Source organism: Anabrus simplex, chromosome 1, assembly GCF_040414725.1.
Source record: "Anabrus simplex isolate iqAnaSimp1 chromosome 1, ASM4041472v1, whole genome shotgun sequence".
Taxonomy (NCBI): domain Eukaryota; kingdom Metazoa; phylum Arthropoda; class Insecta; order Orthoptera; family Tettigoniidae; genus Anabrus; species Anabrus simplex.
This window is the reverse complement of record NC_090265.1, coordinates 333,983,193-334,127,371: the sequence shown is the minus strand read 5'-3', so window position 1 is coordinate 334,127,371 and position 144,179 is coordinate 333,983,193. Positions and strand designations below refer to the sequence as shown.

Genomic DNA, 144,179 nt, shown 5'->3' with positions numbered 1-144,179 from the left:
TCGTAATAGCGGAAAGAAGTTTGCTTTGCGTTGTGGGTGGAGAATCGTTTCAAGTGAAATTAATTTGAGCACCAGTAAATGTGGTACACATTATTGTTAGGTATGCTTCTCGTCATACCTAGGTGAACTTCGTGCTATGTGAAAACCAGGAATAGAGCTTCGGCTAGGAGCGACCACGGCTTTGCCATGGCTTTATTGCTCTACATTCGGGAGGCGGTAGCCTAGTCCGACCGTCGACAGTCCTGGGAATGGTTTTCCGTGGTTTTCCATTCTCCTCAGTAAGGCTAATATTGGGACATCCTTTTATAGGCCATGGTCGCTGCCTTCACCGCACTTCAAATTACCATAACACAATTCCTGGCCTGAGGCTCGCCGCACATCATCAGCGTACAGAATGAAAACGCAGTAGTAGTAGTAGTGGTAGTAGTAGTGCTATTTGCTTTATGTCCCACTAACTACTTTAACGATTTATGGAGACGCCGAGGTGCCGAAATTTAGTCCCGCAGGAGTTCATTTACATGCCAGTAAATCTACTGACACGAGGCTGACGTATTTGAGCACCTTCAAATACCACTAGACCGAGCCAGGATCGAACCTGCCAAGTTGGAGCCAGAAGGCCAGCATCTCAACCGCCTGAGCCACTCAGCCCGGCAGTAGTAGATTTTCAATTTTGTTGTTGTACACTCGCAGATTAGTTTCGGATAAAATGGATACTCTGTTATAGGGGTCCAACCATATGACGTGTGGAGGAAAGAACCGTACAAGGATCTTTTAGTGAAATGATATAAGTACGTTATATTTACTGATTTGCGTTGTACTTTGGTACATTTGAGACATGAAAAAATGTTTGTGAACACCTGAAAATTTTGTCACGACCCGCCACTGAATTTAGTTTAAGGTTATTGCTACATAAAAAGTACCACGTAGCCTATTCGCTCAGTGATGTGCCTATGGTTAAAAGTCTTACAGCAAGTAGTAGTAGTAGTAGTTACGTACAGTATCAATAGACTTTTACCGCAGCATATCTGTGTTTCCATGATAAATGAATCCATCACAGTTACATTCAATAGAGTACGGATTACAAAGATTTCTCCCATACTACCCCAGTGAACTGCTGGCCCACGACATGAGCAAGGATAATCAACCCAACTGCCAGGGGCTGATGGAGTTTTTAATTACAACTGCAACAGTAAATCAATCAACTTCAACAACGCTTTTTGCAATTGAAAGCTAACAATACACCACGGGTTTAACCATCTATCCAATACAAAATGCAATCCATGACATTTTTTGTGCCCCATTGTTCTGCATTGCATTGTTATGATGTACATGTAATGCTGCGTGAGATAATGGCAAAATTTCAGAGAATGAATATGGGATTAATGATATTCACATTTGGACATGCTTATACACGTAGAATATCTCCCGGAACCGGACATACTGTACATTTTCACTGAGACCCATTAGACACAGATCAAGCTACATGGACGCGTAAACACCGGTAACGCAAAATGGGTGGGAAGGGGCAACACAGGCTTGTAGCAAAAAAATCACGGATGTAGTTGATGAATAATAATACTCCATGGATCAGTGGGAGAGATAGAGGATGGTTGGACGGTTGTACTTCCTCTTAAAACAATAATCACCACCACCACCTCAGCGGCAGTGTCAGCATTCCCATCCCAACATTGCATGTTCAAACCCGGCAGAGGTAGTTGGACTTTGAAAGACGTAACAAAGCCAATTTGAGATTCCATGCCATACAATGTCCACATGTGAAAGATATGTGGAAACCTGGTGTTAACCCAACAAAATCAATTAAAACTCAGTCATAGATCGTCGAAAGTTTCTCTGCCATCTGATGGGGTAAAACGGAGCGTCGAAACTGACACGCGGGCATCCTAGATGGTGATAAATCTGAATGTCTGCACATGATATCTGAGCCCATATTATTATTATTATTATTATTATTATTATTATTATTATTATTATTATTATTATTATTATTATTATTAATATTATTATTATTATTAATTATTATTATTATTATTATTATTATTATTATTATTATTATTATTATTATTATTATATATGCGTTAGGCCCTCTAAGGAGCACGTTGAACCATTAGTTAGCATTCTTCTTCTAGTTTCTCTTATCCTCCCAAAACTTCTTCATCCTCGCACTGTGAGTCTGTCGTCTTTCTTGAGTCCATGCCTCCTGGAGCTTCAAGTTTCTTGTACATTGGCTTCAAAGCTGTGCAAGTTAATTTTGTGTCTAAATGTAGCCCGTGTAGTTGTCAGTGGGTCAACGCCGACTTCTGCGAGATCTTTTTGGGTGTCAGCAAGCCACCGTATTTTATTTTGTCGGGTTCCGCTGATAATGAGGAAGATTTTCTTGGTCAGTCGCGAGTCGTCCATTCGTGCTAGATGTCCGTAGAATTGCATACATCTTTTCCGGGCGATTGAAGTGAATCTTTCGGTCAGCGAGTAGAGTTCTTCCGAGCTTTTTCGCATCCATATTCCATCTTGGAACTTTGGTCCAAATATTTTCCTAAGTATTTGCCGTTCCATTTTCTCGATGCCATTGATATTGATGGTCAGTGTTGATGTTTCAATCGCGTAGAGTGCTTCAGGAAGAACTACTGTATGGTAGTGACGCAGCTTGGCTTGGATGGAAAGGGATTTCTTATTGTAGATATTCCAGGTGACTGTGTAGGCTTCACGTAATTTTTCGGCACGGGTTTTGTTGGCTATCCTGTCGTTACCAGTGCTTCCGATAATTTCACCTAAATACTTGAAATGTTTAACTCGTGTGATATTGCCATATTTGGTCCCAAGTGATTCCACACTGGTGTTCTTGGAGTCCATGTATTGTGTTTTCTCATATGATATTTGGAGGCCAGTCTTAATAGCAATCTCATGCACATTCTCAAGAGCGGTTCTGGCTTCCTCGGGAGTGCGGGTGATTATTGCGTGGCTCAGGCGGCAGCGCGCCGGCCTCTCACCACTGGGTGCCGTAATTCAAATCCCGGTCACTCCATGTGAGATTTGTGTTGGACAAAGCGGAGGCAGGACAGGTATTTCTCCGGGTACTCCGGTTTTCCCTGTCATATTTCATTCCAGCAACACTCTCCAATATCATTTCATTTCATCTGTCATTCATTAATCATGGCTCCGGAGGAGTGCGACAGGCTTCGGCAGCCGGCACAATTCCTATCCTCGCCGCTAGATGAGGCTTCATTCATTCCATTCCTGAGACGCTCGAATGACTGGAAACAGGCTGTGGATTTTCATTATTATTACTATTATTATTATTATTATTATTATTATTATTATTATTATTATTATTATTATTATTATTATTCAAGCAAACAGATCATGTGATATAAAATATGATTGCTAGGTTAGAGCTCTGAGTACTGGGAATTATTTACAACAAACCTTGTTTTATGCATTGTTATGTTCATTAAAGGCATGCCCTCGAATTATCATCATCACAAGTCGATTTAATCATTTCTAAACGCCCTGGCCCCATTAACCTCGCTTCTCATCCTGGACGGTTTTCAACTCTTCGTAAGGTGAACAGAAGAGGTAAACCATACATCTTCTTAACATGGTCGATGCATTTGGACGCTGTCCTTCTCTGTGGTCGTATTACTTTATTTTTTCCTTCACGATGCAAGATTTTCTCCATCTTCTCATAAATTGCCCAAAGAAATGGATGATATTTTTATTGACGCGGGAAGAAAGACGTTTGGAGATGTTTAGTTGCTTGATAAAGGACACAGTCCACTGTACACACAAAATTTTGTATAAACACCATATTTTGAAAGCATTGATGCATTGTTTGTTTCTTGCCTTGGGGTCTGTTTCCCCGCTATATAGAAAGACCTTCGAGCATAGAAATAGATAGAGAGGGCGCTCCGTATGTTTCTACCGGCCAAGCGTGGCACCAACATCAAGCTCTGAGTGATCAGCTGATGTAGGGCAAAACAAGGCGGTCTTCCATAAGAAGAGCATTGCGGAGTGTTTTTAAATCCCGATTTAAGCGTGCTCCTTATGATTAATTGATTTAAACTATTGAAGATGGTGATAAATGCAATCCCCTAGGAATATTTCCATTCCTTTTTTGTATGAAAAATGTTAAGTATCATTTTATATGTGTGATATTCTGATGAGTTTATGTATCAGTTAAGCGATACGGTGACGCGAATAGGTCTCACGTTGTTAACCTATTTTAGTTCTCCTAATTTCACAAGTTTAATTTTTCTCCGTAATATTCGTCTGAAATAGTTATTTTTAAAATATTTTCACAGTGCTGCAAATAATAAACTCAACAAACATACCAATAACCTGCATTTCTAATAAGGCCGATTTAATGCTGGTTAAGCCTTATAAATCAAGAAACGTGACCGATAATAACGCAATCGTCCCCTCTGCACCTATAATAATTAGGGTCAAAGAAAGTTTGAAATTACCAATAATGCAGGTGATAACCTCAAGGTTCTGTTATTTAAAAAAAACAGCTATCACCATCATCACACTTATTCACAGACCTTCACGTTTAGTTTGCAGATGTACATTTAGGCATGATGATAATTATTGTTTTACAGGGCCTAACATCTAGGTTATCAGCCGCTATCATGCATGAACGCACATAGAACAACCTAACATCTAGGTTATCAGCCACTATCAGATATGAAAAAGCACACACACACACCAAATGTTGTTCAGCTGTTCTAAATACTCAGGCTATATCAAACTATAACTGAGTTAGTTAGGCCTAATTAGATGTAACATTCACAAAACTATCCTTAAAATGTACAATATGATGAAAGACAGGAAGTCATGTAGGCTACAAGTCACCAAAACAGCTGCAGACAGTTAATACACAAATGTGTGATAGAACACAAAACTATAACTGAGGTAGGCTAGTTAAGCCTAATGAGATGTAACATTCACAAAACTATCCTTAAAATGTACAATATGATGGAAGACAGGAAGTCATGTAGGCTACAAGTCACCAAAACAGCTGCAGACAGTTAATACCCAAATGGATGATAGAATGCAGGAAACAAATATTTACATGTAAGTTATTCACCATTCTTCTCCAGGCTGCTGATCAGGAATGTTTTGAAAACCACAGAACTGCATGTCTTCACAATACTGTCCTAAATCACTGATGATTGAACAATATCTATTTGTTCAATACACTTCTTACTTTTTTCCTGTCTCTTTTCTCTTCTTCCTTAGCACATTCATGTCGCATTCTGGAATTGACATAACACTTCACAATTAACTTAACCAAGTCAATTTCATGGCTCTGTGCAAGTTCTTGCTCAAGTAAATGGTCCTTTATACAATAAAACAAGGTTCCATTCACTGACCTCAACAAACTTCTTTGCTCCTTAATACATTTATATTTCTGAGTGCACTTTCAGTCACCTTACACAACACTATCACATCTTAGGAGGGCACGATTAATCCCTCATCTCCAGAGTACATCTTCTTGATTAAAGCGTAGTCTGTGTAGTTCTCTGTGGCACTCCTCAGAGCACTCAAGCATAGTGCATTCCAAATCCAGCAATATACCGGTATGTCACATCACTCACATATGGGGACAACTGTTCAAATGCTGGATGAGTACAGTAGTCATGATCAAAACCTGGAATTAGTGGGATATCTGCAACCCTATCCTGTGATACTGCGAGAATTGCATGACACTGTAAATCTGAACTGGGCTCGGAGCTAGATGCACTCAGTATATTAATTTGATCCAAGGCAATGCAGTTGCTTGAATCTGCTCCTTTAACCTCTTGGCGAACCAGCAATCTTTGGTACGCAGCTTTAAACTGAGCAGCAGTAGGGTTATTGATTTCACCACCTCTCCTTATAATGGCAGAGAACAATACCTCCAAGTGGTCCTGACTGAATTTGTACAATAACAGGTATTTCAATTTATGCTGCTCACTGAGGACTAAATACTTATAGAGGCCAAGGCAACTTCTAATGCACACCAAAAATCCAAGAAATCCAGTCTTCTTCCTTGAGTGAAGAACAGAAGAGTCTAACGAACTTGATTTTAATAGCTGCATGATGTATGATTCTGCCTTGCTGAGGAAGTCCTTTATAAAAACCTCTGTTTTGGGAGAGAATGCACAATTAAATCCCTTTTGTAATATATTCCTGCTGTTCAAACTGTCAAATATGTTATTAAAAATGTCTACAAATTCAGCTGTAGCTTCACAGTCTTCAAATAAATCATACCCTGAATTTTTCAAATACCTGAGTAACTGAACCACACTGTTACTCAAAGTTTGGGCTGCTAATTTGACGTTAATCTTTTCCGATTCCCAATTAATATGGCACTTACGAATCTTAGTAGCAAGTGTTAATCCCTCTTCTAGTTGTATTTCCACTAGTTTTTCTACATATGTCCATTTTATGGCATTACCTTCACTGTTAAAAATTGTGCCAAAAGAAGCCAAAGAATTCCTCACCAATTTCAGCATGTGGCACACATCTGGAAAAATAAACAAATGTAGTGAATATAAAAGAGTTTTACTGAATTTTAACATTGCTGCAGCATTTTCATTTATCATTAGTTCCTTCTGTAAATGAGCCACCAATGAATTTAAATAATTATTTATTTTCTTAATTCTTGTTTTTAGTTTCAGTAGGTTTTGAGAACAAATTGTGCTGTGTGCATTGAAGAGACATCTCTTTGCCTTTTTGGGGGAATTCATGTCACTTTCTTCAAAATCACCAATGTAATACTTTCTTTTTTTAGATTTGCCAGGAATGTTAGAACTAGTATTGGGAATGTTTTCAGTGGATGGAGCATGCTGCTCAGTTATCATTACTTTCAATTACTGGAAGTGAAGATGAAGTGCAAGGGGTGTTTCAACTTTTAGGTGGCTTACGATGCCTGGAATGTTTGTTCAGGTGTTCTGGAAATTCAAAAACAGTTGGAACTGATCCTTTCAGAGGAAATGGATGGCCAAACCTCTCTTTGTCGAAGCAGCTAGGTTCAAAATGCTTTGAACAAAGTTTACTAAATTTTGATGGTTGAAAACCCTCTATGTTCATATTCATGACCCATTTCTTCAGCAATTTGGGGTCTGAAGGGAAACTGAAATAAGTTAATAACATAATCAGTTATGCTTAGAGGGTGATATCCAGCAATGTATCCCACAATAACCCAATGTTATTCCCCCTCCCCAAACATTTATACCTTACATTAAATAAATGATTATGTTACTTCATTTGAGTGGCTTGGGACATATTGGCCATCATCTCCTCATCCTCAGGTGTTTGTTGAATTTGTCTGATAACCTAGTGTGTGTAACTAGTTTTTAAGGTCTAGGATTCAGGTAGGTTGGGGGGGGGGCTTTAAACAAGGTACCATCCTGGTATTTTCCTGGAAGGAGTATTGGAAAACCACTACTCTAAGGATGGCCAGTCAGCACTGGAATTAGAACTTTCTATGTCCGAAAATCCGGCTCAGCCGCGTAGTCAGGGTGCTCGACTTATGACTGTGCTGTGAGGTCCAGAAATAAATTTAGGCTACCAAGTAAAACGATTATGTCAAAAAAGTTCAAAGTAAGATATGTCCACGATGTAGTTATAAGTCATAACTAAACTATATGTACCAAGGCCTAATATGTCATTTGGTTCCAACGGTACAAGTAAACATGTTACCGGGCGAGTTGGCCGTGCGTGTAGAGGCACGTGGCTGTGAGCTTGCATCCGGGAGATAGTAGGTTCGAATCCCACTATCGGCAGCCCTGAAAATGGTTTTCCGTGGTTTCCCATTTTCACACCAGGCAAATGCTGGGGCTGTACCTTAATTAAGGCCACGGCCGCTTCCTTCCAACTCCTAGGCCTTTCCTATCCCATCGTCGCCATAAGACCTATCTGTGTCGGTGCGACGTAAAGCCCCTAGCAAAAAAAAAAAAGTAAACATGTTAATATCTATGTATGGGAGAAGAGTACAAGTCATTTTCTGACTTATACTCGTTTTCCCTGGCAGCCTAGATACTGTACGAAATCAAGACAGTGTCTTTTCAGTTACAGATTTTAATCTTTACCCGTGAAAAGATATCTTACTCCCCTTTTCAAATCTCTGACTGCAATTATAAGCAGAGCAAGAAGTGACTATTTTTGCTATATTCTTTCAGACTGGTGTAATTCACTTATCACATAAACGAAAATACGTGTTTTTTTATGTTTGTAACACATCAAAATTGCATAGAAAAGGTCTGGTTTGTCGACAATGAATCCTTGAAATCTCCCCGCTTACACCGATGGCCCGCGCAATTTACGATACGTGCCCAACATCAGCTGATTTGTATCTTGGCGCCACGTTCTGCTGGCAGCGCCCCCTCTATCTATTTGTATGCTCGAAGAGAAAGACGGTGAAAAAAAGAGCCTCAACAAATAATGCGGATCTTTGTTTTGTTTGTTTTGCTCTGTTCTTCCATATTCTGCTGAGTTTCATCAAGACAATTCGCCCTAAGTTGATTCGTATTATTTCTACCTCACAACTTCCCGTGTCACAAATAGCTGATCCAAGACAGACAGTGTCTTGTTCTACCTCCAGTCCCCATAATCCACCCGTCATCTGAATCTGTGCTCCTCGATCAATTATCATTACTTCAGACGTACTAAGGTTGATGTTAAGTCATTCACTGTGTTCACCTTTTCCTTTTCGCCAGTAAGTTCCTGACAAGTAGAGTAGTTTCACCAACAAATAAGAGATTTTAAACAGCTCAAGAATCACAAACTCATTTTTTCTAGTTTTCGATGTCAAGGTCTTGATAAAATCTAAATTCATCACTTAACGAACATTGCCTCTATATTAAAAAATGAAGACAGAAATTGGTTTATTTCAAAATGAAAGTTTTTGTGTTCACAAACAGCCAACGAAGAACAATGGAAGCAACAACTCAGCCACCGACATGTCATTGCCCTCGCTTCGCACACCTCGCGGCTGTTCCTATTCTTACTGATAAGGATTGGTACAAATAAAATTACTGATCAGTTCGATTTTCCATGTCCAGGCCAGATTTTTTTTTCTTCCAAAATTCAGCAGCTGCAATGGCTTAGCCACTGGCTGCACAGAGATTTCGAATAGGGTAGTGATCACCTAAGTCTGCTCCAGTCAAGGTGATGTGCGGGATTCCCGGGGTCACCGCATTCGCGCAGTGCGAAAAGAAAAAAAGAAATGCTAAAATACACTGAAGAAAATGGACATTGCAACACCCAGAAGGAGTGGTGCTACATTGCTGCAATTGAACATGCAGAACGAGTGTTCGGTGATATTCGATGATTACACTTTCAGGTCCCTCTGACCGCAAGTTTGGACAACAATCAATACAGGATGTGCCCACCACGAGCTGCAATACATTGATGAATTCGTCGAGGCATGGAGTCAATAAGGCCCTGGATTGCTTCCTGAGGAATGTGGCCCATGCTTGTTGCACTGCACGGGTCAGTTGTTCCAGAGTTGTGGGTGGCTAAGGACGGTTGGCCAGTTCTCGACACATCATGTCCCACACATGCTCAGTAGGACTGAGGCCGGGGATCTGGCGAGCCATTCTAAGGTTGTGATGTCGTGGAGAGCTTCTCTGGAGATTCGTGCAGTGTGAACCCGGGCATTGTCCTTTTGAAACATCCCATTAGCAATGTTCGCCATCATAGGGACAACCACTGGATTGAGTACCCTATCAACGTACTGTCGAGCAGTCATAGTGCCCTCAACAAGCAATAATTGTGATTTCACATTAAAGTCAATAGCTCCCCAGACCATCATGCTTGGTGTTGGCCCTGTGTGCCTCTCGACAATAAGATCTGGGCGGCCCCTCTCCCTGGTACGTCGGCACACACGATTCCGGCGATCACTGCGGGCAAGACAGAAGCGCGATTCATCACTAAAGACGACCCTATGCCATTCGTCGATCCACGTTGATCTTTCTCGACACCAGGCCAGCCTTACACGTCGCTGTTGTGGGGTCAATGGAACACCTTCTGCAGGGACACGGGCTCGTAAGCCAGCTGCGCGCAGGCGATTACCAACTGTTTGTTGTGTAACTTGGGGTGCCACAGCTGCTCGAATTTGCGCTGCTGTTGCATGGGGTTCCATCCGGGCTATCCGGATGCGGTGATCCTCTCTCACAGTTGTATGTCGCGCTGGGCCTGTGCCAGGTCTACGATTGAGGGTACCTTCATTTGACCACTGCTGCCATACACGATGTACCGTAGATGCCTGTCGGCCAACACGTGCAGCGACAGTCCTTAGCGATAATCCAGCCTCACACAGCCCAATTATTCGAGCCCTCTCAAACGGCGACAGTTGTTGATACCGTGCTCTTCTCTGTCGTCGAGGCATGTTTGACGGGGAACACTTCACTGCACAGACTGTAAGTCAACTACGCTACACCAGAGTCCGTATAGTGGAGTCGATTCCTCCGCGACCAATCACGTGGGGAGACCTGTAGCAACAATCCAATGGGTCTCAAAATTTGATCGTTTACATACCTACATGGCATCGTTCCATATCTTGAAAATCAACACAAACGATAAATGCCTTCATGGTGTTGCAATTTCCATTTTCTTAAGTGTAGTTGGCCAAACAGGAACCATAAAATGTCAACAAAGATAAGGTAGGTGGCCCATATTTCGTCCCCTTAGCAGATTTGGACTTGGGAAAATTCAGGAATATTATGACCAAGGCTAGAAAATGGTATATATATTACTGAATATATTCTCCACTTACGGACAAGGTAAACTAAAACTGTTATAACGTACAGTAGGTAGTCAATATTTGACGTAAACATGGTATTCTCTTTAACATAGTCTTTCAGCGTTGATTGTGGGATGCTAAACGCTTTACTTACACGTTTGTAACCCATTATCTTGTCCCACACTCCCGTAATAGCCTTTTTCATAGTCTTCTTAGCCCACTGCTTGCGTTTTCTGATCTGAAAATAATAATAAACGTCATAAATAACAAATAATATGAAGGGGACGAAATTACGAACATTCATTGATTTACTATAATGGCCGCTACAGTAAGTCACGCCAACCACATCACTGTAGCAATTACACGCCAGAAACAACATCACACGACTGGAATACAGTCCAATATTTCATTCACATACCAGAGCTCACTCTAGGAATAACAGGCTATTAATGTGAATGCTGTACTAACTCAGCTCAGTATGAAAGAGGAATCCTCCTTGTACACGGAAATTAAACGTGGTGCACACAACCAACTCTCACAACAAGACAACGGGATGAGGCCACGCGTGTGCGCGCGGCTAAACAATAGGTACCAACCGTGCAAACTGGAAATGCCTAGGGGGACGAAATTAGATGCGGGGACGAAATTTGGCATCCAAACCTTGCTAACAGAGGCACTAACGAACTACATGTAAAACATTCTCAGATTGAAATGACAGCGTCCACAAAACTCTTAATTAAACTGAGGACAAAAACAGCTGTTTCATGTTTTCACAAAGATCCTGATTATTTAATAATTCTATTAACCGCCCTACACCTTTATTACACGAGTAATGTTTACCTCACGTCGTGTACTTAGTGTAAAGACCTACTTGTGTGTTTTGATTTAACTCACTTTAACCATCTGTTTACAAATTGCCCTTGACTTCGCTGCTTCAGGGCCGGTTCACGTTTCACTGTGCCGGGCTGAGTGGCTCAGACGGTTGAGGCGCTGGCCCATAGACATATAGATTAGACTGGCAATGAGCAGCAGGATTCTGAAGCCGGAAACGTGCGGCCGCGTCCATCTTACATCACTACACTATCCCGATGCATTAATGTAAAATAGTAGCCGAAACGGGAATATTGGACAGGGGATAATTACAATAATTAAAAGCACATGGAAATAATATTAACAACACTGATTAATTAGTCCTATTAGGTCCTTCATTTTACTGTTATAAAAAGAAACACTGGTATATTAGTTTACAAATACTTAAAAGTAGCCAACCTGTTTTAGACCGATCTATGGTCAAACCTGTTTCCATTCAACTCTCTTACAGTACGATGCACATGTATTTTCAGGTTTGTTTGTTTGTTTGTCCAACCCTTGTCGCATTTTTGTACAGGGTCGGATATGAAGTGAGATGAACCTGTCGTAGCGAGTTTTCATGACCGGATGACCTTCCTGACGTCAACCTCAACAGAGGAATTAATGATGTGATATATGATAGTAGGAAGGGAGAGGGTGAAACCCGGTGTCCATAGACTTCATCTGTCGAATAGCAACAAGGGGTCTGTTCAAGACTTAACGTCCCCATCCGACGGACGAATCCCCTTCAACAGCGTCACATGCTCTCACTCCATATGAGTACTGCGGAGAGGTTTGGAATTTAATCCAGGCTTTTGGCACGCAATCTAGTGATTACAAATTGTATACCACCACCGCCCCTAACCAGACGGCCAACATTCTGATAGTGACATTTTTGACCAATGGGACTCGAACCGGCTAACCACGGTGTCAGGCTGTTTAGACTTCAACACCAACAAGCAGGCTTTCACACGTATTTTCAGCTCAAAACAAAAACAAACATATCCCATGCCACTAAAGCCCTTGAAGATCCTTGGCCTACCAAGCAACCGCTGCTCAGCCCGAACGCTTGCAGATTACGAGGTGCCGTGTGGTCAGCACGACGAATCCTCTCGGCCGTTATTCTTGGCTGTCTAGACTGGGGCCGCTATCTCACCGTCAGATAGCTCCTCAATTCTAATCACGTATGCTGAGTGGGCCTCCAACCAGCCCCCAGGTCCAGGTAAAAATCCCTGACCTGGCCGGGAATTGAACCCGGGACCTCCGGGTAAGAGGCAGGCACGCTACCCCTACACCACAGGGCCGGCGTACTTTCAGGTACAGTAATGAAATTACACTAATAAGGCGATAAAGGTGCGTGTCCTTTGAGTTTAGATCTAAAGCACGTGAGCTTACACTTGAATAAAAGTGCCATACAACTGAGCTGTGACTTCTTTAGGTATGTTCCCTTTCATGACTGAGTTTAAACGATTACATGTATTCTCTCCGAAAAATTTCTCAGTAAGTTTGCACACATGAACAACATCTTTCGTAGGAACATGCAGATTACCTCCATTCTCGAATGAAATGAATGGATAAGGATTTTCTAATAATAATGTTTAATGTTATTTATTTTACGTCCCACTAACTCCTTTTACGGCTTTCGGAGACGCCGAGGTGGCGAAATTTTCTCCCGCAGTTCGTTTACGTGCTAGTAAATCTACCGACACGAGGCTGACGTATTTGAATACCTTCAAATACCACCGGACTGAGCCAGGATCGAACCTGCCAAGTTGGGGACAGAAAACCAGGGCCTCAACCGTCTGTGCCACCTAGCCCATCTAAGGATTTTATTTTTGTACAATAGCTTCCTTGCAGTATCACACTGCTGATAACTGACTAGCATCTTTACCATAATCCTGAGATATGTTCAATAATATTCTGCGATAATAAACCTAACACCTACTTCTATTGATGGAATTCCACTCTAATTTCAACAATAATTTTGATATCCTTACAATATATCTTTAAGAATACAACAGATCTAGACCACTATTATTCAATTACTAACAGCACTGAAACAAAAACTTAACTTATAATCAAATGTTGTATTATTATTAATAGGCCCTAGCCGCACTTCATAACAAGGGGGCAAACGCCGACAATTGCACACCGGAAGGAAGTGAATTATGCATCTTTAGTAGTGATTCTAATTGCATTAATAAGTAGGCAACAGGTGTACGTGAACACATGTAAGCCACTTACCGGTGTATTGAAACTCCTATTCCTTCCTTATTCTTTCTTCGTAAACAGGAAAAACCACACCCAAACAATACGCGGGTGTTCACCATTCTGCCACACAGTAGTTTGCTGAAGCATTAATGTAAAATCTGCATAAAACAACGTTATACAAAACTGCACGTAACACAGTAGCATGCATGTTTACAGTGGGTCTGTATTGACGTAAGATGGCGGGGGCCGCAAGTTTTCGGCTTCACTAGCACCCGTGCTACAAGATATGGCGTTGACAGTCTATTTACTATATGTCTGTACGCTGGCCTTCTGACCCCAACTTGGCAGGTTCGATCCTGGCTCAGTCCAGTAGTATTTGAAAGTGTTCAAATACGTCAGCCTCGCGTCGGTAGATTTACTGGCACGTGAAAGAACTCCTGCGGGACAAAATTCCGGAACCTCGGCGTCTCCGAAAACCTGCAAACAACAACATATCATGTTTCGCTCAAATTATATTTGTCGGCATAATCGGCATTAAATGGAACCAGCTCTTCGCAATGGTTCCATTCTGGACACTACGCAATGAATTATTTTTCATCCACTGGGCAACTCTGAGAGTTTGTCTTGAGAAAACTCCAAATATGGTTTGACGACGTATTGTTTTTAATTCCTTTATTGAAGAAAGACTACTTTTGAAGACGTCTATTTCTTACAGTGGCAATGATTAAAGGAACTTTAAAGTATCGGTTAAGCAATCAGTCAAGTAACTATCATGGCACCTTGCCCAACTTTATAGTCTTATTCTGTCATTTTGATGAAGGCGGTGCCTCTTGGAGTTTTTCTTCGTGTTAATATTACTGTATTTAATTAGTTAATAAACTCTTACGTCACTTTTCCAGCCTTTGTACTTTCACTCCCTTTATTTTAACGGCTGTGACTTTGGAGTATTTATCAATGTCAATTTTTTTCTTTAATTAAATACAATTGGCATTTCGCCAGTTTTTCTATCTCGTTATTGTACCGTATCCTCACTTAATTTCGGTCTAGCTCAGGGTGGAAGGGCGTGGGACGTCCGCCTGTGTAGGCAATAAATTCTCTACTTACGAAAATATAATAAAGCATGTGGAGAGGTATACGTACATATAAATCTAGTGAATGAAAACGCAGGTAATTGTGTAGAATAGATTTATTAAACTAATTTTTTTTGCTAGGGGCTTTACGTCGCACCGACACAGATAGGTCTTATGGCGACGATGGGATAGGAAAGACCTAGGACTTGGAAGGAAGCGGCCGTGGCCTTAATTAAGGTACAGCCCCAGCATTTGCCTGGTGTGAAAATGGGAAACCACAGAAAACCATCTTCAGGGCTGCCGATAGTGGGGTTCGAACCTACTATCTCCCGGATGCAAGCTCACAGCCGCGCGCCTCTACGCGCACGGCCAAGTCGCCCGGTATATTAAACTAAAAACATGAATTAAAATCATACTAAATAAATGAAAGAAAATATCGAACAAAGCGAAGAACCGACCATTGGTTGGTCAAAGAAAAGTGACACGCACATTTACATGAATTAACATTATTGACAAACGTTTACAAGTAAGAAAATGGGTAACGAACCCGATAAAATAAAAAAAACATTATTACATGAAATATGTTTGAATTACGTTTATTTTCTTTATGTTGACTGCCTCGTTAAGTCCCTAGTTCTTTTCCCGAAGGCTCGATATAAAACCGTTCATGAAGTGCGATAGTAATATCCGATACAATAGTAATTGGCATAATTTGCATGTGTACATTCCGATCACTCGGACACAAATATTAAAAACACTTGTTCAGAACTGCGTCTAAATTACCCATCCAATATAACACAGATTCTAATCAAATGGGTGCGTACCCAGGAGCAATGAAAAAGGACAAAAACTTACCTCCCCAAAATTAGCCATCGGACTATGTCTTTCCGTTAATCAACAAAGGACAACATCACAACACAGAAATAAATACACTGGACACAACAATAAACAGCAATATATATATATCACACCTGCAAAATAAAATCTGAACAATATACACTGACGTTGATAGAGGCGTCGGGTCTCGATCCCTACATATCCAAGCTCGAAGGATTGCATATCTCACACATAGACACAGCATATCAACATAACTTGACCCGACAGGAAGAATCAGCTGGTTAGCAAAAAACATCAAATAACTGGGCTTTGTGATCCGGCATTCCACTCAAGTAACGGTATCCATTGTAAGTACTTTCACTTCACTCTCGACCCTCAGCCTACAGCTGACTTAAGGGAGCCTTTCTACCTGGGAGAACTATTATCACGTCCGGGCCTGGCCGACATGCTCAGTGCTTCATAATGGCACGCAAATCTCACTGACAAAATATAGCTCACAGCCTTATACATATTCTCGCATAAAAGAGGCTGGCTTACCAAACAAATAAATCATAGCGGCAAATATAACACTATGGCATTCATCGCTTATCTCTTGTCATCTCAGCCCCGTAAATACCAATCGGCAATTCTCTAGTCTCACATATGAAAAATTGTCGGTTCGACGACCACTACATTCATGAATTTGCCTGCCACCATGCTCAGAGACCCTATTCTACACTCGACGTTTTAAGATCTCCCGTTGCGTAACCCCGCAGCTGAAATTCATGCGTCATGCAAAGAAACATCTTAACATATGTTGTCTCTAGTCTAATCCATTTAAATATTGCGACGTTAATGGCGTACAGCCCATTAGGTACTATGAAGAATCTGCCCAAACAACTCTATCTAAAATGAACACACACAGGAATAAAATACTAATGACTAATAAAAACACCTATATCTAAACTATTATGACCCGTGTTCCCATCTAATTTGTTTAAAACACTTAGCTCGGGAACTTAACATGCATACAGCCCTGAACGTATTTAATTTTACTTAAAATGAGCAAAACGACGACGGTACAGAGCACAGGGATGAAGGTCCTCTGCTCTACTCCTAGATACTTCTTGGTTGTCGTCTGCTTGATGTCGGTCGTATCTAGAACTGCTGAGTTACGTCAGAAGCACCTACTTCACCGCTTAGCGTGCTCGTTCACACGATTACCATCTTAGTATTTGGCTACTATTGACTGTAACATACGCGCAGAAATGATTTCTGTATGTGTGGCACTAAATTAAGGGAACTAGCCCGGTTGTAATCAATCCTTGGCAGCAGTAATATCTTAAGGGGCTCGCACACGTTAATAACACAATTCGCGTACGCGTTAAGTAACACTTATAATTTTATAACTTCACTAGCTCTTGTGAGCTAACTCATGGCGATTGTACTTTAGTCTAACAAACACTCCACAAAGAAATATGTCTTGTTGTCTCGCGAATTATGAAACGCCGAATTTGGCATTTCAAAACAGCGGGTTAATAAGACAATGAGACAGTAAGTGCGCGACTGACTGAGACTCAATGAGCGAATGTCAAGTGAGTGTAAGTGAGAATCATCTGAGGAATAACTGAGAGCGCTTCCTTTCTTGCCGCAAAATTTATACCCTCTAGAAAACACTGGCTTCGAAGGAAATCCCCGTTTAAGAAACCGTTTTCCTTTGTAAGAGCCAGCCAGATGTCAACGGCTGCTGCTGTAAATACGCACATCTCTTAATTAACCACAAGTAAATAATATTATCGACCCTTGGTACTCGATAATTCTGATCTCAATTATGTGTAGTGTCATATCTGTGGAATTTAGCGTAGTAGCGGATTAATATACTGGAATTCAGATTATTCCAGCCCTGAGAAAGAGAAGTTTGTCAGCCTGTGACAATTGTTATGTACATCTCCTCGTTTAAATCTCATCCCATCCAGTTTGCTGCGCTTGGGTAAGCCAACATCGTAGGTGTCTACATGACTGAAATCCCGGCTTGCGGCTCAATTCCAACTCGAGAAAATCGTTCCTTCCGGAGCGGTACGGGGTTCTTACAGCCTATGGCACGACCAACCAGGGTTGCTTCCTTCACTCTCCACGACTATATGCGCTAAATAAAATTATGCCACAGTGTTATTATAATGGAAGCCTATTATGATGGTTCATTATTATGAAGGCTGTGCCTCCAAGCATAATATTATCAAATGTAAGATTTGTGCAACTCAGTTTGCTTTCCTTTTTGCCAGTTTCCACGGCATTGTCTTAAATTGAACCTTGCAACGTTAGTTGGCCTTCTCATGATAAAATGTTACCCTCTTTGTTTTGTAAATCATATAAACCGAATTGAGCGTATCTAATCTTTTCAAATGGTGTTGTCATTTCCAATAAAAGACTATTCAATATTGAATTATTCATGTTAGGAAATATCAATTTAATTAATTCAAAGATTAAACACCGAGCTCGATAGCTGCAGTCGCTTAAGTGCGGCCAGTATCCAGTATTCGGGAGATAGTAGGTTCGAACCCCACTGTCTGCAGCCCTGAAGATGGTTTTCCGTGGTTTCCTTAAATAAGGCCACGGCCGCTTCCTAACCACTCCTAGCCCTTTCCTGTCCCATCGTCGCCGTAAGACCTATCTGTGTCAGTGCGACGTAAAACAACTAGCAAAAAAAAGAGATTAAACATTTTTCAAACTATGTGATAATTATAAATCTGTGGTTCTAACATCCTGTCAACTTCTTTTTTCCGACTATCTATCTTTTCTACCTTCAGTGGACCCTCCACTCTATCCCCCAGGGGTTTTTATTTCCTTCTAAGACAAAAGTCCCTACAATTGTCAGTAAAGTAATAAAGATAAAACTCCCTAAAAATGTTCCAAATTAGTCGAAGTGTTTAAGAAGTTCGTATAGATTGTTTTCGATTTCTAGCTTTCGGACAGATTACTGAACAAGCAACAAGTCAGTTATCAAAAAATTAAGTTCCCAGAAGGAAACCATAATTTAATCCATCGATTTCAAATGTTAAAAACATTTAAGTTCTTTTCAATCGCGAAATTACCAGCGTTTCGCCTCAGTGTAGCAGTGGGTTCATCAGTTGGATTGCTACACCACTCCAAGACGCTGGCGTCTACTGCACCGTTGAGACACCACTGCAAGCCTCCTTTTTAGGACTTTCACGATAGAAAAGGCCTAAAAAGCTTGAATGTTTTTATCAAGTCAGTTTTTATTGTACCCACTACTACGAGTACTTGAAGCTGCCTCGGTGGATCAGTGGTACAGTGTCAGCCTTCGTATCGCAATATCGCGGGTTTGAACCCAGCAGAGGAAGACGTATTTTTGGCGGGTGGAAATAAGTCCATTCGGCACATTATGTCACACGATGTCGGCTTGCAAAAAGATCTCTGGCGTTTACCCAGCAAAATTAATTACAACACAGCCATAGAACACCTAATAAGGAGACGGTGTACTCTGCCAACTGGTAGAATAAAATAGAACGTCGAAATTGACGCTCAAGTAGCCTAAATTATGTCAAATTTAAAGTATCTGCACACGGTAGCTGAGGCCATGTGATTATATTTGTGTAAGTTACCGTTTGTAAATAAGTTAGTTAACTACAAAATACTTCATAACCAAAGTTGTAAGAGGGAAGATTTGAAAATTAACAAATCCATTGGACTTAGTCGTTGATGAGGCACATTTGTCTCCAAGGATTCACTACTTCGGTTAAGAGAATAACATTTGATATCCAGAGTAAAATTAGTATCATTGTTTATCCATCGCCGATATGAAGTTAAATTTTAACATTTTTATTTCGGCATAGCTGGACAAGTCAAGATCAACACACAATGCATATAAGTCAACAACTTCAACTTTTCAGGAGAACAATTATTTTTAATTACCGTCTCCATATACAATGAAAAATAATGCTATTACTTTTTATTGTATACAATATTAGACCCAGAATTAACTACTCATTTCTATTTAACTGTATAGTTTACTAAAGTAGATTACCTATTTAGTTAAGCTCGAAATATTACGTTTTTGCTAGTTGTTTTGACGTCGCATCATCTCAGAGAGGTTTTGTTGGTGACGATGGAATAGGAAAGAAAGGAAGCGACCATGGCAGTAATTAAGGTACAGGTATATGTAGACTACATGGTGTGAAAATGGGAAACCACGGAAAATCATTTTGAGTGTTATAAATTGCAGTATTACTGTTTAAAGTCTTGAAGACTTTGTCTACCATGAGGTGACAGAATAATTTCTAAGCCGACGCATACCAACATTAATACTTGTAATTTTTCTTCAACTGTGTCAAGAGATAAGCTGTTTTCCTTCTGTAACATTCTCTCTACAAATATTGAAGTTTTCCACATTCCTACCTCTGCCACCGCTTCTCTTTTCGACTGTTCTGCTGCTGCCTTCGCTACGTACTGCCTTGCTCGCCTGCTCCTACGTACACATATGGACATGTGACCGTGACGTCACTAATCAGAAAACGCTGGTTTTCTCTCTCTCTCTCTCTCTCTCTCTCTCTCTCTCTCTCTCTCTCACACTTATACTCCTAGATTTTCCATCGGGCTATATAACCCGGGGCTCAACCCCTCACAAGTCAGTCTCGTATCGTTACGGAGTGGCGGAGCACCGATACACCTGTGTGCCGTCGCATTATTTGGCCATAACCATCTTCGCCTATTTACATCAGACAGCTTGGACTTGAGACTTTTCCTTGGCCCGTCTGGCCTTATTTCCTTTCTATTTATCTGGTTTCTTATGTACTTCTTCGTTCAGCCAGCCAGTGTCAGTGTTAAAATTCAATATGCAAAACTTCATTCTTTTCAACTTAACTTACTATGGCAACGATACTCTGGACAGAAGAGCATTAATTGGAATCAGCTATTTTACGTGCATGCAATACCTACTGGTTCATTAACACTCGCATTTCTCCAGAAAATAAAGTTACCCGGCGAAGAATCTCTTCCTCCTAGTTTCCCTGCCTTTTCCTTGCATTTCTATCGTATCATTCCGCTTCTTTCTTGTTTTATTTGGAGCTCCTTCACTACTTATATAATTATATCTGTTTCACCCCTAAATTTATATTTACTAATTGGATGTACTTTCACTATCTTGTGACTTTGTAAATGTGGCGTATTTTCGCTTGGTTTCAGAGCTGTTCTTACGATTTTTATCGTTCACTATTTCATATTGGTGTTCTAATAATATCAATTGAAAGTTATATGTGTTGTTGATCATTAAAAATATTTATTTGCACTATTAATATTCTAGTTCCCTCTCTTCTAACCTTTTATATCCTCTGGGGCCCATCACCTTCTCTCTGCGTATTTGCTTACTACGTCACTATACTATGTACATCACCTACTCCTATTACAAGTTTCGTAGCAGAGCGCACAAGTTTGGTAGCAGACCTAAACTACTATTATTATTATTTGTTGACTTGTCTTCTTTTCTATTTTTGGTATCACAATTTGGACATTTCACTACGGCATATTTTTCTGATAATTTTTATCCATATCATTCTGGTACTTCTTCTACACCTTCTTCTATTGCTCTCAACTTGTCCGCCCCAAATCCGCATCTTGATCACGTTTATTTTTCAGATTTATCGTCCCGTGATTCATCTATTACTACAGATCCTACTACACTGTCTTCCAACCCGTCTTCTTATACTTCGTCTCCCCAGAAACTTGAACCATCTATTGATTATACTACTCTCTTTGCTGATACCAAACCAAATTTGTGTCAGTCACCTCTTTCTCTTCTTAACCTTTTCATACTGGCCTCTCACCCTGATCCAACACCACCACCTACCCCTTCGCCACAATTTTTTATGAATCTTCCAACCAGGCTCCTACTTCTTCACATTCACAGACAATTAATTTTCATATCATTAAGCAACAGTACAAATAAAATCTGTCCCTGCACACTTCGTCCATATTTACATAACTTTATAACCTAGAGTTTTAACTAGGTACTTAACTATATTTCTAAAACGTTTTCAAGACCCTGTAAAACAAATAATATCATAAAATTAGGACGTACCTTTAGTCACCATGGACTTGAGTTCCAGTTGTCAGTTCGATGAACCCCACTGAAGAAAGATGATTCCAAATGACATACTTCATGTATGTTATACTGTATGTATGAATGTTAGAGTTTGGAAATTAGCAAATCACACACTTCACTAACTTAATTACCGGTCTATTAGTAGCTAATTGATAATTATTTCTGAAGTACACTCCTACCAATAATTATAATATAAATATTGCTATTTACTGCCTACTATCCTGTTTACAAGACACGTGATTGATCACTGCAGTTCAGATTAAGGTAACAGTAATTTCATTGCAATGTCTTTCTCTTCTGTGGCTGTGGGCTTTGCGATGGATAATGACGTGTTTTTATGAGGTTTCTTGGTAGGCTTTAATCGTCCCTGAGGTACAAATTTAGATTCTTGTTAGTGAAACTGGAGGTAATGGAGATGCAGATTTGCGTGCCTGAATGGTTGGCAATAAATTTTGCAGATGTTTGTCAATAATGTCGAAGTCTTCGCCAGATTCAGCCTCATTTAGGATGTGCATGAATTTATCCAGCAACATTTCCCGCCTCTTCGCTTTACTCACACAGGACTTTGCTGCTCCAGGGCATTGTGGATAATTGCAAGTTGTTGGTGATCTGTAGTGGATGACTCGTGGATTATTAAATTATTGTCTGTAGATTCAGCTGCACTTGAAGACTCTCTACTTGCTATTCTGCATATCAGAATAACGTGTTTACACATGTTGAATTTGATTGCTGAATCTGGACAGCTGCAAGTGAATGTGTTGAGGCATGTCTCGCACTCTGAACAAAGCAATTCGCATTTGCACAGGCTTTCACTCATTTGCCTTATTTCATAGAGTTCGTTGGAATGTTTGGACTGCACTCTCCACACATTATTGTCATATATTGCATCTTCAAGGTCGAGCTGAAATGACGATTTGTGGCGTTGCCTTATGACCGAAAGTTTTAAGGTCACTTTACCTTTATTCAGATGAATAAGTCTATCGTAGAGTTTGTCCCTTAGATACCTCATTAGAGCATGGATGGCAGTATCTAATCGTTTGGGCTTGTAGCATAGATAAAAAATTAAAAGGTATTCCCTTTGCAGCCAACTTTTCGCTCAGGTGGCGTAACGGAACTGAATCATACGCACCTTTTATAATTAAGACAAAGTCTTCTTCGCGCAGCTGTGGATGGGCTTCCAGACTAACTCCCTTAGGTCTATAGAACCGAACTACATAATATTTTTTGCATTTCCTTCACCCAAGAGTCCACACTCGTGCTGTCATTCGCATTTCTAACTGCCTCGGCTTTTAAGTTATAATCTGTCGCTATGTTGTGAAGATCTTTCCTTGAGATTAAATCGCGACGCTCTAATTCGTTGCTTTTAATTGAAGACCGAACAAATTCTAAAATGCAGTCAAAGGGAATATGCAGTGATACTTTCCTTGCAATTTCGTCCCTTTCTGATTTTGAAAGTCTTAACCGTCCTAGCTCAGCCCGATGACCTACGTGCGTTTTCAGAATGAAACCTCAACTTTCCCAGAAGGATGACATTGATATCCACGCTGGCTGGGCAATATCGATCAATTTTGTTACTTCCCAATATTTTCTGGTGGCGCTCGTTTTGCCCTCTGGATTTATAAACACCATTACGATGGCAATTGAATGACAATTTTGAGCAGTTATCTATAGCTCTAACCCAACGTCCCCTGTTGCATACAAATTCGCATAGATGATCTTTTTCGACCTCTGATTTCCAGTTATAAAAATAACTCTCACTAGAAAATTCCACTGTTCTATTAACTACGTCTACATCATGTTGCGACGAGTAATGCCGAAGCATCTCGTTCGTGACGTACAGTCATATTTACATAATAGACAAAGTATTTTTGACTCAACCTTTGCGGAGACCTTTTCATGCATGCTGAATGTATGCCGCTTAACAGAGTCACGACTTGCAGTGGATAAATCGCGTAAGTTGCACTTAAAACTCTGATTTCGGTTGCCACAATATTTGGTACTGATGTGCCTCTGTAAGTTTTTATTTGCACTAAATGACTCACTGCAGAAATTACAATTATACCTATCCATAATTACGAGATAAATTACGCCTATCCACATCTTCAGTAATAATATCTTCAACTCAATAAGACACTCTTATAAATCACAGGAAAACATTAAAATGTCTTGAGAACCTGAACACAAACACAAGATAATTACGCCTATCCACATCTTCAGTAATAATACCTTCAACTCACTACAGCAATCTTAATCACAGAAAAATGTAAAAAGCCTACAAAACTTGAACAGAAACATATCAAAACAGAACAGGCACAAAACCGTGAGGTGGTGGTGGTGGTGGTGGTGATTTTTGTTTTAAGAGGAAGTACAACGAAGTAATCATACTCTCTGAACAAATTAGTGGGAAAGGAATTCCCAAGGGCGCCTTATGTTAGCCAAGTATAGCCTAGTTTGTGAAAACGAATAGAGCCGAAACAATCCGAATGGCTCCACGAGCTGCGTGACGTATCCTGTGTATAGTTCCTGGAACCGAAGAGAGCCGAAACGTTCCGAGCGGCTCCACACGCTGAGTTCCGAGACACAAGTTATACGGAGTATTCGAGTTCAATCGGTGGTCCGCTGTGACGTAAAGTAACCTGAAGAACAGAGTTACTCTACAGTTCTACTCGCTCCATCCTCCCAACTAAATACAAGGTTTCTCCCATTGGTTTCTGTGGATGTCGAAATAAGCTTTAGCATCTACAAAGACATTCTATCTCCTAATAGAAACAGACTTACTTTTAAAAAATGTAGAGATGCTTAATGTCTTGAAGTACAACAGATTCATGTTTTTCCCTTCTTTTGATGAGTGATAATCTGATGTACTTGTTTGTAATTCAATAAACTAGAATAGAGGAAAGAGAAATCGTTGAATTAGTTGAATAAACCAGCACCTTCTTAAACCTTTTTTTACCCTATTTGAGCACCTTTTCCCTTACTTTCTTCATATGAAATTTGCACCTAAAATCCTAATCCTGATAATAAGATACCTACAATAATTTGTAAACTACGTTCAGATGAATCTTAATTACAACAGGTTATTACTAAGCACAAACAGAAAACTTTCAATTTGAATTTAGCAAGAACTACTGAAGGATCACCAACAAAATTGAATGTGTAGAGAGATTATTATTGATACTATTTTATCCTACTATGCTCTAATAGAAATGAAAACTGCCGTTTGGTTAAATGCTAAAGCAATCGAAAATGTTACCGTACACAAAGATACACACGAATATAGCAGGCAAGATTCTATCTATATACCGTATCTACACTGCAATTCTCAACTTAAATGTGGTTATGCGATTATTACAACTGGTGAATTACTATTACTTTCCCTACTCTGCGGGACGAGGAATAAAAGTGTTCTTAAATGCTGAAAAATAAGAGGTTGTCTACAATAATTTTCCAAAAAACTTCTGTCAAAACTGCGCCGGAGACTTGAATTGCAATTATTGGGATATAGGAATTTGATTATTATTAGCTAACTGCTCTTAAATACTGAAATATCGAGGGTTCGAAGTATAAATTACTGGACACTTCAACTACCTACTCAGAACTACAAATGATCGGAATACAGGAATCGGCTGATTTTGATTTACATTTTCTTGACTACGCTATACCGGTATTCTTTGTTCACGACTGTAGCGTACAATCCAATATTTGAATACAAAGAGCGACAATAATGGATAATAATACAACGACTGTTAACTATTTCGCCAGTGAAATATTGTACATTCTGTTGAAAATCATTTCTTTAAAAAAATGTACAAGAGTATCGCGTTATTTAAAGAAATTATTACCTTCGTGTTAGGTGGAACAGTTGAACGGCTATCTGAAATACCCTGTATATTGCCTGCACTAATATAACCACTGCGGAAGTTACAAAGACGGGATATTAAAAAGAGTTGTATTCTATCAACAAATCTACTGATATTTGAATAATATATTTTAAATATATTTCGTATTTTACGCAACCCTTACCTACAACTTGTAATCTACGGAATGCTTACGGAAAGGGTTATTGGCTGCCAAGGAAACGTGGGCACGGATATATAGTAAATAGACAGGTAGCGCTCTATCTCGTAGCATTGGTGCTAGTGAAGCCGGAAGCTTGCGGCCGCCGCCATCTTACGTCACTTCAGATCCACTGTAAACATGTATGTTACTATGTTACATGCAGTTTCGGCTTATGTTGTTTTTATGCCCACTTCACATTAATTTTTCGGCAAACTACTGTATAGCAGAATGATGAATACCTGCGTAGCGTTTAGGTGCGGTATTTTCCATTTACGTCGAAAGAGGAAGGAAGGAACAGGAATTTCAACACACCGGTAAGTGGCTTACATGTGCCCAAGTACACTTGTTGTCTAGTTAGTAATGCAATTAAATTTAGTATTAAAGATGCCTAATTATGCAGAAGACGCAGATCACTTCCTGCCGATGTATATTTGTTGGCATTAGCCCCCTTGATGTGGAGTGCATAATAATAATAATAATAATAATAATAATAATAATAATAATAATAATAATAATAATAATAATAATAATAATATTTCTACAACACTTGGTTATAGGTAAAGTTTTTGTTTCGGTTGTTAGTAACTGGATAGTAGTGGTCTCAATCTCTTCTATTCTTTAAAGTTGTTAGGATGTCAACATTACTGTTAAAATTAGAGTGGAAGGATCAGTAATCTTGCATAAATCGAAAAAGACGTCAGGTTTATTATCACAGGATATTATTGAATATATCTCAGAATTTGTAATAAAGATTGTTCCGAGGTATCTGTGGAACAGCAGAGGTGAAAGAAGGTGCGGGGGTGAACGGGCCTCAAAATACGAAATTAAAGTTAAGATAAAAAATTTAACAAGGTTATATTTTCTTTGCAAAATCAAGAAATAACAAGCATGGCAGGTACAGAGTAGCAAGGTAACAAATTACAATTACAGTATTTACAGGATTTGGGCTTCGAGCCCCGAACTCACAATTCTTGAGCAATTAGCCCAGCTTTACCCCAAAACAAGTTTCAACAGAGGGGCAGAAAACCCCATTCATGCCCAGGAGCACTTGCTCCAAATTACACAGTAAAGCCTCCTTGAGGCGCGCAGAAAACAAAATTTTCAAGAAAGAGCAACTCGCTCTCAAAATTTAAGCCTGTCAAAGGCCACACCAAATTCCACCTTTAAGCTGTCCTCTAAGGACATAAACACAGGGGTAAAATACCCAACCTACTGAGGCCTATTAAGTGAGAAAAGGTTAATTACATGGCCTCTAAAATACCAATTTGAGAGGAGGCGATCTGCACTCCTAATACATTTTGTTTAAAACCTAATCTGGCTCTAGGCCGCTAATACAAGGGCTAATCCCATACTAAAGACGTGACTTTAGAAAGAAACAATTTACATTACGTTAAGGAAGAATAGGTTGTGAAAAATAAGTTCACCTCAAAACAATATGAGTGGGAGCTCGAGAGGGTTAAGCACTCTCTATCCCAATATGTAGCTTAAAAGAGAATAGATACTAAGAGTCTTTACATTTTAGGGAAAAGTTACATGGTGGAAAAGCTTCGGACCCGCCCCGAGAGTTAAACTGCTGAGCTAGCAAGAAAAGAAGTTATTAAACGGCCATTACCTTATGGATGAACTGCTGCCCGAAGAAAGAGGCGCTTCCCGCCCCCTGCTACGTACTTTACACACAGAAAGATGTTACTGAAGTGGCGCAGAGACCCGAAAATCAGCAGTTTATATACTCTCGTGGAAAGTTCGAGGCGTTTCGGAAATGAGAACACCCGCCCACAAAAACTTTATTGGCTAGGGTTATGCAAGATATTCAAGTTGGAGAAGATACATCTGATTGGTCATAAATTAACTAAAGAAATTCGGGATTGGCTAAATTCAAAACAAGGGGAAAGAAAGGGTTAATATTGCCAACTTAAACCATGACAGAAAGGAATTTAACAAGAAACAAACTTATGAATTCAAAATTTCTCCAAAAAAAACAGTTCTTTCACTTCGCACTAGGGTGCACCATTGTAGATCTTCAGTAGTGTCCTCTAGAAGAGAAAGTTCACACTTCTTACAATAGGCAAAACAAAAATACATCGAAAACGACCCAGTTCAGAAACTTCAAAATTTCCAAGTAGTGACATCTTCTGAGAAACTTGAAAATTAACACATTAGATAAAGTTCAGACTTTCTCCAGTAGGGGAATTTCAACTGGCGCAAGGTTTGAATTAGCGGCGTGGATGTGTACCGCCCGGTACAAAGATGATAGTCAATTAGTCAATTCTCTACAATGGGATACTTGTAAGGAAGCAGTTGTACAAAAAATAACTTCTCACCCATTCATTTCTCTAAAGTATTGGGGTGATCTGTATGTTCCTACTAAATACGATTTTCATGTGTGTAAACTTACTAAGATGTGTTTCGGAGATGATTCAATAATGGTTTAAGGTCACTCATGAAAGGGAACATACCTAATGAAGTCACAGCTCAGTTGTATGAAATAAATTTGTTTTCAAGGTTAAGCTCACAAGCTTTAAATCTAAAACCAAGGGACACGCATGATTATCGCCTTATTAGTGTAATTTCATTACTGTACTTGAACATTTGTGTGAATCATGCTGTAAGAGAGTTAAATAGAAACATATTTGGCCACAGATCTCTCTACAATAGGTTGGCTATTTTAAGCATTTGTAAATAGATGTACCAGTGCTTCTTTTTTCTTAAAAATTAAAGGACATAACAGGTCTGACTAATTAGTATTAGTGTTATTTCGATGTCTTTTCTGTTTTTTAATCCTCCCCTGTTCATTATTACCGTTTCGGCTGCTATTTTATGTTAATGCAACGAGATAGTGTAGTGAGGCAAGATGGCGGTGGCCGCACGCCTCCAGCTTCAGAATCCTGCTGCTCATTGCCAGTCTAAATCTATACGTCTGTGGTTTTGGACCTGGTAATCATTTCACGGAAGTCACGGAACATAAAGTGCAATGTATTATTTGTTCAAGACATATTAATTTTGAAAGTAAAAAATACATAGGCCAGGATTCGCCATGTGAAGAGCTACAATACATTTTAGAGCAGTCAAGCCTTGGTTAGTAGTATTTCTATTTTGCATACTGTACTTTTGTAGCTTATTTTGTTTGTTTCCTTTTTGTCAATAAAAATTTATAATTTTGCAATTAAAGAGAAAGTTTCCGCGAAATCATGAGAAAGCATAATTCACAGGAATACCAAATTTAATTGCGAATAATATCTAGTCCTCTTTTAAAGAGGTACTGAACAGGGTTTTTCTACTCACTTATTTATGCAAATAAGGAGTTATGTTAATATTAATAAAGATGATCCCGTCTACGATACTCTGAAAGCAAGACATATTAATCGAAAATGAGATGCTTCAAGATAGGAATGTTTAAAATTTTGTATTGTGGTTTCTCATCAGTGCTCATACAGTGGTACAGTGTTGCAGAGACTGCACTCTGCATTGCCATAGTATCTGGAACATTGTCAACAATGGCTCTTATATAATAATGAGTCAGCTTTACAATTGTTTCATCCTTCAAACTTCCATGTGCTTTCCCACTTTCCTTCACATTTTTTAATCCTGTTCCAAGTTGTTTCACAATATGATTCACACACTCTACCTTCACAATTTCTGTGTTGCTATAAACATTCAGTTTCTGCAGGTGAATGCGTGTTTTGCAGTCTCCATCAGACAACGTAGTAGTATAGCGGAAACCTAGTTTTCGGAGCGCTTCCATAACCTCCCTGCAGCTTCCATTTCCATGCCTGGAGATCATCCACTGTAGTTTCGATCGCAGTGTGCCTGGTGACCCTCGTACCAAAGTGAAAAATCTGGAGTTTCTTTACTCAAGTCCCTCTTCCCAGCAGTACACGAGTGAAAGTACTTGGATAAAACTTCCCAATCAACCACTAAACCAGTAAAAATGTCAAACGCATCCAACTCCGAAGTTACTAGTAAAACCTCTGTTATGCCAACTACCATTGCACCTGTAAGAACACTATTTTCCTTTATATGTGCCTCACGTACCCGCCTCCTTGATTCTTCCAAAATATTGGCCAAAGCTCCTCCTTCCCTTACAATATGGTTCAAAATATTTTCTTGTTTATGTTAAACATGCTCTTGTTACTTTGCGATTTCTGCTTCTGAGACCATGTGTAGATTTGACTCAAAACATGATCAGTTTTTAAATTTCACAACTTTTCTAGAAACACCGAACATATTTCTTATTTGTACAGTTACACTCTCGTTGAAACATTTACAACACAGTACATTTTTATACAGGGATCTCATAAAAGTCATATTAGCAAACATACACAGGCCTTCTTCATTTGATCCCTTAGAAACATTTGCTCCCATCTCACATGTGTGTTTTTTCTGCGTGGTTTGTCGACTACCTCATAGTAAGCATTTCTTTTGCTCTCCGTTTTGCCTCCGACTTCCGGCATGATTGAACACTGAGTAACAGAATAACACCACCAAAATACACTTCTGACAAGCTTGTTTACAAATGACTTCTAAGAACTTATGATCACAGAGAATAAATAAATATCGTACCTGTTTCTCAACAAACACATACATATTAATGAGATACCTGCACTGCTCAAGAGATGCCACCAAAGTCCAGATTTATTTTTCAGAACGAACAAGTAACAACTGTCATATGATGCCATACCTACTCCTCAGCTGCAGGCTAGTATTTAATTATATTTTTTCTACATTTCTCTTTTGAATTTCATGAAGTCCTTTTGTACTATGAAAGCACATGTCATTAATATGAACATATAAAAACAAAACAAAAAACTCACAAAAATTCAATATTTTATTGCCAGACTATCCTCATAATTGTACATTTCTAGTCAGCCCATTCTATATATTTCACCATTTTCATAGTGATCTCCACAACCCAAAATATTGCTATGTTTATTGAAGTCCCTTACAACAAATTGAATGCTTTCATTGTGCACATTGCCTGGTTCATGATAAAAGATAATGATGCTTGTTATTTAAAGGGGCCTAACATCTACGTCATCAGCCCCTAATGATACCAAATGAGACAAAATGTAATGACAATTTAAAAGTTCAATATCATCCACTTACCAGAATAAAAATGCGTGATGAAGAATGTATTACTGACCAAAGGACTGCTTCTAAAGCACAATCTTGAATCGAGAATGCTTGTTGTCTAAAGGGGTCCAAAATCCAGGTCAACAGCCCCTCATAATGGTACTTAAGGCTAGCAAAGTAGAACCATGGTATTTGTCATGTTGCGGTACTAATCAAAAGTACCTAGCGTAGACTCACGGTGTTCCAAACATTATGGTACTACTTGCAAGCATTGTACGTCGCACAGGTAACGTAGATCTACCGTGTTTCGCACATAACAGCACCACTGATAGGCAAAGCAAACCCATGGTGTTCCTCACCTAGGTGTACCAATCACGGGTACCGGTATTCCCGTGGTGTTCCTCACAGTGGGTACTAATCACACACGCAGAGCCACGGTGACGCTCATGTACAAATCAAAGGCAATCCCCGTGTGATGGTGCTAATCACAAGTAGTTTCATGGTTCTAATACAATCAACACTTGGTCGCCCGTTACGACAGGTAGGGGGTAACATGGGTGTATTCTTCATGTGTGTCCACCACCCCCAGGGGGTCATGATAAAAGAAACCTGTACCAAGTGGCTTAAATACTGACAATACTTTTCCAGAAGCGATTAATCTGAAACATATAATAACAGTTGCTTTTTAACAAACAGGATATCATCATCATCATTTGTTTACCCTCCAGGTTCGGTTTTTCCCTCGGACTTAGCGAGGGATCCCACCTCTACCGCCTCAAGGGCAGTGTCCTGGAGCTTCAGACTCTTGGTCGGGGGATACAACTGGGGAGTATGACCAGTACCTCGCCCAGGCGGGCTCACCTGCTATGCTGAACAGGGGCCTTGTGGAGGGATGGGAAGATTGGAAGGGATAGGCAAGGAAGAGGGAAGGAAGCGGCCGTGGCCTTAAGTTAGGTACCATCCCGGCATTCGCCTGGAGGAGAAGTGGGAAACCACGGAAAACCACTTCCAGGATGGCTGAGGTGGGAATCGAACCCACCTCTACTCAGTTGACCTCCCGAGGCTGAGTGGACCCCGTTCCAGCCCTCGTACCACTTTTCAAATTTCGTGGCAGAGCCGGGAATCGAACCCGGACCTCCGGGGGTGGCAGCTAATCACGCTAACCACTACACCACAGAGGCGGACAACAAACAGGATATCTCCAAACTGATTAGCATGAAGCCTGGACTCCCCTATGCCAAACTCTACCAAAAATTCATAAGAACTATATCCCTATTGTCATGTTATTTTTAATCCTACTAACGTTGACAGATTTCCAAGACGCCCAAGAGCCGGAATTTTGTTCTTCAGTTTTTACGATGAGGCTGACATAATTGAGCATCTTCAAATAACACCGGACTGAGCCAGGATCGAACCTGCCAAGTTGGAATCAGAAGGCCAGCACCTCAACCACCTGAGCCACTCAGCCTGGCTTATATCCCTATTCAATCAATCAATACTGATCTGCATTTAGGGCAGTCACCTAGGTGGCAGATTCCCTATCTGTTGTTTTCCTAGCCTTTTCCTAAATGATTTCAAAGAAATTGGAAGTTTATTGAACATCTCCCTTGGTAAGTTATTCCAATCCCCAAACCCCTTCCTGTAAATGAATATTTGCCCCAGTTTGTCCTCTTGAATTCCAACTTTATCTTCATATTGTGATCTTTCCTACTTTTATAAACGCCACTCAAACTTATTCGCCTACTAATGCCATTCCACGCCATCTCTCCGCTGACAGCTCGGAAAATACCACTTATGGAAAATTCTAAATTCCCATGGAGGGAATTAGATTACACTCCAGCATCAGTGGGTGGGGTCTGACACATCCACTCTGATGAGTCTAGTGTCAGACCTAAGACGAAACGTTGGTTAATAGAGCAAACGCCTGAAAAGCCTTACATCTGATATGTTTTTGACATACCACTTAGTCGAGCAGCTCTCCTTCTTTCTTTCAATTCTTCCCATCCCAAACTTTGCAACATTTTTGTAACGCTACTCTTTTGTCGGAAACCACCCAGAACAAAACGAGCTGCTTTTCTTTGGATTTTTTCCACTTCTTGAATCAGGTAATCCTGGTGAGGGTCCCATACACTGGAACCATACTCTAGTTGGGGTCTTACCAGAGACTTATATGCCCTATCCTTTACATCCTTACTACAACCCCTAAACACCCTCATAACCATGTGCAGAGATCTGTACCCTTTATGTACAATCCCATTTATGTGATTACGCCAATGAAGATCTTTCCTTACATTAATGATCACCAAAAGGAACTTTCACCTCATCAACGCAGTAATTAAAACTGAGAGGACTTTTCCTATTTGTGAAACTCACAACTTTTAACCCCGTTTATCAACATACCATTGCCTGCTGTCCATCTCACAACATTTTCGAAGTCACGTTGCAGTTGCTCACAATCTTGTAATTTATTCATTACTCTATAGAGAATAACATCATCCGAAAAAAGCCTTACCTATGATTCCACTCCTTTACTCATATCATTTATACAGGGTGAAGCAAAATTTCCGCACTTGGGCATTGTAGCGCGACTCCTCACATGCCAGCAATAAAAAAAAAGTATGTCACAAAAGTTCGTCCTGGGAGTATATCCGGGAGAAAAAGGTCATTGAAGAGTGGCAACACTGTAACCACATGTAGGGTAACTACATCTGTCAGCACGTCATAGTCGTGCTGTACAGTTGGTGCAGTGGATAGAGTTTTGGGTTAGCATGCAGAAGGTCGAGGGTTCGATCCAGGGTTGAGGCGCGTTTTTTATTTCCTAATTTCCATCGGATATTACATACTGTAACACAGTAAGACACCGTTTCTTAGGTCTCATGTACCCTACATTTACAAAATTTAGTAACGCTGAACACGTTGTAATGCATCCAGTAGATGAAGTGGTGCGAATAAATTCAAAGTCTTCAAAGTCTTTCCAAGCTGACCAATGAATATGAATATTCGTCCATTTCTAGGATCGTAGTATGTAAATGCAAACTGTTTCTAGAGGACCCGCTGCAATCGCTGTTGACGATTAAGATGCCAGATACCATGCCACCTGGACTACATTTACGAAATAAAAAACATACGCCTCAACCCAGGATCGACCCCTTGACCTCCTGTATGTTAACACAAAACTCTACCCACTGCTCCAACTGTACAGCACGACTAATAACTGCTGACATAGGTAGTTACCCTACATGTGGTTACAGCGTTGCCAGATTGCCACTCTTCAACGACCTTTTTCTCCCGAATATACTCGCAGGATAAACTTTTGTGACATATATTTGTTATTGCTAGCATGTGAGGAGTCGCGCTGCGACGCCCGAGTGCGCAAATGTCGCTTCACCCTGTACATATAAGAAAACATAAAGGTCCGATATTACTGCCTTGAGGAATTCCCCTCTTAATTATTACAGGGTCAGATAAAGCTTCACCTACTCTAATTCTCTGAGATCTATTTTCTAGAAATATAGCAACCCATTCAGTCACTCCTTTGTCTAGTCCAATTGCCAGTAGTCTCCCATGATCCACCCTATCAAATGCCTGAGACAGGTCAATCGCGATACAGTCCATTTGACCTCCTGAATCCAAGATATCTGCTATATCTTTCTGGAATCCTACAAGTTGGGCTTCAGTGGAATAACCTTTCCTAAAACCGAACTGCCTTCTATCGAACCAGTTATGAGTTTCACAAACATGTATAATATAATCAGAAAGATTGCCTTCCCAAAGCTTACATACAATGAATGTCAAACTTACTGGCCTGCAATTTTCAGCTTTATGTCTATCACCCTTACCTTTATACACAGGGGGTACTGTAGCAACTCTCCATTCATCTGGTATAGCTCCTCCAACCAAACAATAATCAAATAAGTACTTCAGATATGGTACTATATCCCAACCCATTGTCTTTAGTATATCCCCATAAATCTTATCATTTCCATCCGCTTTTCTAGTTTTCAACTTTTGTATCTTATTGTAAATATCATTTTTATCATATGTAAATTTTAATACTTCTTTAGCATTAGTCACCTCCTCTATCTGGACATTATCCTTCTAACCAACAACCTTTACATACTGCTGACTGAATACTTCTGCCTTTTGAACAGGGGCGTATTCTCCTTGAATGCAAGGCATTCATTGCATGCGTTATGATAACACAAAGAACTGTCTGATTTACGATTTTAGGTTGTTTCAGGTCAAATATTAACGATTTCATCTCTCAGAAGTTCAAAAGGTCCGCGCAACTGTACTAGTCCCGTTGCTTGATTACGTGTGGTGCTGGTGTAGTCTCGCCGTCTACTCCTCTCTAGGAAGAAAGAGACAGCATGGCGGAGTTAAGGATGCAAGGCATTCAATCTTAAAATTGCATTCAGTGGCAGACGTAGTTCTGAAACCCTCCGAACGATTTCGCTGCAATTGAAACTTGGTCAGAATTTCTCACCCCATACCCGTGCTACCCTCTGCCATCTGTTAGCAACTTGGAGAAGTCGACATGTTTACAGCGAACGGGACACACAGATTACCCCCCAGCGAGAACCCAACGTGACGAAACTGACCAATGCCACTGGGGTGACTTACCTCCAGTGCTTGAGTTGTGGCTAACTAGTGAGTTAATTCATTGTGTGTTTTGCTGATTAGTGAGTTCATTCTGTGTGTGCTGTTCCTGTGCTATTCGTCGTTTTCGGTGTTTCATTATATTTTGCGCACATGTGGTATTAACGATGGATGAGTCTAAAACGGATATAATTGTAAATCAGTTTGAAAAGCCATTTACTGGCCGTTCGTTTGATGAAAAGATGCAAATAGTTAAAGCCGCGAGACCTCTACCTTCCCTCGTAAATTTCTTCTTCTTCTTCTTCTTCTTAATCTGCTTACCCTCCTGGGTTGGCTTTTCCCTCGGACTCAGCGAGGGATCCCTCCTCTACCGCCTCAAGGGCAGTGTCCTGGAGCTTCAGACTCTGGGTCGGGGATACAACTGGGGAGGATGACTAGTACCTCGCCCAGGCTGCCACACCTGCTATGCTGAACAGGGGCCTTGCGGGGGATGGGAAGATTGAAAGGGATAGACAAGGAAGAGGGAAGGAATCGGCCGTGGCCTGAAGTTAGGTACCATCGCGGCATTTGCCTAGAGGAGAAGTGGGAAACCACGGAAAACCACTTCGAGGATGGCTGAGGTGGGAATCAAACCCACCTCTACTCAGTTGACCTCCCGAGGCTGAGTGGACCCCGTTCCAGCCCTCGTACCACTTTTCAAATTTCGTGGCAGAGCCGGGAAGCGAACCCGGGCCTCCGGGGGTGGCAGCTAATTACACTAACTACTACACCACAGAGGCGGACCCTCGTAAATTTAAAAACAGAAAACAAGAATTGTGTACGCACGTTCAATCCAGAAACTTACAGTAAAACTGTTTGGCTCGAGTTCACCTACATGTAATTAGGGTGAGTAGAACTGAAATTTACTTAATACATTGTGTTAACTGCATGGTTAGTAGTTGCATGCCTCAGTGAAGATTCCAGGATACGCCACTGCTTTTGAAGATCCTCACGTACACACTCCCCTTGTTCATTAATTATTCTTGGGATGTCCTTCTTGGAATCTGTGTCTGCCTTAAAATACCTATGCACACCCTTCCATTTTTCACTAAAATTTGTATGACTGCCAATTATGCTTGCCATCATATTATCCTGAGCTACCTTCTTTGCTAGATTCAATTTTCTAGTAAGTTCCTTCAATTTCTCCTTACTTTCACAGCCATTTCTAACTATTTCTTTCCAGTCTGCACCTCCTTTTTAGTCTCTTTATTTCTCTGTTATAATAAGGTGGGTCTTTACCATTCCTTACCTCCCTTAAAGATACAAACCTGTTTTCGCATTCCTCAACAATTTCTTTAAACCCATCCCAGAGTCTGTTTACATTCTTATTTACCATTTTCCACCGATCATAGTTACTTTTTAGAAACTGCCTCATGCCTGCTTTATCAACCATATGGTACTGCCTAATAGTCCTACTTTTAAGACCTTCCTTTCTATCACATTTATTTTTAACTACGACAAAAACAGCTTCATGATCACTAATACCATCTATTACTTCAGTTTCTCTATAGAGCTCATCTGGTTTCATCAGCATCACATCCAGGATATTTTTCCCTCTAGTTGGTTCCATCACTTTCTGAATCAGCTGTCCTTTCCATATTAACTTATTTGCCATTTGTTGGTAATGCTTCCTGTCATTCGCATTACCTTCCCAATTGACATCTGGTAAATTCAGATCTCCCGCTACAATCACATTTCTTTCCTTGTCGTTTCCTACATAGCTGATTATCATAACAAATAATTCTGAATCCGTGTCAGTGCTACCCTTTCCCGGTCTGTACATTCCAAACATATCAAGTTGCCTATTATCTTTAGAAATGAACCTTACACCTAGAATTTCATGTGTCTCATCTTTAACTTTTTGTAGCTTACAAATTCTTCTTCCACCAGAATGAATACTCCCCCTCCCACCATTCCTATCCTATCTCTACAATACACACTCCAGTTCCATGAGAAAATTTCTGCATCCATTATATCATTTCTCAGCCATGATTCAACCCCTATTACAATATCTGGTAAATATATATCTATTAAATTACTCAATTACCTATTAACTTCAGAAATAGCCCAAACTATTAAACTTCCAAATTTAACCAGAAATTTTTAATGAAGAATTACTATTTCTCCTCAGTTAAAAATCCAGTACAATTTTATAACATTTCCAAGATAAACTATGTACAACCACATCATACCATGCATTCCTTCAACATTACCAATACATGTGCTAATATCCCCATAAATGAAACTAGCAATTTAATCGAAGATTTTTTCCTTAAAACACAGTAATCGAAGTAGGTTAGAAATCGAGGAATTTCTGGACATTTTAGAATTTGTTTTGAAGAATAATTGTTTTACTTTCAGCAATGTTATTTACCAGTAAAAGGACTTCCTACTGGGTCACAAGCATTGGTAATCTTAGCCGAAACATACACAGACAATTTGGAAAAAATTACCGACAGTAAAACTTTACTAGATCAGCTTAATTCTTTAAATCCCCGCATAAAATTTGTAGTTGAATCAAAAGTCAATAAATTATCCCAATATAAAAATCACGAAGAATAGAGATATACAAATATTTGCCCGGTGTACTACTCTTACCTACCCAAACAATAAAAGTCATCAAACAAGATACAGTACCCTTCACCCAGGTGCTTACAAAACAGCTATTTTCTGCAGTATGATCCAGAGCCCTCAACATTCCACTACCCAATAAAAATTACAAAAAGAAATATATATTCCATAGTCCTTAACAATGGTTACAATAAAAACTTTGTTGACAAAACTATCAAAATAAAGAAAAAGCCAGTCAGCATGCCGAAAGAAGAACTTGGAGGAGAAAGGATTTTCTCTTTTACTTTTAATAATATGGTAGTTACACATCAGGTCACAAACGTATTTAAGAAACAGAACTTTAACCTGGCTTTTAAAATAGGCTACACTGAGAGTTATTCTATAATATAACAATGATATGTATCTGCAATCCGGTATTTACAAGTTAGTGTTCCAATGTAACGTTACATTGGTCAGATAGGAAGTTTCTCAACTCAATATAAAGAGCAAGAGCAGGGTAAGGGAAGCACGTTTAATTCTGGAGAGAAGACTTGAAAAGAATAGGAAAATATGTGACCTTCATTGATTTAGAGAAAGCCAATGACTGAGCCTAATGGAATCAGCTTTTCGTTACCATAACAAAAGCAGGAATTTATACAGAATGCAGAACAATGGTTTTGAAATCAATGGGACAAAAAGCAATGCCAAAATAAGGAGAGGAGTTAGGCAGCGATGTCCACTCTCCTTCCTGAATTCTTCAATATGTACGTCGAAGAAGCCATCAGTCAAATATCGCCACACTAGCAGAAACACAGACTAGTACAGTAAATAATTTTATTCCTGCAAGAGAATGATCAACATCAAGAAACTTCAAGCAAATGTAACCTCAAAATAAATGCAATGGAAACAAAAACCATTACAATATGTAAATCCAAGAAAACACCTATAAGACATCAAAATTGGCCTGATAAAATTGAACAAGTGAAACAATTTTACTAACTGGGAACCCTAATCAAGTGTGATAATAGGAGCAAATCACAAGTTACGAGAAGGATAGCAATGGCAAAGAGAGCCTTCCAAGATAAAAAGCATCTGCTAGCCAACAAACATATTCAAACTCAAAAGGCCTTTGTAAAAGCCTTTGCATGAAGTGTGCTTCTGTACGGTTGCAAAAGCTAGACATCAGGAGAGCAGGAAAAGAAAAGACTAGAGGAAAATGAAGTATTGATCTGGAGAAGAATGCAGAGGATAAGTTGGGCTGAAATGAAGAGCAATACCGAAGTCCTTGGAGAGACAGGAGAAAACAGCCTGGTGACAAATTGAAATGAAAATGAAAATAAAATTTATTGGTCATGTTATGTAGGAGTTCATTTATAACATCACTGAAGGAAGAATTGCCAGGAAAAAAGGATGACTCGGAGAGTCATATTTCAAGAACCTGCTTCTGAGGATGAACTGCAAGACCTATGCCGAATTGAAAAGACTGACTGCGGCAACAAGGTTTAGCCTTTAGAATGATATAAAGAGCATGTAAATGCCATAAATCCCAATAGATTCTCAGCAATGAGTAATCATGTGACAATATAAACACTCATTTTCTTCCATTGATCAGAATTTGAATATCGTACACATAGCGAACACAGGTGCTTTTCTCAACATACTTGAAAGTATCAATATATAAACCCCGGCCAAAGAAATAGTCCTAACTTCAAACTCAACGAAATGTCAGAGAAAGTAGATATCCTTTTCGACAACTGCTAGCTAATACACCCTTTGAAACATACAAGCTGCTTCTTTCCTCTAACCAGCCTCCGTCCTTTGCCGCCGCTTCTACTCAACAGCAGCAGCTCACGGCAGTTACCCGCTAGTGCTCATTCAAACATCATTGCGACCGGACAGATTCCTCTCAGTAGGGCTCGAGTACAAGTGGGGAGTACTTGCCTTATTACTTATCCAACTTGTTTTTTCTCTAGCTATTTATATATTCATTAGCATACTGTTTATTTTTATTTTCTTTCTTTATCTGGACATCTTTATTAAATCATAGAAGAGCTATAATATTGAGTCATTACTAGAAAGCATATTCAATGTTCCACCTCAACGTTTTCATGAACTGTCAGAGAAGTTTCCCTCCAGCCTATTCTTGATCTTTTAAAGAGCACCGGTTCTTATTTGTATGTGACCTTCATACTGTTCACTACTTATAACCATGATTAAGAGGAGGTAGGTCCGCCTTTGTGGTGTAGTGGTTAGCGTGATTAGCTGCCACCCCCGGAGGCCCGGGTTCGATTCCCGGCTCTGCCACGAAATTTGAAAAGTGGTATGAGGGCTGGAACGGGGTCCACTCAGCCTCGGGAGGTCAACTGAGTAGAGGTGGGTTCGATTCCCGCCTCAGCCATCCTGGAAGTGGTTTTCCGTGGTTTCCCACTTCTCCTCCAGGCGAATGCCGGGATGGTACCTAACTTAAGGCCACGGCCACTTCCTTCCCTCTTCCTTGCCTATCCCTTCCAATCTTCCCATCCCTCCACAAGGCCCCTGTTCAGCATAGCAGGTGAGGCCGCCTGGGCGAGGTACTGGTCATACTCCCCAGTTGTATCCCCCGACCAAGAGTCTGAAGCTCCAGGACACTGCCCTTGAGGCGGTAGAGGTGGGATCCCTCGCTAAGTCCGAGGGAAAAACCGAACCTGGAGGGTAAACAGATGATGATGATGATGATGATGAAGAGGAGGTACTCAAGACACAAAAAAAGACACTGCATCTTTTTTAAATAATTTTAATGTGTTAATGTTCTCAAGATTTCATTTCATGAAGTCTCTTGTTAAACATATTTTATCTATTTTAAGATACGTTTCGTAACAGTTTGTTAGCTGAAAATGACCCAGCGAAGGTTGAAACCTGTACTAATTTTTAAAAGGACTATATATACCATATAGATTTAAGTGGATAGTCATAATTTGTATTAAATTGGTGGACCATTATAAAGAAATTCTTAAAAAGTATTGTTGTAAATTGTCTAGTCAATATGGAACCAAATATGAAATTTATCATTACTGCATCACGATAATGCTCCATAACACAAAAGAATAAAAAACCAACAGAGAATTCAGGAATTAAACAGAACTGCAACCTCATCCAGTTTACGGACCAGATTTAAATACTGTGCTCCCCCACTAGGGTTTGTTCTGGTCACAACACCTGAGAGAGATGGTCGAGTAGTCTTGAAGGTGTCTGAGGAATCTCTGCTAGGTTATTAACCTCCAAATCCATGGAATGGTGTTGCAACAAAATCTAATGGAAAAATCGTAGCTCAGGGGTGTCAAAGCCCTTCACTTAGGGTTCATTTAGCTTTCCATCATGGTATGCAGCTTAATCATGTGGTTAACAACACTGGTCAACAGTACAAATGTTTCCGAATTAAAAGCATCAATTCCTATTAATGTTGATGTGAAATAAGCAAATATGATGTTTGTGAAATGTTATTTTCTGAAAAACAGGAAATTGCTTTATGAAAATTTTTGTAAATAACCTTTGTTACAAATACAGGATGTCAGCACTGAGTACACTACTGTATTTACTCATGTATTAGACCCCCCTGGGCTTTTCGAGACAAAGAAAATGAAAAAATTAAATCTCGCACATAAGACCCGCGACGTAATTAGACAGAAGAATAACGATTCGCTTCGAAGCAGGTACAAGTCTTATGCAGCTCTGATGACATCACACAAATTTGTGAATAGTTTCATCCGTACAAACCACGCAATGAAAACACGCGTCAGTCATGCGGTACATCTGTGTTTCGTAGTTAAGAAATGTCCACCTCCATAGCGTAGGCCTACTGCAGCTCCGATGTAGTTGCACAAATAGGTGTCCGACCTGCTCATTGCAAGCATACATCAGTCATGTACACTGACTGAGCAAATGTCATAGGATAGCGGAGCACTGATGCGCAGGTGTGTTGTCTGCGCACCACACGCCCCATGTGCCAGCGGCAGTTGTATAGGAGACCTTGTGAGCAGTGGCTGTGCATGTGACAGGTGTAGCATGGAACGTCGTCGTGAGCTGACCTCGTCCGAACGGGGTATGGTGGTCGGTGCCCAACGGATAGGAAGTGCAATTTCGGAAGTGGTGCGGGAATTCGGCTTCACACGATCAACCGTGCCCAGGGTGTATCGTAAATGATTGAATGCGGGTGTCACCGTCCACAACAGATGAACGACCGGCCGTCCAGCCACCCTCGAAGACCGTGACCGGCGACATCTGTGACTGATTGTCAGTAGTGACAGACGGGCAACCGTACAACAAATCACGGCTCAATTCAACACAGGCCGTGCTAGACACGTCTCCCAGTAGACAATCCGTAGGAACATGGGTTCTATGGGGTATGGGAGCCGGCACCGCACACTGGTGCCACTGTTAACCCAACGTCATCGAGCACAACGACGTGCATTTGTCGCCAGTCACCAGGGATGGACACTGGAACAATGGCGTAACGTGATATGGTCGAACGAATCATGATTTCAACTGCACCATGCCGATGGGAGGTAACGTGTATGGCACAGACCACATGAAGCGAAGGTGTGGTCCAGGGCGCTGGTGTCTCTGTTATGGTCTGGGGTGCATTTTCCTGGTGTGGAATAGTTGTTCTGGAAGAGACTTTGAATGCTCGGAGACCATCTCCAACCATTTTTGGCCTTCCAGCGCCCAGACGGTTCTGCGGTATTTCAAGATGATAACGCACCGCCACATCGCTCTCACGTCGCCCGGGAATGGTTTCAGGAACATGCAGCGGAGGTCCAACAACTTCCATGGCCACCCAGGAGCCCCGATATGAACCCTATCGAGCATATCTGGGATGTCCTGGAACGCAGGCTCCGTGCCATGGATCCTGCACCCACGAACAGACCAGCATCGGTGGCCGCTCTGCAAACGATTTGGTGTCAGCTGCATCCAGAGGACCACCAGGGACTTTTCGACTCACATCCACGGCGTCTCACTGCATTTCGCAGGGCCAGAGGAGGTCCCACGTTCTACTAGATGACTATCCCATGACATTTGCTAAGTCAGTGTATATATGTCTGAGTTTTGTAGTTAAGAATGTCTGCCAGCGTAAAGGTTAGCACAATTAGCTGCCGTTCTCGGGAGCCTGAGTTCGATTCCCGGTACCATACTGCTGGAGATTTACGAATGGCAGGAAGGTTTATTTGCGGTAAAAAAAATGGTACATGCAACTCCCTTCCACTGGGGGCCTGTCTAAAAAGGAGCTGCACCACCTCGGTATGAGGAAACTAGATTAAGTACTTTAGTTAAGAAATATACACAGTTGTTGCTAGGCCTATTAATAGAGGCAGGCGAGATCATTAATAAAGTGATAATTTAATATCTCGTAACTCGGGCCAATATAGGAATTATTTGGGAAATAGGTTTAAAACGTGATTTTTTTTAAAAAACAATCCAATTACAATTGTTTTCCTCGGCAATGTACCTAACAAATAATAATATTGAGTTTTGATGTCCCCACTCACTTTCAACAATTTTCAGAGACGCCAAACAAAACATACTAGGATATGCATTAATAAAGAATGGGAGACATTGGAAAATATGAAATTAAACATTATAATAAAATGCATTACCACCACACCTGTAGATATCCATAAATGCGGCTAACTTTCCTGTTATTTATTTTTATTCTTTCTGTTGTGGAACTTTACGCACTATCCGGGCGATAGCATACCTAATCTAAACAATCTCATTTGCAGCTGTTTAGGTAAATCCTGACGTGATAAATGTAGAGAACAAGCGTGAAATATGTTTAAAAATAAGGGTCTCGCTTTCAACAGCCGCAATTATCAAAATAATGCTTCCTGTCAGTGTGGCGAAACTACTTGGAGTCATTTGAGGCAATGCCTACCCTAAGATGTACGATTAAACATAAATATCGTAACAAATTTATCTGCTGTTGTTATTGTGTTAAATCAACAATAATCTCTCTTTGATATGTGCTACATGATGTCAGCAGATGATGTGCTTCGCTGATCGCCCTGCTAGATGGCGCCAGCAGACTACTTGTTCTTACAGGGAGGCAGTCTGTAACTTGTCTCACGCAGGACTTTTTGTTTTATTTCGCTTCAGTCAGCTTGTCGACTGACGCGGGGTGGTGGAGGAAAGATAGGTTTACCGCCCGCAGTCCTCTCTCCGCAAGGTCTAGACCCCAGAGAGGCAAGCCTCCTGTGCTATTTGAGAGCGTAGTAATTCCCTGCGCGAAGGTCACAATGAAGCACCGGTACCCTATTGTTAAGTGTGTTTTTCTTTTGAATTAGTAGGCAAGCCGTGCATTATTGGCTTTATTTGTGACAATTCAGACATGGACTGTTAATTGTGTCCATCATTCGGTTGAAAATCGCGTTGAAATAATGTGTGAAGTAGGCCCCTTCGAGAACTTAACGAGTCTCTTGAACTTTTTAAAACGTAAGCCGTTCTCATCTTGCACTTACCAAGAGAGGGGTGAAGCCAAAAACAAAAGATGTACGCCTAATTTGGATATTAAGTATTCTGACGGTAAAGTAGTGAGAAAATTTCAATTTTCTTGGTATATTCGATATTCGTTGTTAATAGCCTGTTCCGAAAGCAAGAAGCTTTTTGTTATACGTGTGTTTTGTTTGGTGGTGAAAAGGAATGGGCTTTAAATGGGGTAATTAAAAATTGAAATAAACATATTCAGAATGAAGAGAGATTCCGCTTACTGAGGCGCGGGAGGATAGAATATTCTTTATCTGAAGGTGCAAGATTTCAAGACGTTGAACATAACGAAGCCGTGAAACAAAATAGGTTTGTTGTCGAGAGACTTGTTGACATTGTGTGTTTTCTTGGGAAACAGGAGCTTGGATTTCGAGGTCATTTTGAAGGGGAAGACTCGACCAACAGGGGCAATTACCTAGAGTAGTTAGATCTTTTTTCAAAACAGGAACAGTACATTCGAGATCATCTCCAGTCCACATCGGGCTTTAAAGGCACATCAATCGAAATACAGAATGAATTAATTGAGTCTGTAACTGCCATAATTCAGGAGACAATCAAAGCAGAGTTAGATTTTTGTGATTAGATTAGTATTCAGGCAGATGAGACCTTAGATGTTTCAAATAGGTATCAAGTTAATGTAATATTCCGCTTCTTCTCAAAACAGAGTCCCACAGAAAGATTCATAGGCTTTTACGTTGTTTCGATTGATAAGACTGCATCATGCTTATCCGAATTAATTGTCGATATTCTGTGAAAGTGAGGAGTGATTGATAAAGTCGTATGTCGAACATATGACGGGTGCTCCACAATGGCAGGAAGGCATGGCGGTGTTCAGCATTACGTTAAGCAAGTTTGCCCAAGGGCAATATTTCTACACTGTTATGCCCACAAGTTAAACTTCGTTCTTCTCCATTGATCCAACACAATAAAATCAGTCAGGCTGTTCATTTATAATCTGAAAGCGTTTCATTCATTTTTTAGTAGATCCTTAAAAAGAGCTCATCTTTTGGAATCCAAAGGATTCAGACTTCCATAAGCATTCGCTACCGGTTGGAGCTTTCATTCGAGAGCAGTCCACACAATATTTTTACACTATGATGATCTAAGACAGGTTTTTGAAAACACTGCAGAGAATGATGAGGGTTGGGACAGTGAGTCGTACAATTCAGCTGTTGGGTTGCTTGCCATACTCAAGAAGGACCAATTCATTTATTTGCTCTGTCTCTATAGATAAATTTTTATTTATACAATCTATTTGCTCTACTGTAACATAAAAGCACTTCTGATGTAATTCTGTGCAATACTGAAATTAGAAACACCACTGGTATCCTCAAGGACATAAACCAAACCAAACTCCATGGCACTACAGCCTTTGAAGGGCCTTGGCCTACCAAGCGACCGCTGCTCAGCCCGAAGGCCTGCAGATTGCGAGGTGTCGTGTGGTCAGCACGACGAATCCTCTCGGCCGTTATTCTTGGTTTTCAAGACCGCCTCAAGGACATGCGATCAGAAAATACAGTATCCTCTTGCGTTGTAAAATGTCGCAAAATAAATAACGAGATAAATGTAGATGACAGGACATTCCAAAAGCTCAAAATGTTAACATATGAAGTTCTTGACACCTTACATATGCAAATGACAATACGGTTTGGCGATTTTGAAAGCATTCAGTTTGTTGAGTTGTTGGATCCAACTCAGTTCATAGTTTACAAAGACAGCTTCCCTGCTATTAAACTGAACAGTCTTATGAACATTTACTCCTTTTTTAATAGGGAAAGATTGGAAAAAGAATTGATTAACATTTACACCGATATAGAAAAACATTTGTCCCCTCAAAAACTTTTACATTATATTGTCCTCAATGATCTCGAACAAGTGTATTTGGAAGTGCCAAAATTGATTCGTTTAATATTAACATTTCCTGTGACCGCGGCTTCCTCTGAAAGGAGTATGAGCACTCTGAAGAGGATAAAAACATACTTGCGAAATTCAATGAACAAAGAAAAACTCAGCAGCCTTAGTACGATTTCTGTCGAGAAAATGCTTGTGAAGGAATTGATGAGTGATCAAGTACTGAAGGACCGTGTAATTGACCATTTTGCAACCAAGAAAACTCGACGTTTTGAACTATTCTACAAAAAACTTTAAGGTAAGATTTCCTGCCTACCCATTAATTGACTAATAGCTTCGCCACTGCCTGTCACTATGTATTACATTCGTAAATACAACTCGTAATATACGCTAGTTATCAGCTGGTGGTTTGGCATGCTTTTAACAATGCTAGAAAGAGAAAACTGTTCCACCTTTTCAATACAATAACACTGTGGCATGAATCAATGTAGCAACATATTTAATTTATTAAGGGACCGGTTTCGACATCTGTCCATGGCATCATCAACCTACACAAAAATGGCAAGAAGTCAACACAATTGTGACACTTATGACACTTTTCTTGAATTAAAAATAGAAGTTAATGTAGAGGTTCTTGAGCACTCTTGCTGATCTTGAGGTTAAAAAATGATGCAGTATAGTTCACAATTTTAAATTTTAAATGCTTTTAACAACACGGGTTTATTCAGGAATGGCTTCTGCTACACATACACCAGCTGGGAATATCAGAGACCCTCCAGAAACCATTTGGGAATAGCTTCACAGTTTCGACTCTATGGTTGGGAACGAAACTATTTTTCAAAGGTTCAAAAAGACGGGACCTCGAATGTTCTCGATCTCTATTGCAGTGCATGGCTGACGAGATGGCAGTGAAGATGTCGCTTGGAATGGCGACACGCCGGTAGCAGGGAAGTTAGCAGTGCAGGACAATTAAAATGAAAGCAGTGATCAGGTTTGCTGTGTGGTAGGCCTATTGCTCAACTGACAGAGACAAATGACTGGCCATCGAGTTATTTTGTATCAATATTGCATAATATGATAATACGGTAACCTTATCCCTTTTCTCCACGGGGTCGAGTATGAAGTGAGACTAATCTTTGTAGCGAGTTTTTATGACCGTATGCCCATCCTGACATCGACCCCATCAGAGTAATTACTGATATGAAACTAACAACGTGACATGAGTAACTTAAACGGATTATATTTACTTTACATGCAGGCCTAAAAGTCGTGTTTACCATTTATTAACTTTTTTCATTTAGAAATAATGTCTTCCAACGAAAATAGCCAGTATAACTCAAATACATTCATAAGTTTGTTAAGGAACAGTGTAGAATGTTTACATGTAAAATTTATAGCTCGTTATAGTCCAGAAGTCGTGTATTCACTGCACAAAATTTGAGGTTATCGCATATTAGACCCCCCCTTTACTTTTTTTGGCTGTAAAGGTGGGGAGGGGAAAAGGGGGTCTAATGCGTGAGTAAATACACTATATTTTATTCCTAGCAAAGCTATTTTCGTTATGTAGCTTTGTTGTGCTTAGGGAAACCTATCTGCTGTTACTTTTCAATAATATAATTTTCTGCTTTTGGAGCTTTTAGATGACTATTTTCAGCGTAAATAATACATGGAAAACCCTAGCATAAACCTGCATTTATTTTCAGGGATGCACAAGAAATGCTCATAATCTACATTATTAGTTCTCCATCTAGATTTTTTTGACTTCAAGATGCTGCATAAATCTATGAATAGTGTGGATAACTTTTGTTATGTAGGCAGAGAAGTGACTTTCATTTCAGGAATATGAACCGTCTATACTGATAAAGACAGCATTTTACCTTTACTTCGGCTGTAAAATAAATACGGACACACTGTGGGTACCACATAGTTGTGTAATTTATGAGTAATATATCTCCAAGTTGGTTGAGAACATCCCAGGAGTTGTTTTACTGTAATATGTCACTGGAGATCCATTTTCTTCACTCTTATCTTGACTTCTTAGCAAGCAATTGTGGGACTTTGAGTGACTAGCATGGAAAACATTTCAATCAAGATATCTCAGAGACTGAGAGAAAGTATCAGGGCAATTTGAACTCATCTATGCTTGCAGACTCTTGTTGGAAAGTGTTTGAGAGATGCCTCAGAAGTAGACTATGAATCTCATTGTCGAATCCGTATTGACGGTTCAACTTCTTACAAAAGTGTACAAAAACTGTTTTAATCCTCCTAGTCAATACTTTTTTTTTTTCATTCAGTTAAGACGAAAGTTCACACATACAGTAAAATACCAGTATAACAAAATTTTTGGGACCTCTGAAATTAGTTATACTGAAATAAGTCAATTCTTAAGAACTCACCTAGTATTATATCCGTTAGTTATTGTTTTAGGGGCGGAACTACAGGGTCATCTGCCCTGTTATATCAGTTGCAGGATCTATATAACTTCAAAATACCATTATAATAATAAGAGTTACAGTACTGACAGATGTTTTCAGAAAATCTATTTTTACATTGTACCAGCAAATCTACACATTGTTCCAGAACCTCATTTTTCGAAAAAGTCTGTGATTTTCTTCTAAACAGATCCAGACACAAAAGCTCGTTCCAAATAGTCACCAACCATTACAAATGAATTTAAAACAGATTCTGGCACATCTCTTCGTGACACAAGAAAATCTGCCTGCTGAAGAGTCAAGCTCTGTCGATCACAATCATTTTGGGGGTTGTCTTCCTCTTCCTCCTTATCACATGGATCTGTATCATTCATAATGTCCTCCACAATTTCCTCATTGGTGATTTCTTTCTGGACTATTACATCATTATCTACATTAATGTAGTCGGTAAGACTTACCGTAGATGGCACATCCAACCTTGTACACAAACGCTTCCAATTCTCCTCGGTTTCCACATCATCCAACACTTCACTTTCTGCGACGTCTTCTGTAAAAACCACTCCAGCTTTTCTAAGGCACTTTGTGATGATATCTGCATTCAGGGATTTCCGTGCAGCATTAAACATCTGCATTGCTTCCAATATGTTGATGTTAATGTCTCTATTCGTGGCAACGTTGCACAGCATTCGACGGACCACACAAACTCGGTAATACCGCTTTACTGCATGAATTATACACTGATCCAGCAGCTGCAGAATTGAAGTCGTATTTGGAGGCAAAAATAAAAGTTTTGCATGCTCCAAATGGCGAGGCACACAATTATGAGAAGAGCAATTGTCCAATAAAAGAAGAATTCTCTTCTTTTCGGCCTTCATCCGACGTTCCAAATCCAACAACCACTCCTTGAATAGCACAGATGTCATCCATGCCTTAAAGTTGTGCCTGTATTCACAGGGCAGATGTTGCACGCCCTCGAAGCACCTTGGCTTCCCAAACTTTCCAATTATGAAAGGCTTCAGTTTGTCCGTCCCCGTGGAATTGGTGCACAAAAGAGCCGCGATACGTTCTTTTGAACGTTTGCTCCCAAAACACTTATTTCCCTTAAAATCAAGGGTTTTGTTCGGCATTAGTTTATAAAATAACGCAGTTTCGTCTGCATTATAAATGTCTGCCGGCGAATATTCCTTCAGGGCATCCTTTAGAGTCTCCAGCCGCCATGAAGACGCAACTTCCTTCGGGGCATCGTTAGCTTCACCATTTATAATTTTGTGGGATATGCCATATCTCTCCCGGAACCTATACAGCCAACCAGCACTACCCATAAACTCAGGTGACCCAAGCGAAAGTGCGAAAGATCGCGCACGCTCACATAACAGTGAGCTATTTATTGGAATGTTTTTACTCGGCATTTCCACAAACCACGTACGGTATAGACGGCTTGCCCCACCTCCTTATAGTCAGCTGTCCTGCCCATCTTACGCTGTGGACCTAGGGCATCAGTACAGAGCCCGACAGCTACTGTAGCTACACGTACGTAGATACTAGAGGCGTGCATTATTCGAACTCGGAGGCAAGATGCGCCTTTCTGCATATGCAACCACCATTACGCACGAGTGGAATGTGCAATCTAAAATGCTATAGAGTATTCGCATCATAATTAGGTAGGTACTTCGATATACGACGGTGCAATGTGAACTGTATCGAATTGTACGCGACAACTTGAAGACGATGTCCGAAACGCAACGTAAGTCGTGCATGTCGGTTATTTTGAACAGATGTCACGACATAGCACAGCCCACTGTGTTGCTTATTCAAAAGAAGTAAAATACATCGGCAGAAATACTTCTGGGATGATCCGGCACTTACAAACGCATACTATCAATAAAGAGGAATCGTCACAGAATACCTCCGGCCCGGTCTGAATCACAAGAAACTGCCCTGCCGACAACGATTGTGAGGCATCCAGGTAGGATTACATCCTAATAAGAATTATTAACAAATTATACGGGTTATTCAGCTAAGAAGTCAACCTGACATAACTCGTGAACGTTTTAAGATACTGGCATTCTGTATTCACTTTCGTTAATGGTATTAAGGAGCTCATAGTTCTACATGCGGTGCTTTCATAGGGTTTTGACAAAATTTATCGTCACATACGTTTCCATGTGAGAACTGCTGATGATAATTATCAAGCTTACACTCGTAATTACTAGGACGTCGCACAGCCCGCAGCACACGAGAATCGGTCTCGACAGCGTTGCCCATCACCCCTGTTACACGTTCCACTCATGTGTAATGGGGGTTGCGTATGCAGCAAAGCGCATCTTCCCCTTCTCAGGTTCGAATAATGCCCGCCTCTAGTATCCAAGTAGGTGTATATCCTATCTACAGTGATTCACAAATTATGCATTGTTATTCACCTAAGATGTCCACCCTGAATAAGTCGTGAACAGTTTAAGATAGTGATGGGCAGTCTGAGACTAGATCTCGAGATTTCTCGAGACTAGCGCAGGCACAATTTCTCGAAGAAAAATTTCGAGAGATCTCGAGAGCGTTGTCCCCGCATTTTGCGGCGAGCAGCGTGTCGTTAGGCCTACAGGTGTCGGAGTTGAACGTTGTTTGTGCTGAGTATGCGAATAGCCAACCACGGGCCTTCTCCATTTCGTAAATACGTATTAACAAGCGACTAAGGCATTCATTTCTACCGAGGTCTATTTTAACGCAGTATAACAATTATAAAGGATACGCATTCTGGCATTGTATGCACAGGTAGGTAGTGATGGGCAGTCTGAGACGAGGTCTCGAGATTTCTCGGGATTTCTCGAGACTAGCGCAGGCACTATTTCTCGCGAGAAATTTCGAGAGATCTCGAGAGCGTTGTCCCCGCATTGTGCGGCGAGCAGAGTGTCGAAGGCCTACAGGTAGTCGAAGCTGAATGTTGTTTGTGCCAGCGTATGCGAATAGCCAACCAGGGGCCTTCTCAATTTCGTAAATACGTGTCAACAAGCGACGTGGGCGTTCGTTTCTACCGAGGTCTATTTTGACGCAGTATAACATAATTATAAAGGAAACGCATTCTGGCACTGTATGCACTGGTAGGTACACGACTGCTACTGTAGGTACACGTATCTGAATACTAGAGGCGTGCATTATTCGAACTCGAGACGAGGCAAGATGCGCCTTGCTGCATATGCAACCACCATTACGCATGAGTGAAATGTGTAATCTAAAATGCTTCAGTTGCTGCAATTCTTTCGACAGGTAGGTGTACATCGTTTTCAGACCCCACATTCAATAACATGTGACCACTGCTTGTGTTTACCGATATTTTTGTGACGAAGGAAATAATTCCTTACAATGTTATAGAGTATTTGCGTCATAATTAGGTACTTCGATATTATGACGGTGCAATGTGAAATTGTGTCTAGTTGTACGCGACAACTTGAAGACGATGTCCGAAACGCAACGTAAGTCGTGGATGTCGGTTATTTTGAAGAGATGTCACATAGCACAGCCCGCTGTGTTGCTTATTCAAAAGAAGTAAAATACGTCGGCAGAAATACTTCTGGGATGATCGGACACTTACAAACGCATAATATCAATGAGGAGGAATCGTCACAGAACACCTCTGGCCCGGTCTGAATCACAAGAAGCTACCCTGCTGACAACGATTGTGAGGCATCCAGGTAGGTTTACATCCTAATAACAGTTATTAACAAATTATACGGGTTATTCAGCTAAGAAGTCCACCTGACATAACTCGTGAACAGTTTAAGATACCGGTACTGACATTCTGTCTTCACTTTCGTTAACGTTATTAAGGAGCTTGTAGTTCAACATGCAGGGTTTTCCTAGACTTTTGGCAAAATTTGTCGTCACACACGTTTCCATATGAGAACTGCTGATGATAACTATCAAGCTTACACTCGTAGTTACTGGGACGTCGCACAGCTCGCAGCACACGAGAATCGGTCTCGAGAGCGTTGCCATCACCTCTGCTGAAAGAATTGGAGCAAAGTCGGGCATTTTAGATTACACGTTCCACTCATGTGTAATGGGGGTTGCATATGTAGCAAAACACATCTTCCCCGTCTCAGGTTCGAATAATGCACGCCTCTAGTATCCAAGTAGGTGTACATTCTATCTACAGTTATTCACAAATTATGCATTGTTATTCAGCTAAGATGCCCACCCCAAATAAGTCGTGAACAGTTTAAGATACTGACATTCTGTTTTCACTTTCTTTAATGGTATTAAGGGGTTCGTAATTGAACATGCAGTACTTTACCAGGCTTTTGACAAAATGTATTAGCTCGCACGTTTTCATATGAGAACGTTATTTCACGCAATAACTGCCAGTGATACACTATCAAGTTTACAGTCATAGTTACTGGTACGTCGCACAGCTTGCACTACAGGAGGATCGGTCTCGAGATTCTCGCGAGAGTCTCGAGCGAGAGCGTTGCCCATCACTACAGGTAGGTACACGTACGTGAATACTAGAGGCATGCAGTATTCGAACTCGAAACGAGACAAGATGCACCTTGCTGCATATGCAACCACCATTACGCAGGAGTGGAATGTGTTATCTAAAATGCTTGAGTTTGCTCCAATTCTTTTGACAGGTAGGTGTACATTGTTATCAGACCCCACATTCAATATCATATTATGACCACTGCTTGCGTTTACCGATATTTTGGTGACGAAGGAAATAATTCCTCACAATGTTATAGAGTATTCTCGTCATATGTAAAGTTAGCATAATTACCCAACAACAACAAGAGTACAACAGGCAATTCCATGGAAAGGAAATATTACAAGAAGTACTACTAATTTAACATTCTAAATCCAGCATCATCATGCACAAATTCAGTATTTCCAGTGCTTAACATTACCGCTTACAATACTACAGGTTGAGCTTCCTACTAGTTTAGCATTACAAGTGATAATAAAGTGAAGTTAAACCATCATTACCCTACAACTATAATAACAACAACGAAAGAAAATATGACTAGAAATACTACGAGTTTAACTTTCTAAATCCAGCATCAGCTTAAGTATTTCCATTACTTAACACTATGGCTTACAATACTATAGGTTGAATGTACTACTAGCTTAACACTACATGTGATATTAAAGTTAAAACAAAACTACCTAACAACTACAACAACAAGCAATTCCATGAAGAGAAAATATTAGATGAAATACCGTACTATTAGTTTAACATTCTAAATCCAGAAGAAAATTACAAATTCAGTGTCCGTCATTTACAGCTTTTAATTTTTTCACTTTACACTAGCATTAACCATCATCTTAAAGGTTTTGATACCGGAAGAGAATCTATCAAAGACTGCTGCAGGTAAGTTATTCCAATCCCTTATGGTCCTGTTTACGAAGGAAAACTTGCCCACATCAGTATGCTGGTTATTATTACACTACTGTTAGTGACAATTGCCACCGGGATATTTCCCATTTGCGATGCATTTTTTATTAATAATAATAATAATAATAATAATTAGGTACTCAGTATATGACAGTGCAATGTGTAATTGTGTCTATTTGTACGCGACAACTTGAAGACGCTGTCCCAAATGCAACGTAAGTCGTGGATGTCGGTTATTTTGAAGACATGCCACCTAGTACAGCCCGTTGTATTTTTTTTATTCAAAAGCAGTAAAATACGTCTGCAGAAAAACTTCTGGGATGGTCCGACACTTAAAAACACATGAGGAGGAATAGTCACAGAACACCTCTGGCCCGGTCTGAATCACAACAAGGTACCCTGCCGACGATTGTGAGGCATCCAGGTAGGTTTATATCCTAATGAGAGTTATTGAGTTATTAACACATTATACCAGTTATTCAGATAAGTTAACTTGAAATAACTCGTGAACAGTTTAAGATACTGGCATTCTGCCTTCACTTTCGTTAATGGTATTAAGGAGCTCATAGTTCAACATGCAGTGCTTTCCTAGGCTTTTGACAAAATTTATCGTCACACACGTTTCCATATGAGAACTGCTAATGATAACTATCAAGCTTACACTCGTAGTTACTGGGACGTCGCACAGCTCGCAGCACACGAGAATCGGTCTCGAAAGCGTTGCCCATCACCCCTGCTGAAAGAATTGGAGCAAAATCGGGCATTTCAGATTACACGTTCCGCTCATATGTAATGGGGGTTGTATATGTAGCAAAGTACATCTTCCCCATCTCAAGTTCGAACATTGCACGCCTCTAGTATCCTATCTACATTTATTCATAAATTATGCAGGGTTATTCAGCTAAGATGGCCACTCCAAATATGTCGTGTACAGTTTAAGATACTGACATTCGTTTTTCACTTTCGTTAATGGTATTAAGAGGTTCAGAGTTGAACATGCAGTACTTATCCAAGCTTTTGACAAAATGTATTGACTCACACGTTTTCATATGAGAACGTTATTTCACGCAATAACTGCCAATGATATACTATCAAGTTTACAGCTGTAGTTACTGGTACGTCGCACAGCTTGCACTACAGGAGGATCGGTCTCGAGATCTGTGACGTCATTCTCGAGAGTCTCGAGCGAGAGCGTTGCCCGTCACTAATTCTCTCATTACATGCAGCGCAAGTATGCGAATGAATAGGCTAAGTACAGAAACTGACGGGTACTGTAGGTACACTTACCTGGATACTTGAGGCGTGCTTATTCGAACTCGAGACGAGGCAAAATGCGCCTTGCTGCACATGCAACCACGATTACGCACGAGTGTAATCTAAAATGCTTGAGTATGCTCCAATTCTTTCGACAGGTAGGTGTGCATCGTTATCAGACCCCACATTCAATATCATATGACCTCTGCTTGTGTTTACCGATATTTTGGTGACAAAAGAAATAATTCCTTACAATGTTATATAGTATTCGCGTCATAATTAGGTATTTCGGTATATGGCGGTGCAATGTTTAATTGTGTCCAGTTGTACGCGACAACTTGAAGCCTATATCCGAAACGCAACGCAAGTCGTGGATGTCGGTTATTTTTAAGAGATGTCACATAACACAGCCCGCATACTATCGCTGAAGAGGAATCGTCACAAAACACTTCCGGGCCGGTCTGCATCACAAGAAGCTACCCAGTCGACGACAACTGGGAGGTATCCAGGTACGTGTACATACTATATACAGTTATTAACAAATTACACGGGTTATTCAGCTAAGAAGTCCACCTGAAATCGGTCGTGAACAGTTTAAGATACTGACATTCTGTTTTCACTTTCGTTAATGGTATTACGGACGTCATAGTTAAACATGCAGTGCTTTCCTAGGCTTTTGACAAAATGTATTGGCACACACGTTTCCATATGCGAACTGGCGATATACTATCAAGCTTACACTCTTAGTTACTGGGACGTCACAAAGCTTGCAGCATAGGGGAATCGGTCTCGAGAGCGATGCCCATCACCCCTCTCGAAAGAACTGGAGCATACTCAGGCATTTTAGATTACACGTTCCACTCATATGTAATGGTGGTTGCATATGTAGCAAAGCATATATTTCCTCGTCTCCAGTTCGAATAATGCACTCTTCTAGTATCCAAGTAGGTGTACATCCTATCTAGTTATTCACAAATTATACAGGGTTATTCAGCTAAGATGTCCACCTCAAATAAGTTGTGAACAATTTAAGATACTGTACTGACATTCAATTTTCACTTTCGTTAATGGTATTAAGGGGCTCAGTTCAAAATGCAGTACACTCCCAGGCTTTTAGTAACATTTATTGGCACACACATTTCCATATGAGAACTGCTGATGATATACTATCAAGCTTACACTAGTAGTTACTGCGACGACGCACAGCTCGCAATACAGGAGAATCGGTCTCGAGATCTGTGACGTCAGTCTCGAGAGTCTCGAGCGAGAGCGTTGCCCATCACTAGTTTAAGATACTGACATTCTGTTTCCACTTTAGTTAATGGTATTAAGGGGTTCATAGTTGAACATCCAGTACTTTTCCAGGCTTTTGACAAAATGTATTGGCTCACACGTTTTCATAAGAGAACGTTATTTCACGCAATAACTGCCAATGATATGTTGTTGTTGTTTGAGTCATCAGTCCATAGACTGGTTTGATGCAGCCCTCCATGCCACCCTATCCTATGCTAACCTTTTCATTTCTACGTAACTATTGCATCCTACATCTGCTCTAATCTGTCTGTCATATTCATACCTTGGTCTACCCCTACCGTTCTTGCCACCTACACTTCCTTCAAAAACCAACTGAACAAGTCCTGGGTGTCTTAAGATGTGTCCTATCATTCTATCTCTTCTTCTCGTCAAATTTAGCCAAATCGATCTCCTCTCACCAATTCGATTCAGTATCTCTTCATTCGTGATTCGATCTATCCATCTCACCTTCAGCATTCTTCTATAACACCACATTTCAAAAGCTTCTATTCTCTTTCTTTCTGAGCTAGTTATCGTCCATGTTTCACTTCCATACAATGCCACGCTCCACACAAAAGTCTTCAAAAACATCTTTAATTCCGATATCAATGTTTGAAGTGAGCAAATTTCTTTTCTTAAGAAAGCTCTTCCTTGCTTGTGCTAGTCTGCATTTTATGTCCTCCTTACTTCTGCCATCGTTGGTTATTCTACTACCCAAGTAACAATATTCATCTACTTCCTTTAAGACTTCGTTTCCTAATCTAATATTTCCTATATCACCTGCCTTCGTTCGACTGCACTCCATTACTTTTGTTTTGGACTTATTTTCATCTTGTACTCCTTACCTAAGACTTCATCCATACCATTCAGCAACTTCTCGAGATCTTCTGCAGTCTCAGATAAAATAACAATATCATCGGCAAATCTCAAGGTTTTGATTTCCTCTCCTTGGACTGTGATTCCCTTTCCAAATTTCTCTTTGATTTCCTTTACTGCCTGTTCTATGTAAACATTGAAAAGGAGAGGGGACAAACTGCAGCCTTGCCTCACTCCTTTCTGGATTGTTGCTTCTTTTTCAAAGCCCTCGATTCTTATCACTGCAGACTGATTTTTATACAGGTTGTAGATAATTCTTCGTTCTCGGTATCTGATCCCTATCATCTTCAGAATCATAAATAGCCTGGTCCAATCAACATTATCGAATGCCTTTTCTAGATTTACGAATGCCATGTACGTGGGCTTGTCCTTCTTGATTCGATCCTCTAAGATCAGACGTAAAGTCAGGATTGCTTCACGTGTTCCTACATTTCTTCTGAAGCCAAATTGATCTTCCCCCAACTCAGCTTCAACTTGTTTTTCCATTCTTCTGTAAATAATACGTGTTAATATTTTGCAGGCATGAGATACTAAACTAATAGTGCGGTAGTTTTCACACCTGTCAGCACCGGCTTTCTTGGGAATAGGTATAACAACATTCTGCCGAAAATCGGATGGGACTTCTCCTGTCTCATACATCTTGCACACTAAATGAAATAACCTTACCATGCTGGTTTCTCCTAAGGCAGTCAGTAATTCAGAGGGAATATCATCAATTCCAGGTGCCTTGTTCCTATTTAGGTCACTCAGAGCTCTGTCAAACTCTGACCTCAAAATTGGGTCTCCCATTTCATCAGCATCAACAGCCTCTTCATGTTCCAGAACGAAATTATCTACATCGTTACCTTGATACAACTGTTGGATATGCTCCTGCCATCTTTCTGCTTTGTCTTCTTTCCCTAGAAGTGGCTTTCCATCTGAGCTCTTAATATTCATGCACCTAGATTTCCTTTCTCCAAAGGTTTCCTTGATTTTCCCGTATGCAGCATCTACCTTTCCCAGGACCATACAGCCTTCGACATCCTTGCACTTCTCCTTCAGCCATTCTTCCTTAGCTACCTTGCACTTTCTATCCACTTGATTCTTTAATCGCCTGTATTCTTTTCTGCCCTCTTCATTTCTAGCATTCTTGTATTTTCGTCGTTCATCAATCAGGTCTAGTATCTCCTGAGTTATCCACTGATTCTTAGTTGATCTTTTCTTCCTTCCTAACATTTCTTCAGCAGCCCTACTGACTTCATTTTTCATGACTCTCCACTCTTCCTCTACTGTGTTTCTTTCAGCCTTTTCATTTAGTCCTTGTGCAACATGTTCCTTGAAACGATCCATCACACTCTTTGCTTTCAACTTGTCTAGATCCCATCTTTTTGCATTCTTTCCTTTCTTCAATTTCTTCAACTTCAGATGGCATTTCATGACCAACAAGTTGTGGTCAGAGTCCACGTCTGCTCCTGGGAAAGTTTTGCAATCCAACACCTGGTTTCTGAATCTCTGCCTAATCATAATGAAGTCTATTTGATACCTTCCAGTGTCTCCAGGTCACGTCCACGTATACAGCCGTCGTTTGTGGTGTTTGAACCAAGTATTGGCGAGGACTAAATTATGCTCAGTGCAGAATTCAACCAGCCGACTTCCTCTTTCGTTCCTTTGTCCCAATCCAAATTCTCCTACTGTGCTACCTTCTCTTCCTTGGCCTACCACTGCGTTCCAGTCTCCCATCACAATTAGATTCTCGTCACCTTTGACATATTGTATTAAATCTTCTATCTCCTCATATATTCTTTCAATTTCTTCATCATCCGCTGAACTAGTAGGCATATAGACCTGCACTATTGTGGTGGGCATTGGTTTGGTGTCTATCTTGGCGACAATAATTCTTTCACTATGCTGGTCGTAGTAGCTTATCCGCTGCCCTATTTTCTTATTCATTATTAAACCAACTCCTGCATTACCCCTGTTTGATTTCGTGTTGATAATTCGGTAGTCGCCTGACCAAAAATCCTGTTCTTCCTGCCAACGTACTTCACTTATACCAACTACATCTAACTTTAGCCTATCCATCTCCCTTTTCAGATTCTCTAACCTACCACAACGATTCAAACTCCTAACATTCCACGCTCCGACTCGCAGAATGTCAGTATCCATCTTCCTGATGATCGCCCCCTCTCGTGTAGTCCCCACCCGGAGATCCGAATGGGGGACTAGTTTACCTCCGGAATATTTTACCCGGGAGGAAGCCATCATCAGTACATCTTTCATACAGAGAGAGCTGCATGTCCTCGGGAGGTGGTTACGGCTGTAGTTTCCCGTTGCTTTCAGCCGTGTAGCAGTATCAACACAGCTAAGCCATGTTGAGTATTATTACAAGGCCGTATCAGTCAATCATCTAGACTGCCGCCCTTGCAACAACCGAAAGGCTGCTATCAAGTTTACAGTCGTAGTTACTGGTACGTCTCACAGCTTGCGCTACAGGAGGATCGGTCTCGGGATTCTCGCGAGTCTCGAGCGAGAGCGTTGCCCACCACTAATTCAAAGCACTTGTGTCATTATTTGGACCAGTCCAGCTGCAGTCAATCATAGCATCAGTTGAGTAAAAATCCAGGCTGATTTCTGTTTGTTTTCTCTTTCTCTCTTGGAGAACTACTTCTTGCTGTGTATGTGAAAGCTGCATTCTTATTTTTAAATCTTCCAGTAAAAAAGTTTCTTTGGATAATTCATACTCAAGTCGTGATGGTGACATCTTGGAGATGCCCGGTGTTCGTTTCAGAAATCCGGCCTTCACATTTTCAATAGTTCGAAGGTCGGACACCGTTAGTCTCTCCCAAATAAGTTCCATACCATATGTGAGAACTGGGCGAAGCATATTGGTTACACAAAAGCAATTGTCTTCTCGATCGCGTACGGTGCATATATGGAAAATGGCGATCATATCGTCTGAATAAGGAAATAATGTACAAGAAAAATGTTGGTCATAAAATAGGATGAATTTTGGTTTTAATTTGAGAAAATATGGTCATACTGGTAAAGACAAGAGCTCAAATTTTAATTCGTTAAACTGAAACTACGAAATTCGTTAAAATGAAATATTTTAACACACAACAAATAGGGGAAAAAGGAAGGGACCAAAAAAAATTCGTTATTCTGAAAATTACGTTATACTGGTGTTCGTTACAGCGAATTTCTACTGTATGAACACCTTTATACCAAACCTGTGTCGCTTTGATGGAATGTATTGTTTCCATTTTAGGCGACCTTTCCAAGCAACAAGGCTCTCATCAATACAGATATTTTGGAAAGGATAGAATATAGATCGGAATTTATCTCGGAAATAGTTTATTATAGGCCTAATTTTGTAAAGTCTGTCAAATGGGGGTTGTAGATTCTTGTCTGAAAAGTGAAGCAGTCTTAGAACGAGGCAACATCGGAGTTTTGGTCAACAAATAAATTGATCGATAGTCTTTCATCCTGTTTTTCTTCACATGGCCCATCAACAAAACAGTTGCCAGGAAAACAAAGATTCTCCACGGTTATGCCTTGTCACTTATGTAACTTCCACTTTTCCTTTACGTTTGTATTTTCCATAACATATAAGTAGTATTTGTTCACTTCTGACACTATCAAGTTCATAATATTGCGATCAACAACTTATTTGAAAATCGACACTTCAAGTCTTGACTCACTGTCATTATCATTCACACGAAGATTATCACCAACACCTGAATTTGAAGCATCAAAATGAGCAGAAAGTGTAGGAAGAAACCTACCTACACAACTCCACTTTTTTTCTTCGGCTTGAACAGCTAACAGCTTAGCCTTCTTTGTGACAGCGGGTTGCACTTCGTCCTCAGTTTCCATGTTGTCTTCCGAGGAATTACCAATTTCACTCCCATCGGACACAATATAATCACTATCATCGGCATAAATATCAATTTCATCAGCAGACTCCTCGTTAATCAAAATATTACTTATATCTTGCGGAGCAAGCCCGCATCCTCGACTTGATCCCGTCATTAGCACGTGTATTTATTTACAATCAGAGTGTTTGTTTCTACAGAAACCAGAGATGAGGGAAAATAAAAATTATGTGTATTGTCAAGGAATAGACGTACAACGCACTCACAGGGAACAACAATAGAACAAATTCCCGGGTAACAAAACATGGAATAAAATTCGCTGAACATGTCAAACATCCTCAAAATTGTTCTAGAAACCTGCCAGTACGATGTCAGAAAACAATTTCAAACATTCAACATGAATAGACGGCGCTACTATTCAGGCGCAAACTACGAGGACGTAAATAGACGATGGTACTCCCGTAGGCCACGCGCAACACTGCCGTAAATAGACGGCAGTACTGCTCAATGGGTTAAACTGTTCTAAAACATATTGATGTTCCTTGACCCCTATTTACTTGGAATTAACTATGTTGTCTATGTTTGTTAAGGAAACTTCCAACTTTCATTTCTTTGTTGACCAGTATAATCAAGGATCTCAGCAACTTTACACTGCTTAGGATAAAGTCAGTAATTAACTAAAATACCATTCTATGCAAACGAAGGAGTAATATGGAGCAATATTATGTATATTCAATTCCTGATGAGTATTTGTCAATGGTGCTCTCCTCAGCAACATACTGCATCCTCCAGAAAGACATTCATTTTCCTCTGATCAGAATTATAAGAATGAATTCTGAACAAAAAGTGAAAGAACAACACAAAATTCAAATTATATTTTCTTATTACACAAAGTACAGTGGAATGTCAACATTTACAACACGACTGGAATATTAAATAATAGTATACAAAATAGACACACTGCATCTACATGACAATCTATATGGTCTAGATGTTTATTGCACCTAAAATATCAATCTATCCAATGCTAAATTTTTGTGCCTAGATTTTACAGAAATGTATCTTTGTATCCTCATGTTTCACTTCATATGTCAGCTAAACATGAAACAAAATCAGCTATCAATTTATAAGTTTTGAAAGTAAGTTTATGCAGAAACTACCAAGACAAAGCAGAAATTAAAAGAGAGCTTCATAAGCTAAACAAAAGGCACATGCAAGATCTGAAAAAACACGAACTGCTTTCAAAATGACACTTGAGATTTTCTTTTCTGGCCATAGAACTGCACAGATACCAGAGCCATATTTTATGGAAATTACTAATCTGCACTGAATTGGTCAATATCTTGAATTATGGTTTGGTCTTTGAACTTTAAAAGCTAAATCACCAAATAAAATGTAGCAAGAAGTAGTGTATGTATGCCATAGAAAATTACAACCGTTTCATTACATTCAGAAATTTAAAAAAAAATAACGAACATATACTATTCAGAGGACTAGATTGAAGATCGTTTATAATAGAGAATGACTAAGATGAGCTGGAAGATAATGGTTTAAAATTTGTGGTAAAGATAGCGAGACTAACAGGTGCTCAAAGAAACAGAAAAATTTATTCATGCTTTAGTCGTGTAGTCCCTACATGTACAGTGTAACAGGTATCTGTACAGTTCTGTGCTCTACTTTTTACCATCTTATACCTCATTCCTATTTTCGAAGTTCCTTCCTTTTTAGAGTGAAGTTACTCACTACCTGCAAAATCATATGCTGGTACCCATAGCATTGTAATGTTCAGCCGTAACCCTTGCTAAACATGATTTTCAACTACAATATATTGAATGATATGAGGCAGAGTATGAGATACAAATATCTCATTTGAGAGAAATTCCATATCACAGGCAAAAATAGTAAAATAGATAACAGGACTTGAAGAAAATATTCACTGCCACACCAGTTCCCAAATCATCTTATATATAATGCAATAAATATTAATCGCATGTTCTTAGTGATATTTTCTATACAAGCAAGACAGAATGCAAGAAGGGTGATTCATTTGATTTAGAACAAGTTTTTAAATAAAACAGCACAGGCATTAGCATTTACAAAAATTAGCAACATATTTCCTTTAGCAAATGATTAAGCAATAGATTTAGAGACCATTTGTACAATGAACACTGATGAAAAATACACAAAACATATAAAATCAATAGCATGGAATTTATAGAAAAATTTACACAATAGTTTAAAGTGTGCAAGTGAAATGCATCTTTCCAATGCATCTTTCCATGTGCACATAAATTACTTGTAATTTGAGTATGGAATAGAGTAAAATGAGCCAGAACAAGAATAACCAAGTACTGTATTCTGTACCAAAAGAACGCAAAGTAGTGAGCAAGTTCCTTTGTAACTCGAGTCTAAAAAAAGAGCATATACAAATGACAGAACATTAGAACACAAAATTTGAGTACATTCTTAATAAAATGAGCCTCATATTGCATACAACTTAAGTTGCATTTCTAAGCTAAAGAAAGGCCATGTCCAGAAACCAAAGTATGTAGGTACTTCATTTCCAAAATTACAATTAGCATGTCCAGGTTCTGACAGAAATATTCATATCGCACGATTTTGGAAAATTCACGGAAGTAGGTGAAAGTCAGTTTTAATTCGAATGTACATTATTTCAGAGCAATTTCTTCACGTTAAACAAATCCAAGCATTGGTGAACATAAAATTATTCTCAAAACGTTTGTGTTGTGCAAAAACTTCAATGTAGAGTGCAATGAGATCAACATCCTTAAGTCTGTACAATACACACTTAAGTCTTCGGACATTCAATACGACTGAACTAAAAATATGGCAGTAGGATTTCTTCATCGCTCCATCTCAAATATACAACACATCAATGTACACAATAATCCTTCGCATTACCTGAAAGAAGAAAAAATTAGGTCATTACATAGTATTTGACTAGTTCCCACTCTTAAAACAATTTCCAAATGCCAGAAATATATAAATAGAGTTAAATTATTTTATTAATTATCACCTGAAATGACACACTGAAATACAATGATCAAGTATAGATAGAAGTAAGAATATACAGTGTGTTAGAAACAAGTCTCCATAGTGACTTTGGCTGGCGGTGATACTGCGAAAATTGGCAACGGTTCAGCCAAGCCAAGCAGGATGCAGTGCAGTTAAAGTTAGTAGTCAGTAGTGCGAGACAAGATGCTTAATAAAGAGGAAAGAACTTTTTCAGTGAAGTGGGTTTTCCAGAAACGTGACAAATACACAGACGCAGTGAAAAGATGATTTTTGCAAACGGTTTCTTAGACTGTTCTACCATATCGCGAAACAATGAGATATTTTAAATTTCATAGCTGCGGTGCCATATTTAATGTTTCAAAGAGCAGTAGGCCACCAATGGAAGAGACACTTCTGGATATTTACCTGCCAGGTGGTCATGCACGCTGTGACCATTCATACACAAGACAACCGGCAGGTGGTTTAAGGAGAGGTAGCATTCTGCAATTACTTCATGCCTTTCGTCTATAGATGGCATAACATGCAGTATACAGTTTGAAAGCTGAGAATCTGCTCACTCTCTCGAAGTTGGAATGAACACTAGATTGCATCCCCCCGCAAGCAATCTGATGATTCCCCGTTTGGTAGTCTGCAGAAACGGCCAGCCGTAGCAAACCTCATATTAAGAGGAATGAAATTGAGCATATATTACAGGATATCGGGAGGGAACCTTGCTTTGGAAATCATACAGGTATATTTACTAGCAGTGAAAGTGATAGCGGCATGACAAAATGTGAGAAAGAGTTTAATGTGACAGTGATGAACACAGCCTGACCCCAAAAAAGACAGAGGCAAAGGAAGACTGCTGGAATTGGAATAAAACAGGTGATAAACCATTCAAATAGTTTTACAGGAAATTCTAGAATAAATCTCACCAGAAACCCTCCACATATTTTTCAACACAGGGTTCACAACTCTTTATGGGATGTAATACCGTATTTCACGGCATAATCGTCGCCACCGCGTAATCGTCGCATCCTTTATTTTCAATACAAAAATCGGACTTTAAACCTTTAATTACATAATCGTCGCACGTCCAAATTTTGTTCACTAATCTGGTTAAAAGGTAAATGGAACTACAACGTAAGTTGCACATGAATGCGCAATTTAAATACGTGTATGATTTATGGGCAATTTGGCAACACAGTCACGTTTGCGACATGTTGCACAACGTATAAATAAATAATACCGGTATATGTACGACGCATGGCTTACCGGTAGACTATCGGCAGTTTGACAAAGTGGTCGCGAGACAGTGTACTATTTATTCACCACCTACATATTATGAGTTCCCATTTGAAATACGTAAGGCTGTAAGTTATCGCTTATCGGCAACGTCGCCAGGAAATACCGGCTAGGTAGGTTGAATGGACCTCGAACCAGCCCTCAGATACAGGTAAAATTCTGACCCGGCCGTGAATTGAACCCGAGGCCTCAATGTAAAGAGGCAAGCACGCTACCCCTACACCATGGGGCCGGCTCCTGTGTTACTGCGCACGAAGTGAAATCCAAGACGATAACGCAGATTTCCACGGAATTATTCAGCCGAATTATTTACGATGTCTCAGTTGTCATCGCTAGACTTATCTTACTACTACGTCATAAGTGTCCGGGCATGGGATGAAAACTTTTATCCAAGCAGTCAAGATAAGTCCTACATGTGAAAATACTCAACTGCTGTTCAATGCAAATGGAATGGTTTATACTGTTAGGCGATTGCGGACGACACAGCACGGTCGAAGCACAGTCGCAGCACAGTTCTACATGTGAAAACAGGCCTTAACAGTATTGGCTGCTCTGGAATGGACAGATCACAGATGCATTTATTTGTTTCAGATTTACGTGATTACTGTAGACATGTGTGCGTGAGAATTTAAGTTTTTAATTTGTGTTTTGGGTGTTTGCAGAAATAATTTGTTTTAATAGTGAACAATTACGGAAAGTCATTTATATCGCAAAACATTAACGTGTGAAGCATTTATAAGCGATTATGGGTAAATATAGAAACTATTCTGCGGGCTTCAAGCTAAGCGTAATTGCCTTTGCTGAACAGCACGGGAACAGAGCTGCAGAAAGAAAATTTTCTGTGAGTGAAAAGTTGGTGCGTGACTGGCGGAAAGTAAAAAACAAGCTAAAAAGCACAAACCCTTCTAGACGCGCGTTTAGAGGTCCTAAAACAGGGAAGTTTCCTATAATTGACGAAGAAGTATTTAGGTACGTCGGTGAAATACGTAACAATGGCTGCAGTGTATCATATGAAATGTTACAAATTAAGGGACAGGAGGTAGCGCGCAAACACAACATACCGGTAACTCAGTTTAAGGCGACTCGTGGGTGGATTAAGGGGTTCATGCGACGACACAATCTGTCAGTGCGAAGGAGAACAACACTGAGCCAAAAGTTGCCTGCTGATTACACGGACAAGATTGTAAATTTTCACCGATTTGTCATACGTTTGCGCAAGGAAACTTCGTACTTGCTTTCTCAAATCGGTAATGCCGATCAGACTCCAATCTTTTTTGATATGCCTCGCAACAGCACTATTGCGCTAAAAGGATCACGGAGTGTATTAATGAAAACCAGCGGTAGTGAGAAGTTGCGATGCACGGCAATGCTAGCCATTACAGCTGACGGGAGAAAGTTGCCGCCTTACATCATTTTCAAGAGGAAAACGATGCCTAAGAATATACAGTTTCCCCGTGGAATTCATGTACGAATGCAACCAAAGGGTTGGATGGACGTAGAACTCATGCTGGACTGGGTTAAAACTGTGTGGAATAGAAGACCTGGTGCACTACTAAAACAACCAGCTCTGCTTGTTTTAGATAGTTTCCGAGGTCACCTCGTGAACGAAGTGAAGCAAATTCTCACTACAAATAAGACACGACAGTCATTCCTGGTGGCCTAACATCTGCTTTGCAGCCACTAGACGTATGTGTTAATAAACCCTTTAAAGACCACTTACGTCGATTTTACGAGTGGATGATGAGCGGCGATCAGCAATTGACGCCCGCCAGAAATATCAGGCGTCCACCCTTGGACTTGTTATGCTTGTGGGTGAAGAAGAGTTGGGATCTTATACCACATGAACTAGTCTCCAAGAGCTTCAAAAGGACTGGGATTTCGAATGCACTAGACGGTTCCGAAGATGACGCAGTGTGGCAGGGAGACGAAGAATCTGATACTGGTATTAACAGAGGCGAGGACGCCGCATCAGATAGCGAAACCTGCGATAGCGACACCGAAGATTTGTAATAAATTGCGTACCGGTAAGTCCGCATTTCACAACAAAGCGATAATTTTTTGCAAGTGTAATATTTTAACTTTAATACTCAAATTAATGACAAATTAACTTAATACGTTCATTTTTATTTTCAGGTTGGAAAAACGTTCGCCGAATTGTTGCGAAAAATTATGAATTTTGTTTTAGACTATTTCAATTATTTTGATGTATAAACGCGAGTATTACGTGCATCTTAAATTTGTATCAAATACAATTTAGTTATAAATACATTTTTTGAGTAATACAAATACTGGTATTAAATATTCATCGTATAATGGTCGCACCCTACAATTTTTTTCGAAAATTTTGGTATAAAAAGTGTGACGATTATGCCGTGAAATACGGTAGCTACCGAAACAAAACTTTTTGCTGATCAGTACTTTTTGAAAAATTCCCTAATCCAGTATGAGCCGATGGTTTCCCCTCATCAGATGAAAGCAGGGGTTATTTTGCTTTATGCATTCTCAAGGCTAGAGTACAAAAACCCACCTTACAGTCATATTAGCCCATCCGGAAATTTATGCTCACTCCTGTTTTCTCCAAAATCATGCCTCCCAAAAGATTTGTAATCTTGTCTAAATTTCTACATTTTAGAAACAATGAAATCCACATGGAAATAGACAGGCTCAAAACAACTGCACCCACGTAAACCATTAGCAATAAAATTTCAGAGATGTTTACTGAGAGAAGGGGCACACAGTTTAGATTGATAACTGGTATACTTCACCCCCCTGTTCTTGAATTTTAAAAAGGCAGTATGAGACAACCCTCGGTTGCTGTGTCAATATTTGGATTGGAATTAATAGAGTACACTGTTCATGTTCCCCATTCAGATACTCTTCCATTGATGAATGGATATTCCTTTCTTTGTAATACACATTTCATCAGCCAGATGGCAGCAACCATCCTATCTCATGAAATGTTATGATCTTTACCTTTCGCTGACTCTGCCTCTTGTACCTTGTGATTTCTGCCATAACCAAGAGAACAAAATGGTGGTAATTAGTTGTCTTGAGCCTTTCTGTTAACCAGCTCTAATATACTTGGGATTTGTAAGAGCATTTGGTTAGCACCTTCCTCTTTATCTCTTGTGGACTCCTGTTTGTGAATGGGGATAATATGAATGATGAGCCCTGTGACTGTTCGAACTCCAAGGTGCGTTTGCGTTTCAACTCAGCTGTTTGCTTCTTACTCTATTTGTTTAACCTGTGTTAATTTTTGTGGCTCTATGTATATTCAGTCTGACTTATTTATGCAAGACACCGTGGAAACTATGCCTTTGCCTTCCTTTTATTTATATTGTATCCATATGACTTCTATGTTGGTGTTTGACCTGCATAGGCCATCCCTTTTTCTCTCTGCAATGGGCTTTCAGTTACATCACTTATCACAGGATGATTTTTCGATGGAGATACTGCGATGTGTGGCATTGTTAACTGTGAGTCTTCTTTCTGGGGTCTGCGTCACGAGCTAATGTAAATGTTGCGCCTAGGAATTTTTCCTCCCTTTTCTAACTGTAACATTCGTGATTATCAAGCATGTTAAATGTGTAATTGGTGTGAAGCGAGTGGGCGTGAATTTTAAATGGATCAGTATGACGATCTTAATTTACGACAGCTGTAAGCAATTCTGTATCGTTTCTTTTGTTGAAGGTGTTTCACAGATTCAAGTTTAGAATATTGTGAGAAACTCCCTTGCAATAGCATGTTTGTCGTCTTTATATTTTGGGTAATGTAAGTAGTCATACATTCCTTTTTGGGGGTCTCTGCCTAATTTTTTGTAGCTTTGGGTGGGAAGTTCCATGGCTATTGTTTTTTGTAGCTTTGTGCAGGAAGTTCCATGGCTATCGTATATGCTTTAATGAGCGGTTTATTAGTAATGTAACACTGTTTCCGTAACTTTCTTGGTTTAAGCCAATGCATCAGGCTAGTAACTTTTGCCATTACCTTCTTGATGTTGCTTTGAGAAAATGTTTTATGATTTGTTCGGTTTAGCATGAAATCTATTCTTGTACTGTGAGTTCATATAGTTCATTGTTGCTGTGTGTGGGCATCTGCTTGCCTGTATGTTTTGAATCTTTATTTTGATGCTGTGTTCACTCTCTACATAGAGTAATTATCTCTTTTGCGTGGCTTGACAGACTATTCAGTATGAATGGATAGTCGTATTGTGAAGATACATTTTTTTATTGCTGGCATGTGAGGAGTTTTACATTAATTTTACAAAGTACTTTTTGAGCCTGATCAAAATTTTTTGAAGGAAAAAGTGGGGTCCATCTTGGATTCGGAGAAATACAGTATTATATTTTTTTCGGAATGAAATTAAACATACACCTTCACATAGTATCTGATTTCGAAAAATAACAAACAAGTAAGCCGTAGTGTGGATATCATCTGCGAAAACGCAAGTTTTGAACAAACTGATTGCCGTTTCATACCAATTTTTATGTGCATGGTGGTTTTCCTACCTTTCTACAAAATTCAGATATAACGACAAACCGTTAGAGCGAGAACATTTTTTGATGTTATGAATTCTCACTGTAACGGACTTCTGCTGTATTTTAAAATTCACTGAAACACACGACTTCTTTGTTTGCTGTTGTACACGTGCAACATTTTGTTCCATATGTTCTTTTGTCAAGGTGAATGCAAATTTATCCTCACAAGTTTGTTTAAATATGTTCTCAAATACAGCTCACTATTCCATTCCTATCTGAACACAATAAATACAGTAGAACCTCGATAATTCGAAATCGGTTAATTCAAAATCCCACGTAATTCGAAGAAGCTCTTGTTCCCGGATACATGAGATACAGTTTTGCACGTTATTTAAATTGTTTAATTCGAAATACGGAAAATTCGTAATTCGAACTACAATGTCGGCCCCATTACCGAAATTCAGACTTTTAATTCGAAACTGCCTTTACATTTTAAAACAATAGTATGTTACAGAGTAATTTCAACTCCAAATTTATCCGCGTTATATTAGAACGCGTGTTCCGGAACATGGAGGGGTAGCTTTCCGCACTTACACTCCCTTCGGTGGGTCTACAGTGCGCTTCATGATTGCTAAGTTGAATGAAATCTGAATTCTTTTGTATTCAACCTTTTCAGGAACGGCATAATATCACGCAACAGGCATTGTGCGGGAAAACAGAATGCGCGAACACTGGCAATGCCGACAGTTGACGAAAAAGCGTAGCTCATATAATAAATTCGTAGGCACCGAACAATACTGTCACTGCCGATGAAACTGCATTGCTTTATTTTAAAGCGAGCCCAAACGGTCTTATGGTTTTAAAGGAGAAAGTGCCAGCCAGGGAATCGTACAAGGGTCGGGGATGGGGGTCATTGTAGTGCGTTGCAATTGCAATGCACATGGAAGCGAGAAACTTTATCCCCTCGTCATAGAAAAGTTCGATAAGCTACGTTTTAAGGGCGTCGGGCACTTTCCATCCCAGTACAAAGCATCTAAAAATGCAAACAGTACAAATATCCAAAAAATAATGCATTTGCACAGGGGAACCAGCATAATTTATCCTCGTCTTTGAATTGTGTGAATTTTTTTTCTTACGTTGCGTGAGGTTATGTTCGTCAGTGATTTATCCAAGTGCATTATTTGAACATTGTAAATGCACCTTGTTGGATATATTTCGAAATAGTTTTTCTATGGCATTGGAAAGGTTTAAACTGTGAATCGAGGTGATTGCATGCATTAATGGGTCTTAGAATACTTTGTGACGCGGCAAGTGTTTACATTTCTGAAGTACAAGAAAAGTGCCATGGCGGGAAATCGTACAAGGATAGTCATAGGAAAGTTTGATTTTAAGGGCATCGGGTACTTTCTGTGTAAATTCAAGGCATCTAAAATGCATACAGTATAGTACTCCAATGAATAAAGCACTTGCACATGGGAGCCAGCATAGATTTCTCCTCGTCTTTGAATCGTGTTTATTTTTCTTTCGTTGCGTGAGGTTATATTTGCTAGTGAGATATGTAAGTGCATTATTTGAATACTGTAAATGCACCTTTTTGGATACATTTTGGAAATAGTTCTTTTTCATAGCATTTGAAAGGTATAAACTGTGAATCAAGGTTAACTGCATGCAGTAACGGGCCTTAGAATATTTCGTAACGCGGCAAGGGTTGATACTTCTGAATTGCGAATTGGCGGTTAATTCAAAATCACGTAATTTGAAGTCCAATTTTTGAGTCCCAACGACTTCGAATTAACGAGGTTTTACTGTAATTCAATTAATTATTACTAAAATAGTTTTAGCTGAAGGTTAAGTTTTCAGGCAAACCTCAATTAAGACATTAACAGTAAGTTAATAAGTGCATAATCTTGAGAATGTCAGTTCATTATAATAAAAGAGCAATGAAGGTTATCAAATATTAGAAGAAATATACTTACTGCAGAATAGACACTCTCTAAATGAATTAAATGATCACAGATCTTTCACATGCTTCTCATACTCTGAATGCAACTGTCTCTTGTATTCGACTTGGTTCTGCCACAATGCTGCTGCTTGAGGATTCAATGGACTTTCATTGTTAGGTTCTGAAACAAGAAATGAAATTTTAATCATGTTAATAAAATCTGAAACTTAGAGCAAAATGAAATATTTCTTAAGTTAATATCTAGACAATTTCTTTAGATATGTAGAACCACTATTACTTCTTTCTTATAATACAATTGCTCTTTACTTGGCATTTGGTCATTAGTTAATATCTGTTCTTAACATACTAACCCCCTAGTAGAGATTGTATGGAGAGGAGAAGTGTGCGAACATCATAGAGGGCAGACCATTTTTCCTTTAAGATATCCAAACAGATATTTCCAGCATGGTCAACATTTGGATGGTAGCAAGGTGTCGAGAACTTCACCACAGGTGCTGAATATGGGTAACTATGTGGAAATTCAAGGCTAAGTTTGTATGTTAGGCCTTCATATACCTGGGGGAAAAAAAAAAAAAAGCAAATGAAAATTCAATAACAAAACAGTATACACTAAATACTAGAACCTGGATGTTTAGGTACTTAACCTTATTAGTGCTACACCTAAAATGCATACCCATGCAAAAAATGCCAAGCATATTTAATGTCATTTACCCACTTAAAAAAATATTTGTTCGAAGTAAACCATTGGTCATCACAGCTTAATGAAACTTACTCTGATTCTAATCATTCTGGTATCATCTAATTATACTACAGTTGATATAATCATAAACTTAAAAATTAATATTTAACTGTTCATTCTTATAGACTGCTACAAGTTTTTATAAAATTTGAATTCTATGTGCATTTTGTCAGAAGTTATTTGAAAACCAAATACAAGTTATATAATGGTATCTTGCACAACACCCAACTATCTTTTTATGATCAGAAAACAAAAAATAAATCAGGTTTTTATAAAATACATTTTATGGCACATGTGTATTTTCTTCAATTATTCTCGTGAGAATTGTGAATGTTTTATCTTTTTAATTATCTAATTTGTTTTTTAATAATCTCACTTATTTCTTAGTCACAATATATACATTTCAAAATACTCTTAATTACTCTCCAACTCTACTATTTCAAAACTCTGTAAGCCATAGAAGGCCTCATTTTTAGTAATGCCACATTTTTTCCAGGCCGTAGTCCTAGAGGCAGGAGACATGCCTAAGAATTTTAACAATGTACTGCATTGCATACCTATTTTACTCTTAACAGTAATTGCAGGAAAGTTAAAGTAAACATACAGGCCTGCTCTATAGGTCTGGAAAAGTGGTTTAGTATCTCCCTCTGATACACTACCCCATAACAGATTGTTCATAACCGCATTTGGAACATCATTTGTTTCACGATTCGATTATCACCATCAGTGTTATCATACACGCAATAAGTCTCATCTTCACTTTTTTTTTAAACCTCAGGTGAAAAGGAACTGAAAGAATCTGACGTACCTGGACTGATGTGCAAGTTACATACATCGAAAAGAAGCCGGCATGGGTTTAACAACTTGCTTATCACAGCTGCACTTGCTAATTCTGTATCCGTACCACTTTCTAGCAAGACACACAAAGTAACATCCAAATAATGACTCAATCTCCTAAATAAGCTCATAAATACAGTAAAACCTTTTTAATTCAAAGTTGTTGGGACGCAAAATCTAACTTCGAATTAACCGCTAACTCTTAATTCAGAAATTCCAACCCTTGCCGCGTCACTAAATATTCTAAGACCTGTTACTGCATGAAATTAACCTTGACTCACAGTTTAAACCTTTCAAATGCCATGATTTTTTCTTCTTCTTCTTTCAAAATGTATCCAACAAGGTGCACTTGGATAACTCTGACAAACATAACCTCACGCAATGAAAGAAAACTAATATTGAATCAAAGATGAGGAAAAATCTATACTGGCTCCGCTGTGCAAGTACTTTATTCATTGGATTACTGTACTGTATGCATTTTAGATGTCCTGTACTTGCATGAAAAGTCCCCGATGCCCTTAAAACATCGTAGCTTATCAAACTTTCCCATGACGAGAGGAGAAAGTCTTTCGCTTCCGTCTACATTACAACACACTACAGTGACTATCCTTGCACGATTTCCCGCCATGGCATTTCTCTTGTAATTCAGAAATGCCAACCCCTGCAGTGTCACAGAGTATTCTAAGACTAATAATAAATAATGTTATTTGTTTTACGTCCCACTAACTACTCTTTTACGGTTTTCAGAGACGCCGAGGTGCCGGAATTTAGTCTCGCAGGAGTTCTTTTACGTGACAGTAAATCTACCGACACGAGGCTGACGTATTTGAGCACCTTCAAATACCACCAGACTGAGCCAGGATCGAGCCTGCCAAGTTGGGGTCAGAAGGCCAGCGCGCCTCAACCGTCTGAGCCACTCAGCCCGGCATTCTAAGTTTGCAATCACCTTGATTCACAGTTTAAACCTTTCAAATACCATGGAAAGAATTATTTCTGAAATGTATTAAGAAGGTGCATTTACATTATTCAAATAATGCACTTGGATAAATCACTGACAAACATAACCTCTAGCAACGAAAGCAGAATATAAGACTGTGAAAGTGAACCTCAAGGCAAAATATTAGACATGAAATTCACCATTTTAATCTGTTATTGTTACATTTTAAGTTTAGGATTTAGAACTGCTTATAAATCTCAGATAAAGTAACATTTTACATAGCTGTATCTTCTATTTTGACAATAGATGTTAATCGTATGTTCAGCAGCTTAAGAAAGAAACTAGTCTTGCAATTGCAATGTATTTTTAAATTTAAATACATATACTTGTAATTATAACAAGTATTGATTAGGTGAAACTCTCCACCCTATAACTGAACTGTCGAACTATCAATACACACAAGAATCTTAACATATGATAACACGTTCCGTGCGGTTCGGGTCACCATGTGCCCCGAAACATGTTACTCTTATCCGTCGGTGCGAACTTCCCAGAATTGCGAAGTAAGTAACTACGTCCTAGTTACGAATTTCCGTTAACTAATGGCAACATAGTGTTCCAATTGAAGCAAAGGATCGAGGCATACTGCTAGTTTTGATCGGCCCACCGGTGACCCGAAAGAAGTTTTTTTCATCTTCCATTCATATCGCTTCGGGTCACCCTGAGTCCCGATTGTTGTCTGACCTAAATTTTTACGCGGGAATCGCTTGGCGCGGTTACGGTGAATGAAGAATAGAGTGTTGCTGCCCGCAGATAGTAGATTGTTGTTTAAGGAGTACCACCCTTCTGATATCTGCTTTCTACATTGCTCTTAGGAAAGCCAATAGAGGTTATTGGAATAGTTATTGACATATTTACTATCTTCCGTATATAATATTTACAAGCAATTTCAAGTCCTTTTTTAGGTATGGAGCTTTCACATTCTGACACACCGGTGGCACGGAAAAGAAAGAGGGTTAGGACAGCACTGGGGTGGGCCTATATTACGTTCCGTGCGTTTCGGGTCACCATGTGCCCCGAAACATGTTACTCTTATCCGTCGGTGCGAATTTCCCATAATTGCGAAGTAAGTAACTACGTCCTAGTTACGAATTTCTGTTAACTAATGGCAACATAGTGTTCCAATTGAAGTGAAGGATCAAGGCATACTGCTAGTTTTGATCGGCCCACCGGTGACCCAATTATTTCCGGGGTCATTTCTGTTTCACGCAATTGTTGAATCGGAACACTGTCGCACAGATAAATACACTGGAATGTCTCCTCAACAATAACGCACACAACAAGTGCACTTGCATTCTTTAGGATTTAATACTAGGGAGTAAACAAAGTCAAATTCGTCAGGTCACCGGTGACCCGAACCGATAATAACTAAAGGCAGCATCGGGTCACCGGTGGGCCGATACGACGTAACATTAAGTCATCGAAATTCACTGCCGCAGGGAACGTGATAACCACATAAACTTTTCTTGCCGGTAGTTTTAATTAGAACACTTGCCCCTTCCTTCCCAGAAATGGTAGTTCCTTGGCATGTTAAAATACACAGGAGCTTGGTAAGCTTCCGCGAGTGGAGATGCGAGTTCTGCGGCCTTAAACTGATCACGTGTATGTGAAACTTTGTAACATTATCGGAGCAGTCGTTAGGCAGATTTTGGCACAAAAAAGTTTTCCGCCGCAAAGACAAGTTATTACGCCACATTAAGCTAAACCGAGTAACCCATTATGACTTGCCTTGAATAAGTTTCCTGGAATATCGTGTGATCTTGCAATCCCACATGCTTTAGGTTGTAATAAAATTAAAATTATAAACACTGATTTTTAATGAAATTGCAATATACAGTGAAACTTTGAGATTAAACCAACTGCTCCTATTCGTAACTAGTTTTATTTGGCAAAAGATCACAAAATCAATATATTTTTATCCTCGCCAAAATGACCAGTCCTTCCCTTAGCACGTGACCGTTCTGGTCATAGGTGGTTGGACATACAGTCCCAAACTCAACAGTCTTACAAACAGTTTATGAAATATTGTGATTTTAATGTATTAGTGGTAGTAAAGTTTGATACCCTCTTGAAGAAGACCACCACCTCTAAAAAACCTGATTTTTGGTTATGTATCATCACATCGGCTTGAAATGATTTGACTGAATGTGTATATCGATATACGGTACAGACTAGGCGTTTTGGTATTGAACCATATCATCATATGCTTCAAATAAATAATTTTTAATATTGCATAACACTGTGGGCTCGTTTCGTAACATAGCTTTGTGAGGGAGGCAGTTAGAAGACGGATGGATACTGGACCGCGATGTTGCAAGAGACCTGCCAGTACCTAGCTGGTAGCAACTGTCTTTTTTAAATTTGAACGAAGTAGGTGGGGAGATGTAATAGATAAGAAAAATGTTCCACCGATCAATACATTTATTGTGGATGAATTATTACACTAGTACCGGTTTCGACCTATCTTGGCCATCATCAGCTAGCACACAAATTTACAGTCATGGGATAAATTACAAAGAAGTTACTTAAGAGCATCCGGATGTCTGATAAAAATGGAAGTAAAATATATTGCAGATTGTTGCGTTAAAATACCTCTGATTAAAAGTAGTGATGGTTAGAATAAACTAAAACCTATTGATTGAGCATGGACATGAGTACATAAACACATCAAAATATATATGCCACATCATAAGACACTAAAAATATATAGCACATTAAACACATTAAAACATGGTATATATTAAAAACGTCTATTAAAATTTGAGTTCATGTTGCGTTGCATTCATTCTTCAATCCTCTTGTAGTTCTTGTGTTGATTAAGTTGAATATCGAGAATGTTCTATGGTTGATATACTTTGTATTGGTATGTTATAAGAACTCTTGTCTGTAAAATTTGAAAATTAAGTTGATGTAGCAAGATAGGTTTTAATACCAGAGTAGTTGGTGGTGACACTTCTCTCGTCTATGCACGTTATATGGTCGTTATCTGTAAAGAAAAGCTAACGTGAGTATAGCGTATGTATGAAGGAATGCCTAGATGTATGTGTGAAATGAAAAAAGTACTTACTGTTGTTGCTGTGGAGGTTGTGTACCGATATGTTTGGATATTTGTTGTGCTCTGCTGCGAGTACGTCTGGGGCTCATGTGAGCTGTGTGGATGGATGTTGGTGGAGGGGATGGAGGAGTAGCTATTGTGATGGTAGGGGCGGGGTTAGGTTTGTGATTCGTCGGTTTGTTATGACGTGTGTTTACTAATTTGAGATAGTCGTTTTTTATTGCAGGAATGACTTTGTCAAAAATGATACTGGTTTTCTCTGTAATGTCGTTAATGTTATGATTGGGGTTAGCGTATTGATCCAAAGTAATATAGAAATCTTCGGTTATGTTGAGCAGGGGGCCCTTAGAGTTTATGTTTAATATCATCATGTCATTATTGATGTCTGTGAAGTTGTGCTTAGATTCTTCTACATGTTGGCCTATTGATGAGAAATGGTTGTGCTTTACTGCATTTACATGTTCATTATAACAGACTTCATTTCACACATACATCTAGGCATTCCTTCATACATACGCTATACTCACATTAGCTTTTCTTTACAGATAACGACCATATAACGTGCATAGACGAGAGAAGTGTCACCACCAACTACTCTGATATTAAAACCTATCTTGCTACATCAACTTAATTTTCAAATTTTACTGACAAGAGTTCTTATAACATACCAATACAAAGTATATCAACCATAGAACATTCTCGATATTCAACTTAATCAACACAAGAACTACAAGAGGATTGAAGAATGAATGCAACGCAACATGAACTCAAAATTTAATAGACGTTTTTAATATATACCGTGTTTTAATGTGTTTAATGTGCTATATATTTTTAGTGTCTTATGATATGGCATATATATTTTGATGTGTTTATGTACTCATGTCCATGCTCAATAGGTTCTAGTTTATTCTAACCATCACTACTTTTAATCAGAGCTATTTTAACGCAACATACTGCAATATATTTTACTTCCATTTTTATCAGACATCCGGATGCTCTTAAGTAACTTCTTTGTAATTTATCCCATGACTGTAAATTTGTGTGCTAGCTGATGGCCAAGATAGGTCGAAACCGGTACTAGTGTAATAATTCATCCACAATAAATGTATTGATCGGTGGAACATTTTTCTTATCTATTACATTGAATCCAATCAATACGGAATATGAAACTTATAAATAATAATAGTAGGTGGGGAGAACCGCCACATCAATCTTTGTTCGGCGAGTTTCGAACTTGGCCAATCACAAGCTCGTAGGAGTACGGGGAGCCTGGGAGCTACCGAACCACTTCAGGACAACTAACTTTGTAATTGCATCAGTAAACCAGTAACATATTATGAAAGTAATCAGTAGGGAGCGGATTTTTATGTAATTAAATTTTTCTTTTTGCGTAAGTTTTAACGCAAGTTACAAAGTTCATTATTCCTATTGTGCATCCCCAAGTGTAAAAACAATCTTATTTCACATAAAAACACATTTTCACATCTTTTAAACTTAAATACATATTTGAAGAAAATCTATAATAAGCACATAAATCTGCAATATTTGTTATCAATAAAATTTAAAATGCTTTTGTGTTATAAAATAATGCTCATATTTTCATTTTATGATTACAGTATGGTTTTTAACAGTGTATTTAACATCGTGTATCTTAATATTTCAGCTATTTATAGACTTCCCTCCAGAAGTTCTAAAACTCTCTGGTCACTGGCTTCGTTGTTACATTTAGACAGCAATTTGATTTGATTTGCTGCACAAGTTGTTTCCTTGCATGATGTCATTCCAACTCGCTTTTATGAGTCAGCCTGCTCAGGTTTTGTTTATAGAATATCAGCGAAAGGCAATCACGGAGAGATAAGGTGACTTAATTCCGTTACGACATGAAGACTAAGAAGAATATTGCCCCACCATTACGTAGTGGAATTTCATCACTCCTAAGAGTAAGGTTAGCTGTTCGGGTCCATACATCATTTCCGTGGACATGTGATTTTGTATGGATTTCTAAGAAATATTTCCTTCAGTGTCCGCTGTTAATTCTTTTCATTGAAACTGTGATTCACTGTAAATGTGTGTGTCATAACCTGCAAAATAATGCCAAAAGAGAAGTCGAGTACAAGGTCGCGTCTTCAACAATATGTAGTGGAATTTAAAAGCATTTTCACTACCGATGGAAAAGTATTATTTTGTCAACCATGTGATAAAACAGTAAGTGCAGATCAACATTCTCAAGTAACCCAGCATTTGTCTGGAAACAAGCATACTGCGGCTGCTTCGCGTGTGCGTTCGCGAGAATTACTAATAACTGCACCAGCTACTTCAAATGCAGGCCCATCTAAATATTCCCAGTATTATTTAGACCTGTGTAGAGGATTTGTTTGCGCCGACATTCCTCCTGGCAAGATAAATAATCCGGGACTGAGAAATTTCCTAAGAAAGTACATTAATTTTGAGCCTCCAGACGAATCCACATTAAGGAAAAACTATCTCCCAAAATGTTGCAAAGAAACTTTACAGAGAATTCGGGCAGTATGTGATAGCGAAAAACTGTGGGTGAGCATTGACGAAACCACTGATTAAAGTGGCAGAAAAGTAGGTGTTGTAGTTGGTGTGTTGAAGAATGACAAAACTGCTTGTGAACATTCTTATTTGCTAGTGTGTAAAGAAATGCTTGCTGCAAACCATGTCACTGTAGCTAGGTTATTCAATGAAGCCATGCACTTACTTTGGCCAAAAGGTATAAAATACAACCATGTATTGCTTTTACAGGTTATAAATATCATTCCCTATTGACGGTTGTCACTTTACAAATAAAAGTATTTATAAAATACTTATCAATACAATTTAACTCATCTGTTGGATGAAACAAAGTCTTTACATGTTTCGGCCTATTCTCAAGGCCATCTTCAGTAGCAGAACAATTGTTACATAACACAAACAAATTGAAAATCTTGATGAAATGAAATGACAGTGATCATGATTAATGAATTAAAAACATATTGAGGTACAAGGTCCTCTCATCTGATGGGTCGTTCTTGATTGTAAAATAAAACTTGCTGACAGTTAAAATGAAAACACTGTCCTAAGCAACGTAGTGAGACCATCAATATCATGGATTAAAATGTGTGTAACATCTGTAATGAGAAAAGGAATTATGAGCGGATGAAAAACAAGTTAAAAAAATAATGTAAGAAAAGGAAACTCATTTAACTTACTTGTAAATAAAAGTTGTAGTCTTGAATGAAATGACCTTGTCAGTCTCAAGTCACATTGACACCTAAGCTTGTGTGTGGCTTACTGTATCTGTGCCGATGCGGTTGGGTGGGGGAATGGAGGAGGGGCGAAGGGGCAGGGACGAGGTGAGTCACGGGAAGAGGGCGTTGGAGGAAGGGCGGGTCTTGTTCTAGAATGTCGGTAGTGAAACTCTTTTTTAAATAAATTGTTCACAGATAAGCAGGACTAAGGTTTCCAATAATATATTTTTCTTTTCGTTGATTTCATTAAAGATGTGCATGGGATTGTTATATTGGTCGATATCTATACAAATATTCTCTAGTATATTAAGTAAGGGACCTTTCTGTTCATAATGTAAGATCTTTAAATCTTTGTCAATTGTTGTATATTTGTGATTTTTCTCTCTACAATGTTCACTCATGGCTGAGTAGCGGTTGTACTTTAGGGCACTGATGTTCGGAGTATCTTATATTGAAGCTGCGGCCTGTTTGCCCAACATACGTTGAAAGAAATGATTGGCATTTTAATTTGTATATTCCAGAGTTTGAAAACATTTTTTGCTATTGACAGTATGAGAATTAAAAAATGTTTTTGCATTGGCGTGAATGGTCTTGAAAGCTACTTTTAACTTGTGTTTTTTAAAGATGTTTGGAATAGGATATTAAAGGTAAATGTAGTGAACTCCTCTTGGGTTTACTTTAAAATTTATTAAGAATTTTGTTCACAAAAGCTTTATTGAAACCATTACCTTCGGCTATAGTATAAATGGTGTTGATTTCCTTTCTAAAATTTTTACGGGACAAAGGAACATTAAGAGCTCTGAAAATCATTATCATAAGATGTCTTCTGCGTCCCTGGGTGTAGATAAGTCTGGTGGATTGTGTTTGTGTGAGTGGGCTTCCTGTAAGTATTAAAAGAAAGGGTCTTATTCTGATTGCGAATAATAGTTAAATTGAGATAATTAAGGGAATTATTGTTCTCGGATTCTATCGTAAACTTTATGTGCAGATCCACGTTAAGTAATTCAAGAACTCTTCCTATCAGTAGTATGAGAATCCAGGATAATAAAAACTATCAACAACAAAGCAAGTCCAATGTTTGATACCATTAATTTTGCCTATAATATGAGTATTCAAGGAAATCTACCTAAATATCAACGAGGATTCCCGAGGCCGGTGACCCCATCGGAAGACCCTTCTGTTGGCATTGCGCCCTGGTGGGGGTGTGATAAGCGTCATGCAATTATAATTAGTTATGGAGGAATATATATTTCATTTTCAAAAGCAAGAAGATCGTACTGTACATACAGTAAGAACAGGCCAGGCCGAGATGGCAGGTTTCACCATACCACAGACTGTTGTCTCCATTGAGATTAACAAAAACAATGAACAGCAGAATTAGAATTCTCAGAAATCGTGACGAGGGGGAAAGAGAAAGGCACGAGTTGTTGACTAGTTGCGGAAGGTTTTCATAGCCCCGGGCAGTCTAGGTAGTGGAAAGAGCGCAGAGAGCCGGGTGCAAATTTCTGAGAAATTATGGCGGGGTATCTCCATGTAACTAGCGGGAGATGAACGCGGGGTTGGCACTGGAAGAAAAAAATATGAGCCTTCCCGGTCACGTGGTTTAGGTGGACCAATGGAAAAATTCACTTGACCAAAGCAAGGCGACAACTTCGTATTATAAGAAGCACTAGCGAGGCTAACTCCGTGGATTAAACTGATAGAAGGAAGTGAATTATCAATTCAGAATAAAGTGGAATTTAGGAGCCTTACTATATCATAAAACTTATAAAAAGTTAATAATTGCGGGAGATTGCATGGTGTAATTCTGAGAATTCATGGACGCTATTCGTTGATTGGCTCAAGGCAAAGGAAGCCACAAAAGAGCGCGAAATCCCAAGCCGGGATACGGCAGCTAAATTCGCGAATATATCCATTACCAGCGAACGATAATAGTTGAGAATTGGTATAGAGCCTTTGAGAACATAATTACATCATTGGATCACATATTTAAGCCACGGGCCGAACCGCAAAGTGCCGTATGAAGATATCGGGACTGCGCGTCCCAAGATGAACTCCGGTGAACTCGGAAGAGAGGGGATACAAGTATAAATATGAGGTCGTGGACAAGGACTGACAACTACTTCTGACAAAGTGTTCGGGCGGATACCACGCCAGGGGTGCGCAACTACTTTTGGCAAAGCGTTCGAGCGGTCACCACGTCAGGGGTGCGTGACAACCTCTGATATTTGTTCAAGCCGTGATTACGCCAGGGGTGCGAGTGTGTACTTACTCGTGGAGTAGGGTTCGAAGTATTATATTGTTACATAGTACAGTGATTCATGACGTGATGTAGCTCATATTACAGTCTTGAGCAGTCTACTAGTATGAAGTGTTTCAAATAGACAGGACTCAGTAAAGCATAACTTACGGAGTGTGAGATTCTACCAACAGATTAGGAAGTGCGTTACATGAGAACGGTCACGAGTGTTTATGTCACCTAGTAAGCAGTCGATTCTAAACTGATACCTGGTCAGCTACACGAACGTGAGACGGGAAATTCAAGTGCGCGCACGGGCCGTTGTAAAGAGAATCCTGAGGTATCCCATGTTCCTAGTGTCCGGGAAAGGAATGAAGAATGTATATCTACATTAAGTGGGCTAGATACAAGGCCGAGAGTGTAAAATTTGTGAGTAGAATTTAGGGTGGAAATTATTCCAAAGTGCAACAGTTATTTTATTTGTTTTTATTCAAAATGTGTAAAGTTGAAAAGGGTCAAGGATTAATTCTTCAAGCTGGCATGAATACCAGTGGAATGCAGGGCTAAAGACTGGACGGGGCCTGTGCTTCTCGTCCGGTTTTAGCAGACTACAATGGCAGAGATGAGTAACCTTTTAAAATATTAGTAGATTGCTATCATTAGGGGGAGGAAATCATATTATTTTATCATGGTAACTTGATTGTGAAACGAGCCGTTTCCGGCTCGTATAAATTCAAAGATAGATAGACAAAGGGACAAATTAATATGTACATGATTAGATCGAGCACTCATCATAATTTTGATTATTAAATAGAGTATAGTAGGGTTGAGTTGTTCATTCAAGTGCTTGAGTTGTTTGATATGATAAGGAGCACGTTTCACGTACAGATAATGTTAATATTCATTTAGAAGTGCTTCCAAAGTGTTTTTCCGTTATCGGAACCTTTATAGATATTAAGGCATGTTGTTAAGATAATCCAGAGGTAGGATTGCCAAGTGATTTAAATTGTTGTGGGACGGAATGAAGTCCATTGATTTGTTTGTAAATATCGCGAAGTTCGCCAGTGGACAAAATAATAATAATCTGTACAAGTGTCGAAGTAGTACATTAAAATTTGGTAATGTGTAAAGGCGTGTTTAATAATAATAATCTTTGAGAATAAAGACACGGGCCAAGTTGGATAGAATGATTGCAAATAAAAGTAATTTAAATGTGGAGATCACATGTGCCGTGAATAATTCATTTGGGCATTGAATCCGATTTTAACACTAATTCTTGATTTAACGTTTTTGGACTCCATAATAATCATACATAAATTTGGTAGGAACGAGATAGGCATTTTGATAATATGGTCACGCTATGTTTGAAGCCCAGAGTGATTTGAGCCAAAGGTTGAGATTTGGAGTTTTATGGGACAGAAATCCGGCCCGAAATGAAAGTGAATTGTACTGATGTTGATGAAGAAATAGATGGATCTTAAGGCCCACATAGAGGTTGTATTTATATACCGGTGTCTTGAGTGGCAGAATAGAGTCCACACACCGAGAGTTAATTAGTGAAAATGTTTTGAAGAGTTCCAATGGACAAATGGACTTCAAAATGGAAAAGGAAGGAATAATTTAATACTTGCACAGATTGGAGGTATTTGCCCAACTGCGAGGTGTTATGGGATTTGAGAATTGTCTTAGGAGCATATGGTCTCCATGAATTAACGACAGTACGAAAATAAGGTTGCGGGTTCAAACACTATTATGTCCCGACCGATGTGAATTCGGATCTTGGCGATTTTTGTTTGGGAGAGAACGTATGTGACTAAATTATAAAGATGGGGAATAAAAATAAAGATTCTCAAAAGAATAATACTATTAATAATAATAATAATAATAATAATAATAATAATAATATTCCAAGTAAATCATATCTGGATTGATTAGTGCCAAAATAAATTGGAATTGTAAAAGGGGTTATGCGTTAAACATATTAAGAGTGGACTACCGTGTAACAGGCGAAATTATTTTTTTTAAATTAATATTAATAATAATAAATATATATAAAAAAACAACTTTTTTTAAGAAGAATTTACTTTATATTTTGGACATGATGATGTTGGGAGTTGAAATGAAAAATTTGAGATTTTTAACTAATAATAATAATAATAATAATAATAATAATAATAATAATAATATTTGAAGGAGAAGAAGAATAATTAAAGAAGCTACTTTTATTTATTTCAGATGAAAATAAAAATCGCAAAAAGTTGAAATATCATTCCGAGGATGATTACGGGTTACGATAATCATGATCCCCACAGATAATAATAATAATAATAATAATAATAATAATATTTTTATTTTATTTATTTTCTTATTATTTCGGATGATGATGATGATGATGATGGATGATACTAGGGAAGTCAGCTGGCGAATTAACGTAATAATGTCAATTGGTTGTAAATAATAAGTTAATATGTGTAAAAGGCAAATCCCTACATCTGGACCATTAGGTTAGAGTTCCTTTGTCGTATTCCTTCAACTAACGATTAGCATATCTTGGTTAGGAACCCGGGGAGAGTTTGTAGTTTCCCGGGTTGGTCTCATCTAAATCAAAGTGGAGGCGATAACATGGTCCATGTGATCGCGCCTACTTAGCCAACAGGTAATTGGTCCATGATCAAATATGGTCATGGTGTTAACGAAGGTAAATCTGATACCTTCAGATATCAACGGTTCCACCACCCAAATGGAAGGGTGGCCAAAAGTGACAAATATTATGTAATCATTTTTCAGGAATAATTTGCCAAATTACCGGCAAATCAAGGGTCAACAGATTTTGTTGTGTGTAAAAATTATTTTGTTTACTTAAATAAAATGCTCCTTTAGCATTTGCAAGGAAACAGTTCCAGGTTCTTGTTCTTGTAGAATAGTAAACCCTTGGTGACCGTTTAAATATCCGTCCCCATCCCTAGGATGGAGCCTTCATAATTTCCCTTTGGTCTGAATATATATATATATAATTTGTGTGTTTTATGATGAGCCTTAAAGTTAAAGATTAGAGTGTCCCGTTCAACCCTGTAGTACTGATTGGATGGCGCCCTTACATTTAGTTTGAGATCTTATATCTCAAAATATTTTTTTATTGAGTATTAGTTGCGATGGATTCGGACCGCAACACTCCCTGAGATAAATGCTGGTTGGGACTCAGGCTTGGAGCGGGTACAGTATATGATATTAAAAGTGAAGGGACTATTATTTAATGTAAACTTGAAGATATGAACAAACTCGTCTATCTCCCCTACAGTCAATTTACTGAATTTGGAAAGATTGCTTTTTACTATTTTGATGGTTTTATTGACGGGTACATTTGCGTACATACTATGTCAAAGGAGTGAAGAATGTAATGTTTTGGTAAAGCAAGATCTTTTATTCTATTGCAGAATTCCAGGGAATTTTTAACTGATGTGATAGCTTGAAAGAAATAATGTGTTAAGAAAATTGTGAATATATTGGGATATTTCGTACGTCGGACTACTTCTGAAGTTAATAACGGGCCTTATAGGAACATCCACCTTGTGAATCTTCGGTAATGCTTTCGCCGTAAGTAACTTGGGATTCATGATAACCAATTTTGGTTTTTCTAGGTCATTAAACAAGAATAAAAGGTTATCTCTAATCTATTTACCACGTTAAAGTTACTGTTAGTAAGAAAGGATTGTGTTTTATTTACGTAGTCACTTTTCTTCATAACTACAGTAGCATTACCTTTATCTGCCTTGGTTACTATTAAATCGTTATCTTTAATTTTCTTTTTGAGATTGCGTATGTTGGTGATTTGTTCTTTATTGGGCTTACCAGTATGTTTCTGATCGAAAGAAGAAAGTAACTTTCGTTTGACATATTTAACCTTATCTTGAACGTTTGTAGGTAACCTTTTATTCTAATTCTGCTAATTCGGACTCAGCCAACGTAATGATTAAATCGTCATGGTTGGAGGACTATCCCAGTTATGTTTTGGCCCCTTATTCAATATCTTGAGGTCCCTAGAATCAAGGTCAACTTGACTGAGGTTCACTACCGGCAGGTGAAAAACATTAGATTCAGCGTTATTCTGCGGGTTTGGGATATTGTGGGAAGCTTTTATTAAGTTATTTCACTTCTTATCAAGAGTGCTTTGTCTTTTTCAGTAAAACCTTATCGAGTCTATTGGTGACGTGAGCTTGAAAAGAAGTCCATTCGAGAGGACATAATAAGGTCGAAACTTCCAAGCGAGTGTCGTAAAGACTATTGTTAAGAAGAGCTTTTTTCTTTTGAAGGAATTTAATTTCCTCTCTTATCCAAATTTTATCCGGTTTTTCATTGGGTCACGCAGGTTTTTGCCATGTGTGAGTTTTTGTATTGCTTTTCCTTACTGACAGTGCAGCTCACATGATAAAGGCAGCCAAAGACCTTTCTGTAAGCTTTCCGAAAATGATACACGTAACTTGCGTTGTTCATGCTCTACATAGGTTATGTGAAACTATGCAGGCTCAGTATCCTCAAGTGGATAAATTAGTGTCTAATGGCAAAAAAGTCTTTGTAAAAACACCCTCAAGAATCGATATCTTTAAAGAGAAAAACCCGGATCTTGCGCTTCCTCCTCTGCCTATCGTTGCGCAGTGGGGTACCTGGCTTAGCGCTGTGGTATACCACGCAGACAATATTGAAAGTTTTGCATCCATTGTGAACGCACTAGATAAAAATGACGCGTCGTCAGTTGAGATTCTTCAAGAGATACTGGAAGACAACTCTTTGAAAACTGATTTGGCATTTATATCTGCCAATCTAAGCTTCTTGTGTAAAACTATAGACATACTTGAAAAATACACTAACCTGTTGTCCAAAACAGTGAAAGAAATGCGCACTGTTGAAAATAAATTAGCTGCACTCCAGGCTTTGCAGGTACAGGGACTGTTAAAGGTCAAATATCAAAGTTTAATCAGGAAAAAGCAGAGGATTTCAAACAATGTGCCAAATTTCTAATGTATTAGAGGGTGCTCATGTTGGCGAAATTGATGGCGTTGGTGTTGGTGACATTCCTCTTTAACTATGCACACCCGACTTCCTGTGATGTGGAGCGATCGTTTTCGCAGTATAAGGTGGTTTTTTTTTAGAGATAATCGGCATGCATTTGTGATGGGCAATTTAGAGATGACCTTTGTTGTTCACTGCAGTTCTGAGACTACTTCCAGCAACTAATATTCCTGCGTGTGATGGGCGAGTACATACTGGTACCATTTTTTCAAAGATGATGGGTTGCTTTTGCCATATTTACATTATCTTTTAAAAAATAACCATAATATCTACTCTGGCATATCAAAAATTAATACACCATACTGCACGTTTCCATACACAGACACCAATTTGCCCTTAAGGAGCACGTTTGGTAGCACAATATTCTAATACAAAACATACTTATTTACTTCTTGAGGATGAGCAGTTATGTGATATTTAAAGGAAAATAATTTTAATTTGTTATCACATATTTTAAAGTTTTCAGCACATAAGAAATGAATTTTTTTCACATTTTTAGCACATAAAAATCTGCTCCCTAGTAATCAGTCACTGCACAAATATTACACAGTTCTGATATGTCCAGAATGACAAAGGTAATTTTTCTAATGTTTGCATGTATATAAAAGTTGATTAACTAAAGTTTATATAAGATTTTCGCACTCTCAACGGCTTCTCGTTCAAACTCAAGCAGCAGTTGAACCGTCACCCTATTCACTAAAGGGAGTTCCCCAGGTTCAAATAGAAGTGCGTGTGTCTTTAAAAGAACAAGTAGAGGGGAGAGTGTCGTCATTCCTGTGCTGTTCGTTGATGTTACACGTTCGCTCACCGAGATCGTACATGGCTAATGACGCTTTGTTTTGATTATTTGTGAGATAGGCCAGTGCTATATTCATGGAAGTTGTATTTATGACCGATTTTTCAGCACAATGCCTGTGCTGTGTATTATATTCCGATCCGGGAGTGATTTTAATTGGATTAAACAAAGGTAGTTACCTCCACCAGTGACGGTTATTCAGGTGATGCCAAAGTGCGGGTTCAACAAATGAATTTAAAAACCACCTAATCGATACTTCATTTTTTTACACGGGAAAAGGGGGAATGTCAATGTAAAGCAAAAAATGAATTAACACTACCCATATATACTTTATGGTCAGGAGAATAGTTTAAGGCAATGTCCAATCAAGTAAACGGAACAGTCATGGAAATATGACAAGTTTCAGAATACATGTACAACTGATGAAAGGGGAATGTCACCACAGAGCAAGAAACAAAAAGGGAACGTCAGCTTGGTATGGGTCAGCACTGTTTTACACTACGCCGAGTTGAGTTATGGAGAAGAATCCCAACGGTCCTGTGTCATATGAACCTACCGGAAAATATTCTGTAACAAATTTAATATAAGTTTTGGATATCCTTGCACGGATACGTGCAGTACATGTGACACTTATGCAGCTAGGGTTAAAATTAGAATGTCAAAAATAGAATCACTTAAAGATTGTGCAGAGCGTAAGGAAATTGAAGCTCAATTATATCACAGGCATTCAAAACAAATTGCATTTTAAAGAAGCTGAACAGTTTTATACATGTAAATGACTTGCAAAGCTCACTTCCAAAAAAAGATTTTGATAGGGAAGCAATAGCGATCGATCTCCAAAAGATTTATCCATTAATAACGCATACTGCCGTAGACAGCTCTCACTGTTCTTCAATATACATGTTTTGTCTATTGGACACACTGAATTCTACACATACCCAGAGACATTTGTACATAAAGCATCAGGTGAAGTGTGTTCTGTGTTACATCATTTTATATTTTGTGAACTTGGTGACAAGATAAAACACTTCATAATCTTCTGTGATTCTACATGTGGACAGAACAAGAACTGAACTGTTTTCACATTTCTCTACTTTGTAGTATATCATGACAAACTCCTCGATTCTGTGAAAATATTTCCAATTCGTGGGCACTTGTACTTAGAGTGCGATAGAAACATTAATCAGAAATTTGCAACTGAAACGCCACAAGGCTGGGTGGATCTTTTTTTTAAAATCATTTGCTTTACGTCGCACAGACACGGATAGGTCTTATGGCGACGATGAGGGAGGAAGGGGTTAGAAATGGGAAGGAAGCGGCCGTGGCCTTAATTAAGGTACAGGCCCCAGCATTTGCCTGGTGTGAAAATGGGAACCACGGAAAACCATCTTCAGGGCTGTCGACAGTGGGGTTCGAACCCACGATCTCCCGAATACTGGCCGCACTTACTGGATCATTTTAGGAGTGCCAGAAACAAGCCCTTCCCTTTCCATGTAATCGAAGTTGATCAACCAATGATTCATCATTGGACCACATTTTAGACTCCTTTGTACAGAAAAGTTTGTCCGTTTAAAACTAGACCTATAAGGGAACTTGTCATCTCCATTGAGCATCCACAATTCATGGAATACAGAGACAGTTACAATGGCCATTGGGAAAGATCTGTTGAAAATGCTCCAAGATCAACTCCACACTTCCCAGAAACACCAGTTAGTGAGTTCTTTCTTCCAGAGTCATCTTATGAATGTAAGTACAAGAGTTGGTGTACATTAAGTTGCTCTACATTTGTAAACATGCTGGGAATATTGAGATTTTAAATGTGTAATTTATTTCTATTTCAGGTTTACATTCCATCTCTGCAGCAACTTTTTCTGAACTGCACATCCTTAGATCATTTTGTGGACCAGAAGGAAGATCCTTCTTTGATACACTTCCTCACTATTAATTGACAGGGTAATTATATTATTTGTTAGGTTTTGTTAAAAGTGACATTCCTCTTTATTTCCGTGATAATGTGTTCATAAGACTGACATTCCCCTTTATTTTCGTGACAAATGTGTATTTACTTCATTTTCCATTTATTTGTCAATTATAAAACCTAATTCTACATTTTCATTATACCTATGTACAATACCAATACATTAGGTTCACCTTACATAATATCATACTTTATGTACATGTATTATTGTAGATAGTATTAAATGTTGAAACTTTCAAACTGAATTATCTCAGTTTGTAGAAAATATGACATTCCCCCTTTTTCTGTGTACCCTTCATATATTAACACACACAGAAAATGTTTCGACCACTTAGCGGTCATCTTCAGCTGTATAAAGATAGTCGAGATGAAAAACATTTGGACAGTAAGCACATTAAACCTTAAAACTATGTCCCATGGGATTTTGGAAACTATTGCTCTAGATGCTCTAAAAGAAGGGAGGGGTAGGGGTTGGAGGTAAGGTAATATGTGTGGATGATACTTAAATTACATTTCGCGTCAACAATTGTGTTGAAAAAACTTATTAACTAATATAGATATTTAAAATATTTGAAGCGTCTGTTGTGATACACTTTTCGTAATAACACTAGGTGGCATGAATTTAAAAAGTCTATGTTTGTAACAGTCTTCAGGCGTTGTGAGAGGGTTACTTAAATTAAAATTTGTGTCTACATGATGTTAAAAAACTTATTTAACATATTAAACATATTTAAAAAAATATCTTCAAGCGTCTATGGTGAGACACTTTTTAAAAACGCTTGGTCTTGAATAAAAAGTCTATGCAGAGTATACTCCAGTCTTCAGGTATTTGTTGTTTGTATTTTGTGATGACATCTCCTTAAATGTTACTCATTATGTTATGGTAAAAGGCCGTGTTGACTGTTTGATTTGCAAATATTACTCTTTAGATTGTGGTGAAAGGATGTGTTGATTGATTGGATTGCAAAGGTCCTTTGGTAGCTTCTCTGTTATATAAAATGGCGGTCTTCTTAATTAGGGCAGCTTGCCTCACGATCTTAACTGGAAAGATGCTTATTCCGTGCCGCCTTGGGGAACTGTCTTTGTACACAACCTAGTGTAGTAGTGATGTGACACGGTCTGATTGCTTTTCTCTGATTGTTCGTGCGATCCCGCCCCTCCCTTCTTTTATAGCATCTAGAGCAATAGTTTTCAAGATCCCATGGGACATAGTTCTAAGGTTTAATGTGCTTACTGTCCACATGATTTTCATCTCAACTATCTTTATACAGCTGAAGATGACCACTAAGTGGTCGAAACATGTTCTGTGTGTGTTAATATGTTTTTAATTTTGCTCAAGGCAAAAAAATAAAGTATCGATTAGGTGGTTTTTAAATTAATTTGTTGATTGTACTTATCGATACGGTCATGAAGTGGACGGCTTGCAAAAGTGTGGGTTGGCAAGTAGTACTCCAACTCTGTTATAGACAGTAATGAACGTTATTATTCGCCAATGCATTCAACCCCGCAGACTATTAACTTCTGTGTGTAAGTGTGACAGCAATAGTTCGCATTTGTGGTCGTGTGAATATCCGTAGAAGATAGGAAACTTAAAAGGGTCCACCTTTTCAATACAATAAATGTTATAGTTTATTTACAACATATATTTACACTTGGAACTAGTTTCGACGCTGTTTGGCGTCATCTTCAGCCAAAATGTGGGAAATAGGCTAGCATGTAGACATTTAATGAAACGCCTTGTGTAATATAAATGTCTACATGCTAGCCTATTTCCCACATTTTGGCTGAAGATGACGCCAAACAGCGTCAAAACTAGTTCCAAGTGTAAATATATGTTGTAAATAAACTATAATATTTATTGTATTGAAAAGGTGGACCCTTTTAAGTTTCCTATCTTCCATTCTCAGTTCAATACGGACAAAAATGAAATTCTTAGATTTAAATGAATATCCGTATGCGTATCGATATATTGCTGCGCTAAGGACTCATCGTACCCGGACCTGGTTGTCCTTAATTTAATGGTGCACGAATTGGACCTACATTCGTGTACAGGCTGTAGTAAATTGTCGGCCAATCATTAGGGGTGTGATCATTGTACACGTGTACTACTAGAAGTGAAGAGAAAGTACCTAACATCATCTGTATTGCAGGAGTTCCATATACCTAGGACAATGGAATCATTGCCGAGCATCGATGGAGTGACTTCTAGCAACCTGGAGATGGACGTGGTCATGGCCTAAGTCGTGGTGACGATTGTGGCCATGTAATCGTCGCAAATGCTGAGATAAACGAAAGCTAAGTTCTCCATGTCCAAATATTAAGCATGCCTGGGGTAGTAGTTTCACGCTAGTAAAGATCAATTTGTAAATAAATGTTTAATGTTAACTGTCAGCCAGCCGGCACTGAATTTGGTTTATTTTCTCTTTTAAAGTAAATGTGTCTGGAGCTGATTGCATGCTTGATTTTCCTTTTTATATTCAGTTAGATGGGAATAAAGGAATGTTAGTGTAAACATAGTGTGTGTTTATTTTCTTTTCAGAGTATTCCATGTATGTGTGATAAAAATGTTGGATACGGTCATTGTTTTTCTACGTAATTATGAAGCAGAGACCTACGAGATTTTTAACGTTGTCCACTTAAGAGTCTTTATTACGCAATGAAGGCAGGTCATACGAGACGCACGGACTACCGAATATGATGTAGGATTCCAGATGAGCACATAATTATAAGCTGGTTACGAACTAGGGCTGGTTAGAAGAATTGAGGTGCCTTGATATTGATATAAGTAGTTAAAGGGAAGCTAGACTGCGTTATTTAGAGGAGGCCAGATGTGCCTGTATGACCAGAGGAGAGTCATGAACCCGCGTAGCACCAAGTGAGTGGCCCGAATTGGCCTTAGAATTATGAATAATGTTGTGTGTATTCAAATGAAAGATGCTGAAGGCCTTATCGTTGTGAAACTGATTGTCATAGTAGAGATCGGGCCAGCTAGGAAGACAGCCGGTGAGGGGAAGTGTGCGAGTGAGAAAGCAGAGCCGTGGGAGCGAGAACGCCGACTTCCCCTTCTCGCTTGGTGTTGTGGTGACGTACAGTTGACCCGAAATATTTGTCATAACTGACATGTAAAACACTGCATATTTTCAGTTAGTGGAATTCCCTTCCAGCAGTAAATTACAGACAAACCTAGCCGAAATGAATGTATTTAAAAGTGTTACAGATGATATATAGATTTAAGGAGTTAGAACGTAATTTAACCTTAATCCATTTCATGTATTAATATGCGTAGCCAACGCTTTTAATTTCAATTATATGTAAAATTAACTTTACGATGCTGTAGATGTGCAGTGGTTTTGGTTTGGTATAACATCTGAAGCCACGTCATGTAAAATAAGTCGATAGTAATAATAATAATAATATACATCAAGAAGATTTACAATTACAACTTAACAGACACAGATAGTTCTTATGGCGACGATGGGATGCGAAAGGCCTAGGAATGGGAAGGAAGCAGCCGTGGCCTTAATTAAGGTTCAGCCCCAGCATTTGCCTGGTGTGAAAATGGGAAACTACGGAAAACCATCTTCAGGGCTGCCGACAGTCGGGTTCTAACCCACTATCTCCCGGATGCAAGCTCAAAGCTGCGTGACCCTAACTGCAAGGCCAACTAGCCCGGTACATCAAAAAGAAACGAGAAAATTTAAAAACTCTCAGATATTATGTAAAAAGGAGGATGTACAAGTATTTTTCCTTTTGACATGGGCGCTGGTATACCGGATATTGAATTTTCAGATTAGCCTTTGCTGGATACATGGGACATATGTATAGGCCTATAGGTTTTATCCGTGTAAACTATAGGCCTATCCTCTGCCCGATACTGGGCATTTTTTCAAATAACTAAACCTTTTGTATTTTATTTCATGTTTTTCCATTAGGATGCTCTTGTTATTGCAAGTTTTCTTTCCAACAATATCATGATCCTCGCAGCATTCTCTTGACACTAGTATTGGATCCTTTGAACTTTAATTCTTTCTTTAACTTTGCACGAATGTTGAAACTGTAGATAAACAGTCGTCCAGTCCATGAACATTCTTTTTTTGTTTGGCGTTTCAACATACTTTCCATTTATCCATATGTTATCATAACTATAAATATCCCGTGATATACCTGTAGGTGAAACACGGGTTGTAAATATATTAGCTAAAAAAAGAAAAAAAGAGAGAAACATACTATCCATAAGTTGTCCTAATTCTTTCATTTCTCGCTCTTAATCCAGGCCACTGAAATTTCTGACACTCCAACAGCTGCTGCTACTATCTCCTGCACTTTCTTACAATCTATCACAAACTTTTCTTCCATTGTCTCCCTTTCCATAAGGTCAATAACGTTCAAGATTACTGCACGAGTCTGACTCTTTAGCACCTTCCGATGCAGGCTACTTTTAACGCCTTCCATACTGTCAGAGATAGGCCTAACATATACCACCACAAACCACAGTTACTGCACAACGAGAGCTTGGAATGCAGCGCGTGACAGTTGAGTGTAAACTTATGCACTGAACTGTCCTTGTAGCAGAAGCTCTGTTAGGAGGGGATGCACTATGCTGAATCGTCCAAAGTGCGCATGCGGACCAGACGTCTTCCTAGCGGGCTCGATCTCCAAATTGAGACTGCGGGTTATGTTATGAATTAGCAGTGGTTGAACTGCGATGTTTGAGGAGGAAAACAAGTCTCCAGGAAAGTCTAGCCTCTTAACGGTAGCCCCTTTCATGTGTATCGAATGAATCAGCCAGGACCGTGTTTTTGTGGAGTTCACTCGTGGCCTTAAGCCCTGCATTCCATTGCTGCTGGTAGGGAGGCGTTTCACAGGTATTCAGCTGTTAGAGGGCAGTGAAAGTCTGAAGTCAGTGACATGCCCTTTCGTGTTAGTTGGAGATGTAATCCTGCGCCTGCATACGATTGGTGAACCCAATTATCCATGTTAAGAAGTGTGCATATTTATGTATTTTACAGGATCCCACTTGAGTCACCAGATTTGCATATGCTTTTCTTTCGGCTATTTTCTTTTTCTTTTGTCTTGTTTGATTTACGTGTCTGATATTTGTATTTTATGGATTTCTTGATGTGTGCCAACGTCATCTGCATTGTGTAAATATTATTGTTAATTAGCTCGAAAGCTAAATATTGGTTGTGGTTTCTGTGCCATTCAATTTGTGTACTGGCCGTACGTTCGAGTCTGTGCTAGATGTAAGTTAGCGAAGCGATGGACTAGATTTAATTATTTTATTCACTTTTTATGTTGTACATATGTAAATAGTGGATCACATACTAGTGTGACAACTTACTGCCGCGGGTATTTACAGACTTTTCAATAAGCAAGTCCCTACAGGATAAGGACAAGAGAATGAAGTTTGCGTCGATCTAATTTTGTAATGTAACCGTCCCAAGTCACTCCGAAGTCATGTGTTTTTTTTTATATTCGGGCCGAGACCCGCTTTACTTTGTACTTAAATTTGCCAAATGTAATTGTAATGTATATGTGCGCGGCACATATTTCGTTGTTTTGTTGCCCTAGTTGGCTATATATGTGTTTCTTTCATTTGCATTATGTAAATTAGTGTGGATAATATTACTGTAATGCCTTAGCTAATAAATCCATTTCCCCCCCCCCCATTTCTTTCTCGCATTCACGTAGTTATGTACCCATAATCCTGTCTACATACCCATGATGCTCACCTCATTAGGTTAGATTAGTTAGCTTTGCACCTCCCCCCCCCCCTCTTTTTTTTTTTTTAACTAACTGTACCGCGCGCTCTACTGAGTCCGGCTAAATTTTAAGACAGATACGGTACAGTATGGCAAGAGGAGATAAATCCGATCAAAATATAGAAGCCAGCAAAATTTCTTAGGAGACAGTTGGTGGATTTTAAAAAGCAAGTCAGTTTCAATGGTTCTGAGTCACCAGAATTACTATCACTACTATTCACTTTCAACTTAATCACTCTAAAATCATATTCACTACTATAGGCATACAGATCTTGCTTTGGCACAAATAAACTTACTAAAACCCAAACAATACTCGCTACATGTTAGCGAGTACTGCAGTACTTTAACTTTAAAAACCAGGCATCTGGGATTTGTCCAGCTCTACTGATTCATACAGAATCATTATAGACCGTTATGCCATTTGGCATTCAGTCTGCAAGCCTCTGAATTTACTAAACATCGCCACAATCCTCTATTTGCAACTAGTGCTGCGGCCTCATTTAGTTCTAGACCTCTTATCTTTAAATCGTTAGAAACCGAGTCGAACCATCGTCGTCTTGGTTTCCCTCTACTTCTCTTACCCTCAAACAGTCGATTATTCTCCTAGGTAACCTCTTCCATTCGCCTCACATGACCCCACCACCGAAGCCGGTTTATGCGTACAGCTTCAGCCATCGAGTTCATTCCTAACTTAACCTTTATCTCCTCATTCCAAGTACTCTCCTGCCATTGTTCTCACCTGTTTGCACCAGCAATCAATCTCGCTACTTTCATGTCTGTTACTTCTAACTTATAAGATATCCTGAGTCCACCCAGCTTTCGCTCCCGTAAAGCAAAGTTGGTCTGAAAACAGACCGATGTAAAGATAGTTTTGTCCAGGAGCCGACTTCCTTCTTACAGAATACTGTTGATTGCAACTGCAAGCTCACTGCATTAGCTTTACTACACCTTGATTCAATCTCACTATATTACCAACCTGGGAGAACACACAACCTAAATACTAGAAATTACCAACTCGTTCCAGCTTTGTATCACCAATCTTACATTCAATTCTGTTGAATTTCTTATCTAATGATATCAATTTAGTCACAAGTAACTAACCTAATTTTGTTCCGTATTGAAGATACAAAAGGAAAATTCTTTCAAGAATAAAATTTTGTGTCCACCCATTCAATACAATTATATTTTGTAGTGATTAAATCCTACATGAATTATAAACACTAGTTAGGAACATGTTTCACCCTAATTTTGGGCATCTTCAGCCTTGTACTAATCTTAAGGTCAAGTTTTAGATCTATTAAACATTGGAACTTAATACTAAATACAATGGTCTTATGCTAAAAATTTTTTACAAAAGTTGTGCTTTAGGTGATATTTACAAAGTTTATAATATGTACATTAATTAAAATCCAGAATTTGTGAACAAGGAAGTAACTAAATGATTTTATTTTACAATGACTAGAAAACGTCCAAAGTGTAAATTGGATTTCTCCTACTGTATGGATGAAAGTTTATGCAAATGTGTTCATATTGACTAGAGACTGATCACAGCATGAAATGGGGTTTCTCCAACTGTATGGATGACCATTAGGTTGAAGGTTTTACAGTTGGTTCGTTCAAATGTGGTTATGGTTACTTATGTCAAATATATAGTTACAAAACCGGAACCGTGGTATAAAGCCGATCATGTTGGGTTTGAATATTCCTTTAGAAAGAAGCATGGTTGGATGGTAATATTTTATAGGTTAAAACATGTTGGAAACGTACTGTCGATATCATTCATTAGTACTCATCTGATAAAATGTTTTGGAATATTCATGTCTATTAACGTTCCCGTTTGTGAATTGTTCAACCTTGGGAGGAATTATGAGTAGTCTGTAATTCAATAACAGAAAAAAGGATTTTAGAATGATGAATGTAGAGCCCAATATAATACTTATAAAGTGAAAGTTTTTACCCCATAAAAGTGGACGAATGTGCTTGTCCTGCCAGATGTTAGTTGGAACCACTTGTTCCGATTGTGTCGGAACGACTATCCTTGTTACTTCTAGTGAAGTATTGATGGGGTAACAGAGGGGTGGAGCGTAGATGGGAAGGGGTAATGAGTTTCAATTTGTGTAGCTACGCCACATTTACATATAACAGCCCGGCTATCCATCAGATCACTAATGTTTTTAAAAAACACGTCAACATAGCCTTCAGGGCAGTAAATAATAACCAGAACATATTCCTCAACCACAATAGGGTCAATAATTATAACGTTTACTCAGGATCTGACATTTATAGGTTAAAATGTACACAATGTGGGTTCACGTATTTTGGTCAAACAGGGAGGAGCTTTTACACAAGATATCTGGAACATTACAATGCTTCCAAGCATAACAAGTATTCGGCCATGAGCCAGCATACGAATGAAACAGGCCATACATTCACCTCAATAGAGGAAGATGTGACGATCGTTAGAAGCCTACAGTAGGTAAGGGCAAGTTATTGAGCGAGATGGAAAGCTTGTACATTTGGAGCAAACTTATAATAAAAATAATGATCTTAACGATGTCATTGACAACAAAAATCTGTTATATGAGGCAACTCCGAGGTTAATTCAGGCTGTAAATCAGAATAAGGTCCCCAGTATGTTTAATTCACAGCTCGCATGCTTTCCAACTGCCACGTCTAATGGTGGGCCCGCCCAATCCAATTCGATTACGCCTCTCCAGCAACAACACAGCCGCACAAATTGAAACTCGCCCCCCCTTCCCATCTACGCTCCACCCCTCCGTTACCGCATCAATACTTCACTAGAAACAACAAGGTTAGTCATTCAGACACAAACGGAACAAGTGGTTCCAACTAACATCTGCCAGGACAAGTAAGTTCGTCCACTTTTATAGGGTAAAAACTTTCACTTTATAAGTATTATATTGGGCTCTACATTCATCATTCTAAAATCCTTTTTTTCTCTTATTCGGTTACAGATAACTCATAATTCCTCCCAAGGTTGAACAATGCACCAACGGCAACGTTAATCGACAAGAATGGCACAATATACCAAAACATTTTATCAGATGAGCACTATGAAAGATATCAACAATATGTTTCCAACATACATGTTTTAGCCTATAAAATATTACCGTCCAACCATGCTTCTTTCTAAAGGAATATTCAAACCCAACATGATTGGCTTTATACCACGGTTCCGGTTTTTTAACCATATACTTACGACATAAGTAACCATAACCACCTTTGAACGAACCAACTGTAAAACCTTCAAACTAATGGTCATCCATACAGTTGGAGAAACCCCAATTCATGCTGTGATCAATCTAGTCAATATGAACACATTTGCATAAACTTTCATCCATACAGTAGGAGAAATCCAATTTACACTTTGGACGTTTTCTAGTCATTGTAAAATGAAATCATTTAGTTGCTTCCTTGTTCACAAATTCTGGATTTTAATTAATGTACATATTGTAAACTATGTAAATATCACCTAAAGCACGACTTTTGTAAAAAACATTTTTAGCATAAGACCATTGTATTTAGTATTAAGTTCCAATGTTTAATAGATTTAAGACTTGACCTTAAGATTAGTATTAGCCTGAAGATGTCCAAAATTAGGGCGAAACATGTTCCTAACTAGTGTTTATAATTCATGTAGGATTTAATCACTACAAAATATAATTGTAATGAATAGGTGGACACACAATTTTACTTATCAATTTAGTCTTCGAAAGGCTAATTTTCATACCATACTCACTGCACCTATTTTCAAGTTCCAAGATATTACACTGCAGGCTTTCGGCACAATCTGCCATTAAGACCAAGTCGTCAGCATAGGCCAGACTGCTTACTACATTACCACCTAACTGAATCCCTCCCCGCCACTTTATACCTTTCAGCAGATGATCCATGTAAATTACGAACAGCAAAGTTGAAAGATTAAAGCCTTGTCTAACCCCAGTAAGTACCCTGAACCAAGAACTGATCCTACCATCAATACTCACTGAAGCCCAACTGTCAACATAAATGCCTTTGATTGATTTGAATAATCTACCTTTAATTCCATAGTCCCCCAGTACGGCGAACATCTTTTCGCTTGGTACCCTGTCATATGCTTTCTCTAGATCCATGAAACAAACACAGCTGTCTATTCCTCTCGTAGCATATTTCAATTACAGTAGAAGTCCGCTATTGCGAGTACGGCATATGAGAACCCCGTTTATAACAATAACTTTTGTCCGTCCCTTCAAAATTCCTATATTAAACTGTATTATCCTTCGGTTACAGCGAGAGCCCTATCACTGACGCGTCCGTTATTGCGAGCGATTATGCACGCTCGTTTTTTCCGTTGCCAATATATATGCACCCAGTCATTATACTGCATGCAATCGATCATCTTCAGTACCGTATCGTTTTCTCACTATGCCCACCAGCGAGGTCTCTCGACATTCGAAGTCGATTAGTAATACCTGTCGCCCGCTCTTCAGCACGGGAAAATGAAAGAGAACATGTTTTCGTAATAAATGGGTATACAATGTGCCTGATAACCATTAACGTGTTAAAAATAAAGGCTGAAGTAAACCGTCTCTTAATTTTAATGGTATACCGTATACAGAAATTAAGAATGTGATACACCTCAAGATATGGAAGGGTACATCGGTACATCACTGATTTCAGAGGATATTTTCTCGCGTCTAATTAAATTTCGGAAAGCTATTCCCATGTCAATTTTTAGCGAGGAAGTAATCATTTCTACATGCGTTTCTAATAGGTTTTCATGATACATATATGGTTAGGTTAGGTGATGCCGTTTGAAGAAGAAAACTGAAATATTTGCCATGGAAGCCTCTGGAGTGATACTGCATTTCTCCAAATCCAAGAAGACTTTCTTCTCAGAATCTCATGTGAAAAATCAAGGGTCGTTTTGCATTTGCGGCCTGATAGTAATGAACACCACTGGCAACTACCGCAGTAACCACGCTGTTTCTTATAACCCCCCCGCGCGCGCACACACAAAACTCGCTGACAATAAACGACCGCCTATTTATCATACACCGCTAGCCGCGGCGACCGGTTGTACAGTGCCTATGCGTAACGTCACTGGATCTCTGGAAATAGAAGAGAGAATGACATTCTATTATCCTCTACAAAAACTTTTCTCAAATCTGCAGAATGGCATCAAAACATGCAAGCCTTCGAAGTCTTAGAAAGGCCACGGCTACACAGTAACAGAGCCATAACGCGTCTGCTGTACCTGACGCTTAGTAAAATTAAGTTTTATAGACAGCAGGAGTATTTTCGCGATGGGGCGTCGTATTGCCAGCATATTTTCAACGGGTTCTCGATGTTATGATGCAAATTTTAAGTTAATGGCTATTAAACACTCGGAAATGTATAGTAATTGTGCAGCCGCAAGAAAAGGCATAAGCCTAACTAAAGCCAATATTCGGCATTACCGTGAGACAAAGACAGCTTAAATATGCTTACTGCACCAGAAAATGCTTCAGTGGTCCACAACAAGGATGCTTTACAGAAGTCGAAGACGAAATTGTGAGGTATGTGTACAAAAATTAAAGGGCAGAATTGCCATACCGCAGCGCAATAAACTAGTTCGTTGACTTTAAGTCCGCGATTAAGACCTATACATCGCTAGCCGCTGAATTTGGCCGAATCTGGCAAGCAAGACATGCGTGTAGCGGCAGCTAGTTATATCTGATGCTGAGAGAAAGTAACACTTTTATAGTAAGCAAGAATATTTTCCTGATCGTCATATTGTAGAGATGCATGGAATGTGTATTGCTGGCAAATTTTCAACGAATTCCCTTCGGTATTATGATGCCAATTTTAAGTTAATGGTTATTAAACTCTCTGAAATAAAGCATAATTGTACAGCCGCAAAAAAAAAAATATGGCATAACTAAAGCCAATGTTCGGCGTCTACAAATAGTCTAAAAATGCATACTGTATAAGAAAGGCATACGAATGATTTTACAATGCACTTTTTAAGCCTGATTAAAATTTTTTGAAGGGAAAAGTGGGTGTCATCTTGGATTCGGAGAAATATGGTAATATGTATTTTTCAGAATGAAATTAAACACACGCTTTCACGTAGTGTCGGATTTCGAAAAACAACAAACAAGTAAACCTAGTGTAGATATTATCTGCGAAATCGCAAGTTACAGATTGCCATTTCATACCGATTTTAATGTGTATGGGGGTTTTCCCAACTTTTACAAAAAATCTGATATAACAACAATTCGCTATAGCGAGCAAATTTTTCGCCGTTATGAATTCTTGCTTTAACGGACTTCTACTGTACCTGGCGCATAATGAAAATCTGGTTTCCATCCAACTTCCTCTTAACCACTGATCCCTCCGTCTCCCTCCCAAGATGCCAGCGAATACTTCGTCTACTAATCAATGAGGTACCTCGATAGTTGTTCCAATCCTTCCTGTTCTCTTGCTTATAGTAAGGTGCAATTACTGCTTTTGTCCAATCTGAAGGTACCTTACCAACACTCCATGCCAATCTTACTATTCTATGAAGCTATTCCATCCCCGCCTTCCCGCTATACTTCATTTCAGGTCTAATTTAATCTATTCCTGCAGCTTTATTTACCATCCTTCCCACTTCAAGCATAATTTCATCAACATCATTTTCCTTCTCCCCAAGAGCTTGGCTGTTCGCAACACCACCAGGAAGATTTCCTTTTACGTTATGCGAAGTCTGTTAAGATATAGTCTATTATGGATCTGGTACCCCTAGCCTTCCATGTATAGTGGTGAATAGCCTCAAGCTTGAGAATGTATTCGTAACTGCTAAACCAATACTAGCACAGAAGTCCAGCGGTCTCTTTCCATTCCCATTAGCTTCCATAATTTTGCCAAATTTACCAATCACCGTTTCGTTTCCTTCAGTTCTGTTTCCAATTCTCTCATTGAAATCTCCCATTAGCACTATCCTATCCTTGCTGTTGACCCTGACTACAATGTCACTCAATGCTTCATAAAACTTGTAAACTTCATCCTCATCTGCACCCTCACATGGTGAATAAACCGAGACAATTCTAATCCAAATTCCTCTAACTGCCAAATCTACCCACATCATTCGCTCATTTACTTGTCTAACAGACTCTATGTTGCGTGCAATGGTATTCCTGATAAACAGCCCTAAGCCATACTCTGCCCTTCTCTTTCTAACACAAGTACACGTTATAATCTCATCTCTCTTCCTCGTTATCTCCCCTTACCCGAATATCACTTACTCCTACCACATTCAGATACATCCTCTTTGCTGGCTCAGCCAGTTCCACTTTCTTCCACAAGCCCCATTAATATTTATAGCTCCCCATCAAATTCCATTTTGGCCGCCAGTTGTTTCCAAGGAGTTCCTCGCCTGTCAAATTAATAACCATCCTAATAATTGAAACTCACCAGACTAATAGCAACACTTTAGTGGACTCTTGAGCAAAATATGTAATCCTAAACCGACCGATTACCTTCTTGATGTGATGGTTATGAACAAGACTGAGCGGTCACAAGATATATCGACCACCGTTCAGTTGCAACTAATGTGTATAACCACTAGTAAATCTTAAATCTTATTATCACCATCTTTTGATCTGCTAGAGATACTGCAGTAAGAAAGAAATGAACACTATTTTAAAAACAAATTTTACTGTTGCTTTTTTTAAAACGCTGTAAAATTTACATGTCATATGCAATTATTATTTCTAGATTGGAAATAAATTCCAAAAATATTATTTTGTCCACAAACTGGAATGTAGTAGAAAATTGTAGGCACCTACACATTTTGTTCTGTTGCCATGGCAACCAGGCGCCTGGGATTTGTCCAGTCCTGTGGTGTGGAAAAATACCCGATTCATTACAACTGACTGGAAGTCAATGATATGATGAAATATCACACAGTGCGTAATTTCAGGAATCTAGCCAGCCAAAAATCGTATCTCAGAAACTAATGGACCGATTTACATAAAACTTAGTATGTAACTGCTATTATTGGAGATAATTAAGTGTGTGGTCAAACAAGTACAAAGAATAAATTACTACGCCAGAAATAGAATGAGTAATCTTTGTAATTTTAATCATTTTTCGTTATAGCTTTAAGAAATTAAATAGATGTTAATAGTGGGGCATGCTGTTTAGAATGTTAAAAACAGATACAGGAATACATGTACTTGCCAAACAATTTGTTCATTAGATACAGTTACATCAGAATCGCTATCGTCACTGTCATTATCTCCTTCGGCAGAACCAGATACAGGAGGCTCAGACAATAAGTTGAGCACTTCTCGTGAAAGCGGAATCAACTTCCTCCTCCTTGATTTCCCTAAGGTGGTAATATAAGGGTCCGATGATATTAAGCAGCCTATGGAAAACGTCAGTATTTGTGTCTTTGTGGAAAGGTTTCCTATTATCTTTATTCCTGGTCTCCTGGGCTTCCTCGGAGAGTTGTCCAATTGGTATAATACAGTGCCTAATGACCTCCTCTCCATGACCCAAGAGTTTGTGCAAAGCTACAGGCATGTAGTACGATTTGTATTTTTGTAAGTACAATTGTATAGTTTTCTTTGCGTATATGCCAAATGTCACTGTATCAATGGCATACCCACACGAAAGAGTTTCTACGATGGTACGTAGATGGTTTATTAAATTTATATCTACTCCAGTAACATCCGCATAAGTAGAAGCCTCTCTGAAGAATCTTCTAGCAGTTTCCATCATTGGTATTGCCAGCACATTGCTTCGGATATCAACCAATAGACGCGTTTCCTCCCTGAACTTCTGTAGTGAAGTCATAAGCCTATGTGTGCGATTTTTTATTTCACATTAATACTGTGATCTTTTGTAGTCATCTGCAGTATTTATTTATTTATTGCGTCTGTTTTCTAGCTTTTTATTGTCTGAATAAATTTATTAAATGCAATTAAATACATCCCCTGCCCCGAGACCATAAAATTATTTGTCTATTTTCTCTCGCAATTTGCCTTGTACTTCAGTGCTGAGGTTTCTTAGGTGCCGTAGTTTACCTCTGATTCTGTACAAACCAAAAGTGGCCCCTGCAAACCCCACGTCCCCTTTAGTTCATGAAAGTAATTTGTAGCTTAGTTTCTTCAGCCTTTTGTGTTGAACTTACATACTGAATTTCACAAATTTATGTGCCGCCGTTTTCCGTGATGATGCTGAGCGGAGCCGTTCGACATGGCAACCTGTTGTCACAAGGGCAATACTGTTTTCTTAACATGGAATGAGCTATAGTACTAGCAGGCTCATCCTGACATTGTGATGCACGTCCTTCTGCAAAGCTCATTCTCTGCTCGAACCGACTTTTATTGTACTTCAGCAATTTGTCCCTTTTTCTACTATATTTTGTCCAGCGTGAACGAATTTCAGCACACAAAATACTGACAGATTTTGTTATTGACTTGGATATATCCTCGGAACAATCCTCAAAGCCTAAATGTTCAATTTACAACATTCGCAATATCATCGTTCTGCTTATATTCCCTGCTGTTCCTCAAAAGCTCGAAAACCGACCTCCAGGTTACCGAGTACATGGCTTCTGAAAAAAATTAATTACTCTCATGGTCGTGCTTGGTCGCAGCAAAAAGTCACAGTTTTCTATTCACTAAAGTATAGATAACTCATCCAAAAGACTTTCATTGCAAAAATCAAAGGCAATCCATTTTGAAAATCAGCTCTAATTTATATAATTAGATAGCGCTTGGACACCGTGCACCTGAATTTTAAGTGCATGTTCCGGTAAACAATATAGTAATTTTCAGAAAATGCTACATACTATATAAAAATACATACCTTCATCTAATATAATCACATTGCAAACTAAAGAAATATTTAGTTCTGACGTCTTTACTGAGCCCCTACATAATAATAACTGCACGCTCACCTCGCCAGAATATGATGCCCTAACGGAGGAGAGCCACTTTAGGCCTTCGGTGAGATTAGATAATCAGACAGCGCAACTTTTCAATACTTAATTACTGCACCCAAGAGTCTTATAAACACGACACACAGAAAATGCGTCCCAAAGACAAGGTTTGAAAATATTATTTTTGGCTGGCTGATGCTAGAAATTACCCACTGTGCATCGGTATAAGTAACAGTCCCTGAAAGTTAATTAGTTTGTGTTTTTTTTTTTGTCTTCTATCAACTGGGCATTAAATTTAACGTTAAACAACTGGTGAGTGTTTCTAAAATGAATTAAGGTGAGTAGATACTAATACTGGACAGTTCATGACCAGGATAACTTAACAGCAAATTAAAAAATTTCTTACAGTTCCCACGGGTCCTGTTATGGTACCAACCCACTTAAACAGATTCTCCCCTTCTGGAAACGCTGACACACTTTGGTCTGAATTCATCTGTAAAAGAAAACAAATCACAAATAGATAAGTAAGAATACACATTAATAAATAATATTCAATAATAAAATTAACAGCAGTAATAGTGTGTTCTTGAAAGGTTTGTCTATTTTCACTGCCTTTCAATGACTACAGTTGAATTCAATGACAAATGCTGAAAATACAGGCAATGATACCAAAACAGATCATAGGTAGAATCCATCATGTACGTGATCTCAGTTATAAATGACAAAAGGCAGCTCAAGTTGGCAGGTTTGATCCCAGCTTAATCTAATATTATTTGAAGGTGCTCAAATACAGCAGCCTCATACCAGCAGATTTACCGACACATAAAAGAACGCCTGCAGAACTAAGTTCTGGCCAGATGCCATCTGGAGTAGTTAGACATAAAACCAACAACATTATATAACAGTATAAAATATTAACAGTAAGAAAACAAACAAAATTTAATAGAGGAACTTCATATTAACAAATGCTTTAAAAATGAAATAAATGAAATAAATAAAAAGGGGAAAAAACATAAGTATAATAATGTTTGTGTGACTAGTAATGTTCTGGCAGGTTGTCAAAAGAGAATCAAGAGCTTGTTCCTTTAGCATACATTTTAGTTTGGCTTTGAAGAAATTAACTGGAAAGAAGACATCAATTTCGTTTACGGCATTTGCTGTTGTGGGAAAGCGATGAAAGATGGAGCGTTGCAGGAGTGTTAGACGCACAAACTCCCCCATCCTTCTTCTTATAATAATACCTCTGTGTATCATACAAGAGAAGTGCTCAGTGTACAGGGATGACAACTGACATGGTGACATAACTGATACAGCTATAGAGTACGTGCTACCACACAGCCTGCCAGACATCTGACATCTAATTCAGTATGAGTATGGTATTAGCATTCCAAGGTCCAAAATGTTTGAAGAAAGACTTCATTTTACATTCAGTTTATAAAATATATCTTTCATTTGTCCAAGTACTTTCTCAGGATGTGCAATTAAAGCTAACACACAGAAATATTTTACCCTGGAATACTGCTGCAATCTAGATAAGTAACTAAACAGTTACAACAAGTCCAAAGAGCAATGTACCCTGTCTGGCTGGTCATAAACATTGGTATATAACAAAGAGCAATATTTTAACAGATGCAGACCTTAAGGGGCAACAATAAAAATGTGACATCCAACATCAACTTCAGACAAAAATGTTCTGTGGAAAGGTCCATTGTTTAGAAAACCTGTTCAAGTGCTCGTCTGATTGTCAGCCTTGATGACTGGTCTGATAGCAGATTTGGATCAATTTATTTATTACCGCAAGACCTGTAGTCCTTAAAATTTCTCACGAAGTCTTCTGTAGCTTATAAAGATCAATATAACATTTTTGTAATAAGTAGCTTATATTTTCAATCTGCTTCGCATGATTATTAACAATTTGCAAGGCTGAATGATTAACAGCCAAGTATGAATAAAGAGATTATACAACTATCTGTATTTTACAAATCTCTTTTGGCACAAAAAATTTCACACACTAAGGATTTCTCCCACTACCCAATAGTATAGTATTTCAGTGGGAAAAATTTACTTCTAGAGAAATTATGAGTGTGATAGCAAGTGACAAAGCAAAACCAAACCAAACCCCATGGTGCAACAGCCCCGAAGGCCATTGCCTACCAAGCGACCGCTGCTTAGCCCGAAGGCCTGCAGATTATGAGGTATTGTGTGGTCAGCGGGGCGTTATTGATAGCTTTCTAGACCGGAGCCGCCATCTCACTGTCAGATAGCTCCCAATTGTAATCACGCAGGCTGAGTGGACCTCGAACCAGCCCTCAGAGATGCAGGTAAAAATATATGACCTGGCCGGGAATCAAACCCAGCGCCTCCGGGTTAGAGGCAGGCACGCTACCCCTACACCGCAGGGCCGGCCATTGAAAGCAAGATAGGCTAAATATCCTACAATCAGATGCACTGGTTGCCTATAGGGCATCAACTCTTAAAGAACTGCAGAAGTTCATGTCTGAACATTCAGGATCTACCCATATTGATAATAGCCAACCTATGTGCAGAAGTTGCATTCTTAAGCAGTTGTCCCATCACTGGCAGGGTCTGCCATTTGGTCGTGGACCGTATCAAGGAGTAGATTTACTCTCATTACATCTTGCAGTGCATCAGCCCATCATCCCTTAGGTTGTCCCTTGTGTCTCCTTCCGATGACTTGCAGCCTGTAGACCAACTCTACAACTGAATATGATTCTGCTTGCAGCACAGTGCCAAACTATAGCAGTCTACTTTTGAACATTTTCTCCTAGTTCAGTGCAACACCAAATCACTTTCATATGCTTATGTTGGAAACGCCATTCAGTCCAGTGATAACAGGCATCTCAGAAACTTAGTTTTCACAATGCTTAGTCCATAATCTGCATATTTAGTAGCTGGCCAACATTCAGAACGATAGAGTGCAAAGGAGAGATGACTGTGCATTAGATCTTTGATTTTATGGGGTTTTCCATCCAGCAATCACAGGTGACACCAGTTTATCTTTGTGCTCACCTCGTCGGTAAGCTGGCCATTAGTAATAATGGGTCCACAATATTTCATCACTTGCGACAGTTTTTTTGCCATCAACTTTGATTATTCCAAGTTCTTGTGGACCTAATGCAGCATATTAAGTTTTCTTTTTATTGAGTTACAGAACACACTATTATTCTTGCATTTAGCACTGCAGATAGTGTTTTCTTCTGAAAGCATAAGTATATTTTGATTATGTTATGGTTATAAAATGCAATAAAATACTGTAAAAACGTGAGAAGAATGCACTTTGACCTTTCCCAACACAAAGAATTCATGTATATGGGTATATGCATTAATATGGCAAGTTTAAAGAAATTTGATCAAAAATGTAAATAAACTGAAAAAATTTGTGGAAAACTTTTTTCCCGAAGATGTACATATGAAAAAGAACTGGAAAACAAGCAACATTTCTATACACTCTAAAGTAAACATTTCTTAAAGAAAAAACTATCTTGAAATTCATTCCATCATGAATTACACTGCGAGCACAGAAAGCCCTCAGGACAAGCACAGTTGTGCAATGGACCAGTGGTCATCCAAGGAAAACCACACTAAAAGAGAACTGTTAAAGACTCGTAATAGCAAAGAGGAACGCCAGACAGCGAGTAACTTTGCACAAGTGCTAAGGAGTATAGGAGTCAGACTGTCGCAGTTTACCATTTACCATAGCCAGAAGACTACCAGTCCAACGAACAGTATGATGTGACCTGCCCATTGGAAACACTGTCTACATAGAGCAAGGACTGGAAAGCAGCACAATGGGATACAGTTCTCTTTACTGGTGAGAGCAAATTTAGTCTCAACAGTGTATGAATGCCAGTTAATCCAATAAGAAAATGAACACTGTACTGCCCCATAGACATTGCTAAAAGGTATAAAGGATCAGTGTTCTCCCTAGAATTTTTTTTTTTAGCTAGTGGCTTTACGTTGCACCAACAAAGATAGGTCTTATGGCAACGAAAGACCTTTTTAATGGGTGGACAACCCTGCCGTTTTTACAGAACGCTCGGCTAACAACCTAGATGTGTGCTAGTTACATAATACAGTATTAATGCATACATATTTAAGTCATTGGGTGTTCCAAATTAAAATGTAAATACTGTAAAACTTCAAATCATTATTGTCAGCATAATTGCATCAGTTACATCGGAGTTTAAATGTTTAGCGTGACTACCACAGTGTCATGCCCAAACAGTGTCTGGATTAGTGTGGAATCGCATACAAGCACACACTATTCTGCATAATATCTCAAACTAGAGATGGGCACAAACAACTGAAAAACACTTGACTAGTCTGACGATAGTCCCTTCCGACTATTGAATGAATAGTCTAACATTTTCAGTCAAAAATATTCTTTGCATATAACAAGTAGTCAGGCGCAGTGGCGGTACGCCCTTAGGGGGAACAGGGGCACGTGCCCTGTCAAGTTTTTGCACTTAGAATTTCAATAAATAATTTATAATTTAGTTGGGCTACAGCCGAGCAACAGATTTCTAGACATATTATCACGACAAAATGTTATATTCTTAACTGGATTACGGATTTTGGTAGGCATTTAAACCCGCCCTGTCTTTAAGAACTAAGAGAGGATACCTTTTGTATTTAAAGAGACAAGCTGTTGCTGTCAGCGCGACAATGACTGCAGGAGCCTTGGCGAGGCGAGTGGCAGGCGAACTGTGGAGCTTTGGGCACAAGACCGTTTTGTGCCAAACAACGCACCTGCGCATTAGAACACAGAAGTTGCTGAACGTCCATGACAGCTGTGGGCTTGTGAGGGGAGTGGGCGACGGGGAGGGCTTCTGGTTGGGCACTCAGATCATTGAGGCCTTCTGAAGCGCATGCGCATAGAGCAAATAACAGATCGCGAGAAATATCCACTCTTTACAAACATCAGTGTAGCCAATTCACCAATTCTGTAACTAAAGTAAATCTAATATATTTTAGTCTTGTTTATTTAAAAAATGCGTTCATATCCCTCCTGCAGGGATTTAGTTTTCAGATGTTTGAATTATTAAAATAAGTTATCTTAAATGAGGTTACCGTGTTTATATCAGATAACCAAGTGACCAATAATTAGGAACAGTAACATTTTGTTCCGGCACTTACAAGTGTTCTCTTTTGCTCGAGGTGCTACTGAAAAGTTAGTTACAATAACACTGGGTGTGACGAGAATTCTCTTCAGTATTATATTTTGTGTATTTGTGTGCTTGTTTATTTCAAAATGAATAAAGTCAGTGAGTTAATTGGAAAGCAATTAAATTATGAGACCAGAGCTCATGCCAGCCAAGAGTTTCAGGACCACCGCGACCTGATATGATTATTGTGCAGCAGACAGAAGGAAAAAACAGGAATTTCAGCAGAAAATTTAATAGTGGTATGTATGCTAAAGTGAAATGGTTATGTGGATGCGAATCATTTTTTACTTTCCTTGCATTCTATTCGGTGGTGACGATGCTTGGAACACAACAGGTGTCAAAGATTTAAAGCATTTGAACGAAAAACTGAAAAAACACAGTGAATCAAAAAAACATTTAATCAACGAAATGGATTTAAATCTAAGAATTTCATTTTTGTCCGCATTGAACTGAGAATGGAAGATAGGAAACTTAAAAGGGTCCACCTTTTCAATACAAATAAATGTTATAGTTCATTTACAACATATATTTACACTTGGAACTAGTTTCGACGCTGTTTGCCGTCATCTTCAGCCAAAACGTGGGAAATAGGCTAGCATGTAGACATTTATATTATACAAGGTGTTGCATCAGTGTGAATAAATGAGAGAACATGAAGACGCAAAGTACAATGTCAGTTTCAAAGTGGTCATGAAGGGTGAGTCAAAATTGTATAAACATGAGATAACATAATGACTTAAACAATAAACTGTAACAAAACCATGCGGAAGTACGAGATGATTGGCATTGGAGATTCAAATTATTTCAGACACTCTTCCATTGAATGTTGCCTACTGCACCGAGCTTGATAGCTGCAGTCGCTTAAGTGCAGCCAGTATCCAGTATATGGGAGACAGTAGGTTCGAATCCCACTGTTGACGGCCCTGAAGATGGTTTTCTGTGGTTTCCCATTTTCATGCCAGGCAAGTGCTGGGGCGGTACCTTAATTAAGGCCACGGCCGCTTCCTTCCCATTCCTAGACCTTTCCTCTCCCATCATCGCCATGAGAGCTATCTGTGACGGTGCGACGTAAAGCAAATAGAAATAGAAAAAAAAATCGAGCCTACTGCAAGTTCAGATTAATGAAATATCTATGCTTACTTGATAATTTTCATGGCGTATATATTTTATAGCAGTGATAATGTATTTCTCAAATATTTTCAGGCAAAGCAACTATATCCGTAAATGTACACGTTCATATTTGCATAAAGATCACGTGGAACTCATGGAGTGATACAAAATGTTTGTTTCTGCCTATGTTACTCTTTCAATGAAAGGAATTTTAGTTCATTTTCTTTTTCAAAGTGAGCCTTCCTGAAATTAAGGTGCAGGGATTATACGGCGACAGGGATTATTTGCGTAAATACGGTAGGGAAAATTGCCTGAGTATATTTGAGATAGCAAAATTACATTATCATTGCTATAAAATATATTTGCCACAAAAATTAACAAGTAGGCCTACTTATTGATCACGTATTCCATTAGTCCGAATGCAAGAGGCTAGATTCCCTGTAGATAGGAAGATTCACTGTTATTGCATCACTAGAATCCACTCCTAAATGAATTACAAAATTGTCACTCTCCACGTTCATAACACTAATCACACGTGATATGGTAACATGACTGGTGGTGAATAATTTTCGCGCACTGTAAATGCTTGAACCAAACATACTGGTGAACTCTGATATTAATTTTGAGATGTAATTAGTTATACGTCGATGTTAATGTAAAGATTCTACTTGTAAAGAAAAATAAATTGTATTGAAAAGGTGGATACCAAAAAGTGTTTTGAATAAAATATTATATGACAGCTCAATACAGACCAAGATAATGAGATTTATAACATGCAATTATAGATATGTTGTACAAGATTCCAACTGACACTGGGACTGCCACCAATCAAAATACAATAACGGTTTCAACACTATTTTCGATATTTATATAGGCCACCCCCTCCGGACCACAACCCCTAAGGGTGGCTTACCCCCACGGTGCTTTTTTCACAAGTTATAAGCGTAGCAGAATCTCTCCTTGGCCTAGCCTACCTGTACGCACGTGCCTACTTTGAACACCAGGCCTGTATCCTACTGCAGAATGCTTGAGCTGATGTTGCCATGGTTACGGCTGGTCATTTCTTCGTATATGTACAAGAAAGAAATTCTACCTATCAATACTATTTATTGTAAAGTAGACTTACATCAGTACTGGTTTCGACTGTATACAGTCATCATAGCTGACAAACATTACATCCATTAGGCATTGGTACGTTACAAAGATGCCGTCATCCATTAGCGCATCCAGATGTCTAATGGGGTTGTGAGTTAGATGTTGTCTTCATTTCATTTGTGATTACGTGAGGTTAAAATTGTTTCTGAGATTAAAATATGGTACTAAAAAACGTAACTTAAACTTCTTCACCCAATTCATGAAGCGGGGTAGTGTGATGCCAATATCTCCAAAACAGTTGGTTTTAGGCCCTTAAAACATTTTCGGGGCCCATACACCTTACTAAGTTTTGTTCTGTGTGTCATGAGGCTTAAAATGAGCTTTGTGTTATCCTTGAACGACAAACTGAATATTTTGCCTATATTAGCCTATGTTAATGTGCCAAAGGGCCTAAATCTAGGGAATAGGGAGAGGTGTTAAACTTTCTTGTAGATGGGGTTACCCGCAGGGTCCTAAAATTTATGTATACAAAATTTGGTTTAAACTGGTGGAACGGTAGGGATTTGTATAAGGTACAGACAGACATTATGCTTTATATACAGTAGAAGTCCGATAGAGCGTGTACGGCATATAACAAGAACCCCGTTATACAGACAATGTTGTGCTGTCCCTTCAAAATTCCTATATTAAACTGTGTATTATCCTTCAGTTACAGCGAGAGCCCTATCACTGACGCATCTGTTATTACGAGCGATTAAGCGTGTGCTATTTTTTCTATTACAGATATTTTTTGCACCCCAGCGATTATGTTGCATGCAATCTATTTTCAGTATTGTTTCCTCGCTATGTCCACTAGCAAGTTCTCTCATCGACATTTGAAGGCGATGTCGGAGTCTATTAGTAATACCCGTTGACTGCTGTTCCGTAAAGAAAATTCGAAATGAAAGAGAACATATTTTCATAATAAATGCATAAATAATGTGTCTGATGACAGTTCTTAACTCGATAAAAAAGACTGATTAAACTATTGCTTAATTTTAATGCTAAATACTGCAATTAAGTAAAAATGGGATACACCTCGAGATATGGCAGAGTGCATAATTGATTTCACAGGTTAGTTAGGTTATTATCATGTGAATTTATAGCGAGAAGGTTATCATTTCTCTACTGGCGCTTGAAGTATGTTTTCATCATATGTTTAGTACGGTTAAGTTAGGATAGGCGATGCTGTTCGAATAAGAAAACTAAACGTTTGCCCCAAAATGCAATCAATCATCTTCGGTATGGTATAGTTTTCTCACTACATGCATTTGCGAGCTCTCTCATCTACATTCGGAGGCGATGTTGGAGTCTTATAGGAACTGTGGCCATATTTATAAGCTGTTCCATTGTCTGCGTTGCTACGTTTATGTCATCCGCATGAAGTGATTTTGATAAGGCCTTAATGTGATCTGCGTCTATTATTGTTTTATTCAATTTACTTGGTGGTCTTTAATTGCTGGAATGGACTGCCTTTGGAATCCATTTAGAAAAAATGATGTTACAACTGGGAGGTGTTTCCTTCTAGCTATGATATTTGTGAAACTCTGGTTGCATTATTCATATTCGAGAAGACTAAGACAATGGCGCTAAACTCGTTGAAGCTTATGTATGTTTTCATGTGGTTTTTGTTTATTAAGGTGAGGCCTTCACTCTCCAGATAACCAATGACCAATGTTGATTTTTGGTTTGGATTGTCAATGCGGCAATTAAGATCCCCTGCAAGGATAACTAAGTTATTGTGAGGAATTTTGGCGACACCAATTTCATCAATGATAAACGCCTATGAGAGAACAATTCTTTGTTTGTACACAGGGCATGCCTTTAGTTCTATGAAGTACTTTAAAAGGAGAGAATTGTAGTTTGAGCATACAAGTGATACCTCCTTTAGGGCTACCAAGTGGACCCTGATCTGTGTAAGAGTCAGTGCAGTAGAAACTGACTGGGTTCCAGTCTGTAGTAAGAAAAGTTTCAGTTAACACTACAGCGTCAAAACAATCAAACATATTTCCCGGTATGAGATTTATCACATTTTTTAGGCCTTCGATATTCCATAGTAGCAGCTATAGGTTTGAATCTGCATATTTCATATTCGTGCATTTAACAGTTCCGGAGGTTGACTGCTTCGGATTCCCGTCTTGTCCTCCGAAAATTAAACCGTCTTATGATCAATCTTTGGGGCCAAAATTTTCCCTCTTGCGTCTTGGCGTAATGATGAAAAGGTATTCCCACCTTGAATGCTTTACTTCTCCCTATTATTTGCAACTGTTCACATTCGATGTTATAACTGATTCCATTTCTTTGAACGAAGCTCGTGACTGTCTCTGCTGGTGCGGTTTCATGTAATCTACCTACGTACAGCCATGCTTTACATACTGCTTTTAATTCTTCATTTGCTCCTTGTTTCTTGCCTACTACTATTTTGCTGTTGTTCCTTCTTCTGCGCCCCTGTGTAGACCATGCTCCTTGTCCTTCCACATCTGCCTGTTCTGGATAGATATTATTCTGTGCTTCGATGAGACTAAATTTAGGATCAAATACATCGTTTGACTGCTGACGAGGAGATTTAGTTTGTGACGATAACTGATGGTCAAGGGTTTGATGAAATGTCTTTGGTGAGTGACTTTGTAGGTTTCACTTTATCTTTGACCTCTAGAATGTGTTTGATATGTTCTAGCAGAGCTGCCAATTTTTAGAAATCAAAAATAGGAAGATTTTTAATTGTAGGATTTCATCACATTATTGCGCCACGGTCTGAGTGAAAAAAGCATAAAAGGCATACAATATCTACAGTTACAACGTGAATTGACCATTAAATTTAAAATATTAACCTAAAAAACATTAAAATGGTTACAAGAAAATTATCTAACCACTCTTATTTATGACACATACATACGAATAATAATACAGTCGAACCTCGATATCTCGAACCTCCATTGCTCGAATTTTCAGTATCTCGAACTAACTTAGATTTTCCAGCCATTTGTCCTATTCTTCATGTGTATTTATTTCTCTATTCTCGAAATTCGGTTGTACGAATTTCTTAATTTCTTGAAGTAAACATTTCCTCCCTTCAAGCAAAAAATACTCTGTAACTCGAATTTTGTGCAACATTAACTGTGCAATACAGCATTTGGGGTTTGTGAGGAACAGTTGACAAGTAAAGAAAGGGTTCCAGTGAAGCTGGAAACTAATATGTCGGCAACCGAAAAACTCGAACTTCTAGTGATTGGCAAATCGGCAAAGCCTCGCCGTTTCTCGGGTATCAGTTAATTTACAAGTAATAAATCTCATTGTAGACCGTATTGGACATCAGATATGAACATTAAAACAAGAATAATAGTTAACACCACCTTTCCAATACTTATCTTTCCTTTCTGTCTCAACTCGATTGTGTTTTTTCTCTTAGCCATGTTGTTACATTCTATGTTTTTTCACACTAGTTTTAAGCCTATTTTCATTTTCTAAATATAAATGTTGATTCTTAGGGTGCCATATATGTTAAGGAAACTAGATTCAGGGCCCTGACCTAACTTTAGGCTAAGATTTATTTTCGGCTGATGATGCTTACGACTGTTAAGCAAAACATGTCCCATCTTACAACGCCTGTTGTAATGTTTATTTCCTAAATATAAGGAAAGATAAGTATTGAAAACGTGGTGTTAACTATTATTCTTGTTTTAATGTTCATATCAGTTAATTACCGGTCACATACGAAAGCAAGCCCAGAAGTTTCGGATGACAAGCTCCATTTACAAAACTCGGCTGCGTGGTACTGACAAGAAGTTTCAACGTGAAGGGAGGAAGGGTTAACCGCAACAAACAGAAAAGACTAACAGATTTATTCCAAACGTGTTAACGGAGCTATGTTTCTTGTTTCACTACTGTGTGTACTGTATCCTGTCTTCTAAAAAGTTACTATAATAAGTGTTATAATTAAAGTGATGCCATAAAATAGGGTTTCTTTGTATATTTTAATTAACTACCGTTAAACATAATGTATTCAGTAAAAGCATGTAGATATATATGATTCAATTATGTGCTATACATGCTCAAAAACGGTATTCTCTATATCTTGAAATTTCGATAACCCGAAATAAAATTTATCTCCCGAGGTGATTCACATAATAGTTTCCTTTTTAGACTGTAAAATGAACGGAAATTTAATTTTATATGCATCTCTGAACATTTTGATGTAATGTTATGTTTTTTGGCCATAATGTGAAGAGAAAATACCAGAAACTGTCACAGACAACTCCCTGAAATACATTCAACTCATTAAAATTATGAAGTAAGAATAAACAAAAATTGCACTGAAATACGCGAAACTACCACATACAAAAGATATTGGTATGTCTCATACATTATTAACATACAACTGACACGGGGAAAAGCATAGAACCGCTAGAAAAAAACAAGTGGCATACAACCAACGAAATTACGCACAAAAACGATGTTAATAGTGCGCGAACCACACAACAAGAAACTCATTCTTTCTTTCGTCCCGATTAACTGAGTCACTAGCGCTCACTACAGTGACTATGTACAGTGTGGCCAAGGCGAGTCCAGCCGCCATGTTTTAGCCAAGTACTCAATCAGCTGATAGATGAAGGAGAGTGATATTATTATTATTATTTCAATAAAGAATAGACTAGGTCAATGTTTTAAGATGTTATTTATTTCGCTTAGGCTGTATGTAAATAGGCCTATCAGTATTTATTATATTCAGAGTCTGACTATCTGGCATAAGACTTCAAACATTTAGAGTTATACGTGGTATAGGCCTACAAGTCACAACTATAGAAGAGGTCAGAAATTCTGTGTTGGTAGCTAGGCCTATAATAAGATTTATATTATTATACATGTGGCATAAAATAGCATAGTCATTGTCTTGAATAATGTATGTGATGACTGTAAAATTAGCCTACATTTAATTCTTTTTTTCTATTTGCTTTACGTCGCACTGACACAGACTGGTCTTATGGCGACGATGGGACAGGAAAGGCCTAGGAATGGGAAGGAAGCGGGCGTGGCCTTAATTAAGGTACAGCCCCAGCATTTGCTTGCCGACAGTGGGGTTTGAACCCACTATCTCCCAGATACAAGCTTACATCTGCGCACCCCTAACCGCACGGCTGTCTCGCCCGGTCATTTAAATTTAAAAAATTATAACATTACCATATATCAGGTTACATGGTTTTACATATCCGAATGTACAACGCAGTATCAAAACTATACAAAGGAATGCACTTTTTATGTATGACTTATCGGTATGTATTTAATCTGAACACGCGCAGAAGATAGAAAATATGACTAGTTAACCGATTGGTAGACAAAATTGTATTACCTAGCGCCATATACTGTACCATTTTACTCATGGTACTAATAGAAATAATAGCGAAAACCTTCTACTCTTTAGTGGCGAATAAAAGCAACTACCATGGTCCCCGGGTTGTGTATAGTGCTCCTTTAATGATGGCTACAGTTTGATCCTCGCAACTAGGAATTAAATATTAGTATCACTATACAACAGGCCTATCGTTTGAGAAAATACTACTTATTGCTCGGTGAAAACAAGCAGTTTTCCCGATCCTGGTGTACTTGTATTCAGGACTCAATTATCGACCACCCGCTGTTCGAATTCTGTGATGCGCGACTAATTCTGTGCCCCGGTTCGGTTAGTACTGGTAGATATCCGCTGTATTTTAAACATTCTATTTGCTACTATCAGTTTTGCTAATGCATTGTTATCACTGTTATTAATCTACCGCTCTTCCCACAACTGTGGGGTTGTGGGCGGGAACTGCGTCACACATGTGGATTTGGTCCTGTTTAACTCACTGGGCCCGAGCCACGGAACCGTTCCTTGCTTCGTCTCGGTGGACCAAATGCCGGACCACGGAACTGTTCCGTTGTCTCATTTTACTACATAATTCAACTTTTCCTCAAGAGATGGCAGAGTGGGTCGCATTTGTGATTTGTGTAGGGATTCTTTCTTTGCAATGTTATATGCTCTTTCCTAATATATATCAATAGTGTGCTTGGTAATATTAGTTTGAACTGGGCTATCTCTCGACTTTGAGATTCGCTTGTAAACAAGATGGCTGCCAGTATAGAACTGATTTACCGATATATAACCCCTTTTAGGAAGTAATGATGATTAGGAATGTAATTTTTTCAGTGAAATTAGTAGTAATATTAGTATTAGTGTTACCAATGCTCCTGAAGAACAAATAGATGTGGAAATCGAAGAGGAAATGCAAAAAGAAGGCCGTGTTACAGCTCAGCAGGCGGACTGAGTACGGACACGTGATGCTAATAAAATGTTTTACTGTATTCCTTGTTCCGCAGTTTGTGGTATGAAAGCCTTTTGTTTTCATGTGTATTTAAATCTTTAATGGTCTTGTAAGAAATTTCTCATGACATGAATCGACACTATATTTCCTCCAAAATAATCCCAGCGCCAATGCAGTTTCAATCCAACAAATATGCAGGGCTCAATGGGTTAACAGCTGTATGCTATTCCTGACGCAAATCGTATATGGAGGGATGTAATCACTATTGAGTGTTTCTGTGATGATTGGTAGTGTGGTAAGTTGTCTGAGTATGAAGACGAGAGTGTTGGGACAAACGCAAACACCCAGTCCCCAAGCCCGAGCTATTAATATACCCCACCTGGCCGGGAATCAAACCCGGGACACTCTGAACCGAAGGGAAGTACGCTGACCATTCAACCACGGAGTCAGACTATTATTGTTATCATTATAATATATGGGAAAACTCAACTTGATGCTAGGCGGTACTTATAAACAACCACGTCCTTTAATAGAAGAATAGCCATAAAAGTTTGAATTTGAGAATATATCAATCATAATACCTCATACGGTGAAAATGAATGAGACTTACAGTGAATGATCGGGAATGACCTTTCCTGTAAGTTTTGTTAAGTTCAGGTTTCAGATAAAACAAACATTTTCGGGGATACTTGAAAATTTGTGAAAAATATAATTGTGAAAATCTGTTATTTTGCTTACACGGTGAAATCGCACAAAACGTAAAAGGTCGGAAATAATATTTTAAACAACTTTCCTCATGTACAGGTTCTTGATACGGCGAATATTAACGGATAAATCTGACATTTACTGTCTTGGCCTCTAAAAACTTAATAACCCAATTTGTTATTATTGTTACCATTATAATGCATATATAATATATAATTTCGTGTGGCTATTTCTAGCCGAGTGCAGCCCTTGTAAGGCAGACCCTCCGATGAGGGTGGGCGGCATCTGCCATGTGTAGGTAACTGCGTGTTATTGTGGTAGAGGATAGTGTTGTGTGCGGTGTGCGAGTTGCAGGGATGTTGGGGACAGCACAAACACCCAGCCCCCAAGCCATTGGAATTAACCAATGAAGGTTAAAATCCCCGACCTGACCGGGAATCGAACCCGGGACCCTCTGAACCGAAGGCCAGTACGCTGACCATTCAGCTAACAAGTCGGACATTATAATGCATGAAACAACTCTACTCGTTGTTGGGAGCGTCTTATAACGGGCTGAAAACAAGCAATTGCCTAATTTCATTTTAAAAACCCTTATCTGTTTCTGCAACCATAAGCATAACAGCCTGGCGTAATTTTCTTCAAAACTCAGACCTCAGAAATACGTAAATTCGCACACATTCCTTAACTAGTAATACTAAATCTTCCGTGTTTAATAAGAACATATTTTCGGTGTATTAAGGTTAAAACAGGTAGCCTCTACTTCGCTGATATTGTATAAAGAATGATCTTACCCTGTGCGGAACACATACGTTTATATCAGCTGACGGGACATTTGGCTAAAACATGGCGGAGCCAATCAGAATGAAACACTCGTTGGCCACACTGTACATATAGAGTCACTGTAGCGCTCGCTAGCCTCTCTTGCTTGTAGGACAATTGCCATCCCTAATCTCCAGACGTAGAGCACACATGCAGGAAACACGATACAGGGAGGCGACGGACGATACACTCGCGAAATAAAGTATCAAATTAAAATGCTTGAAAATGAGGTTGGGTAAATTACACAAGCACATAAGAATTTATCCTTCATCCTAGGGGAAGAGTACTGACAGTACTGGAGGTTATATTGGTCAAAAATAGGAAGAATTAAACATAAATCAGAAAATCGGAAGACAAGTTAAAAAACGGAAAGTTTCCGGGTAAATCGGAAGGGCTGGCAGGTATGTTCTAGAGAATTGATTTTCTGTCTGAGAAGACTTACTGGAGAATTTTCTTTCTCTTCAATTTTCTCTTTGATGTGACTTTCTAGGAAGTTTACTCTTTGTACCAATTGGTCTATACAAGGATTCTTACTTACGATTTCCTCCAGTTTAAGCATCAATTGGTACATTGCATCTCCTTGTAATTTCGTTGTCTTTAGAGCTGTTGCATTTTTCGCAGAGTCACGTTAGTTTGCAATTGCTTCTACTGATGATATCGAATTCTCCCTGTTTTAATCCCTCACAGTCTTTGTGATACCAGAGTTCACAGGTGCCTTCACACTGAACTGCTTGCGAGACTAGTTCAAAATCCTGTCTGCAGGTGCCGCATTTATCTCAATTCTGGGAACCGTCTTGGTCGTGTTTATGGATAGGCATCTTGATCTAAGCAGCCATAACTGAATTAACAGAATCCAAAATGGCGACCTTAATGGAGAAAAGAAAACGTAGAAATTGAATATTAAATAAAAGTGAAAATATTGATTTGCAACTTCCACTAACACAACCTATTGAGAAGAAGCATTTTCTAAATATAAACCGTTCACTATAATTACATGGGACTGCAGACACTATTTAATCGATGCAAAAAAAAAGTTCAACACATTATAATCTCTCATTACATCCCCTTATCCAAAAATAATTTACTATTAACAAATCCAAATGCATCCTCTTTGTTCACTTTGGCATTTTTTAACTTGAGTTATGTAAATTATTTCAACCCCCCCTCATTTTTCACTGAAGATGGCACAAATGAGCCGAAACATGTTTGAATTTGTTTATTCCGTCTAATGATGGAATATATCGTCGTTGCCGGGACGAAACCTCCTATGTGATAATATTTTTGGAGATATACTGACCCGCAGCACATACATTATGAAGAGCGAGAATGCCTTGACGTTATGCATATAACATTGCACCTTAGATGACAAAACCTTACCGGCCAAAGTTCTAAGCTAATTTTTTTCACATAGGAGGTTTTGTCCCGGCAGCGACGATATGATGTATTGAATTAGGAGGATACGCTCATTTTTTCACCTTTGTAAAGTGAAAACCATCAATACGGAATGATTCTAATATCTTGTAATCATATAGGACATCAACATCTATGCAATCGGTTGCAGTACACATTCACGCTATCTCCAGTTCGCTCGTAGGTGCCGTGATATGCTATTACATATGTTCATTAGGGTACAAGGAAGGAGTAGAGGTGCGCAAATACTAGGCTTTTGTACCATTACCTGCCATATAGAACACTGAAAAGGACACTATATAGGACTGGAAGAGCACATGGCGACGATGTTTACTTGGTGACGGAAGGGTGTGATGACATCATACCTGACGTCTTTGTTAGAGAGAGACAGAATTAATATCCGAAAACTAAGTCCGAATTTTCGCTACTGTGCATGCGCGCCTGATTTAATTATGTGTAGCATTTTATTGTGGACAAGAAAAATGATCGTCACCCACCCCTCCGTACCGCTATATACAGCACGTGATACACCTGTAAGGAAATGACGTAAGCAAGAGCAGCCAACACTTCCTCGTAGCAGGAAGGGGGCGTAACTCCCGCAGTCCTTATGAGCTTGGGGTCATCTAAATAAACACATATGCGTGGCTCGTAAGGGATTATTGAAAGAAATTCATAACCATGGCGAATAAACATTGTGCAATTTGGAAGCACAAATGTAATCCTATGATTTACTTTAGTCGTCAATAAACACGTATTGGCGTTAGGGGTTGAAAGCAGTCGCCAAGTGGTTACGTTCGTTAGGTTGGTACTGTACTTTTCATGCACATGTGTAGATCGACGACGGCGGAGCTGTTACCTGCAGCAATTATCATGTGGTTGTGATAGTTGTGCCATTACTGTCAATTCAAGTTATCATATTTATTTAATTAATGGCTTGTATATGCACATTGCGCGGTATTATCTAGTTAACTAATTACGGAATGATTCGTACATTCAAGGTGGTTGTGTGCTGTTTACGTGTTTAATTGCATATCGCAGTGAGATGAACCTAACCTCGAGTGCCTCTCAAGTTAATGCTGGCTGGCTTCGTGGACGAGGCCGGCAGTACGTGCAATGGATACCTAAATAACCTATGAGTACCATTTGCCAAACACACTACTTCCTATTCTTGCTACTGTGCGAATGTGCAATGTAATGTAGCCTCCGTTTTCTGTGTGGGTAATAACACTTTTTTGCGTGGGCGGTGGGTCCCTGGCAAGCATAAAGGAAGGATTTCTCTCCATCTCTGTGTCGCGTATCGTTTCATATCGTTCGTACATGCGTTTCGGATTCCTAAAAATGCACCCGTGTTCGTAAATTGGGAATCGTAAATTGCCCCATACTGATCGGGCGCTCAATAGGTATCAAAGCAATCTTGGATGTTTTCTTCCTTTGTTATCAAATTCCAGTATTTTAATGGTTCATTGTGATTTATATGGTGACTTTATAATCAGTATGCATTATATGATGTGAAGCGATCATTTTCTGCTGTACCCCCTGGGATACTTAGTTGGCGTCTGTATGTCCATTTAAATGTCAGACGTTGCTTCGTGACGTCATAGTTTCATCATGGCTGACCTGCCACAGGTTGCAGGGATGAACTATGACGTCATCAACATGGCTACCGTGGCATGAGAGTGTTAACACTTGCCACATATTGGCATTTAATAATTATGTACAATTTGCAAAAAATCGCATCTAAGTTCCTTTTTCGGACATGGTAGAATTCGCCCTTTATGTTAAATTGGAGATAGCGTTAATGTGTACCAGACCCATGCAATCTCATAAGGAACATTCTAAATGAAAACTACACGAGATAGACCGCGGAATATCAAGAACAGGTCCCATAAGGCAAACAGGAGTACTACAGGGAGACCCCCTTAGTCCCCTCTCATACCCAATAGCCATAGCAGACATCACACTTTCGATCTCAGAAAGGGTCAAGATTTATATGTACGTGGATGATACAGTGAAAACTTCAACATAGTCATAAGCAGACGAGAATTATAGCCATAAAAACAGTTAAAATAGGCAGGCATATAGGCTCTTAAATTATGCAAAATAGGCATTTAAATAGGCACTACATGTAAAATAGGCTTGAAAAAATTACTTGTAATTTAATAACACACTAAATTACTATAAAACAAATTTACAAGCAACGTTTCAATGTTTTCCAGTAACAATCTTGTTTTCCTCTCATGCATACTGTTTTTGAACTGAGAGAAAGATCTCTCAACATCACATGATGTGATTGGACAAAACTTCAATGAAGTCACTTCATCCGGATTTATTTCGCTGACAGTGGCTGCCTTCCCATAGATTCGGACAAAACTTCTGACTTCTTTCACAATCCTAAATGACTCCACCAGGGGCATGCCACTCTTCTCCAAATTGGTGAATGCTCCTGGCAGCTTATTGAAATTTGAAGATGCTCTGGTTTATGCAGGGGCATATTAACTCCCAGCACTGCAGTGCATAGGTCTGAAGAAAATGGTTGTTGGTCACTGTCCAAAGTGGACTGCATTGCTAGATTTCTGTACTCGTATCAGATGCATCGCAGTATTTCTAAGTTGATCTATGTGGTATTTTTCTCACATTTGATCTGAAAAATAATAAAATTGACATAAATTACATTGCTCCTATAACTTAAATTTTTACAGTTGGGCCAATTGGCAATAATGCTTAGTGTATTATCATGCATTTGTTTCATTTAAAAAAAGACTATTAGAGATGATGTTTCTAGAAGTACAAAACTAAAGTAGGAACAAGGAAATTACCGTTGTAATTTACATGGAAATATGTCCTCAAAGATTTTCAGTTATAATTTGGCAGTATCGTATTGAGTTCACCGGGTGAAGAATATAATAAAAAAGACGTGAAACGATACCGGAGTAGCGTAAAGGAGAGATCCGTCCCTTGTGCTTGCCAAGGCCCCACCAAGCTGGCCCAGCAGTATTCTTACTTAGACACTACAGCAGAGTGGTAAAGCCAGAGGGTCTCTACGCTTCAGAGAACCTGACAATGAATAAAAAGAGTGAGCTTCCAAGATCTCGAAAAAAACGAGAGGAGAATCTTAAGGAAAATTTTAGAAAAACAGAAAAATGCTGATGGGGAGTGGAGGAATACAGAAAATTATGATCTCTACAAATACACCGAAAAATTTAAAAAAAATCAGTCATCATGCAAAAGCGAAGGCTAAAATTCTATGGGCATCTAGAAAGAATGGATGAGAAATGGCTAATTAAGAAAATATTCAAGTAGGCCTACATCACAGGACTGAAAGCTTTGACGAAGTGGGTAGAAGAGGTAAAAAGAGATACAATAGAAAGTGGACTTGCAATGGACACAATTCACAATAGAATGGAATTTAGAAGCCGAGTGTACAGCATCAAAACATTCCAGGAGAAACCACCAAAATGTCGACCCAAATTGGTCATATCTGAGAAAGAAAGGAAGATTAGAATTGAAAGGATGAAGAGGTTCTGGGAGAAGGAGCAGAAGAAAAATCCTCAGGTTCAGTATGGTCCATAGGTGGCCAAATTCAGAAAAAAGAATGAAAATGGAGGCACTATAAATCTCAGATTACCAAGCTCGATAGCTGCAGTTGCTCAAGTGCGGCCAGTATCCACTAATCAGGAGATGGTGGGGTTTTTTTTTGCTAGTTGTTTTACGTCGCACCGACACAGATAGGTCTACGGCGACGATGGGACAGAGAAGGGCTAGGAGTGGGAAGGAAGCGGCCAAGGCCTTAATTAAGGTACAGCCCCAGCATTTGCCTGGTGTGAAAATGGGAAACCACGGAAAACCATTTTCAGGGCTGCTGACAGTGGGGTTCGAACCTACTATCTCCCGAATACTGGATACTGGCCGCACTTAAGCGACTGCAGCTATAGAGCTCGGTGTGTGTACCTTAATTAAGGCCACGGCCGCTTCCTTCTAATTCCTAGCCCTTTCCTATCCCATCATCGCAATAAGACCTATCTGTGTCGATGCAATGTAAAGCAAATATAAATAATAAAAAAAAAAAGAACAACACAACCGCAGGAATTCCTGTGGTTAGCAAATCATCTCTCTCTCAAATCTCAGATTTGTGAACATTTTATTTGTTTCTATTTGCCAGCTTTGGTCAGCCAGGTCAGCTGTCATGAAGACTATTTTCTGTTGCCTGCAATAGATCCTGCATCATGTGTGCCCACAAGGCCGCCACCCTCGTTGAAAATTAAGAACCGTGTAATTTGAAATTGTAGTGACATGCGCCCATAACATTTTTGTCACAAATTAGTAAGACTCTAGAGGGGATGCTAGAGGCTTGTTAACTTGGGAGCTTACGCCCCTCAGACAATCTGCTTCCCTCTCTGCCCCCACCCCCAGGCACAACGGACCTCACCAATCCAGACCAACGGTCTTTTCGCTGCCCTGGTCTTGTAAAGATAGCCTTGGCAACCTTGTAAAACACACTGTGGAATCGTCCTAGCATTGGATCTGCAACCTGTGTTTCGCGAAGGCTTAGCAGAAATGTAATAGAATTCACAATTTATTTTTTGACAAGTTGCTTTACGTCGCGCCGACACAGATAGATCTTACGGCGACAATGGAACTGGAAAGGGCTAGGAGTGGTTAGGAAGCAGCCGTGGCCTTAAGGTACAACCCCAGCATTTGCCTGGCGTGAAAATGGGAAACCACGGAAAACTATCTTCAGAGCTGCCGACAGTGAGGTTCGCACCCTTTATCTCCCAAATACTGGATACTGGCCGCACTTAGCAGACTGCAGCTATTGAGCTCAGTTCACAATTTTTTAAAGGGTGTTTCAAAAATTGCATTTCAGTTGTAAATCTCTACTTTCACAATACATAAATTAATAGGTAGAATGCTACAATGAAATGCGATCATAGTTTCATAGTTCTCAATCACAAAAAAAAGATAAAAAGAAACAAACGAACTTACCTCCTTTCTGCAAGCTTGACTACACTACCCTTCCATCTGTAGTGAAATTGGGATCCCCTATGATACACTGCTTCAGCCAGTAGGACTGCGACGATTTTTCTTTGGCACTGCCGCAAACACTTCTTTTTTTTTCTTCCACTTCACAATAAATCACAACATGTTCTGAACAAAGCGTACGCGTACAACAGTTCTCATCGAAAGGGAAGTACAGGGCATATGGGTTGTGCAACAAGTTCGCATTGACTGGATCTCACATATCGTCCCTGCTCTGGCAAACTAACGAATCTGCAAATTGTCAAGAGGTTAGGAGAGCTGAAATAAGTTGTGATTACTCATGTCAAATCAATTTTTATATTTAATTATTGGTTAGGCATACAGAACGAGCTGCAGATGTGAGATTTTGTCAGAGTGTAGACAATATATAAATAACAAAATCTAGACCAGAACTTCAGAACTACATTTTCCTTAGTTTGTCAGTTTCGCTAGTTTGCCAGAGTGGGGACGATATGTCTTACGACGTTGGAGGGGTTGAAGGCTTTGAGATCAAATTGTTCCTCGTTTCTCATGATGGAAACTTCCCTAGAACTATATCTGGTGACTTCTGAGAATTCCCATTTTTGTTCGTGGGGTAAACAAGTATTGAAAAAAAAGAGGAGATAATTATGTCGCACACACTTGCTACAATATACTGCTACAATATACTACGGCGTTTTTTAAATACAGCCAAAAGGCAACAAATAGGCATTTATACTCCGAATACCAACAAACCTTTGAAATAGGCATTTATAGACACAATATAACCAACGAAATATAGATAAGACCTAAAACGGATTTACATACCTAAAGCCTACGTTTCTGAACACAGGAATAAAATAGGCAAATTCCCGTCTAGTCATAAGTTCTCCAGACATCTTTCAATCAGCTAGTAGAATGGGCATCGGGCGAGTTGGTCGTGCGGTTACGGGGGCGCAGCTGTGAACTTGCATCCGAGAGATACTGGCTTCGAACCAGGCTGTCGGCAGACCTGATAATGGTTTTTCATGGTTTCCCATTTTCACACCAGGCAAATGCTGGGGCTGTACCTTAATTAAGGCCATGACCGCTTCCTTCCCACTCCTAGCCCTTTCCTATTCCATTGTCGCCATAAGACCTATCAGTGTTGGTGCGACAAAAAGCAGCTTGCAAACAAAAAAGGAATGGGCAGACAGAAATGAGTTGCAAATGTAGAAAAGGCTGTATCCATTACTTTCAAAAGGTCCAGCTCCATGAGTAAATGGATAGCGTGCTGGCCTTTGGTCACAGGGGTCCCAGGTTCGATTCCCGGCAGGGCCAGGAATTTGAACCATCATTGGTTCATTTCCCTGGCACGGGGGCTGGATATATGTGTTGTCTTCATCATCATTTCATCCTAATATCTAATTCCCTCCATGGGAATTTAGAATTACCAAGTGCAGATCGCCTGCGGGCGTCAAATCAAAAGACCTGCACCTGGCGAGCCAAACCCATCCTGGGATCTCCCAGCACTAAAAGCCATGCGCCATTTTATTTAACTTTCAGAAGGGGCAGAAAACAATCAGTATTTACAAACAAGAACAAACCCCTAACCACTGTAACGCACAAAATATTTAGGTGTGATTCTAAAACTAAGTGGAAATAAATTATCACTACACATTAAAGACAGAATCACTGCTGCCATGAAAGCAATGAAAGATATAAATCAACTGAGGAAATTATCTCTCAAAACAGCGAAGCAGCTTTTCCAAGGGGTATGATGCGCAAAGGTATCACCCAAATATCACTATAAAATTTGTCACAAATGGAACATAATAATTGCTTTTACACATATCAAGTGAAAAATCCCTGGCAAATTAAGAAATACCGTCGTTATTTGAGAAATATGAAAACATATTTAAGGCTTGTAGACAGGACTGGTTTATGTCGTACTACGCTGCTTGTGCCGTCTTTTGTTACTTTCTTCAGGTCCAGGGCTAGCACCGTGGAATGGGAGTGTTATGTCTGTAGATTCTCATTATCTTTGGCCAGTACAAACAGCAAAATGGAGGTCAAAAGAAAAATGGCCATTTGGCTGCAATAAAACTATTATTAAAAGAAAAATAGCATGATCCCTGGACCAATAAATATTTTTATTTTTGTTCGAACGAAATCACTAGTCCACTGAATTTTTCTTATGTACATTGGCCATATCATTTTGTCGCCTATTAAATATTGCATATCGCGATACAATTCATGAAATGATGTCATTGACAAGTGAAGAATGAAACGAAAGCAAAGAACTTCAGTGAACACAGATATCACACACGAAATTGTTCAAAGTGTAAGACAAAAGACATACGTGTGTCACTGTGAGCGCAACACCGAATGTACTTGTAAAGTAGTAAAGTACGTATTAATATTCTCCAAAAACATATATTTCTTAATTTGCCAGGGATTTTTCACTTGATATGTGTAAAAGTAATTATTATGTTCCATTTGTGACAAATTTTATAGTGATATTTAGGTGATACCAATGCGCACTATACCCTTTTTCAAGTTAAGACTATGACCAGATTTGCAGTGGATGGCTTTCACCACAAAATCTGCAGCACAGCGAGGTACCACTTACCAGGTAGAGAGTGCAAATTCAAATTTTGTGGAGATTGGTGCGACAGATATCACGTAATGTGGTGTAGGGAGAGACATAAAACTTTAACATCATTCTGCACATCAAATATCTTTTTCTGTTTCAATGGAACAAGGAGCTTCTAACCTGAATCCGAAATGAAAATATTCTGTGTGATTATGTTATATACGGCAAAACTATAGTAAAGGAGCCTCAAGGTTTAATAACACAAGCCACCACTAGGTGGCGCATGCGCGTTTACTGTCACACAAGTAGCACCGAAAGGAATGACAATGCTGCCAACTGTTGGTTTGATATGGCTTTACTTTTCTTTCTTGCCGTGCAGACAGTATGTACTGCAGCGATAGAAAAGAGCCTCTCGAAGGGAGTGTGACCCAAAAGAGGCCACTGTTCTCATGACAAAGACTGGCCTGGATGTGCAAAGATAGGTTAGAACTACTAAACTACCTTTTTCTTACCGGGCGAACAGTATGCACCACAGCGTTTTAAAGTTCCCTGGCTGCTAATTTTTTTTTTTTCTTCTGCAATGGTTGGTAACAAAATCCCAGCCTCATCCTAGGTGTCAATGACGTCATCCTCTTCCGTACGAGAACCAATAACCATTATAAGCAATGGTTATAAAAGTAAATGTACTGTACTTCTGGCAAGCGTATTGGAAAAGTCTCTCATCCACGATAATTTTAAGGTGAGAATAGCAGCATTTAAAGTCACATTTTATATAATAATCCTCGAGGCCCCGTTACTATATTTTATATGGCTATTGACTGCAAAAAATACTTCATTCAAATATCAGAACCAAGCCAATAGTAGAAATTCATTCGATAATGTGAATATCTGAATATCAAAATGTTCTAACAGCTCTTCCTCTGCATTTCCGGCACTAGATATTTCATAAAGTACTGGATATCACTGTTGAAAGTCACAACAGAAATGTCATTCTAAATCACCACCAATTCAATGGTCTCAAACTATTACTTTTAACAAAAATTTATTTCAACTCCTTACTTTATAAGATCTATGAATATTTCAGGCAACCTAAATTTTGAATACACAGATACATGAGGGTATTTAGGGCTTGTAATAAGGATGTAAAGGAAAGAACATATAAGTCACTAAGACCAGTATGGTTCCAGTGAATGGGACCATCACCAGGAATACTCTATTCGAGAACTGGAAGGAAATAAACAAAGAAAAGTAACATGATTTGGTTTGGGTGATTTCTGACAAAAGATTAGGGTTACAAAAATGTTGCAAACTTTAGGATGGTAAGACTTGCAAGAAAGACAGGCTCCTCAACTAAGCCGTAAATTCTGAGCTAAGACTTGCGAGAAAGACATGCTCCTCAACTAAGCCGTACATTCTGAGCTATCAGTAGCAAGATGGTCAGGAAAGACATTAGTAGTTGAATGAAATTGAACGGTTTCTGAAGTAGGAAAGATCACAATACGATAGTGGAATTCAAGACAACAAATTGGGGCAAATATTTATTGAAAAGAAGAGTTATATTTGATACATTTCAAACTTCCTTGAATTTATTTAAGAAAAGACTAGATAAACAACTGACAGGGAATCTGCCACCCAGGCAACTACCCTAGATGCACACCAACAGTGATTAATATCAACATGCCTAAATATATTTAAAGTACTACAAATATATTTACTGCAATGAGAATCCTAGTTTTAATTCTTAACAGGAACCATTTATTCTTTTTTAAATCAATTCATTCTTTGAACGAAATTTTAACACACTGTCAGTGAACTCTAACATAAATTAATAAATCTGTAAAACCAATCTGAGAAAATACATACCATCAGAACCATAAGCTCCTTCTGCAATCTGAAAAAAGAACAAAGAATATTAGATATCTACCCTATTTAAAGACATATACAGTTGATTTACAAACATGCGACGAATATCAACATTAGAAATATCGCGTTACGTGGAAGGGACCACTCGTACACTTCACTTCAGTACACATCTATGACAAGCTTAACAGTACAGCTACAACTCATTGAATCGCGACAACATATACCATCAAAAATAACGTAAGTCTTGCCTTTTGCTCACAGCATGATTATCTTTCGATACATTTTGAGTTTCTTCACTCGTTTTAGATGGTGTTGCGGGAGCAGTGTAGTATGGGTTAATATTTTGAGCCATTTCGGTACGAAATACGTTAGGTTCGAAAGAAGACACCAGCTCGTCAGAAATTTAAACGCTAAGCCAGCCAATCAGGAAATAAGTTTGTTTTCAGTGACCGAACGCTATTCGATACTCGATCTTTCATCGACCACTGCCTCCAAGATCACACAATCACAGTCATTTTAAAAAGGAAACGAACTCTAAATTTAATAAATCAAGACAACTACAACTATTTACAACCTATATAATATTGTAGTTGGTCATGTTAAAGCCGTCATATAAAAATTGGAAACGAAAATTCTTGCTGCAAAGATTCAATGAAAAGCATTGTCAGGACGAAAAGAAATGTATAAAATGACGAATTGTATTGATTGTATGTTCCTTCACTACGCAGCACTGGTGTAGATAGACAGCGATCAGCTGTCCCTGGAACTGATGTGATTTAATTCAGAATTTCTAGTTTAAATAAATTATTCCAAACCATGTACTCATTACTGTGGTGCTTCAGGACTGTGCATTGTGTTTACTGACCGATGACTATGTTTATTTACTACATGCCTTTGATGCGAATTAATATACATTTCCATTTATTTAGGAAACAACCCCCTGTACTTACAGGCTGCCACTGAATAAAAGGTAAAAAATACCAGGTTTATTAATTGAAGACAACTCTAAATTATTAAGAAACAATAAAATCAGTGCGGCATTTCAGAGCTGTAGGGGTGGTGTCTCAGGATACTGATGGAGCCTCGGAGGACGAGAGCAAATAGCTTAATATGATAATAGTGGAAACTCTCCTCACTAAACACGCAGAGCAACGGCGACAGCACGAAGTTCTGCCATCTAGCGGCTCGAAGAGAACACTAACACAACGCGCTATTAAAACACTACACATTTCGACTTCGAACCCAATGAAATACAGATTTTAAGACCTTGCGTCGTTCTTGTAACACAATATAGGGAAGGAAAACGGTGGATGTTGATATGAAAGAACCAGTGATACGAATAAAACGAATTTATTATCAAATTAAAACATTCGATCGTCGTGCTATGACTAGGGTGTTCAGTCTTTAAGAGCAAATTGTTTTTTTTTTTTTTTTTGCTAGTTGTTTTACGTCGCACCGCCACAGATAGGTATTACAGCGACGATGGGACAGGAAAGGGCTAGGAGTGGGAAGGAAGCGGCCGTGGCCTTAATTAAGGTACAGCCCCAGCATTTGCCTGGTGTGAAAATGGGAAACCACGGAAAACCATTTTCAGGGCTGCCGACAGTGGGGTTCGAACTTACTATCTCCCGAATACTAGATACTGGTCGCACTTAAGCGACTGCAGCTATCGAGCTCGGTTAAGAGCAAATCACTCAAGGAATATCATTTTTCAACTTGATATTTTTACCGGCAAGATTTTTCTGTGTTGAATCATTGGTTCTATGCACATGAGCCTTTACAAGAACTTTGAAAAACTTGTTAGTAATTGTATACAGCTGTTACTTATGCCTTCACTAGATACATTCAATGACAAGAAACCTATCAGTTAATTTTCTTCTAATTCCATGTGTGCTTTCTAACAAAGCTATCTTCAAATATTCCTGATGTTTTAGCACCTAACTGGGCGAGTTGGCCGTGCGGTTAGGGGCGCGCAGCTGTGAACTTGCGTCCGGGATACGGTAGGTTCGAGCCCCACTGTCGGCAGCCCTGAAGGTGGCCTTTCACACCAGGCAAATGCTGGGGCTGTACCGTAATTAAGGCCATGGCCGCTTCCTTTCCAGTCCTAGGCTTTTCCAGTTCCATCGTCGCCATTAGACCTGTGTCGGTGCGACGTAAAGCAAAAAGCACCCAACTTCCCCCCAAAATATTTGGAAACATCATTTTAAAATGATCATACTTCATTTCTATGTGCAAACGTCCCATGCTATAAATCTGCCCTTCTGCTCTTCACAGCCGACTGCGTACACCGAAAAATCGATTAAATGCATAGGTTTAATAAGAACAATGTTTTAAAGAATATACAGTATGTGCACATAAATAGAAAAAATACAGACACAAACATTAACAGTTCGGCCTATACTCACAGCACTTTGTTGTTAGGATATATGCAAAATGAATTGCGATCACGGTCTTTTGTAATTAAAAAAACACCCATGCATAGAACAAATAACTCCTCTTTGCCATTTCCAAAATAGTCATACATAACAAGCATAAAACAATCTGAAGTACAAATGAGACACTTCTAACATGTAAACAGCTGACAACAGTAGCAAGTGTAGTTATCTCGTCGAACCGCTAGATGGCACGCAGAAGCGATGTCGCCAGTTTCTCGCAGGAGTTTCCACTATTATCATATTAAGCTATTTGACGAGAGTCACAATTTCGGAGATAAGCTTCATTGGAAGATGGAAGCGCTTCAACGTCACGACAACGTGACGAGATACGGTACAACGAGCTTCAACCATTATCCCTATTATTTCAATTTCCTGAAGGTGGCATTTAGATTCGTAGTAAGGGATAGTGGGTTTGTAATTTTTATTGTCTAGATTAACCTCCTTTGGCTGACCGCTACGGTGCTCTAACCTCACAGACGGATCTAAGACGAATCCTTGAGAACTGTAGCCTTTAAAGGCTATGATGTCATTTTATTGCGAACTATCGCGTATGGCCAGTCCGTTGTACGTCCTCGTGTACCTTGAATCCCATCTTTCTCAGTTCTTCGGCAATTAAGGACCTGATCTGGTGGTTCCGCGTGTTTCTTAGGAGACCCCACGTGTGCAGAATCTCACGACATGACCAAGAATTCCTTTCCCTCCGTGCCAAGGCCTACGGAGGTCCAGGGATCTGCCTAGCACCGAGCGTACCGCAGAAACATTAGTTGTCATCTTTATAGCCACTCTCCACTCGTTACAAGACAGTCCGGTATGATCTCGCATCCAAGAGTTTGCTGGTGTGTATTGTATTGTATTTTGTGCTGAATTTTATTTCATCCAACAGATCATAAAGTGATATGGGACACGTCAATAATCATATTTACAGTAGCAAAGGATAAAACAGTACGGTAATATGCATGCCATGAGAAATAAAGAGAAATATACAATGTGGTTAAAGAGGCACAGATTTTTTTTAAAAAAAGTGATACATAGTTAACTTTCAAGAGCAAAGTATTCTTCAATAGAATAAAAACAATGGTTAGAAACAAATTTGAATAATTCTTTCTTAAAATTTGAATATGGTTTTAAATTCTTAATGTAGTCTGGCAATTTATTAAATAAATGTACTCCTGCATAACTCAAAATCGATTCATATAGCTTAGTTTTGTGTGGTTCTATGTGCAGACTGTGTCTATTTCTAGTATTATACCTACGCACATCGGAGTTTATGGTGAAACTGTTTACATTCTCTTTTATATATACAAGTGTATGGAATATATAAAGGCTAGGCAATGGTAAAATAAAGTAAAGTTTAAAGTATTTCTTGCAGCTTGTCCTCCTGCCGACACCGGCCATTCCTCTAAATATTTTCTTTTGTAACTTAAAGATGACTTCTCTCTATCGAGAATTCCCCCAGTAAATGATCCCATAGGTTAGTATGGGATGGACATATTCAAAATATATTATTCGACAAGCCTCTAAATTAAAACTATTTTTCAAAGATATTATCATGAAATAAATTCAACTAAGTTTTCTTCCTATAAAATCTGTATGCTTTTACCAGGTTAATAATTCATCCATCCACAAGCCAAGAAACTTTGTTGATGATGAGTACTCAACTACGGTCTCACCAAATGATATTGGACTAATTTCCATATTTAGATTAATTTTGTGTTGAACTCTAATCACAGAAGTTTTCTCTTCACTTAAAATTAATTTATTATCTTCAAGCCAGCTCAGGATATTAATCAGTATATTGCCTGCCTTGAATTCTAACCCTTCAAGAACTTTCATCAGCTACAAAAACAGTAATATTATCTGCAAACAATGTTAATTGCACTCCTCGAAAATCATCGACAATTTGGGCGATATAATTAATAAATACTAAAAATAATAATGGTCCTAAAACTGATCCCTGTGGAACACCATGATATTTGTCTCTGGCAGAGGAATACACATTCTTAATTACATTTTTAATAATATATTTAATGCAGCCAAATAGTCATAACAGAGAATATAGGTTACATTGATGGGTTACATATTTGCATAATCACTTATAGACATTGTTCTTCTTGTACAGAATTCAATGTGGTACTGTTCACATGTTTTTCCACATAGTTTGCACTCACAGTCTATACTTGGGTCATGGAAGTGTTTTGATTTGCAGAGTAGGTGATGAAAACCGTGAAATGCTAATCTTGTAATGACATGTCTTAATTCAAAATTAGCTTTTGTCCACGAGCGATCTATCATTGACCCTGTGCCATAGAAGTCTGGTTGGACTTCTTCGCTCTTCTCCGTCAGATTTGCTAGCAGTTTTTTAATGCAGCGGTGTTCGGTAGTGGCATACTTGTCCTGAGATCTTCTATGAGAAATGATTCCCTTGCGAGGAGATATACAAGTCTAGATCGTGTCGTTTTTGATACACCTATCACCTTCTTTATATAGTTCGCTTTCACCTTTTCCAAGGTTGATAAGTTCCTCACTGTTAAATGTGCCCAGATAATTTCAATGCCATAAGTCATTATTGGAAGAATTTTTACTCTGAATAGCAACATTGCTGTATCCAGACTAAGTGATCTAATGTCTTTTATTTCATGCATTGCCATCATTGCTTGAGTTGCCTCTTCTGTGACATGTTTTGTGAAACAATATGCGCTCGATTGCAGGGTGATGCCTAAATATTTGAAGTCTGATACTATCTTTAATTTTTTGTCCCGAATGAAGGTCTCTGCTGAGGCGGGTACACTCTCCCTCCTTTCCTGAACACCATGGTGTCTGTTTTTGAGATGTTTATGAACAGCTTGTTTTCGGAGCACCAGTTTTGGACGTCATTTACAGTTTCCTGTAGTTTTGTTATGTCTCTTGAACCAATTACAATATCATCGGCATACGCGCAAGAAAATACCCCCTCCTTTTGGGTAATTCTTAGGATATCTGCGGTTGCAACTATAAACAGCAAAGGACACAGTGGGTCACCCTGTAGGACCCCGTTTGATTGAGCTATTGGATCTGGTAGAGTGAAGTTATTATTATTAATTATATTTTTGCTCAAATCACTACCGGTATTTGATATTTCAACAATCTGTTTTCTACCCTCTAAAATGATTTGAACCAGTTATAGGCCATTCCCCGAACTCCATACATGTATAACAATTCCAAAAGCAACCTGCGGTCAGTTATATCAAAAGCTTTTGTTAAGTCTAAGAAAATACCTAAACATGCACCCTTCCCATCTAGTGTGTCATATATCCGTTCAATAAGGTTAATGAATGGTGTGGTAGTTGATCCACTTTTACGAAAGCCATTTTGGCAACAAGCTAATATATTATGGTTCTCTAAGTATGATTACAGTCTATCGTACATAATTCTTTAAAGTATTTTGGAGAATACAGAGGGGAGGCAGACAAGCCTATAGTTACCAGCATCTTCTTCACTGCCCTTTTTATGTATCGCAACAACTTTGGTTACCTTGAATTTGTCTGCAAATTTACCACTGGTTAGTGACAAATTTATCAAATAACAGAGAGGCTTGATTATGTATTGGTAACAGCACTTAATAAGGTATTTTGAATAACCATCTAAACCAGAACACTTCTTTTTTACCCGTCTGTTTTATTATCTCCTCTATCTCTTGCTCAGTCACAGGAGTATGAAACACGGATGATACATTCTGTGATCTGTATTCAAGTTTGTTCTTGTTATTGATGGTTTGAAAATTTTCCGCTAACCACAAAACTGCTTCTAGAAAATAGTTAATAAAGATTTCTGCAACTTCTTCTGGATCAATGACTTCTTTCCCTGCATTTGTAAGAGTAATATTATTTTTTAATGGGACTAGAGTGTCTTTCTCCATTTTTATAATGTTTCATATACATATAGACCTGCTTTTAGAATATTTAGCTCATTCTCAATATGCAATCTTTTGGCTGCCTTCAAAATTTCTCGATATATGTTCTTATATTTCTTATAATAATCCTTCAATGCAGATGAGCTGTTAACCTACTCCCTTTCACACATTTGCTTATAAATCTTAATTGTCGACTTGAATTTCTAATTTCCGTTGTAATCCATCCATTCCTATAATTCTTTACAATTACCGGTACCCTCTTGACTGGTATTGCATCATTAGTTGAGTTATTTAAATATACACTATCGGAAGTTTCCTTGGCCAATAACTGGTTAAAATATGAAATATTTTCCTTGTTACACATTCTAGTTTCCCTGTAAATTACATTGTTCTTTTTTAAATTACGGTTTCCTATTACCCTAAAATTTAGATGCACAATTTGAGCAAAATGATCTGAAAAACCTGTATTATAATCTTCTATTACATAATACCTCATTTCCTCATTCAATACAACTTGATCTACTGATGACTTTGTATCCCCAGATATTCTAGTCGGTTGATTTACAACTACCTTTCGACCATACAAGGAAAGCAACATTTATAGCCTTTGCTTATCTCGCCCACCATCTTTCCCTAAAAAATCTACATTAAAGTCGCCCATTATTATTACTTCTTTCTTCTCATTCTGTAGGTCATCTAAAATAATTTCAATATTATTATAAAATGTTTCAACACTACTAGAAGGATTTCTATAAGTGCATATAAGTAATAACTTATAACCCACTAGTTCAACAAGCTAGCCTCGAAATGCTCCTCTACATTCAGATATTCAAATTTACCCAACTGCTTACATTTGATATTATTATTCACATATATACATGAACCTCCACACTTCATTTTCTTTCTACAAAACTTACTTGAAGAGCATAACCTTCTAATACATAGTTTGAAATCTCATCCTCTATCAACCAATGTTCAGTTAAACATAAAACCTCATACCCTTGTAGGTTATCTGCCAACAGAACCTCCATACTTAGAATTTTATTTCTTAAAGATTGAATATTCTGGTGGAACAAATTTAGCTCTTCTTTTAGATTATTACTATTGCTACCTTTGACCTTAAAAATCCTGCTCTAGTAATACTGGTCGTTTCTTTGTCCTACTTGATGTCCTTATTTTTGTTGTTTAGCTTGCCCTCCTTCAGTTCATCGTGATGATACTCCAACATCCACCTTCTCCAGTAACTCCTCTCCTCGTTCATCCAAGTGACTTCTACTGATAAGCTCAATGGTTTCCTCGAGAGTTTTCCCTGAGTACTCGGTGCTTTCTGGTATTGCTGCCTCTGATGATTGTGGAAGAATCACATTAATCCCTTTCAGCTGATTTCCTTCTCCTGGGCATAGTTCTATAGTTGTAGCACTCACCTCAACTACATCCTCAACTTTTCTTACTTTCATTACCTGCAAATGTTCTGCAGCTTCCTCATCTGTTCTATTCAAACCAGAAAACCTACATGGCTGACTGGTTCGTCAATAATGCAGGCACTTCTTATTTACGGAAACAGTAACAACAAATCACTTTATTCACGGTAAGATTGTATTTGCGACACATCTATATACACAACATAAAAGTTCTTTTTTGCTAGGGGCTTTACGTCGCACCGACACAGATAGGTTTTATGGCGACGATGGGATAGGAAAGACCTAGGAATTGGAAGGAAGCGGCCGTGGCCTTAATTAAGGTACAGCCCCAGCATTTGCCTGGTGTGAAAATGGGAAACCACGGAAAACCATCTTCAGGGCTACCGATAGTGGGATTCGAACCTACTATCTCCCGGATGCAAGCTCACAGCCGCGCGCCTCTACGCGCACGGCCAACTCGCCCGGTCAACATAAAAGTAACACCAAGAATGTACCAACTGACTGTCTTGTATCCGAGCACCAAAGCACTTCAAACGTAAAGTTATCCCACTCGGTTAGATCTCTACAAGAAGACAGAACGTGACATACCTCCCACATTGATTTTTTGTTATACAATAAAATCATAACGATCACCCTAAAAATGATCATCGTTAGATTACTCCCTAAACCGAACTGGTACATTCAACGAACGCCCACTCCTAGTCTTCAAGACTGAAGGCTCCACAGCTGGAACGTCAGTTCTCAGGTTGACACCACTATCTCTTTCCAGATGTGGTACCTCCTCTGGTGAAGACACCTCCAAGGGAAAAATTCGTTGAATAGGTCTGATGATATCTCTACCTGCTACTCTAACTTTCACTACACGTGATAATCTTGTCCTGGGATTACCTCTACCACTCTAGCAACAGGCCATTCCAGTCTTCTTTTATCATTAGAACCAACCAGAACTATATCACCGACCTTCAAAGGTTCCTTGTGTACCTTCCCAGTCTGCTGCTGCACCAAAACACTCAGATACTCCTCCTGAAACCTCCTCCTCAGCTGCTCCCGCAGATGTTGGAGGTACATTGCTCTCTTCCTTATACCCATAACATCCAGGTGGTCAAGGTCTGCCACCCCAACTGAAAGATTGTCCTGCAGGAACGTTGCAGGGGTCAGTGGTATCAAGTCATCTGGGTCTTCGGACTGATAGGTCAGGGGTCTGGCGTTAACCACACTCTCCACGTACAAGACTGTAGACATCTCTTCATAGTTCAAAGAAGCCCTTCCAAGTGTCGTCCTTAATATTTTCTTTATCATCTGCACCGTCCATTCCCACCATCCACCCCACCATGCGGCAGTGGGTGGGATGAATTTCCATTGGATTCTCTGAATGGTTGCAACCTCCTTTAGCTTGCTCCAGTCTCGTGAGGCCATCAAGCTATTTGTTTCAGTGAAATTTGTGCCATTATTGCTATAAATTACACGAGGCCTTCCTCTTTTTGCGATAAACCTCCTCTAACACTGGAGGAATGCATCTATCGGGAGACTCAGAAAAAAACCCAAATGTACAGCACAGTAGACAGCGCAGGTGAACAGCACGATCCATGCCTTCTCACCAATCTTCAGGTAAAGTGGACCGGCGAGGTCCACTCCAGTTACCGGTACATTAAAAACCAAAGTATCATTTACCCTGGCCTTTGGCAGCGGTGCAGGCTCAGCCATTGTCTTGTTTGATTCAAATCTTTTGCAGGTAACACATTTGTATATTACACCACGAACTGTCTTCCTGCCTTTCAAAATCCAATATTTTTCTCCTAGCCCTTCCAACGACATCTGAACTCCAGCGTGTGAATACCGTATTTCACATGGAACCCTTCTATCAGAAGTTTTGTGATTCTGTGTTTGGAAAATAATATAACAGGGTATCTGAAGTTTCCATCGTCTTCCTTTCGAGTAATTTTTGTTTTCAGCCTTAGAAGGCCATCCCGATCAATGAAAGTGCAAAGTGATTTCATGCTGTCACCTTCCCCCTTTCCTAGTGCATCTGTCTGGACGAGCTTCAGAAGCCTTCTTTCAGCCTCTTCTATTTCATCAACTGTGAGGTCATCGCCTTCATGCCTTATCTGCCTCGGCGTTCTGACAACGAAGCGTAGTATCCAAGCTACAAGTCTGACGATCTGAGTAAATTTGGAAAACCAACGTAGATACCATGCTGCGTCTTGGTGCGAAGTAGTAACCAAGCATAGAGACGACTTTTTCTTCTCTTGTCGAATTTCGTCTTCGTCTGCATTAATACATAATAGGGGCCAGACCTTTTCTTCCAGCTTTAACCAACCTGGCCCACCCCACCATCGGGAGTCAATCAGAGATCGCGCAGAAGATCCTCGGGACGGAAGGGCGGCAGCATTCAGGTCACCGGCTATATATCTCCAGTCTTGTTGTCTCGTCAGTGTTCTAATCCCTTTCACACGGTTACTGACAAATGGACCCTACGAAACATTTGTCTTGATTCAATGCAATGCTGTAGAAGAGTCAGTCCAGAAATACCCTGGGATGTTTTTACCTAAAGTCTCCCTCACACTGGCTGCCAAACGGCTCCCTATACAACAAGACAGGAGCTCCAACCTGGGCATTGATAAAGTCTTCAGAGGCGTAACTCTCGACTTCGCAATGAAAAGTTGCACCAGAACAGATCCTCCCAGTCCATTTCTCAGGAAAATAACTGCGACATAGGCACTTTTGCTGGCATCACAGAAGGTGTGGAGGCTCCATGTTTCTTCTGTTTCACAAGCACTTATGCGTCTTGGTACCCTCAACTCAGAAAGATGCAGAATTTCTTGCTCCCACCTTTTGAATTTCTTTTTCATCTCTTCAGGCAATGGATCATCCCATCCAATCATGAGGTTCCAATTACTCTGTATAAGAAGTTTCCGGTTCAAAGTAAACGGACATGAAAATCCAACAGGGTCAAAAATTCTTTGGGCTATAGACAGGATCTTTCTTCTGGTGATGGTCCCAGTTCCAGATATCATTCCAACGTCACAGAACAGATCATCATTCACTTTATCCCACAGCATGCCAAGAACGGGATTAACACTTTGCAGTCCTATAGCCCTTTCCAAGCAGTTACTTTCCCAGCCTCGAATTTTGCTTCTGCAAGAAGTCTTGTAGTTTCATCAATGAACTGGATTAATTCTTCTTCATTGTCAACGGACTTAAGACAATTGTCAACATAGAAATACCTCCTTAGCATTTCAGATGTATTCCTTAATTCGTGTGGACTCTTCTCCAGAAGAAGATTAAGCACAGCACTCAATAAGAAAAGGCCACAGTTGAGTCCAAACACTACCCTTCTATGCCTAAAAACCTTCAATTTCCCTTGG

The 144,179-nt window shown here is 39.0% G+C and overlaps 1 protein-coding gene across 1 annotated transcript; it reads right to left on the bottom strand.

The window, feature by feature from the left end:
* Positions 1–63,856: 63,856 nt before the first annotated feature.
* vih (ubiquitin conjugating enzyme vih) lies at positions 63,857–133,548 on the bottom strand. Its single transcript, XM_067142474.2, has 6 exons — positions 133,318–133,548; positions 133,070–133,097; positions 107,383–107,469; positions 72,693–72,897; positions 72,356–72,502; positions 63,857–64,506 (listed from the first exon to the last, which is right to left on the bottom strand). The coding sequence occupies exons 1-5, from the start codon at positions 133,419–133,421 to the stop codon at positions 72,390–72,392; spliced, it is 537 nt and encodes a 178-aa protein (XP_066998575.1). The 5' UTR covers positions 133,422–133,548; the 3' UTR covers positions 63,857–64,506; positions 72,356–72,389.
* Between the last annotated feature and the right edge of the window lie 10,631 nt (positions 133,549–144,179).

What these genes read in the sequence shown, in the direction of transcription:
- vih (XM_067142474.2), bottom strand. Translation starts at nt 133,421, where the DNA reads ATGGCTCAAAATATTAACCCATACTACACTGCTCCCGCAACACCATCT. An exon ending in AGGAGCTTATGGTTCTGATG is followed by an intron (nt 107,470 to 133,069) that starts GTATGTATTTTC and finishes TTTCTTTTACAG; the next exon opens with ATGAATTCAGACCAAAGTGT. An exon ending in TAACAGGACCCGTGGGAACT is followed by an intron (nt 72,898 to 107,382) that starts GTAAGAAATTTT and finishes TTTTTCCCCCAG; the next exon opens with GTATATGAAGGCCTAACATA.